At 44.3% G+C, this 122,765-nt stretch overlaps 2 protein-coding genes and 1 long non-coding RNA gene across 3 annotated transcripts; 1 reads left to right on the top strand and 2 right to left on the bottom strand.

Moving 5' to 3' along the window:
* Nucleotides 1–1,226: 1,226 nt before the first annotated feature.
* eef2kmt (eukaryotic elongation factor 2 lysine methyltransferase) lies at nucleotides 1,227–48,729 on the bottom strand. The gene is made up of 8 exons (XM_078558317.1): nucleotides 48,540–48,729; nucleotides 47,908–47,970; nucleotides 29,452–29,532; nucleotides 23,914–24,015; nucleotides 14,088–14,221; nucleotides 13,207–13,517; nucleotides 3,396–3,542; nucleotides 1,227–1,406 (listed from the first exon to the last, which is right to left on the bottom strand). Exons 1-8 carry the CDS (start codon nucleotides 48,654–48,656, stop codon nucleotides 1,300–1,302), a joined length of 1,062 nt encoding a protein of 353 aa, XP_078414443.1. The 5' UTR covers nucleotides 48,657–48,729; the 3' UTR covers nucleotides 1,227–1,299.
* Nucleotides 48,730–48,817: 88 nt separating this feature from the next.
* On the top strand, nucleotides 48,818–79,837 carry LOC144690629 (uncharacterized). Its single transcript, XR_013578922.1, has 3 exons — nucleotides 48,818–48,924; nucleotides 79,132–79,249; nucleotides 79,736–79,837. It is a non-coding gene; the product is annotated as an uncharacterized LOC144690629 (long non-coding RNA).
* On the bottom strand, nucleotides 67,122–117,529 carry LOC144690626 (ectonucleotide pyrophosphatase/phosphodiesterase family member 7-like). Its single transcript, XM_078558312.1, is given in 7 exon segments — nucleotides 67,122–67,280; nucleotides 69,270–69,387; nucleotides 79,108–79,354; nucleotides 82,041–82,664; nucleotides 85,421–85,479; nucleotides 85,482–85,565; nucleotides 117,246–117,529. Coding segments are annotated over 7 exon segments (1,440 nt in total). The 5' UTR covers nucleotides 117,490–117,529; the 3' UTR covers nucleotides 67,122–67,216.
* Between the last annotated feature and the right edge of the window lie 5,236 nt (nucleotides 117,530–122,765).

The raw sequence follows: 122,765 nt of genomic DNA, 5'->3' as shown, positions 1-122,765 counted from the left end.
ACTTTTTGACTTATTCCCTAGCTCCTGAAAATCTGACTGTAGGATCTTGCTACCTGCCCTCTATCGTTGGTATCAATGTGCACAACAACTGGTTCACTCCCTTCCCCTGTACAGTATTTTGTATCCACACTATGATGTCATTTACCTGGCACCAGGCGGGCGACACACCATGCAGGACTTTCAATCAGGGGTGCGTGAATGTCAGTCTGTCCCCCTGATTATGGAATCTTCTATAAAAACAGCATTTCTACTCTGCTGTACCCTCCTGTGCAGTCCATTGCCAGGGTCTAGACTGCACTGCTCCAATACTGAGTACCTCTTTGAGAGTATACTTTTATTAATTCAATTACTGTTATGCTAACCCTGGTTGAAAGTTTTAATTTCCCGGCTCCTAATTTTAACAAATGCCGTGGTTTAGAGAGAGAAAAGGGAAAAATATTCGCCAATATGTCGTCTTATTCTTCCTTTTGACATTAGTTTGATTTGCTTTAAAACACGCTTTGAATCCATCCAATTCCCTGGCTTCCCTCCTCCACATTCCCCCTCCCCTTCCTACTTTTTTCCATGTTCACTGGTTTCCGCAAGAATTTACGCCACCTTCGTGGTAAATTTGAAAATAAATGATGTAATACATTTACTGGTAATTTGATTACGTGAACACCAAGTTCTGCAAAACTTATTTTTAGTAAGATATTATTTCGTAATAACTGGTGGAATAACAGTGGTTATTTAGGTCACTCAGGCTGGTCTAAAAGGACTACATCATATTTGTAAACAATTACTAAACTTTGTCAAATTTAAAAATAATTATTTCATTTATTTGAACTATCATGTCGTAATGCACTATTGCAATAGGTTAACGGCAGGAATTCCCCACACAGCCACCCTATAATCTTTGCTGAAGAGTCATACAGACTCGAAATGTCTTTCTCTCCACAGATGCTGTCAGACCTGCTGAGATTTTCCAGCAATTTTTGTTTTTGTCTCAGATTTCCAGCATCCACAGTATTTTGCTTTTATACTTATAATCTTTGCTACTGGAAGGTGGGAGTTTGAGCAGCAGGAGGAGGGAAAGCAGAGGTTATTCCAGGTTGTGGCCATCTATACCTAATAGGTACAAAAAGCTCTAGCAGTGCCCTGAGAACAGAATACCTGCCACTCCACGTTATTTTTCCACACTATTGTCAGAGAAACTTGAAAAAAATTAGACATTTGACCATTTGGGATATGAACATAACTCATTTAATTCTCATGGCATTTAATTTTTCTTCAGGAATGTCAAAGATGATGGGCAAACACTTAAGTTTCATTATGTATTTTAAGAAGCTCTATTTTTGTGCATCTGTTGTAAGGAAACACCTTTCTGGTAGGGCCTGTAATCACCTGGTGTCCAATTCCAACTCTGTCTGTTTTGGAAAGAAAAAACAAGCCTTTTATTAATATGCTGTCTTACTAAGGCAAAAATAAAGCTTTATTTTTCTTTATGATATTGTAATATTTTCTAATACAGGGGTGTCAAACTCAATTTACATTGTGAATCTGGTATGATATCCTATCACTAGGCATGAGCTACATTCAACCCAAGCTATCGGAACACAGTGGTTCACCCTTTTGTGTGAAAAACCACTGATGACCTTGAGTGCAGTGAAAATCCTCAGTGTCTGTTTCCTTGTTCTCCATTTTTCCACTGGTGGAAACAATGGGCCAGATGCTGCTGTGGAGTTAAGCATCCCAGCATGCACAGTTTGAATTTCTCCTGCAATCTGCAGCTGGAAAATATTTTGTGAATAACTTACTAGCAGTGCAAGCAGCATGGCAAGGACAGCTGGGGATCTTGGTAAATGGCAGTACTAACAGTCTACCTCCTTAATCGATGGGATTAAAAATTGAGAAAGTAATGGACAGCATGGTGGAATATGAGGAAGAACTTCATGCACAACAAGTGGTAATTATCTGGAACACTGCCTAAGAGGGTGATGGAAGCAGAGATAGTGATTTCAAAAGGAAACTGGAAGGGCACTTAAAGGAAATAAGCCTGCTGGGCTATGGGAATAGAGTAAGGAAATGGGACTGACAGGATTGCTCTACAGAAAACTAACATGGACTCGATGTGCCAAATTGTTTGGTGAACTGTCAAGACTGCAAAAGGTCTAGTAGGACATGAAGTGACAGAGCACCAAGGTTCCTTACAGGAACATAGGAATTGCTAGTTGAAAAAGGCCACTGACTTCTAACTTGCTGGTAGTTGCATGACACAATGATAATGGAATTGTTGATTAATTCTTGGAGTCAATCTCTATCAAATTTCTCTGCCAGAGACATGACTTGAGGAAAATCCCAGTGGTGGAGAGCTTTAGGCCCCAGAGCACTTAATTGAATGTTTTGTTCCCATTTGAAGCACTTTCCATTTCTGTTCAAAATCATCTGTCTATCCTGTTCTCTATGTAATTACACACATGTGTAAAGTATGAGTTATCATCACATCTGCCTTTTTCATCTTCCCACCTGCTCTTATCCTACAAATTTAGGGGAACCACTGAAATGACCAAAGGAATCCTCGTCTTAATCACTTGCAAAATAGAGAAGCTGGAAGCAAGATAGTTGTAAAAACCAAAGATCCTTGCAATGCTTGAGTTATCTAATCAGCAATAAAATTTAACAAACCAATCAAAATGCAGCAAAGACAATACAAGAAAGCAAGATTGTTTTTGGCTTGATACCCATGATCAGCAAACTTTGTTCAGGCCACCAACAAATCTGTTTCAAATGAACTAGCAGCACCTCCACAAGAAAAGCATTAAAACATTTTTTGTAGATTGCCAGCACAGCCGACAAATATCCCTGCATTTTTCAGGTTGCAAATTGAGTACACTAGCATAATGTGCATCAGTTCATGACCTACTTAGACACTGCCACACAAAATTGGAGATAGAAGTCTGAATTCTAATCTCAAGGTATAGCAACAAAGAATGATGGAAAATACATGCGGTGAGGTTTCCTGGGTTACTGCCACTTTCTGTACTACCATTGGGAAGGTGGTGGCTGGTCCCAGGAAATGATGCTAACAGCGGGCAGTTCTGACATAAAAGGAGGGGCCCTCTTCCTCTGTTTTGTTCCCAACATTTCCCTAATGAAGGCCCCAGTCTTATCCTAGACCCTTAGTGGGTTATTGGTTGTGATCTGCTGCAAGCAGCAGCTGGATTTGGCACCCTCAGCAGTGGGAATCTGATCAGGATCCTGCACTGCATTCTTCAGGAAACTCCCTCACCCCCGATCCAGGAAGCTGAGAAGGACTTTGGGTGGAATCGGAAGAGTGAGAGACATCGCATCTCTCTGGATCACTACCATTGGAAGGGATATCACACCATAGTCTCTAATGGTTAATAAGCACCTACCAAGCTCCATTTTGAATTGATGATATGTCTCTGGGTTACGTATTGTAGATGCCAGATATACAACTGAACTTTCTTTTTCACCAGAAATAAGAAATTTCTCCAGTACAGAAACTAGGCAAAGGACCACCTCAGGATCGTAAATTACATCTGTTTATAAGGAGCAAAGAAAGGAAAGTAACTTAAGAATTCAATTACATTCTACTCATGACTGACAAACAAGCCTTTTGATTTACACACACACACACACACACACACGTACGCTTAATGGAGATTGCTGCATCTACAGAAAATGTCTGTACCTTGAAACAATCGAGCAGAAAGTTATTCTGGAGTGAGAGTTAGAGAAACTGGTACGAAAGGGGGAGGAGGATCTGGATTGTTCTCTCCCGTTACTGTCCACCTCAGAGGAAAACAGGTATATGAAGGGGAGAGTGTGACCGAATCTAAGTAGTAACAGAAAATTAGGTAGAGAAGGAGTGCTGTAGACACTGGTTCTATCAATGAGACCCTGAGCTCCGAGCTTTGTGACAGAACTTGGTGAATCGCAATCAGACTAGAAGCAGAGAATTTGATGATAGTAGGAATTCGGTGGAGAGGAGGAAGGCAGTTTCTCACCCAGCTCAAAGGCACTGGAAGCGAGAATTCTTAAGGTAAGTATTTTGCTTAAGTATCTTCATATTTAATATTGCATAATTTTGGTTAGTGTGCTTTGAGGTGCAAACAGGAAATGCAAGTGTAGACTAGACCTAGTTAACAGCAATTATATAAATAAACAGCTTATATCTAAGTTTAAGTTTCTAGTTAGAATGGAGGAAAATTGACTAAATCTATTTGGCTGGAGTTAAGAAACAATAAAGAAGCCATTACGCTACTTGGTATATTTTATAGGCCACCAAATAGAGGGAAGGAGATAGTGGAATGGAAGGTGCAAGAACTACTAGTGATTTTAGGAGACTTCAACTACCCTAATGTTGAATGGGAGAACAATTGTGGTAAGAGTAGCGAAGGGGAGGAATATCTGAATTACGTTTGGGGGAATTTTTTTGATCAGTTTGTTTCCTGCCAAACGACAAAGGAAGCATTGCTGGATATAGGTCTGGGGAATGAAGTGGGTCAAGCGAATGTCACAATCGAAGAACATCTCAGAAAACTGATCATAGAATTGTAAAAGTTAGATTAGTTATAGAAAAGGACAGGGAGCAATCTAGATTAAAGACACTTAACTGGAAGAGGCTAATTTCAGTGCATTGAGGAGTGATCTGGCCCAGCTAAATGGAGTCCAAGACTGATAGGCAGAAACGTAATCCAGCAATGGGCAGCCTTTAAAGATATGGTTTAGATATAGTCTGGGTACATTCCCACAAGGGGAAAAGGGAGCGTAACCAAAGTCTGGATGACAGGAATTAGAGGGTAGGATGAGGCACAAAAAGGGGCATTTAACGGGTCTTAGTTTGATAATACAGGGGAGAATGAATTTGAATATAAAAATTACAAAATAAGTGAAAAAGAAAATGAAATGGTCAAAGGGAAATATGAGAATAGATCGCCAACTAACATAGAAACGCACCAAGGCTCCTTAGACAGCACCTTCCAAACCCACAACCACTACCATCTAGAAGGACAATGGGAACACCACCACCTGGAAGTTCCTCTCCAAGCCTGACACACCATCCTGACTTGGAAATATATTGCCGTTCCTTCACTGTCGCTGGGTCAAAATCCTGGAACTCCCTAACAGCACTGTGGGTACCTACACCACATGGGCTGCAGCGGTTTAAGAAAGCAGCTCATCACCACCTTTCTCAAGAGCAGCTACAGATGGGCAATAAGTGCTAGCCTAGCCAGCAACACCCACATCCCGTAAGTGAATGAAAAACATAAAAGGGAATCCATAAGTCTTCTATAACCATTTTAACAGTAAAAGGGTTGTCAGAGGAGTGGTGGAGATGATTAGGAACCAAAATGGAAATCTGTTAGTGGATGCAGAAGTCATGACTGCGGTGCTAATTGAATATTTGCCATCACCGTTTACAAAGCAAGAGGTCTTTGCTGAAGTTACTGTAAAGAAGACGGTTGTCAGGAAACTGTATGAGGTTAAAATGATAAAGAGAGTGTATTACAAAGGCTGGCAGTATTGAAAGTTGATAAGTCACCAGGATCAGATGAGATGCATCTGAGAATACTGAGGGAAATAGAGGTGGAAATTGCAGAGGTACAGGCCATAATCTCCCAATCCTCCTTAGATCTGATGACGGTGTTAGAGGACTGGAGGTTTGAAAATGTTATACTCTTGTTTAAAAAAATGGGAGAAGGATAAAGCTGGCAATTAAAAGTCAGTCAGCTTCTTGTCTGTGACGAGGAAGCTTTTAGAAACAATAATCCAGTAGAAAATTTACAGCTATTTGGACAAGCATGGACTAATAAAGGAGAATGGCTCCAGGGATTAGTTAAATGGATGGACTGAAAAGCTTGTGTTGTTCTCCTTAAAACAGTGAAGGCTAAGAGGAGATGTGGCAGAAGTGTTTAAAATTGTAAACAGTTTAGACAGATTAATGAAAGAGAAACTGTTTCCAAAGTTTGAAGGGTCGATAACCAGAGGGCACAGATTTAAGGTGAGGGGCTAAAGAACCAGAGATGACACAAAAAAAATCAAACTGTGACAATCTGTGAGGTAATCAACGTTTCTAGATTATTGCTGTGTTGTCGGGGCGGAGGCCGGGTCCTGGTCGAAGGACTACAACTGCCGGCATGCCCGGTGCTCCAACGCAAGTGCTGCTGAAAGCGGCAGGGGAAGGATCGCATATGCTCGGTTCGGGGTTTCCTTTGACGGGACCTGCGGAGATGGCGCAGAAAACGTGACTAGGTGACTGGGTTTTTGGCATGAAAACATGACCATAAGGCCGTACGTGGAGTGTGAGCAGAGGCAATTAGTTGGGAGCAGGAGAAGAATAGGGTCAGCTCCATGCAGCTGAAGTGCTGTCATTAGCTCTGTGCAGCTCGGGCTCAGAGTAGCCCTTGAGCAGTTGATAGCTCTGTGCAGCTGGGAGTTGGAGCTGAGAAAGCCCATGGGGAGCTAGGACTCAGGAAGAGCTCGGGAGCAGTGTTAGCTCAGTGAAGCTGAAGCAGTGTCAGCTCAGTAAGTGGTGTGTTCAACCATATTTGTCTGTTAACTCATGTTTGCCTTATGTTAATTCTGGATGTTAAGAGTATGAGATAGTTGATATTGATTGTTTGCTCTGTTAAATCTTGCATAGTAAAAATTCTTCTGTTTGTTTAAAATCATGGAATCTTTGTGGTTTTATTCTCTTAGTGAATACCTGGGATTTCAAATTTTGTGCGCTTTACAAAAGGTTATTGGTCCCTAATGGATTGTAACACATCACAGAAAGGCCATGAGTTGATTAGTTTGGATAGAGTATTGTAGCTTTGTTTCCCTTTCTCTAAAATTAGGGAGTCAGTTAAGGAGCTGGAAAATTTAAAAATGGCATTTTTTTTATAATAAGGGGTAAGTAAAGCATTTAAATTCACCTCTCTATATTAAAGTGACAACAGAAGAAGTGAGTAGCTGGTGAGTCTATTTTTTAAATAGTAAGTTTTATTATTTAATATACTGAGGAAATTATACAGGTAGCTTCGACACCTGGAGTGCAAATCCTGTTCCATGTGGGAACTCCAGGACATTTCCTGTATCCTGAATAACCACAGGTGCAGGAAGTGTTAATGGCTGCAGGAGCTCCTGCTCCAGTTTCAGAGCTTGAGCAGCAGCTGGCATCAATGAAGTGCAATTGTGAGGTTGAGAGCTTTGCGGTCAGCACGTTTATAGATGTGGTCATCCCACAGCTTAAGGGTATGCAGGGAGAGGGGGAATGTGTAACCACCCAGGCAGTCAATGAGAAATAGGTAGCGCAGGAGTCCCCTGAGTGCATCTCACTCTCCAATCAGCATTCAGTTCTGTCCATAAGGGCAGTGCAGCCTGAACCAAGTCCTTGGTACCATGGCTGGCTAGGCTTTACACAGGGACATGAAAACTACTGGATGAGCAATTGGAGATTTGATATTCAGGGGAATAGACAGGCATTTCTGCAGCTGCAGACATGAGTCCACGATTGTATACTACCTCCCTGAAGCCAGGGTCAAGGATGTCACTGAATGGCTTCAGAGCACCCTAAGGAGAGGGGAGGGTGAACAGCCAGCGATCGTGGTCCAGCAGTCAGAATTTAGGGAGTTAGGTAGGAAATTAGCAACCAGGGCCACAAAAGTAGTAATCTCTGTAGTACTCCCAGTATCACATGCAATGAGTAAAGCAATAGGAGGATAGAGCTGGAGAGATGGTGCAGGAGGGCTTTAGATTCTTGGGACATTTGAATCAGTTCTGGGGGAGATTATCTGGGGGACCTATACAGGCCAGATGGGTTGCACCTAAACAGAGGTGGGTCCAATTTGCTAGTGTTATTGGGGAGGGTTTAAACCAATTTGGCAGGGGTGTGGGAACCAGGAGACAATACTAGATATTTTTCTTTTTCCTCCTTCACCGTTTTGCTCCGTGCCCAGTTCCCTTGGGGATGCTCTCAGCTCCCGCCTCTTGTTCACCTTCCTGCCCGGCGGCCAGATCAGCGCCTGGGGCCAGCTCCATGGCCGCTTTCCAGGGCCACCCGCCCAGCCTCCGGACGCTGCTTCCCTTTGAGGCTTTCCTCCAGCCGGCGCTGCCCTTCCTCTGGCTGCCCGGCTTCTTCTTCTTCTTCACCCAGGCCGGGCTCCTCTTCATCTTCCCCTTGCGGCCGGTGGCCACTCTCTGCTGCCGGCCCCGGGCTTTGGGGGTCGGGGTGGCGGCCGGGCGGCTCTGGCCCTCCAGGTGCTGCCGGTTGATCTTGAAGGAGCCCGAGGCCCCGGTGCCTGCTGTCTGCAGCAGCAAGCCCTCGGTGACCAGGCTCCGGACTGCTTGGTTCACCCTCGAGTTGATCCATGCCGCATCATAGCCGGCGGCCGACAGCACCTTCTTGAACAAAAACAGAAATACCTGGAAAAACTCAGCAGGTCTGGCAGCATCAGCGGAGAAGAGCACAGGTGACGTTTCGAGTCCTCATGACCCTTTAACAGAACTAAGTAAAAATAGGAAAGGGGTGAAATATAAGCTGGTTTAAGGGGTGGGGGGGTGGTGGATGTTGGGACAAGAAGAGCTAGGTAAAAGGGTTAGCTCTTCTTGTCCCAACACCCCTCCCCTTAAACCAGCTTATATTTCACCCCTTTCCTATTTTTACTTAGTTCTGTTGAAGGGTCATGAGGACTCGAAACGTCACTTGTGCTCTTCTCCGCCGATGCTGCCAGACCTGCTGAGTTTTTCCAGGTATTTCTGTTTTTGTTTTGGATTTCCAGCATCCGCAGTTTATCTCTGTATTATTTTAGCACCTTCTTGATGCCGGCCAGCGAGAGGCTGCGGCGCTCCCGGGAAGACGCCAGTGCCTCCAGGATGTGGCTGGTCACAGTGGGCGCTCCCGCCGCACCTTGGCCGGGCTCCTCTGCCTCCTCACCTTCCTGCCTCGGGTGGGGCCGTCGAGCAGGTCGCCCTAAGCCATCTTGGTGACTCCTGCGGGGGTGGATGGTGGAGGTGGTGCCTTCAGCACCTTCCCTTCCCCAACCCCTCCTGGTCTGGCCCCTCCTCCTCCCTCCCTACGGCCGCTCCACGATCCTCGCCGCGGGGACCGAGACAATACTAGAGGTGCACAGAATATTGGGAGGTCCAGATAGAACCAGAGTAGGAAATAGTAAGGTATTAGGTGGGTTCAGCGTAAGAGGGAAAGTAATAAAGTCTAACTTAGAGTTATGGAACATTTATGTGAAAGTGTGAAATGTGGTAGATAAGATTAGTGAGGTACATACACATGGGAATATGATGTTGTGGCAATAACAGAGACCTGGATCAAAGAAAGACAGGAAAGAGATTAAAGGGTGACAATACTGATGACAGAGAACAGTGCTGGATAGAGAGGATGACCCAGAGGAGTCAAGGACAGAATCTGTTTGGCTGGAGCTAAGGGACAAAAATGGTGCAATTACATTGTTCAGTGTAGTCTGGAGGCCACAAAGTGGGAAGGATGTAAAGGAACACTTTAATTATCCGAATATAGGCTTGGATAGTAGTAGTGTAAAGGGCAGAGAGGGTTCCTACAGAATGTTCAGGAGAATTTTCTACATTAGAATGTTTAATCCAATGAGAAAGGAGGCATTGTTGTACCTGGTTTCTTGGGAAGGCCAAGTGGATCAAATGTCAATAGGGAAACATTGAGGGGGCAGTGATCATTGTATCGTATGGTTTAAGCTAGCTATGGAAAAGCACAATGAGCAATACAGGGTAAGAAAAACTGAGGGAAACTTCCAATGGGGATCTGGGCCAGATAAATTGGAATCAAAGACTGGCAGCAAAAACTGTAAATGAAGAATGGCTGCTTTTGAAGAATTCAGGTACAGTCAAGGTATATTCCCACAAAGGGGAAAGGTAACGCAAACAAATCCAGAGCTCCCTGAAGAGATTGGGCTTAAGATGAAGTAGAAAACGTGTACTTATAACAGATGGTCAGGTTGCTAATACAATTGAGAACCAGGCCAAATATAGAAGGTGCACAAGGTAACTGAGAAAACAAATGAACAGCTAAGAGAAAGCATGAGAAAAGACTGGCAGCTAACATAAAAGGGAATCCCAAAGGTCTTCTACAGGCATATAAATAGTAAAAATGTGGTAAAAGGAGGAGTGGGGTTGATTAGGGACCAAAAAAGAGATTTAAGCGTGGAGGCAGGGGACATAGCTTAGCTACTAACTGAATATTTTGCATTTGTCTTTACCAAGAAAGAAGATAGTCATGGTGAAAGAGGAGGTAGTTCAGACACCTAAAGGCTTTCAAAATTGATAAGGAGGCGGTATTTGATAGGCTGTCTGTACTTAAAGTTGATTAGGCACCAGGCCAATGAAATGCATCCAAGGATACTGAGGGAAATGAGAATAAGAATTGTGGAGGCACTGGCCATAATTTTCCAATCTTCCTTTGACTGAAGGGTGGTGCCAGAAGGCTGGAGTATTGCAAATGTTACACCCTTGCTCAAAAAAAGTATGAAAAATAATCCCAGCAACTACAGGCCAGTCAATTTAACCTCAGTGGCGAGGGAGCTTTTAGAAACAATATTTCGGGACAAAATTAATAATCACTAGGGCAAATGTTAATTAAAGAAAGCAATCTGGATTTGTTAAGGGCCAATTGTGTTTAACTGACTTGCTGGAGTTTTTTGATAAGGTAATGGAGAGGCTTGATGAGGGTAATGCTGCTGCATTACCTGGTCAGGTACAGTCTGTACCTTGTCCATTGCAAACAGTGGAAGGGTTTGAGACGATCCACCAGTGTTCGAGACGTACGGCCTATGTACCTAACATCACATTGGTACTGAAATTCATATACCAATTACTCATTTGTGAAATAGGCAGAATGTCTTTTTAGTTTGATGGCAGCATCCTGTTAGTGGCGAATACCACTCGTGTTGCTACTGCATAGTTATTTGTTTAATTGTCCACCACCATTCAAGACTGGGTACAGCAGGACTGCAGAGCTTAGATCTGATCTATTGGTTGTGGGTTCACTTAGCACTGTCTATCATTTGCTGCTTCTGTTATCTGGCATGCAAGTAGTCCTGTGTTGTAGCTGCACCAGGTTGACACCTCATTTTCATGTATGCCTGGTGCTGCTCCTGACATGCCCTCCTGCACTCTTCATTGAACCAGGGCTGATCCCTTGCCTTGATAGTAATGGTGGAGTGAAGGATATGCCAGGTCATGAGGTTACAGATTGCGGTTGTCATGGACAGATGCATCTGTGACAAGTAGATTGGCGAGGAGAAGATCTAGTAGGTTTTTCCCTCTTGTTGGTTCCTCACTTCAGGACTCAGCCAGCTCAGTCAGTAGTGGTACTACTGAGCCAACCTTGATGATGAACATTGACGTCCCCTACCCAGAGTACATTATGTGTTTCTTCTAAGTGGTGTTCAACATGGAGAAGTACTGATTCATCAGCTAAGGGAGGGTGGTGGTTGGTAATTAGCAAGAGATGTTCTTGCTCATGTTTGACCTGATGCCATGACACTTCATGGGGTCCAGAGTCAATGTTGAGGACTCCCAGGGCAACTCCATCCCATCTGTACACCACCGTTCCACCACTTCAGGGATGGTGATGGTGGTGTCTGCAACATTGTTTGTAAGATGTGATACCATGAGTATGAATATGTCAGGCTATTGCTTGACTAGTCTGTAGGACTAGTTCCCAAATTTTGACACAAATCCTCAGGTGTTGATAAGGTTCAACAGGGCTGGGTTTGCTGCTGTCGTTTCCAGTGCCTGGGTCGATGCCAGGTGGTCTGTTTCATTCCTTACCAACTTTTCTATAGTAGTTTTGTACAACTGAATGACTTGCTAGGCCATTTTAGAGGGCAGTTAAGAGTCAACCACATTGCTGTGGATCTGAAGTCACATGTAGGCCAGACCAGGTAGGACAGCAGGCTTCCTTCCCTAAAGGGACCAGATGGATTTTTACATCAATTATAATTTCATGGTCACCATTACTGAGACTAGATTTCAATTCCAGACTTCCAGATTAATTGGATTTAAATTCCACCAACTGCTGTGGTGGGAACCTGTGTCCTCAGAGCCTTAGCCTGGGCCCCTGGATTACCAGTCCAGTGACATTACATCTACACCAACATCTTCCCTTATGAATAGAGGGAAGTGTAGAATGATGCATTTTAGAAAGAAGAATAAGAGGCAATATAAACTGAAGTGGGTACAGGACCTGATGGTTTCTCCATAAATTTTTGATGGTGGCAAGACAAGTTTATAAAGCTGTTTAAAAAGCGTACGCTTTTCCTTGGTTTTACAAATAGAGGTGAGTACAAACATAAGGAAGTTATGTTAAATCTTTATAAATCATTGGTTAGGCCTCAGCTGGAGTGTCGGGCTCAATTATGAGCATAGCACTTTTGGAAGGATGTCAAGGCCTTTTAGAGAGAGTAGACACTATTTATTAGAACAGTATCAGGGATGAAGAACTTCAGTATGGAAAGACTGGAAAAGCTGAGGTTATTTTCCTCAGGACACAGAAGATTAGGGGGTATTTAATAGAGGTGTTTAAAATTATGAAGGGGTTTGATAGAATGGAGGAAATGTTTCCAGCAGGATGGTAACTAGGGGACACAGAAAAGAACTAATGGGAGAGATGAGGAAACACTTGTGATCTTGAATGCACTGCCCGAAAGGAAAGAGAATCAGATGTAGAATAACTTTCAAAGGGAATCTTTCAAGGGAATTCGTAAAAAGGAACATTTGCAGGGCTATGGGAAAAGAGTAGGGGTTTGAGAAACTAATTGGACTGGTCTTTCAGAAAGTCAGCACAGCCATGATGGACAAAATGGGCTCCTTCTGGGCTGTAAGATTCTATGGCACCAGTGCCTGTCTGAAAGGGAGTTGCATGCGGAGAAACTGAGGAGAGTGGTCAAGTTCAAGGCCAGTGACAAGGCTGTGGAAAATTAACTCCTTCGTTAATATTTGTCAATAGTACAGGTCTTTTCCCGTACAGGAAGGCTGACAATTAAATTAAAAACAAACAACCATATTGAGTTCAAAGTCCTCAGGGTTCAGATAATAACCATAAATGAATGTAGCTGTTTATCTGGAATTATTGATTAGATCACAGACTTGTAATCGCAGCCATCCAATATCTTCTATGTCTTGCTGTGTACCAACAAGAAAACTGCTGATTTATAAAAAGGAATTGGATACCTGATGCAATAATGATATCTGATTGAAGCTCTGCAACTTGTTCTTGGGTAACTTCTGACCATTCTAGTCCCACAACAGTAATTTTTGGTCTCTGGTTTTCTTCAGATACTTTGTTATTCTCGACCTCTACTTCACAGTCTTTTGGGTTCCAGGTTTCTGAATCTAGTAGGAGACCATTACTAAGAATATTTTTTCTGAGTTGCTGAAGTACGTTTGGATGACAGTCACTGAATATGTACTGTTTGGGGGCGCAAGTCTTGCAGATGGTAATTCCAGTGAGGCCAATTCCACTACCCAACTCCAAAATGGTTCTGATACAGAGAAAGCTAACAATTATTTTCTTCAAAAATGGGGTCATTAACAGAATGGCTGATAATTGCCCAAACGAAATATTTACTTACGTTATAACAGAGCTATAAGCATTTTCCTTTTAGTATATAATCATGAATGTTGCGATATCCCATTGAATTTTCCAATTGTAGACTTATCAACAGTTAAAACACATATTCGTAATATATAAGGATAGAAAAGTTACAACACAATATATTGGTGAACCAACATGAAGTGGTATTATGTTAGGAATTTACTGTAACTCCTCAGACAGAGTTCACAATCACAGCAGCCATATTACATATAGAAAAATCACAGAGCAAGTCTCTCCATGCCATGCTCATACCCCACCTTGTAACTTGCTGAGCAGCAGCATTGGCAGAGGTGCAGTCACTTGTTGCCTTGGTAAAAATGAGAACTGAAAGATGGGAGAACATAACCAAAATATACTTCAAGACAGAAATATTAATTTCCCTTTTACAGCAGAAAAATCAATGCCCATTGTTGCCAGCTTTGTGTTGGTTTTATACATAGAGTCTAACAATTCTGACCTGCAATTAAACACCTCAGAGTTTTCCATCGCCCATTCTGCAAAGAATAGTGCAGCTTCCCACGTGACCAGACCAGTAGTTCCTTCAGAGATTATTGCCACATTTTCACCAAGTCTAATATTCTCTCCTGACAACTGAATAACAATTTTTACAAAGATTAAAGCACTGAAATATTTTCCCACTGCTCATTTTTGTATAATAAAAATAACACAGACTATAGAAAGTTTGTTTTAAACAAGCAAACACTAAAAAATGGTCAATTATAAACAGCTACAAACACATTTCACTATACATAAACATCTGTGTATATCTACAGGTGCTAATTCTAGAATATTATTGATCAGAAATAGGGCATTCCGCTCTCTCGTCTCAATTTAGTTAACCGACTTTTATGTGATACCTTATCAAACACTTTCTTGAAATCCACATAGAAAACATCCACTGCACTCCCTTCTGTAACCTTCTGTTACTTCAATTAGATTAGTTAAGCATGACCTGCCTTTCACAAATCCATATTGGTTCTGTTTAATTAACCCAAACCACTCCAAGTGCCTGTTATTTTTTCCCCCTGATTATTGTTCTAAAACCTTACTCACCACATATGTTAAACAAACTGCCCTATAGTTATTATGAATACCCTTACACCTTTTCTTGAACAAAGATGTCTGATTTGCCACTTTCCAATCCTCTGGCACCTGTATCTAACGAAGATTAGAAGATTATAACAAGCCCTTCCCCGATCTCCACACTACTTCTCTTAGCATCCTGGGATGGAAGCCATCCAGACCAGGCAACTAATCTACTCTAAACACAGCCTTTCTAATTCAATTTTCAACCCGTCCATTAAGTTGACCACCCCACTTCTACCAATATTTTGTCAGCTTCCTCTTCTTTAGTAAACACCATTGCAAAGTACTCAAAGTATTCTAAAATACTTAAGTTACCTGGACACTTTGTTCCAGGAGGCAGTCACACCCATTAGGTTAAGTGCTTCAGACTTGGTCCATGGTCAGGGTCAGGAGGCTGTGATTGTCAGTGAGGCAGGAATGGAGATCCAAAATGTAGCAATGGAGAAGGTTCTTGTAGCCTCTGTGGACAAGAACAGGGACTGCAGGGTAGTGAACAAACTGACCACTGCACCATGGTACAGGGGGAGGAGGGGGACTAGAAAGGAATTTAGCTGTAGTGGGGCACAGTATAGTTAGGCTGATAGGTACTGTTCTCTGCAGCCGAGAGTGCGAGTCCCAAAGGCTGTGTTGGCTGCCTGGTGCCAGGGTTAAGGACATCTCCCCTGGACTTGAGAGGAACTTGCAGTGGGAAGGGAAGTGTCCAGTTATCATGGTTCACGTTGGTACCAACAACATAGGTAGGACTAAGAAAGAGTTTCTGTTAAGGGAGCATGAACGGTTAAGGTCTAAATTAAAAAGCAGAACCACCAAGGTGATAAATAATCTCTGAATTATCATCTGAGCCATGAGCAAATTGATATAGGGTCAATAAGATCAGAGAGTCGAATGTGTGGCTCAAAGATTGGTGTGGGAGAAATGAATTTTGACACTGGCACCAGTAGTGGGGAAAGAGGGAGTTGTATAAGTGGGACATCTCTCAATTGATCTGCGCTGGGACCAATGTCCTGGCAATTCTTACAGCTAGGGCTGTAGAGAGGGCATTGAACTAAATAGTTGGGAGCAGGGTTCATGTGAGGGGAGAATTAGAAAGTTAATGAGAGGAAATTATGCAGGGTAGTGACACAGGTAATGATAACCAGACTGTGGCAGACAGAGTGTACAAACATAAGGAAGCACAAGCAAATAGTGTCAGAGTAGGGAAAATAGTAAAAAGACAGATTTAAAGGCTCTTTATCTGAATGCATGCAGCATTTGTAACAAGATGGAGGGTACAAACTTAATGTGCGCCAGCAAATAAGGTCAGAATAAGCAAAAATGTTAAAAAAAAGGTTTAAAAGCTCTTCATCTGAACACTCGCAGGCAGCAGTCGTTAAAATATGGATGAAATGATAGCACGAATAGAAATAAATTGATATGATATGATAGCCATTACATAAATTTGGTTGAAAAGTGACCAAGGCTGGGAACTAAATAGCCAAGGGAATTGACATTTAGGAAGGGTAGGAAGAAAGGAAAAAGAGGTGGGGTAGCTCTGTTAATAAAGGATAGGACCAGTATAGTAGCGAGAAATTATCTTGTCTCGGAAGATCAAGATGTAGAATCAGTTTAGGTGAAGATAAATAGCAAAGGAAAGAAATACTCCATGAGAAGGATACACCATCTGTGGCTAAATATGACAGTTAAGGACGGAATCAAATTGAAAGAAAAGACATACAATTCTGAGAAATATAGTGATAAGCCAGAAGATCGGAAACATTTTAGAAACCAGCAAAGGATGACAAAAAAGAAAGAGGGAGAAATCAGAATATGACCGTGAACTATTCAGAACCATGAAAATGGACAGTGAAAGCTTCTACAAGTAAACAAAAAGGAAAAGAGTAGCTAAAGTGATCATTTAGAAGGTGAGACTGGGGGATTAATAATGGGAAACAAGAGACTTTGAACAATTTTTTATCATCCAAGGAATAGGAGAAAAGCAAGGGGCAAAAGGGAGGGAGGAACTTAAAATAATCACGATCATTAGCACCAGGAAAACTAATGAGACTAAAGGCTGACAAGTCCCTTGGACTTGATGGCCTGCAGGAAGTGGCTGCAGAAATAGTGGATGCATTAGTTGTAAAATTCCAAAATTCCCTAGATTCTGAAGGGTCCCAGCGATTGGAAAATCACAAATACAATACCGCTATTCAAGAAGGGAGAGAGGCAGAAATCAGGAAACAATAGGCCAGTTAGCCTAGCATCTGTCATTACAAAAATGCTGCATTCCATTAATAAGGAAGCGTTTGTAGGACATTTAGAAAATCAAAATACAATCAAGCAGGGTCAACATGGTTTTATGAAAGGGAAATTATATTTGACAAATTTATTAGAGTTTTCTGAGGATTGAACAAGCCGGGGAAATAAAGGAGAATGAGTAGATGTTGTATATTTGGATTTCCAAAATGCATTTGATAAGGTGTCACATAAAAGGCTTGTGCACAGGATAACAGATTATGGTGTTGGGGGTAATATATTTGCATGCATAGAGGATTGTCCAACTGAAAGGAAACAGAGGATCGGGATAAACGGATCATTTTCAGGTTGGCAACACTGTAACTAATGGAGTGCCACAGGGATCAGTGCTGGGTATCTCAACTATTTGCAATTTATATTCACGACTTAGATGAAGGGACCAACTATATTTTAGCCAAATTTACTGACAATACAAAGATAGGTAGGAAAGCAAGTTCCAAGGAAGACACAAAGAGTCTGCAGAGGGATATAGGTAGGTTAAATGAGTAGGCAAAAATCTGGTAGATGGAGTATAATGCGGGAAAATGTGAGGTTGTCCACTTTGGTGGGAAGAATGGTGAAGCAAAATATTATTTAAATGGAGAAAGGTTGCAGAATGTTGTGCTACAGAGGGATCTGGGGAACATAAATCACATAAGATTAGCATGGCATCTGACTTAACAAGTGAATGCTAAGCAAGTAATTAGGAAGGTAAATGGGATGTTGGCCTTTATTACAAGGGGGATGGAGTATAAAACCAGGAGAGTCTTGCTACAACTGTACATGGCATTGCTTACAGTTTTGGTCTCCTTATTTGAAGATTGATATACTTTCATTGAAGCAGTTCAGAGGAGGTTCACTTGGCTGATTCCTGGAATGAATGGATTATCTTATGAAGAAAGGTTGAGCAGACGGAATCTATACTTGTTGGAGTTTAGAAGAATGAGAGGTGATCTTATTGAAACACATAAGACTTGTGAGGGGGCTTGACAGGGTGGGGGCTGAAAGCATGTTTCTCCTCTGGGTGAAGCTGGAAATAGGGGGCACAATTGCAAAATAAGGGGCCTCCTATTCAAATCAGGGATGAAGAGAAATTTCTTCTCTCATAGAGTTGTTGATCTTTGGAATTCTCTGCCACAGAGCGCAGTAGAGGCTGGGTCACTGAATATATTTTTGATCTACAAGGGAGTCAAGGGCTTTGGTGGGGGGAGAGGGGTGGCAGGAAGGAAAGTGAAGTTAAGGGGAGGGGGGAGAGGCGGAAGGGGGTGAGGAGGGGAGGGGGCAGAAGAGGGAATGGAGGAGGGGGATGGGGGTGGGAGGAAGGGGGAGGGGAAGAGGGGGAAGGGAGAGAGGTGATTGGGGAGGGGGAAATGGGGGAAGGGAGGGGGGAACGGGGGGAACAGAGAGAGAGAAATGGGGGGGAAACGGGGGGGGAATAGGGAAGGGAAGTGAGGGGAAGGGAGGGAGGGGAGTAGAGAAGGGGCGGGGAGGGAAGGGGTATGCAGAGATGGCAGGGAAGGGGTGGGGAGGGAAGGGGTTCGTTTCCCTTTTCTATCTTTCTCACCTCATAGAAATTGGTTCTTGCTCTACTACAGGGAAAGCAGTTAGAAGTATTTGGTAAGTGGTTAAGTTCTATTCTATCCCTAAGGCTTAAAATAGTACACAAATTGGTGGTAAAAAGTTAATAAAATATATAAGGAATTAACATAAATAAGTGATTAATATAATAAAGTAATTATTTAAAACACATTAAGGGTGACAGGATAGGTGATGTGTCAAGGCTGCAGCATGTGGCAGCTCCTGTGGCTAGTGATATAGCTGATATAGCTATAGTGATATAGCTGATTCCTAGATTCGGGGAAGGTTCTATTGGATTGGAAAATAGCAGATGAAACTCCTTTATTCAAAAAGGGAGGGAGACAGAAAGTAGGAAACTACAGGCCAATTATCTTAACATCTGTCACAGGGAAAATGTTAGAAGCTATTATTAAAGGTGTTATACAAGGGCACTTAGAAAAGTTTAAGACAATCAGACAGAGTCAGTATGGTTTTGTAAAAGGGAAATCATGTTTAACCAATTTGTTAGAGTTCTTTGTAGGAGTCACATGTGCTGTGGATGGTATTTATTTTAATGTTAGAGTCTGACAAATAAGGCAGATGAGTTAAGGGCACAAACTAACACATGGATGTATGATGTCATTGCTGTCACAGAGTCATGGTTGAGAGAGGGGCAGGATTGGCAGCTCAATATTCCAGAATATAGGGTCTTCAGGCAAGACAGGGAAAGAAGTAAAAGAGGAGGGGGGTATCGCAATATTGATCAAGGAATCAATTACAGCAGTAAGGAGGGATGGTATCTTAGAAGAGCCCTCAAATGAAGCAATATGGGTAGAACTTAAAAACAAAGAAGTAGCAATCACATTGCTGGGAGTGTACTTTCAGCCCCCAAGTAGTCAGAGAGAAATAGAAGAGCAGATATGTAGGCAAATTTCAGAGAAGTGTAAAAATAAAAGGGTGCAATAGTGGGGGGTTTCAACTTCCCCAATGTTAATTGGGTTAGTCATAGCGTGATAGGTTTAGAGGGAGCAGAATTCTTAAAATGCATCCAGGAGAGCTTTTTAAGCCAGTACGTAGAAGGTCCTACAAGGTCCTGGACTTAATTTTAGGGAATGAAGCCAGGCAATTGGTAGAGGTATCAGTGGAGGAGCATTTTGCAGATAGTGATCATAACTCCATTAGATTCAAGGTTGTTATGGAAAAGGACAAGGATGGGCCAGAAATCAGAGTACTAAATTGTGGGGAAGGTCGATTTTAATAAGATCAGATATGATTTGGCCAGAGTGGACTGGGAGCAGCTACTTATAGGTAAGTCTGCATCAGAACAGTGGGACTCATTCAAGAAGGAAATAGGGAGAGTACAGGGCCAACATATTCCAGTAAAGACAAAGGGTAGGACCAACAAATCCAGGGAACCCTGGATGTCAAGGGATATACAGGATTAGATGATGAGAAAAAAGGAGGCTTATGGCAGATACCGAGGGCTCAAAACAGCAGAAGCCCTCGAAGAGTATAGAATGTGTAGGGGGGATCTTAAAAAAGAAATTAGGAGAGCAAAAAGGTGGCATGAAAAAATATTGGCAGGTAAAATAAAGGAAAATCCAAAGTTATTTTACAAGTACATTAAGAGTAAGAGGATAACTAGGGAAAGAATCGGGCCCAATAAGGTCCATAGTGGTAAATTGTGTGTGGAGCCGGAAGACGTAGGTAGGGTTCTAAATGAATACTTGGTGTCGGTGTTGACAAGTGAGAGGGACGATGCGGGTATGGAAATCTGGCAGAAGGACTGTGATATAATTGAAGAAATTAGCATAGAAAGGGAGGAGGTTCTAAGTGGTCTGGCAGGCTTAAAAGTAGATAAATCTCCAGACCCGGATGAAATGTATCCCAGGCTGTTGAGTGAAGCAAGGAGATAGCAGGGGCGCTGGCAATAATTTTCAATACCTCTCTGGCCACAGGAGAGGTGCCAGAGGACTGGAGGACAGCAAATGTGGTACCATTATTCAAGAAGGGTGGAAGGGATAAACCAGGGTACGACAGGCCAGTCAGTCTAACCTCAGTGGTGGGGAAACTATTAGAAGCAATTCTGAGGGACAGAATTATTCTACATTTGGAGGCAAGGATTAATCAAGGACAGTCAGCATGGTTTTGTTAAGGGGAGTCATGTCTGACCAATTTGAATTTTTCGTAGAGGTGATCAGGTGTGCACAAGGGCAATGCATTTGACGTAATCTACTTGGACTTCAGCAAGGCTTTTGTTAAGGTCCCACATGGGAGACTGATAATGAAGGTAAGAGCCCATGGGATCCAAGGCAATTTGGCAAATTGGATCCAGAATTGGCTGAGTGGCAGGAAGCAGAGGATAATGGTCGAGGGGTGTTTTTGTGACTGGATGCCTGTGTCCAGTGGGGTTCCACAGGGATCAGTGTTGGGTCCCTTGCTGTTTGTGGTATATATAAGGGATTTAGACTTGAATGTAGGAGGGTTGATCAGTAAGTTCGTGGATGACATGAAAATTAGTGGACTGGTAAATAGTGAGGAGGATAGCCTTAGATTGTAAGAGGATATAGACGGGCTGGTCAGCTGGGCTGATCAGTGGCAAATGGAATTTAATCCGGATAAGTGTGAGGTGATGCACTTGGGCAAGACAAACAAGGCACAGGAATACACGATGAATGGTTGGACCCTGGGAAGTACCGAGGATCAGAGGGACCTTGGTGTGCTTGTCCACCTGTCCCTTAAGATAGCGGGACAGATAGATAAGGTGGTTAAAAAGGCATATGAGATACTTGCCTTTATTAGCCGAGGCATAGAATATAAGAGCAGGGAGATTTTGCTGGAACTGTATAAAACGCTGGTTAGGCCACAACTAGAGTATTGCGTGCAGTTCTGGAATCCACTTTACAGGAAGGATATGATTGCACTAGAGAGAGTGAAGAAGAGATTTATCAGGATGTTGCCTGGTCTGGAGAGTTTTAGTTATGAGGAGAGATTGGATCGACTGGGTTATTTTCCCTGGAGCAGAGGAGATTGAGGGGGGAACATGATTGAGGTGTTATGAGGGGCATAGATAGGGTAGACAGGAAGGAACTTTTCCCCTTGGTGGAGGGATCAGGGGGCATAGATTTAAGGTAAGGGGCAAAAGATTTAGAGGGGATGCGAGGAAGAATTTTTTCACCCAGAGTGTGGTGGGAATCTGGAACTCACTGCCTGAAAGGGTGGTAGAGGCAGATACCCTCATAGCATTTAAGAAGTATTTGGATGTGCACTTGTGATGCCATAGCATACAAGGCAATGGGCCTAGTGCTGGAAAATGGGATTAGAATAGTTAGGTACTTGTTTGACTGGCGCAGACTCGATGGGCCGAAGGGCCTTTTTCTGTGCTGTAGACCTCTATGACCCGTAAATGCCCTCTGAAAATAAAAGTTCATGGTGTAGGGGGTAATATATAGGCATGGATAGAAGAATGAATGGCTAACAGGATTCAGAGAACAGGCATAGATGGGTATTTTTCTGGTTGGCGGGATGTGACGAATGGTGTGCCACAGGGATCAGTGCTGGGGCCTCAACTTCTTACACTTTATATAAATGATCTGGATGAAGGGACCAAAGGAATGGTTGCTAAATTTGCCGACGACACAAAGTAGGAAAGTAAATTGTGAAGAGGACGTAAGGGGGTTACAAAGTGACATAGATAGGTTAAGTGAGAGGGCAAAGATCTAGCAAATGGAGTATAATGTGGACAAGTGTGAAATCATTCATTTTGGCAGAATGAATAAAAATAAGCTTATTATCTAAATGGTGAGAGATTGCAGAGCTCTGAGATTTAGAAGGATTTGGGTGTCCTAGTGAATGAATCACAAAAGGTTAGTGTGCAGGTACAGCAGGTAATTAGGAAAGCCAACAGAATGTTATAATTTATTGAGGGGAATTGATTACAAATGTAGGGAGGTTATGCTTCTGTTGTACAGGGCGTTGGTGAGACCACATCTGGAGTAGTGTGTATAGTACTGGTCTCCTTTTTTAAAGAAAGATGTAAATGCATTAGAAGCAGTTCAGAGAAGGTTTACTAGACTAATAGCAGGAATGGGCAGATTGTCTTATGAGGAAAGGCTGATCAGGTTAGGCTTGTATCCGCTGGAATTTAGAAGCGTAAGAGGCAACTTAATTGAAACCTTTAAGATCCTGAGGTGTCTTGACAGGGTGGATGTGGAGAGGTTGTTTCATCTTGTGGGAGAATCTAGAACTAGGGGTCACTGATTAAAAATAAGGGGTCGCTCATTTAAGACAGAGATGAGGATAATTTTTTTCTCTCAGAGGGTTGAGTGTCTTTGGAACTCTATTCCTCAAAATTTGGTGAATGTAAAGCCTTTGAATATTTTTAAGGCAGAGCTGGATAGATTCTTGATTAACCTGGGGGCGACAGGTTATTGGAGGGAGGCAGGAAATTGAGGTTGAGGTTACATTCAGATCAGCCATGGTCTTATTGAATGGATGAGCAGGCTTGAGGGGCCGAGTGGCCTATTCCTGCTCCTACTTCATATGTATGTTCGTTTGCAATTAAAGCTAATGGAATATTGGTCTTTATCTCAAGGGGGTTGGATTATAAAGTGGTGGAAGTTTTGCTTCACTTGCATAAAATTTTGATATAATGACACTGGGACTTAAAGGGTTAAATTATGAGGATAGATTACATAAACATGGCTCATGTTCCCTTGAGTTTAGGAGATTGAGGTCCCATATGATCGGTGTGTTTAAACTTTAAAAGGATTTGATAGCGTAGATGTGGAAAATCTATTTCCTCTCATGGGGGGAATCAAAGAAGAATGGGAGAATAATCTTAAAATCAGGGCTATGCCATTCAGGGGCAAAATCCGGAATCACTTTCTTGTACAAAGGATGATATAAATTTGCAACTTTGTCTCCCAAAAGATTGTTCTGCTGGGTCACTTGGACGTTTCAAGACTAAGATAATAGATTTTTATTAGACAAATGTAAGGGATATGGAGCAAAGGAGTGCAGATCAACTATAATCTAACTGTATGGTGGAGCAGGCCAGAGAGGCTGAATGGCTTACTCTGTTCCTATGGTTTCAGATTCCTCCTGTCTTAAAGTGTGAAAGCTGCTGTTTGCCAACTTTAGGAAATCAGGACCCATTGGAAACTAACCTGTTGGTTATCATATCCCACAGCAGGAAGGGATAGTGAGAAACGATCCTGCCAACTTTTAACCACTGAATGTGAGTCATATGTGCTGTAATGTTTATGCATTGTTATAAACTTTATAGTGATCTGAATATTTACGATTCTACTTTCATTGGTTTTGTGCCAAATGTTTTTGCATAAAAATAAAATGAATCATGCACTTACCAGAAAATAATTTTTGTGACACATCTTTAACTCTTCTGATCTTAGCACTTCACCGAGTGCATCATACAAATCATCTAAAGGCTCAGTGCTTGTCATTTCATGCTGCAGTGAGAAGAAACACTTTATTCCAGTAGATGTGATTTTTGCAGAAAAATCAGGTGAATAATATCCTACATCTACCAAATGAAGTCAGTAGAGGGAGGGACACAGCCAACCATGACGCAAATCATAAATATCTTCACAGAGGCAGCTGAATGGATAATGGATCGGTTACAAAGTCACAAACTGAATTATGGTCACCTCATAAAAAGATATAAATATCTGGAAAAACTCAGCAGGTCTGGCAACATCTGCGGAGAGGAACACAGTTAATATTTCGAAACCATATGACTCTTCAACAGAACTAAGTAAAAATAGAAAAGAGGTGAAATATAAGCTGGTTTAAGGGTGGGGGGGTGTGGGTGGGACAGGTAGAGCTGGATAGAGGGCCAGTGATAGGTGGAGATAGCCAAAAGATGTCATAGACAAAAGGACAAAAAGGTGTTGAAGGTGATGATATTATCTAAGGAATGTGCTAATTAAGGTCAGAAAGCAGGACAAGCAAGGTACAGATAGCCCTAGTGGGGCTGGGGTGGGGTGAAGCGAAGGGATCGAAAAAGGCTAAGAGGTAGAGATAAAACAATGGATGGAAATACATTTAAAAATAATGGAAATAAGTGGGAAAAGAAAAATCTATATAAATTATTGGGAAAAAGGGGGATCGGAAAGGGGGTGGGGATGGAGGAGAGAATTCATGATCTAAAATTGTTGAACTCAATATGCAGTCCGGAAGGCTGTAAAGTGCCTAGTCGGAAGATGAGGTGCTGTTCCTCCAGTTTGTGTTGAGCTTCACTAGAACAATGCAGCAGGCCAAGGACGGACATGTGGGCATGAGAGCAGGGTGGAGTGTTGAAATGGCAAGCGACAGGGAGGTCTGGGTCATGCTTGCGGACAGACCGAAGGTATTCTGCAACACTCAGTGCCGTGCACCGCCATATGAACACACTCGACCTCTCCCTCCAGCAGCACCGCCGCACCCTATTTCTAAGCTGCGCATGCCCCCAGTTTCATTTTATTCTTCATCTCATCCGATGCCTCAACAAAAAACTTTGTCTCTTTCTTTCAGGTGCAAAGGAACGCAAGCTCTAACAACTCATCAACACCAACACCCATCCAGGACCCTCCACCCCTGCCTGTCCCTCTGTCCCCATCCTGTCTTCCAATCCCAGCCCCGGCTGTGTATGCACCATACCCCTGACCTTCCCCTCTCCGACGCTGAACTGAACGCTCAGCAAAGGACTTAAGTTTCATACCCTTGCACCCTCATCTCAATGAATTTCAGGCTCGGCACGATGCTGAACTCTTCTTCCGCAGCCTTCGCCTCCGTGCTCACTTCTTTGGGCAGGAGTCCTCTCCCCGTTTAACGGATCCTTTCACCCACCTCCGATATTCTCCCTCCACCTGGACCCCTCCCTCTGGATTCTTACCTTCTCTTGATCTTTTCATTGAGAACTGTCGGCGTGACATTAGTCGTCTCAATTTCTTTGCTCCTCTCACCCACTCTAACCTGTCTCTCTCTGAACTTGCTGCACTCCGTTCTCTCAGGTGCAACTCTGACATTGTCATCAAACCTGCTGACAAGGGTGGTGCTGTTGTTGTCTGGCGCACTGACCTCTACCTCGCAGAGGCTGAGCGTCAACTCGCAAACACTTCCTCCTACCTCCCCCTGGACCATGACCATCAAGCCATTGTTTCCAGGACTGTTACTGACCTTATCTCCCCTGGAGATCTTCCTTCCACAGCTTCCAACCTCATAGTCTCCCAACCTCGGACGGCCCGCTTCTACCTCCTACCCAAAATCCACAAACAGAACTGTCCAGGCAGACTGATCGTGTCAGCCTGTTCCTGCCCCACGGAACTCATTTCTCGCTATCTTGACTCCCTTCTCTCTCCCCTTGTCCAGTCCCTTCCCACCTACATCCGTAATTCCTCTGACACCTTATGTCACATCAACAATTTCCAGCTCCCTGGCCCCAACCGCCTCCTCTTCACCATGGACGTCCAATCCCTCTACACCTCCATCCCCCACCAGAATGATCTGATGGCTCTCCGCTTCTTCCTCGAACGGAGGCCTGAACAATCCCCATCCACCACTACTCTCCTCCGTCTGGCTGAACTTGTTCTCACACTGAACAATTTCTCCTTAAACTCCTCTCACTTCGTCCAAATAAAAGGTGTGGCTATGGGTACCTGCATGGGCCCCATTTATGCCTGTCTCTTTATGGAGTATGTGGAACATTCCTTGTTCCAGTCCTACTCCAGCCCCCTACCACAACTCTTTCTCTGGTACATCAATGATTGCTTTGGTGCTGCTTCATGCTCTCGTCTGAACCTGGAAAAATTTATTAATTTTGCTTCCAATTTCCACCCCTCCATCATTTTCACATGGTCCATCTCTGACACTTCCCTTCCATTCCTTGACCTCTCTGTCTCAATTTCTGGTGATAGACTGTCCATCAATATTCATTACAAGCCTACCAACTCCCACAGCTACCTCGACTACAGCTCCTCACACCCCGCTTCCTGTAAGGACTCCATCCCATTCTCTCAGTTCCTTCACCTCCGTCGCATCTGTTCTGATGATGCCACTTTCAAAAATAGTTCCTCTGACATGTCTTCCTTAACCGAGGTTTTCCACCCACGGTGGTTGACAGGGCCCTCAACCGTGTCCGGCCCATCTCCCGCACATCCACCCTCACACCTTCCTCTCCCTCCCAGAAGAATGATAGGGTCCACCTTGTCTTCACTTATCACCCCACCAGCCTCCGCATTCAAAGGATCATCCTCCGCCATTTCTGCCAACTCCAGCATGATGCCACCATCAAACACATCTTCCCTTCAGCCCCCAGGCAGCATTCCACAGGGATCGTTCCCTCCGGGACACCCTGATCCACTCCTCCATCAACCCCTGCACCTCAACCCCCGCCCACGGCACCTTCCCATGCAACCGCATAAGGTGCAACACCTGTCCCTTTACTTCCCCTCTCCTCACCGTCCAAGGGCCCAAACACTCCTTTCAAGTGAAGCAGCATTTCACTTGCACTTCCCTCAATTTAGTCTACTGCATTCGTTGCTCCTAATGAGGTTTCTTCTAGATTGGAGAGACCAAACGCAGACTGGGTGACCGCTTTGCAGAACACCTTCAGTCTGTCCGCAAGCATGACCCAGACCTCCCTGTCGCTTGCCATTTCAACACTCCACCCTGCTCTCATGCCCACATGTCCGTCCTTGGCCTGCTGCATTGTTCCAGTAAAGCTCAACACAAACTGGAGGAACAGCACCTCATCTTCCGACTAGGCACTTTACAGCCTTCCGGACTGCATATTGAGTTCAACAATTTTAGATCATGAATTCTCTCCTCCATCCCCACCCCCTTTCCGATCCCCCTTTTTCCCAATAATTTATATAGATTTTTCTTTTCCCACCTATTTCCATTATTTTTAAATGTATTTCCATCCATTGTTTTATCTCTACCTCTTAGCCTATTTCGATCCCTTCCCTTCACCCCACCCCCACTAGGGCCATCTGTACCTTGCTCATCCTGCTTTCTACCCTTAATTAGCACATTCCTTAGATAATATCACAACCTTCAACACCTCTTTGTCCTTTTGTCTATGACATCTCTTGGCTATCTCCACCTATCACTGGCCCTCTATCCAGCTCTACCTGTCCCACCCCCCATCTTAAACCAGCTTATATTTCACCTCTTTTCTATTTTTACTTAGTTCTGTTGAAAAGTCATACGGACTCGAAACGTTAACTGTGTTCCTCTCCACAGATGCTGCCAGACCTGCTGAGTTTTTCCAGGTATTTTTATTTTTGTTTTGGATTTCCAACATCTGCAGTTTTTTGCTTTCATCATAAAAAGATATCTTGTGGCTGCCCCTGACATTCATCTTTCAGGCACTTCCTCAATGACCATCCTGCCATCATAAGATCGGAAGTGGGGATGTTCAATGATGATTGCATGGTTTCTCAGTACCATTCCTCAAATACTGAAGCAGTGTATTTCTGCAGTTAGCAAGACCTGGACAATATCTAGGCTTGGGCAGATAAGTAGCAAGTAACACTCATGCCACACAATGACCATCTCCAAAAAGAATATCTCTCCTTGAGATTCAATGGTATTACCATTGCCAAATCTCCCACTGTCAACATCCTGGGGGTTAACATTGGCCAGAAACTGAACTGGACCAGCCACATAAATACTGTGGCTACAGAGCTGATAAAAAGCTGTGAATTCCGAGGCAAGTAACTCAACTCCTGACTCCCAAAGCCTGTCCACCATCTACAAGGCACAAGTGGAATGACAGCTGGTGGAATTTAAACTCAATTAATAAAATCTGGAATTGAAAGCTAGTCTCAGAAATGGTGACCATGAAACTATCATCGACTGTTGTAAAAACCCACCTGATTTAGGGAAGGCAATTTGCCATCCTTACCTGGTGTGGCCTACATGTGACTCCAGATTGACAGCAATGTGGTTGACTCTTAACTGTCCTCTGAAATGGCCTAGCAATTCATTCAGTTCAAGGGCAGTTAAGGATAGGTACCAAATGCTGGCCTTGCCAGTGACCCCAACATCCCATGAAAGAGTAAAAAAGTCAGGAGCGTGATGGAATACTTCCCACTTGCCTGGATGAGTCTAGCTCCAACAACATTCCAGAGGCTTGATACCACCCAGAACAAAGCAGGCTGCTTGACTTGCACTCTCTCCACCAATGGTGCTCAGTGGCAGCAGTACGTATCACCCACTCGATGCACCATATCAACGCGCCAAGCCTCCTTCTACAGCACCTTCTAAAACTGCATTCTCTAGCACCTAGAAGAACAAGGGCAGCAGACCCTCCAAGTCATACACCATTCTACCTTGAAAATATATAATTGTCCCTTCACTGTTACTGTGTCAAAATCTTAGAACTCTCCCTAATAGTACTGAGGGTGTATCTGTTATTAGTATCTAGTAGGTCCTGTTGATGGATCTTATATACCCAGTAGTTTAAGGTAACGAGAAGAACAGATGTTGGGTAGTGATTAATTAATTTAACTCAGATGTGTATATAAAGAGTCAGCCAGCACTGGGTGTCCGCTGTTAAGAGTGGAGAAGTAAGTCCTGTGACAAGCAATAAACAGTCTTCACCAAAGCACCCTAGTCTCAGTGTCTTCTTTCACAACCAGGCTTGGGAATTCCACTGACACCTGTACCACATAGACTGTTGTGGTTCAAGGCTGTGGCTCATCGCCGCCTTGTCAAGGGTAATTAGGTGTGGACAATAAAGGCTGACCTAGCCAGCAACACCTGCATCTCATCAACAAATTTAAAAAAAATTAAAAACACATGTCCTCCCTTCGAAATTTGATTATTTTTTAATTCAATTATTATTACCCTGCACAAGCAATTCTTCAAACATCAAAAGGAGTGAAATAGGAAAAATGTACCTTTTTAATCAGCTCAGCTAGAAAAAGTCTTCTGTACTTCACTGAAGGAGGATATTTATTGCAAAGAGGATGAAGAACTGTCTAACAGAATAATTAAGAAATGCAGATAAGTTATTGCTCTTACAAACTAATTATACCACAATTTTTCTGAGAAAATATGTAATTCAAGAATCATGTGGCCAGTTTAAATACTCTGTTCCTCCATTTGGCAATCAGGGGCCAACATAGTACCCAAGTGTTGGATACATAAATCTTGAATTTCCTCCATATTTTGATCAGGAGACAACATGGCTGGGGTGCAAATCACTTACAGGCCAAACAGACTGTGGAATTTTGAGGGAAATACAATAACCCATGACAGCCTGTCTTTGACACTCTTACCAGATCAACTGATCTTGGAAGAACTGAAGGCATTACAATCATTATTACTGTAGAAAGTCACTTAACACTATATTTGGAAATAAAAAAATGGCACTTTTCTGACCTACCCTTCTTTATATTATGGAGGAACAGAAGGAAGAAAACCAGGGACAGGAGGCCTGAAAAGTTAAGCCCCATAGGTGTAGACATCATCCTACCACTACCAGAGAGCCTTTGGCCTTTCAGTTCGGAGAATCTGACTGTGCAATTTACAAAAGAGGCCATTGTTTGCCTTGCTTGGAGATGATTTAAAGCCTGTGTACAGCTTTAATTGACCATGGCCCTACTTCTACAAGTCTGGTTCCTTTCAGACAGCCATAGCAGATCTGTGCCAGGTTAGTCAAGTAACACTAAGGACCTGCATTCAGCAAGTGATTGATGCCTTGTTCCAGGTGACTTGGAGGTACAGTAAAGTTGGAATGCCTACAGTGAGGCAAAGGCAGAGCGCGCTGAGCTTTCAAAGAATACTGGGAATGATTCACAGAACTCAAGCTGAACTGAGGGCCACCCTTCACAACCTGCAAAGCTACATGAACAGAAAAGTTTTCCACTTTCTCAGCATGCTGGCGGTCTCTGCACATAGTTATCACAAGCATGCTCAGAGTGAAAGGGTGGATACCCCGCTTTTGTGACCGATGACACCCTTTCACATCTCACAGAATGAAGTCAAGGAGGCATTCATCACAATCAGAGCAAGGCACAGCGCTCAGATGTAAAAGTACTTAATTACTAAATGTTTCATAAGTTCAAACACAAATTGTCACAAATAAATATAAATTTTTATTAAAAGCATTAAACCATACTCAAAAATGTAATGGATTTTTCAGCAATAGACCTAGAAATATATAAATTACAAGGGTCATATTGCAACTCTTCAATAATTTTAAGTATTCACCATCAATAAACCACAAAACAAACCATTGGAAATCAGAGTCCAATGTAAACTTTGCAAATGTTGCAAGAAATTGTAATCTCTTTAAAAAATTTAGAGAAAACATTTAAGTCTTTGAAATTAGAAATTTATAATCAGCAGTAATAACCATGAGAGATGACGGCGGCCATGTTCTAGTTAACAGGCAGGTTTCCCCTTCATGACAAAGGAGGCAGAGGAGCTACTGGAGACAGGGTCTGAAATTCATTCTACTCCCTCAAGACACTCCGTTTGGTCCAACTGCTACCGCGTGTTAACCCCAGGAATTTCATGGAGTAAGATACCATAACAAGGAGTTGCAAGACTATGCTGACTTTCGTACTCCTGAACCAGGGCTACTCCGGCTTGCACCCCAGTACAGAGATCCAGAGTTGCCTCATGCAGTCTGCCATGTACAAGTAGAGGAACAGCATGCACTTGGACCGTGCCTCCTGTGATCTTGAGTAAGGGCTGCGCAAGGAGACAGGCAACTACGCTGGGTGAGACAGAGACTGAACGAGTAGCCAATTAGGTTCACATGTAAGTTTTGGTAAGTCCTTTTCAGGTTTGAACTATAGATTAAGAATCGAGATCTGACATAGTACTAACCTTCAAGTAAGCTAGGTTAGCTTGTTTGGTGACTGAGGGAGTTTGGTAAAGAGGGAAGGAGGTGACACTTTCATTTTCTACCTTTCCTGAGCCTCCAGTAGCTGGCTCTCACTTTGCTACAGGGGAAGCCCATAAAGCAGCAGTTCAGAGAGAGAGAGCCCATAAAGCAGCAGGAGCTCGGAGAGAGAGAGAGCCTATGAAGCAGGGGGAGGGTGAACAACCAGAGGTCGTGGTCCACATTGGGACCAATGACATGTTGGAAAAGGGATGAGGTCCTGAAAGCAGATTTCAGGGAGTTAGGAAGGGAATTAAAAAGCAGGACCTCAAGAGCAGTAATCTCAGGATTACTCCCAGTGCCACGTGCTAGTGAGCATAGGAATAGAAAGATTGAGCAGCTTAACACATGGCTGGAGAAATGGAATAGGAGAGAGGACTTTAGATTTCTGAGGCATTGGAGCCAGTTCTGGGACAGGTGGGACCTGTACAAGGAGGACAGGTTACGCCTTAACAGGACTGGTGCTAATGTCCTCATGATGAGGTTTGCTAGTGCTGTGGGGGAGAATTTAAACTAGATTGGCAGGGGGATGGGAACCTGAGGGGAAATTCAGAGTGGAGAGAAAAACTGGTACTGGGAAGTAGAGAAGTTCTAACTGATAAGGAGGATATATCAGAGAGCAGTATCAAGGTAAGTAAAACACTTGGAGAGTTTGACAGAATTAAAGTAGGCAATAGTAAGTCATTAGGTGGGGTCAGAGTAAGGGGGAAAGTAAAAAAGCCTAAATCAAGGTTAATGTGCATGTATGTGGATGCACGGAGTGTGGTTACTAAGGTTGGTGAACTACAGGCGCAGGTTGACAAATGGAATTATGATATTGCGATAACAGAGACCTGGCTCAAAGAAGGACAGGACTGGGCGTTAAATATTCATGGGTGCAAGGTGTTTCGGAGAGACAGGAAAGGAACAAAAGAGTGGGTGGGGTTGGAGTAGCAGTATTGATTAAAGATGGCATTACAGTACTGGAGAGAGAGAATGTTCCAGAGGGGTCAATGACAGAATTGCTCTGGCTAGAGGTAAGGAATGAAAAAGGTGCAACAACATTGATCGATGTAGTATATAGACCACCAACTAGTTGAAGAGATATCGAGAAACGAATTTACAAAGAAATTACAGAGAGGCACAAGAATTATAGATAACTATAATGGGGGACTTCAATTATTCAAATCTAGACCTGGGATAGGAATAGTGCAAAGAGACAAGAGGAGCGTGAGTTCCTGGAATGTGTTCAAGATAATTTTCTGCAGCAGTATGTTTCTAGTTCAATGAGAGGGCAGGCCCCATTAGACCTGGTTCTGGGGAATAAGTTGCCCAAGTGGATCAAATATCAGTGGGACAGCATTTAGAGGACAGTGACCATTGTATCATAAGATTTAGGTTGGCCAGAGAAAAGGACAAGGGACAATCCAGAGCAAGGAAAATTAATGGGGGAATGCCAACTTTCATGGGATGAAAATGCATCTGAGTCGAGTGAGTCGGAATCAAATGTTGGCAGAAAAGACAGTGGCTGAACAATGGACCACCTTCAAATAAAAATTTTTGTGGGCAGTGTTAAGGTAAATTCTCTTGAAGTGGAAAGATAGGACAAATAAATCCAGAGCACCTTGGATGACAAGAGAAATGAAGGTGAAGATGAAAAGGAAGAAATGCATGTTCTGACAGATATCAGGTAGAGAATACAATGGAGAATCAGGCAGAATACAGAAGGATCAGAGGGGGAGTGAAAAAACTAACAAGAAAAGCATGGATAGGGCATGAAAAGAGGCTGGCAGCAAACATAAAAAGGAATCCCAAGGTCATCTATAAGCATATAAATAATAAAAGGGTGGTAAAAGAAAGGGTATGGTCAATTACGGTCAAAAAAAGGGGACTTGCACGTGGAGACAAGAGAAATAGCGGAGGTATTAGACGAGCACTTTGCATCTGTCTTTACAAAGGAAGAAGATGCTACCCAGACCGAGGTAAGAGAGGAGGTAACTGGTACACTAGAAGAACTTACAATTGAGAAAGGGTTATTAGAAAGGCTATCTTTACTTAAAATAGATACCAGGACCAGATGAGATGCATCCAAGGGAAGGTAATAGTAAGTAGGTCTTGCTGTCAATTGTACCGGGTTTCAGTGAGATCACACCTGGAGTACTGTTGGTCTCTTCTTTTAATTCATTCATGGGCTGTGGGTGTCACTGGCTAGGCCAGCAATTATTGCCCATCCCTAATTGCCCCGAGGTGGTGGTGGTGAACTGCCTTCGTGAACCACTGCAGTCCATGTGGTGTAGGTACACCCACAGTGCTGTTAGGAAGGGGATTCCAGGATTTTGACCCAGCGCCAGTGAAGGAACGGCGATATATTTCCAAGTCAGGATGGAGAGTGGCTTGGAAGGAACTTCCAGGTGGTGGTGTTCCTGACTTATGCCTTGTAGATGGTGGGCAGGCTTTGGGGAAGTCAGGAGGTGAGTTACTCGCCACAGGATTCCTAGCCTCTGGCCTGCTCTTGTAGCCATGGTATTTTATATGGCTAGTCCTGTTCATTTCCTGGTCAATGGTAAACCCCAGGATGTTGATCGTGGGGGAATTCAGTGTTGGCAATGCCGCTGAACATCAAGGGGTGATGGTTAGATTCTCTCTTGTTGGAGATGGTCATTGCCTGGCACTTGTGCAGCATGCATCTTACTTGCCACTTGTCAGCCCAAGCCCAGATATTGTCCAGGTCTTGTTGCATTTAGACATGGACTGCTTCAGTATCTGAGGAGTCTCGAATGGTGTTGAACATCCCCACTTCTGACCTTATGATGGAAGGGAGGTCACTGATGAAGCAGCTGAAAATAGTTGAGCCTCGGACTCTACCCTGAGGAACCCCTGCAGTGATGTCCTGGAACTGAGGTGGTTGACTTCCAACAACCACAACCAGCTTCTTTTGTGCTAGTTATGACTCCAACCAGCAGAGAGTTTTCCCCCTGATTCCCATTGACTCATTTTGCTAGGACTCCTTGATGCCACACTTGGTCAAATGCTGCCTTGATGTCAAGGGCAGTAACTCTAACCTCACCTTGAAGAAAAATATATTTGGAATAGACTGATCTTTCCTGAGTTTAGAAGAATGAGAGAGGTGATCTAACTAAAACTTATAAAATGTTTCGAGGACTTGACAGGGTAGAAGTCTCAGGACAAGGGTTCTGTCATATAGGGCTGAGGTGAGGGAGAATTTCTTCACTCAGAGTTTGTGATTCTTTGGAATACTCTGCACCAGGGTGGTCGGACAGCATGGTTGGTAACGGAGTGTGCACTAACCGCATTAAAGTTTGAAATCAGAATTCAGTGCAGTCAGAGTCAGGCTCATTATGGCACAGAAGGAGGCCATTGCCTATTGGGTCTATGCTTTAGTGCTTAGTGACCTAGCTCACACCAAGTCCTGCTTCCCCATACTCCTGTGCTCACCGACCTACACTGGCTCCCGGTCTAGCAATGCCATGATTTGAAAATTCTCATCCATGTTTTCAAATTCCTCCATGGCCTCACCCCTCGTTTTCTCTGTAATCTCCTCCAGCTTCACAACCCCCGAGATATCTGCACATTTAATTTTGCCCTTTTGAATAACCCAGGTTTTAATCACTACACCATTAGTGGCTGTGCCTTCAGCTTCTACACCCTAAACTCGAATTCTCTCCCTAAAATTCAGCCCGTCTACCTCCCTTTCCTCCTGTAAGACACGCCTTAAAACCTACCCAAGCTTTTGATCATCTGATCTTAATATTTCTTTTGTGGTTTGGTGTCAAATAACATCTTTGCCTGTGTGCTTTACTATGTTAAAGGTGCTGCATAAATACAAGATGCTGTATGAATTACAGTGCAGAAAAAGTAAAATATAAAATTAAAAAGTAGATAAAAATAAAAATAATGCAGACTGAGCTATGGCAAAGCAGGTTTATGTTTGCTCTGCTGTACTTGGGAATTTATGAGCAAAATTATCCTGAGCAAACATATCTGCAGCAGGTATCTCCACCTTGAATCTCTCCAGTTCAGTTATTGAACTGGAGCGTGGGTTGGAAACCTCCTGCAAATACGAGAGCAGGAGCAGCATTTGGACAGTTTGCTCCAGACTTTGGGGAACCTAGGGAATGGAGGGGAGAAAAGGATTTACAGAAACTGATCCTATTCATCAGGTACAATGCACTTGTTACCTGTGAGGATAAGAATGAGGACCATGGCAGCTTGGAGCAGGAGGCTGCCCAAAGAGGTGGGGAGGATGAGGAGGAGGAGGGGAAGCATAATTTATTTGTAGAGTACTCGATAATGAAGGGAATGAAATCCTTTGTAAGCAGGACCAGAAGTCCCACATGGTATGTTGTCGACCTGGTGCCAGAGTGAGAAACATTTTGAACCAACTTGAAATTATATTGTAGAGTGAAGGAGAGGATCCAATCATTGTAATCCATGTTGAGGAAAAGAATATAGGGAAGAATACCAGGAACTAGGAGCTAAATTAAAGGATAGGACCCCAAGGTTATAATCACAGGATTATTACTTGAGCCGTGTGCAAATTTGCAACAGAATAAGCAGATTAAGGGGGTGAACATGTGGCTGAAGGAGTGATGTGGACAAGAGGGGTTCCATTTCATGGGACACTAGCAGTGGCAGTGAAGAATTTATAAGTTGAATTAGAAACAGAAAAGTGTTGTAAGTGGGAGCTGTGTAAAGGCCCCATGGTCTTGCTGTGATGTCACAAATTGGTGCAGAGACTAACAAACATAGCAAAGGCAGAATGGTTTTCGGGGGAGTTTTAATTCAAATTAGGATAAAACGGCTTGCTAAATGTTAAAAAGGCAGTGAATTTCTTGAGTGTTTTCAGGAAGGTCTTCTGCAACAATATGGTCCAGGTCCAGCAAGGGAGGAAACCATGTTAAATTTAGTAATTAATAATTATCCAGATTTAATTAACAACTGAATGGTCCATAAAAATACATTTTTATAATAGTGATCATAATACAATTGATTCAACATACTATTTAAAAGGAAGAAATGCAAAACAGCTATGGTTCTAGATTATGTAAGTCTGAATTCAATAGAATGCGAGAGACTGTCCCACGGTAACCAGATAATTCTGTTAACAGGTAAAACAGGTCATCAATAGGAGGTATTGAAAAAGAAATTGTGACAGACAACCAGTTTATACCCGTAAGAGGAAAGAATTCTACCTGCTAAAAAAAGTCATAGATAGCTAATGAGCAACACAAAACTAAAAAACTGGCAGATGCAAAGATCCTGGCATAGGGAAGAGACACAAAGAGCAGTAAAGGGCAACCAAATAGATAATAAGAGCTAAAGAAAAGGGAGTATGAAAAGAACCTTGCAAGGGATTTAAAAATCAACACAAAAATGTTACAATCAGATGATGGAGAAAGGTCAGGAATAATTGAAAACTGACGTGATATTGTTAATAAAAGTAAGGAAATGGTGCACATGGCGAATAATTACTTTTCTTCAGTATTTACAGTAGAGGAAGGCGTCAACATGCTGGATATCCCAAGGAAACAAAATGACAATGATGAAGAAATAATAGCCCTAAGCCCTAAAGTGTGGCAAACCCCAGAAACAGGTGGTCTCCATCTCAGTGAGAACATTGATACCCTAACTACAATTTTCCAAAGTTCTCTTGATTCAGGGGCTGTTCCCTTAAATTGGAAAATTGCACAAGTCACTCTGCTATATCAGAAAGTGGGGGTGAGAGAAACCAGGGAATTATAGACCAGTTAACCAAACATCTGTTGTCAGGAAAATACTCAAGTCTATAATTTATGGATAGGGTGACTGAACATCTTGACATTTCTCAGCTGATCAGAGAGATCCAGCATGGATTTATATATCAAATGTCTTCTGGAAGTCCAAAAAGTCCCTCATAAGAGACTGTTAGCTAAAGTTGAAGGTCACAGAATTGAAGGCAAATTATCGACCAAGTTAGAAAATTGGTTGAGTGGCAGAAGTAGGAACAATGCACATGTACTCCAATTTGCAGGATGTAACTAGTGGTGCCCCACCAGGAACTAAGTTGGGGCCTCAACTATTCACTGTATTCATTAACAACTTAGATAATGGGAAAGCCACATATCTAAATTTGCTGACAACACAAAGATTGGCATTGGCAAAGAAAAGGCAGTGGAAGCATTGTGATGGAAGCATAAAATTAGAGATCGGCAGAGGTGTCCCTCAATTTGAGGATGACGTCTACTCAGGATCATGAGTTGCTGCCAAAGGTCTTCACGTGATGCAACAGGTCGATTCTCCATCTGGAGATCTTTGGAGACGTGGGACAAGATGTCCTTCGAGGTAGTGAAATCCAGAGTTCAGTATTTGCTTCCTTTTCTTTCCTTCTCTGCTGCTTCTCTACCTTGAGACTCTGACTCAAAGCATGATGCAGCTTGTTGGACAAGTTGTTGCCATTCTCAATGATTGGTAGCAAGCTCGCCCTAGCCATTAATGTCAATGTTGCCACATTTCAAGGAGAGCTTCAGTATCTTTGTAGCGTTTTCTTTGTCCTCCCAAGGAACAATGGCCATTGAGAGTTGAGGAAACAGGACCCGGTGGGCACACTGTTTTCAGCTATCTGGACACAGTGTCCAGACCATCGAAGTTGATTTTGGGAAGTTTTGCCTGAATACTTGTGGAGCTGGCTTCAAGAAGAACAGGAGTCAGGAGTGTTATTGGATGCTCTCCCCTTGCCTGGATGAGAGCAGCTCAAGAAGCTTGACACCATTCGGGACAAGGCAGCCCTCTTGATTGGCACCCCATCCACAAACATTTACTCCCTCCACCGCTGACACACAGAAGCAGCAGTGTACACCATCCACAAGATGCACTATAGGAACTCACCAAGGCTCCTTAGACAACACCTTCCAAACCCATGACCACTACCATCTAGAAGGAGGAGAGCAGACACATGGGAACACCACCACCTGCAAGTTCCCCTCCAATCCACTTACTAACCTGACTTGGAAATATATCGCCGTTCCTTCACTGTCACTGGGTCAAAATCCTGGAACTCCCTCCCTAATAACAACACTGTAGGTGTACCTACACCACTGATTGCAGCAGTTCAAGAAGGCAGCTCACCACCACCTTCTCAAGGGCAATTAGGGATGGGCAATAAATGTTGGCCTAGCCAGCGACGCCCACATCCCATCAATAAATTTAAAAAACAATGCCCTGCATAACTGAGGCACAATCTCCCTACTTTTGTATTGAACTCCCCTCATAATAAACTACAACATTCTATTAGCTTTTCCAATTACTTGCTGTAACCTTTTGTGATTCATGCACTAGGACACCCAGATCCCTCTACATCTCAGAGCTCTGCAATCTCTTACCATTTGGATAAGATGCTTCCTTTTTATCCTTCCTGCCACAATGGACAATTTCACATTTTCCAATGTTATACTCCACTTGCCAGATCTTTGCCCATTCCCTTAACCTATGTCCCTTTGTAGCCTCATGTCCTCGTCACAACTTACTTTCCCAACTACCTTTGTGTCATCACCAAATTTAGCAACCATACCTTTGGTCCCTTCATCCAAGTTATACATATAAATTGTAAAAGGCTGAGGCCCAGCACTGGTCCCTGTGACACACCACTTGTTACATCTTGCCAACAAGAAAATTACCCATTTATGCCTACTCTGTTCTGTGTTAGCTGGCCAATCTATCCAAGCCAATATATTATTCCCCACATCAGGAGCTTTTATTTTCTGCAATAACCTTTGATGTGGCACCTTATCAAATGCCTTCTGGAAATCTAAGTACAGTACATCCACTGGTTTGCCTTGAATTTTTCTGCTATAACATCTTTAATAATAGTTTCTAACATTTTCCCTATAACAGATGTTAAGCTAACTTGCCTGTAGTTTCCTGCTTTCTGTCCCACTCCCTTTTTCAACAAAGGAATTACATTTGCTATTTTTCAATCTAATGGAAACTTCCCCAAATCTAGGGAAGTTTGGAAAATTAAAACTAATGCATCAACTATCTCAATAGCCACCTCTTTTATGACCCTAGGCTGAAGTCCATCAGGACCTGAGGACTTGTGAGCTCTCAGCTCCAACAATTTTCTCAGTACCACTTCCCCAGTGATTGTAATTTTATTGAGTTCCGCTGCTCTTCCCATTCCCTAATTTATAGCTATTTCTGGGATGTTCCTTGTATCTTCTATAGTGAAGACTGATGCAAAATACCTGTTCAATTCATGTGCCATCTCCTTATTTTCCATTAATTCCCCAGACTCACTTACTATAGGACCAATGCTCACTTTGTTAACTGTTTTCTTTTTTAAATATCTATAGAAAATCTTACTATCAGTCTTGATATTTCTAGCTACCTTTCTCTCATACTCTAATTTTCTCCTCCTTATTAACCATTTAGTCATTCTTTACTGTTTTTTATATTCTGCCCAATTTTCTGACCTGCCACCCACCTTTGTGCAATTATAATTTTTCTTTAAGTTTGATACTACCTTTAACTTTTTAAATTAACCACGGATGGTGGGCTCTCTTGGATTTTTTTCTCTCTTGTTGGAATATATCTATTCTGTGCATTCTAAAATATCCCCTTAAATATTCGCCACTGCATCTCTATTGATCTATCCCTCAATCTAATATCTGAGTTCACTTTAGCTCTGCTTTCATGCCCTCATAATTGTTATTTCAGTTTAAAATACTAGTCTTAGACCCACCCTTCTCTCTATCTAACTGAATGTAAAATTCAATATTATGATCACTGCTACCGAGGGGCACCTTCACTATGAGGAAGGCTGGGCCTGTGGTAGGTGGTGAGCGAAAACTTACTTGACCTCATCCTAAACAATCTACCTGTTACTGGTGGATCTGTCATGACAGTACAGGCAGAAGTGGCCACTGCACACAGTCTTTGTGCAAAGTCCCACCATCGTGTTATGTGGTATTACCACTGTCACAAATGGGATAGATTTAGAAAATATCTAGCGGCTCAGAACTGGGCCCACAATGCTGCCTGGATGCCATCAGCAGCAGCAGAATTGCATTTAACCACAATCTGTAACCTCATGGCCCAGCATATCCCTTACGCTACCATTATCAAGCCCAGGGATCAACCCTGGTTCAATGAAGAGTGCAGGAGGGCATGCCAAGAGCAGCACCAGGTATACCTAAAAAATGAGGTGTCAACCTGGTGAAGCTTCAACACAGGACTACTTGTGGGCCAAACAGCATAAGCATCAAGTGATAGACATAAGATGTAGGAGCAGAAGTAGGCCATTCGGACCATCGAGTCTGCTCCGCCATTCAATGAGAGATCATGGCTGATCGGATAATCCTCAACTCCACTTTTCTGCCTTTTCCCCCATAACCCTCAATTCCCTTACTGATTAAAAATCTGTCCACCTCCGCCTTAGAATTGCACAGATTAACTTTCCTCCGAGAGAAGAAATTCCTCATCTCTCTTTTAAATGGGCGGCCCCTTACTCTGAGATTATGCCCTCTGGTTCTAGACTCTCCCATAAGGGGAAACAACCTCTCAGCATCTACCCTGTCAAACCCCCTAAGAATCTTATAGGTTTCAATAAGGTCGCCTCTCATTCTAAGTTCCAATGAGTACAGGCCCAACCTACTCAACCTCTCCTCATAAGAAAATCCCTCCTTTCCTGGAATCAAACTAGTGAACCTTCTCTGGACTGCCTCCAATGCCAGTATGCCTTTCCTTAGATATGAGTGCTAAAAGTGTTCACAGTATTCTAGGTGTGGTCTAACTAGTGCCTTGTATAGTTTTAGCAAGACTTCCCTATTCTTATATTCCATTCCCTTTGAAATAAAGACCAACATTCCATTTGCCTTCCCTAATACCTGTTGAACTTGTATATTAGCTTTATGGGATTCATGCACAAGGACTCCAAATCCCTGTGCTACAGCCTTCTGCAGTCTTTCTCCATTTAAATAACATTCATCTCCCCTTCTTCCTGCCAAAGTGTATAACCTCATGTTTTCCCACATTATATTCCATCTGTCAATTTTTTGCTCACTCACTTAACCTGTCTATATCCCTCTGTAGACTCGTGTCACCCTCACCACTTGCCTTCCCACCTACTCATCCGCAAATCTGGCAATAACACATTCAGTTCCCTCATCAAAGTCATTAATATATATTGTAAATAATTGAGGCTCAAGCACTGATCCCTGCAGCACTCCACAAGTTATTAATTGCCATCTTGAAAACGCCTCCCTTATCCCAACTCTGTCTTCTAATAGTTAACCCATCCTCTATCAATGCTAATATACTACCCCCAACACCATGGGCTCTTATCTTAAGTAGCCTTACGTGCGGTACCTTATTGAACGCCTTTTGGAAATCCAAATATATTTCTTCTACTATATTTATCTATCCTGCTTAGAGTTAAGCGATCCCACAAACAACAGATCGGATCTAAGCTCTGCAGTCCTGTCACATCCAGTTGTGAATGGTAGTGAACAACTAAGCAACTAACTGGAGGAGGAGGCTGCACAAACATCCATTCCCTCAGATGTTGTCAGACCTGCTGAGTTTTTCCAGGTATTTTTGTTTTGTTCTAGATTTCCAGCACCCACAGTATTTTGCTTTTATCTCCATCCTCAATATTGGGGGAGCCCACCACATCAGTACAAAAGACGAGGCTGAAGTATTTGCAACCATATTCAGCCAGAAGTACCAAGTAGATGATCAATCCACTTGATCATCCTATTGGCCTCCTCCTGAGGAGATGCCAGTCATAGACGTCAGTCTTCAGCCAATTCGATTCACGCATGATACAAAAGGCTGAAGGCATTTGATACCATTAACCAGAAACTGAACTGGACCAGCCATATAAATATTGTGGCCACAAGAGCAGGTCAGAGGCTGGGAATTCTGCGGCGAGTAACCTACAAATAGGCGGCGACTCAGGAGAATACATGTCAGCACTTTCCCTGATATGAACCAGAGGGAAATGCCTAGAGTTTCCACAGCATGATTTCTCCCTCTTCTTGAAGTTAGTTACAATTGTCACATTCCTGAAGTTGGGCGGAGTTCTTTTTCCTTCAAAATCTATAGGATGAGTACTTGGAGTCTTGGTGTGACGAAAAGCTTTGAAGATCTCTGCTGGAATGCATTCGGGGCCGCAGGCTTTGTTGCTTTTCATCCCTTAAATTTCTTGTTACAGCTTCCCCATCGATGGATTCTACCACAGGGTACTGGGGATAGCCTGGAGAATAACAGCTGTTACTGTGGATTCACAGTTGAGGAGTTGTTGAAAATCTTATTTCCAGCATTAACGTATGGCATCGTCATCCTGAAGAGAGAGATCATCTTTTAAGTGAAGAGGATTTTAACCATTTGATCTTGGTCTGTCGGTGGCCCTGGTGGCTTCAAAAAAGCTTTGCCATCATGATGATCAGCATATCATTGGATCTTTTGGGCTTTCACTTCCCACACGTCCTTTATCTTCCAGATTTGTTTCTGGGCATCAACCTCGGGCTGTTGGAATGCTGCTTTCTTGAGTTGTGACCTTAGATTGTTCTGTCAGGCAACAAAGGCTGCTCATTTTTGTCCAAGTGGTCAAATATTTGAGCTTAATTGTTGTCGAACCAGTCCTGGTGACCACGATGCTGGAATCCAATGGTCTGGACACAGGAGTCTAGTACAGCTGACTTTATTTGTTCCCACTGTACTGGAATTGAGTTGGACCATTCACGACTCCCCAGATACCGAAGCAGTCCATGTCCAAATGCAGCAAGACCTGGACAATATCCAGACTTGGGCTGAAAAGTGGCAAGTAACATTCGCACCATACAAGTGCCAGGCAATGACCATCTCCAACAAGAGAGAATCTAACTATCGCCCCTTGACGTTCAATGGCATTACCATCTCAGAATTCCCCCATTATCGACATCATTACCATTGACCAGAAACTGAACTGGACTAGCCATCTAAATACTGCAGTTACAAAAGCAGATCAGAGGCTGGGAATTCTGTGGTGAGTAACTCACTTCCTGACTCCCCAAAGCCTGTCCACCATTTAAAAGCACAAGTAAGGAGTGAGATGAAATACTCTCCACTTGCCTAGGTGAGTGCAGCTCCAACAATTCAAAAAGCTTGACATCATCCAGGACAAAGCAGCACGCCTGATTGGCACCCCACCCACAAACATTCACTCCCTCCAGCACCGATGCACAGCGGCAGCAGTGTGTACCATGTACAAGATGCACTGCAGGAACTCACCAAGAATTCTTAGACAGCACCTTCCAAACTCATGACTGCTACCATCCAGAAGGACAAGGGCAGCAGACACATGGGAACACCACCACCTGGAAGCTCCCCCCTAAGCCACTCACCATCCTGACTTGGAAATATATCGCTGTTCCTTCACTACCATTGGGTCAAAATCCTGGAACTCCCTCCCTAACAGCACTGTGGGTGTACCTACACCACATGGACTGCAGCGGTTCAAGGTAGCAGCTCACCACCACTACCTCAAGGGCAATTAGGGACGGGCAATAACCTAGCCAGCGACACCCATATCCCATAAATGAATTTTAAAAAGCGTGCAGATTTTCCAGATTGGTTGAGAGCTGCACTTGGAATTCCTCTCTTTGGTTGGGCTGCTTTAGTGCTGAGACATTGATCTTTTTCCTCTTGATTTTTTGGGCCTTGTGATGTCTTGGTACTAGGTAGATGTTCATCACCGATCAAACAAGTCTATAATCTGTCCAACAGCCATCAGTCCCTGCATGGATTGAGTGATACAGACATTACTTAGGTCTTTGGCCCCAACAATGAGATGCCAATGTTTTGATCTAGGGTGCCTCCATGTGGGCTTCATACTTGTCCTTCTGGACAAAGAGGGCGTTTATAATAATGAGGTCATGCTGAGCACACTTTGTCAGCCATAGGATACCATTTGCTTTGGCTTTCCCCACCGTGTCTTTCCCAATGGTTCCACTCCTGACATCAGAGTCATGGCCAATCCTGCCATCAAATCCCCCAGAAGGATGATCTTTTCTTCTTTTGGGTTGGCAGTGAGGATTTCATCAAGATCAGAGTAGAAGTACTCCTTAACATTTTCATTGGAGTCAAGGGTCAGGACATAAGTGCTGATGATGGTGGCATATTGGTTAAAGCTGAACTGTAGGTGAAGTATCATGAGTCTTCCATTTAAACAATTGGGGAGTTCTGGCAGTGCATCCAAGATCCTATTCCTGATGTCAAAACCAACTCCATGGACACGAGGGTCACTGTCAGTCTTTTCCCAAGTGTACCCCTCTGCTTGTTCTTCAGCTGCTCCTCCCCAGGAAGGGGGTCTCAGAGGACGGAGATATCTTGATAGTTCACGTGATACGATTGCAGTTCTTTCTGAACAGTCACTTGAGATTATCCATGAATGTTCCAACATTCCACATTGCAAAGTTTTCTTTCTTTGACCACAAAGCCGGAGATTCCACAGGGTGTGCTTCTCCAGAAGGAGGAAGTGGGACAGCTATTTTTAGGGCACCTTTTCTAGCCCCCTCCCCATATTGGGTGAGCAAAGGGTATCCTGAAGAGGACTGCTCAGTCACAGAGGTTGCTGCCCAAAGACACCAACACAAGTGTCCAACAATCTTCATATATCAGTTGCCTTGCATCTGTGCAGCTTCTTGATTGGGAATCCCAGGTTCAAAGCCCTGTCTCTGTCGCCAATTCTCCTAAAAAAAGATTGAACAGGGTACTTTCTAAATGGTGAAAAGCTAAAAATAATGGTGGCCCAAAGAGTCTTGGGAGTCCAGGTGGGTAAATCATTAAAACATGAATGGGCATAGAAAATAACAGAGAAAAAATACTGGAGAAACTTAAGGGACCAAAATCTGACAAATGCCCAGGACCTGATGGTCTACATCCTAGGATTCTAAAGGAGATAGCTGCAGAGATAGTAGATGCACTGGTTGTGATTTTCCAAAATTCTCTAGATTCTAGAACAGTCCCAGCAGACTAGAAGTCTGCAAAAGTAACACCGCTATTTAAGAAAGGAGGGAGGAAACAGGGAACTACAGGCCAGTTAGTCTGACATCAGCCATCGGGAAAATGGTGGAATCTATTACGAAAGTCTCAACAATGCACTTAGAAAATCATAGTATGGTTTTACAAAACAGAAATTGTGTTTGACAAATTTCTTAGTGTTTTTTGAAGGTGTAACCAGTAGAATGGGGAACCCACCAGCTGTAACATTCCTGGATTTCCAAAAGGTCATAAGGTGCCACATGAAAGGTAAGGGCTCATGGACTTGAGGTGATATATTAGCATGTATAGAGGATTGGTTAATGGACAGGAGGCAGAGAGTTGGGATAAATGGGGCATTTTCAATTTGATAGACTGTGACTAGCGGAGTGCCACAAGAATCAGTGCTGGGGCCTCAGCTATTAAGAATCTATACTAATGACTTAGATGAAGACTCTATTCTGCAATTGATGCTAGGTCAATTGTTAACTTCAAAGGTGAATTTAAATAATATCTTTGGTTAACAAAAAACTAAGGGATATGGGACAAGATGAACAAAGATATGGAATAAAATCAGAAAATGCTGGAAAAACTCAGCAGGTCTGACAACATTTGTGGCAAGAGAACGGAGTTAATGTTTCAAGTCTGTATGACTCTTCTTTGGAGCTAAAGAGAAGTAGAAAGTGATGGAATTTATATTGTTTAAGGGCAGTGGAGCAAGTAAAGCAGGATAGAAGGTCAGCGATAGGTGGGGACAAAGGAGGGATTGACAAAAATGTTATAGACACAAGACAAAGAGAGTGTTAATGGTGGAGGTAAGGGCTGAAGATGATGCTGATAAGTGGCATAAAGATAAGAAAGCAGAATGTGTGAATAAGAGAACAAGGGTCAGCACTCTTGAAAGAACAACATGGAACAAGTGACAGATGGGGTGGGGGGAGGGACGGTGGCTGGGGAAAAAGGATAGAAAAAGGGATTTTAAAAATGGATAAAACAATGAATAAAAATAAGTAAATAAAAAATAAAATTTTTTAAAGGGATTAAAAAAAGATATGGAGTTAGTTTGCTGATCACTGATGTGATTGAATGGTGGAGCAGTCTTGAGTGGCTAAATGGCCTCCTCCTGTTCCTAGATCCAGGTTACATCCAGGAGGGCATCAACCTGAGACAATATATTTGTTTCTCTCCACAGATGCTGCCTGATTTGCTGAATATTTCCAGCGCTTTCTATTTTTATTAAAGAATGTTTATGGCAGTTCTGTGTGGTGCTTACTTTTCACTCCCAAGTGTCATTCTGCGGGAAAATCTATCTTATTCCGCTTTTAGATTTCTCTACTTTTGGAGTTGGGGACTCCATTGATTCTATTTGTATCAGGTTTGCACTACAATGGATATTTATTCTAAAAGTGAGGACGAATAGATTAAGAGATCTGAATAAGCCCACAGGTGAAATCTTGAATCAGTAAAGAATCCATCTAATTCAGCTTGAAAAATATTCAGCAACCCAGCCTCCACTGCTCTCTGCAAAAGAGAATTCCAGAGGCCAAAAACCCTGTGAGAAAAAAATTCTCATTTTCATTTCAATAAGATCACCTCTCATTCTTCTAAACTCCAATGGATAATGTTCAACCCATCCAACCTTTAGAAGCAGTAGAAGCAATTAGCTTTCCTAATCACTTGCTGTACCTGCGTACTAACTTTTTGTGATTCACGTACCAGGACACCCAGATCCTTCGGTACCACAGAATTTTGCAATCTTTCTCTATTTAAATAATATGCTGCTTTTCTATTCTTCCTACCAAAGTAGATGAGTTCACATTTTTCCACATTATACTCCATCTGCCAATGCTACCAATTTTTTGCCCACTCACTTAACCTAAGTCTTTGGTAGACATTTTAAGTCTTCCTCAAAATTTACTTTCCGACCTATCTTTGTCTCATCAACAAATTTAGCAACCGTACATTCAGTCCCCTCATTCAAGTCATTGATATAAATTGTATACAGTTAAGGACCCAGCACTGATCCCTGTGGCACTCCACTCGTCACATCCGGCAAACCTAAAAGTGAGCTATATATCCCTACTCTCTGCTTCCTGTTAACCAATGCTCTATTCATGATAACATTATCCCCTGCATAATTGAGGGATTAATGTTTATTAATGTTATTGAGGCCAAAACATTGTATGTTTTCAAGAAGGAGTTAGATATAGCTCTTGGGGCGAAAGGGATCAAAGGGTATGGGGAGAAAGCAGGAGCAGGCTATTGAGTTGGATGATCAGCCATGATCATAATGAATGGCAGATCAAGATCGAAGGGCCGAATGGCCTACTCCTGCTCCTAGTTTCTATGTTTCTACATCTAAATCTCCTAATTTGTGTCATAACCTTTGATGCAGCATCAAATGCCTTTTGGAAATCCAAGTACACCACGGCTACAGATTTGAATGGAACTGCAATGTACAGTGTACCTGCTGCAAAATTTGTTGCAATAAAGTGGAGTCTTTGCTGTTCTTCAATCTTTCTTCCAACTCCTAAAAAGAAATACAAATAAAATTAGAAATTAAAATTTTTGAAGTTCTTTAATGGTTTATCTGAACACAGGTTTGTCCATTTGAAGGAAACAAATTCAGGAGTGGCAATCATAGAGCGCAGCAGCTCAACTCCGCACGCGCCCCAACTCCGCACGCACCCCAAATCCGCACGCGCCCCAACTCCGCACGCGCCCCAACTCCGCACGCGCCCCAACTCCGCACGCGCCCCAACTCCGCAAACCCGCTCCTCGCAAACGCCCCAACTCCGCACACCCGCTCCCCGCAAACGCCCCAACTCCGCAAACGCCCCAACTCCGCAAACGCCCCAACTCCGCAAACGCCCCAACTCCACACACCCGCTCCTCGCAAACACCCCAACTCCGCGCACCCGCTCCTCGCAAACACCCCAACTCCGCAAACACCCCAACTCCGCACACCCGCTCCTCGCAAACACCCCAACTCCGCAAACACCCCAACTCCGCAAACACCCCAACTCCGCACACCCGCTCCTCGCAAACACCCCAACTCCGCACACCCGCTGCTGGTGAGCTGATCCGGAATTCCCTCACCGCCAGGGGCAGGCTGTCCATCCGCCTCATGGTGAAAAATGAGTGCTGGAAACTGAGCAGAAGATCCCGGTTCCGCCGCTGGAGTGCCGCTCCGGCTGCCCCACAGTCGCCGCTCATCCTGACCCCCACTTCCGGCTCACCCCGGGGGCGGGGGCTTCACTTCCGGTTCACCTGCCCCCCCCCCCCCCCCCCGGGGGGGGGTGGGGGGGGTGGGGGGGGTGGAGAGCGTCTCTTCCGGGTCACCCCAAGGGGAGCGTCACTTCCAGGAGCCCTGGTTTCTCAGGGGTGGAGTTTGTGAATGGGAATTTTCTCCAATCTCTCACTGTCCGTCTAGGGGCAATAGGAACAGCTGCTGAGATCCGCATCAGACAGGGAGATCACTATGGTAACCAACTCAGGGAAAGTGACCAAATCGTTGGGGAATCACAGGACTGGGGGAGGGGCGTCACTAGGGGTGGGCGAGCGACCCGCTGGGGTTTGGGGGGAGGGGGCAGTCATAGAAACTAGGAGCAGGAGGAGGCCATTCGGCCCTTTGAGCCTGCTCTGCCATTCATTATGATCATGGCTGATCATCCAACTCAATAGCCTGCTCCCACTTTCTCCCCTTACCCTTTGATCCCTTTCGCCCCAAGAGCTATATCTAACTCCTCCTTGAAAACATACAATGTTTTGGTCTCAATTACTTTCTGTGGTAACAAATTCCACAGGCTCACCGCTCTCGAGGTGAAGAAATTTCTCCTCATCTCAGTCTTAAATGGTCTACCCCATATCCTCAGACTGTGATCCCTGGTTCTGGACTCCCCCACCATCGGGAACATCCTTCCTGCATCTAACCTGTCTAGTCCTGTTAGAATTTTATAGGTTTCTATGAGATCCCCCCTCATTTTTCTGAACTCCAGCGAATATAATCCTAATCGACTCAATCTCTCCTCATATGTCAGTCCCGCCGCCCCGGGAATCAATCGGGTAAACCTTCGCTGCACTCCCTCTATAGCAAGTACATCCTTCCTTGGATAAGGAGACCAAAACTGCACACAATGTTCCAGGTGTGGTCTCACCAAGGTCCTGTACAATTGCAGCAAGACATCCCTGTTCCTGTACTCGAATCCTCTGGCTATGAAGGCCAACATACCATCTGCCTTCTTTACCGCCTGCTGCACCTGCATGCTTACCTTCAGCAACTGGTGTACAAGGACACCCAGGTCTTGTTGCACATTCCCCTCTCTCAATTTATAGCCATTCAGATAATAATCTGCCTTCCTGTTTTTGCTACCAAAATGGATAACCTCACATTTATCAACATTATATTGCATCTGCCATGCATTTGCCCACTCACTCAGCTTGTACAAATCACACTGAAGCTTCTCTGCATCCTCCTCACAACTAACCCTCCCACCCAGCTTTGTGTCATCTGCAAATTTGGAGATATTACATTTAATTCCCTCATCTAAATCATTAATATATATTGTGAATAACTGGGGTCCCAGCACCGATCCCTGCGGTACCCCACTAGTCACTGCCTGCCATTCGGAAGAAGACCCATTTATTCCGACTCTTTGTTTCCTGTCTGCCAACCAGTTTTCTATCCATCTCAATACACTACCCCCAATCCCATGCGCTTTAATTTTACACGCTAATCTCTTATGTGGGACTATGTTGAAAGCCTTCTGAAAGTCCAAATAAACCACATCCACTGGCTCCCCCTCATCAACTCTACTAATTTTCCTCGAAAAATTCCAGTAGATTTGTCAAGCATGATTTCCCTTTCATAAATCCATGCTGACTCTGTCCTGTTGTGCCACTGTTTTCCACGTGCTCAGCTATTAAATCTTTTATAATGGACTCTAGAATTTTCCCCACTACCGACGTCAGGCCGACTGGTCTATAATTCCCTGTTTTCTCTCTGCCTCCCTTTTTAAATAGTGGGGTTACATTAGCTACCCTCCAATCTGTAGGAACTGTTCCAGAGTCTATAGAATCTCGGAAGATGACCACCAATGCATCCACTATTTCTAGGGCCACTTCCTTAAGTACTCTGGAATGTAGATTATCAGGCCCCAGGGATTTATCGGCCTTCAATCCCATCAACTTCCCCAATACCATTTCCCTACTAATACTGATTTCTTTCAGTTCCTCCCTCCCATTAAACCCTGTGCTCCCCAACATTTCTGGTATGTTATTAGTGTCCACCTTTGTGAAGACAGAACCAAAGTATGTATTTAGCCATTTCTTTGTTCCCCAATATAAATTCCCCTGTTTCTGACTGTAAGGGACCTACATTTGTCTTCACCAATCTTATTCTCTTCACATACCTATAGAAACTTTTACAGTTTTTATGTTCCCTGCAAGCTTACTCTCGTACTCTATTTTCCCCTTCTTAATCAATCCCTTGGTCCTCCTTTCACCCGGGTGGTTGTGGGGGTTGGGGTGGGGGGGGGGGGGGCTCCAGAACCAGGGACCAGGCAACTGGGAGGAGAGGTTTACTGCACTGGTGTACAAATTAGGGCCCTCCAGTCACCAATTGACCGTGACAAGTAGGGATGGTTAGTCATGATGGAGGTCACATAGGTAACAATCAATTTTCATAATATATTCCTCAGAATTAACTAAGATGATCCTTAATGAGATTAAGAGTAAGAACATGGCTTTGTTATCTGTAATTAACTATTATTAGTATTATTAACGATACTTTGAAGGATCAATAATTGGCCTCCTATCTCTCGTTCGCACACTGCCCCTTGGCAACATCACCCAAAGAAGTTAGTTTTCAAACAACCCATCTACCTGCACTCCAAAGACCACCTGCCCCACCTGTGGTACAGTTTCCTGCCCCACCTGTGGTACAGTCTGCAGATCGCACATTGAACTTATCAGCTGAATCAGAACCCATTGAACTAGATAGAAGCAAGTCATCCTCGATCCTGAGAGACTGCTTATGAAGAAGAGTTTCCACATATACACTGACAACAGCCAGTTCTATATCACCACTACCACTCTCGACAACTCCGCTGCTGCTAAATTATCAGACTGCTTACCTGACATCCAGTACAGCAAGAGTAGATATTGCTGCAATTAAATATTGGAAAGATTGAAGCCATTGTTTTTGGTTCCTACCACAAACACTGTTCCCTAACTACTGACTCTATCCCTCTTCCTGACAACAGTCTGAGATTATGCCAGTCTGTTTGCAAACTTGGTGTGACATTTGATCCCAAGATGAACTCCTGGACTCATATTCGTGCCATCACTAAAATCCCCTATTTCCACCTCTTAAAATTGCCCAACTTTGCACCTGTCTCAGCCTGTCTACTGCGAAAACCCTCATCCGTGCCTTTGTCACCTCTAGACTCGGCTGTTCCACTGCACTCCTGTTTGGTCTCCCTATCTGTAAACTTGATATCATCCAAAACTCTGCTGCCCATGTCTTAACTTACACCAAGTCCCATTCCCCTGTCACCCTTGTGCTCGCTGACCTACACTGCTTGACCAGGAGCCAATGTGCTGATGTTAAAATTCTCATCCCTGTTTTCAAATCCCTCCATGGCCTCACCCCTCCCTATCTCTGTAACCTCCTCTAGTCCCACAAACCTCCGAGATACCCACAATCCTAGAGTTTGGCCTCTTGTGCATCCCCAATTTTAATTGCAGCACAGTTGGTATCCATGCCTTCAGTTGTCTAGCCCCAAGCTCTGGAATTCCCTTCTTACATGTTTTTGCCTCTGTACCTCGCTTTCCTCCTTTAAGACACTCCTTTAAACCTACTTCTTTGACCAAGCTTTTGGTCATCTCTAATATCTCCTTATGTGGCTCGATCTCATACTTTGTTTTATAATGCACCTGTGAAACAACTTGGGATGTGTCATTACATTAAAGGTGCTATATAAATACAAATTGTTGTTGCAATATAGGTTTAAGCAAGAGTGAATAGTAGAATAGGTTAGATTACAATGCATGGGCTTTATATGGATGATTTTGAATTATAAGTAATACTGGTATATACTTAACAGAATGGAAGCTATTTGGGGATAAACAGGGAATTACGGAAGAGAAGTAACTGAATGCTGCTAGGTACCAAGGAATGTGTCATTGTACATCACAAAATAATAGAGGTTCCAGTTACTATTGCTAGTTTGTTGATTTCTAGTTTATGCCAAAAGCTGGAAGGAAGACAAATAATGCTGACTATCAGGTATAATATTGGAAGTATATAAATGGGTGCAGCTCGTACTTAGGACACTGGAGATGGAGCTCAGGGCATCCAAGGTTCAATCCAGCAGGCTGATTTGGGTAATTAGTTCAGACACCGGATAGCTATTAATAAATGTGCAGAATGGGCATGTAATTGGCAAAGTTATTTCAGCATTGATAAGTGTGAGGTGGTGCATTGTGATAGAGACAGTCAAGAGGCCACACACTCATTGGAAAATAAGCCTAAACGGGTATAGGAGAAAGTGACCTAGGGTGCAAAATATTCAAATCTCAAATTTTAACAACGTAAGTTAATCAGGCTATTTAAAAAACAGATAAGTTATCTACTTTTCTGCCTCTGAATTTTATCTCTCTAAAAATGAACCCCTGCACTTGCTTTGCCTGTTTTTTTAATAGCCTGATTAACCTACATTGTTAAAATTTGAGATTTGAATATTTGCGCCCTAGATCACTTTCTCCTATACCCAGTTTAGGCTTATTTTCCAATGAGTATGTGGCCTCTTGACTGCCTCTATCACAATGCACCACCTCACACTTATCAATGCTGAAATAACTTTGCCAGTTACATGCCCATTCTGCACATTTATTAATAGCTATCCGGTGTCTGAACTAATTACCTGAATCAGCCTGCTGGATTGAACCTTGGATGCCCTGAGCTCCATCTGCAGTGTCCTAAGTACGAGCTGCCATTTGTCTCCTCGAGCCTGATCCGCCGTTCAATACAATCATGGCTGATCTTTTTTATGGCCTCAACTCCACCTCCCTGCTTGCTTCCCATTACAGTTGACTCCTTTGTAGGTCAGAAATCTGTCTAACTCAACCTTGAATCTATTCAATGACCCAGCCTCTCCTGTTCTCTGGGGATGAGAATTCCAAAGATTAACGACCCTCAGGCAAAAAAATTCCTCCTCATTTCCAACTTAATTGGGAGGCCCCTTATTTTGAAAATGTGCCCCCTAGTACTAGATTCTCCCAGGAGGGGAAACATCTCAGCATCTCCCAGTCAAGCCCCCTCAGAATCTTATAAGTTTCAACACCTCTCATTCTTCTAAACCCTATTGAGTATAGGCTCAACCTTTCCTCATAATTTCTTAATCCCAGGAATCAACCTAGTTAACCTCCTCTGAGTTGCTTCCCATGCCAGTGTAGCCTGCCTTAAATGAGGTGCGCTATACTCTAGGTGTGTTTGAACCAATGCCCTGTATAGTTGTGGCAAGACTTCCTAACTTTTATACTGCACCCCACTTGCAATGAAGACCAACATTCCATTTGCTTTCTGTCAGTTTTTTTGGGGGGTTATTTAACCTCCAAATCTCTAAGTCTGCACCTGCTCAATATGAATTTGTTCTTTTAAGACTTTAACGATTCAACCTAAAGGAGACAATCTAGTGATGAAACTCAGGAAACATTTATTAAGCAACAAAAGTAATACTTTACAAAGTTAGGCAGCGACTTTACTGGCTCAATGCAGTTCTTGCTTCCGATTCAACCTAGGGTGCGAGGCGACACGTGGTCTCTCTCTCTGCGTGATCAGTTTCTTGAGGGTGATGGTCATCTATTGATGTCATTTTCTGTTTACTCCTGACTGGTCCTCTAAGGTTTAAATTACTGGTGGGACCGTCCATCTCATTATAGCTTTTTCTGCTATTTCATTCAATTTTATGACTTTTTACCGAGGTAACAGGGGCCTTGAGGTAGTTAAGGCGTCTGCCTATTTGAGATAAGAGAGCATGTGCTGTCTGCCTCTAATAGTTAACATTTGGACTCATCGTTCCTAATATCTAATTGATTTACAGGTATCCTGTAAAATTTTTATTAGGGCAGGCGCCTACCAATATGTTTTGGTTGAGAGAACAGCTTTGCTATTCTATGTTTTTGTAGTGTCTGCCTGTGCTTGGTTCAGGTTAATTAAGAATAGCAAAAGAGTACAAAGTGGTGCATAGCCTTATAGAAATTACAAAGTTACATAAATTACATAAAGTCTATATAAAATACATATAAAATTAGTGCATAAAGATGATTGGTGTGTTAACAAGGTAACAAGATTCACATACAAGATACAGCAATAATATATGACATGTTCATAAGAAATAAAAGTCAAGAAAACTACATAGCCACAATAACAGATTATAGAACTTAACTCCACACTTACAGAACGAAAGATGGTTACACATTGTGAAAGAAAAGTGGCTGCTTCTCTTAAAATGTTACAAGTTAAAACTACATTAATTTAGGACATAAGGCTGAATGTTTAACACTTGTTTTCTTTGCACAATAGACCTTCCTAACTCCCCAGTGAGTCATAGATCTGAGTACCACTGATAAGTTTTAACTGGCAGTGAATATGATGGTCTCAGACCAGGAATGCTCAACCTTAACATCCTTGCAGCACTGCCTTGGGGCAGCATGGATTTGTTAAGGGAAGGTCATGCCTGACTAATTTGAATGAATTTTTTGAGGAAGCAACAAGGAGGATTGATGAAGGTAGTGAAGTTGATGTCTACATGGATTTTAGCAAGGCTTTTGACAAGGTCCCACATGGCAGACAGGTTAAAAAATAAAAATCCGTGGGATCCAATGGAATGTAGCTGGATACAAAATTGGCTCAATGGCAGGAAGCAAAGAGTAATTTTTGCGACTGGAAGCATGTTTCCAGTGAGGTTCTGCAGGTCTCCTGCTTTTTGTGGTATATATTAATGATTTAGACGTAAATGATCAAGGAGTTAGCAGATGGCACAAAAAATGGCCTTGTGGTTGATAGTGAGGAGGATTGCTGTAGACTGCAGGAAGATAGCAATGGTCAAGTGGGCAAAAAAGTGGCAAATGGAATTCAACCCAGAGAAGTGTGAGATGATGCATCTGGGGAGGCCAAACAAGGCAAGGGAATACACAATAAATGGGAAGATACTGAGAGGAGTAGAGGAAGTGAGAGACCTTGCACAGAATGCCCACAGATCCCTGAAGGTAGCAGGATAGTTCGATAAGGTGGCTAAGAAGGCATATGGAATCCGTTCATTTATTAGCCGAGACAAGGAATAGAAGAGCAAGGAGGTTATGCTGGGACTGTATAAAATGTGTTAGGCCAGAGCCTGTGTACTGTATTCTGGTCACCTCATTACAGAAAGGATGTAATCGCACCAGAGAGGGTCCAGAGGAGATTTACAAGGATGTTGCCAGGACTGGAAAATTGCAGCTATGAGGAAAGATTGGATAGGCTGGGGTTGTTCTCCTTGGAACAGAGGAGGCTGAGGGGAGATTTGATTGAGATGTACAAAATTGTAAAGGGCCTGGATAGAGTGGGTGGGAAGGGGCTGTTTACTTTAACATAGAGATCAGTGACGAGGGGCCATAGATTTTAAAGCAATTGGGAGAAGGATTAGAGCCGAGATGAGGAACACATTTTTTTCACCCAGAGGGTTGTAGAGGTCTGGAACTCAATGTCTGAAAGGATAGTAGAAGCAGAAACCCTCAACTCATTTACAAGGTGTCTGGATATGCACTTCAAGTGCCATAACCTGCAGGGCTATGGACCAAATTCACGGCCTCTGAAAATTATGAAGCAGAATCAGTATGGGTGGAGATTAGGAATAGCAAGAGTCATAAAACGCTGGTGGGAGTAATTTATAGGGCCCCTAACAGTAGTTATACCGTTGGGCAGAGCATTAAACAACAAATTATTGGAGCCTGTATAAGCAAATATAATAATTGTAGGGGCTTTAATCTTCATATAGACTGAGGCAATCAAATTGGCAAGAATGGTCTAGAAGATGAGTTTGTAGAATGTTTTTGTGACAGTTTCTTGGAGCAGTACGTAGTGGAACTAACTAGGGATAAAACTATCTTAGATCTAGTATTGTGAAATGAAGCAGGGTTAATTAATAACGTCAGGAAAATTTCCACTGGGAAATAGTAACCATAATACAATGTTAAGTTTGAAAGTGATATATTCCAATCGCAAAACAAAAAATTTAAACTTAGGCAAAGCCAATTACATAGGTACGACCGGGGAACTGGCTAAGGTTTATTTGGGTAAATAGATTAAAGTTATGGAGGTAATCGAATAGTGGGAAACACTTAAAGGAACAACTCAGAATGTTAAACAAAAATACATCCCATTGAAGAACAAAAACTCAGCAAGAAGGACTTGCTCAGGAAGCTAAGGATTAAATATTAGATTAAATGAAGAGGTTTAGAATGTTGCAAAAAACAGTAGCAAGCCTGAGGATTGAGAGTGTTTTAGAAACCAGTGAAGGGACTCCCAAAAAGGGAGTATGAGACTAAACTAGGCAGAAATATAAAAACAGATTGTAAGAACTTTTATAAGTAAAAAATAAGGAAGAGAGTAGCTAAAGTAAATGTTGGTTCCCTAGAAGCAGAGACAGGAGAAAATATCGTGGGGAATGAGGAAATGGCAGAGGCATTGAACAAATATTTTGTGTCTTTCTTCACAGTAGAAGACAGAAGTTCCATATCAAAAATAGATGACAACTTAGGGGCAAAAAAAGGTGAAAAAATTAGGGAAATTAATGTCAACAGAGATAAAGTATTGGAGAAATTTAAGGGACTAAAATCTGACAAATACCCAGGACCTGAAGGCCTACACCCTAAGGTCCTAAAAGACACAATTGCAGAGACACTGGATGTGCTAGCTATGATTTTCCAGAATTCCTTAGATTCAGGAATGGTCTCACTGGATTGGAAGTTGGCAAATGTTACACCACTTTTCAAAAAAGGAGGGAGAGAGAGCCACAAACCAGTTAGCCTAACACCAGTTGTTGGAAAAATACCGGAATATATTATTAAGGAAGTCTAAACAATGCACTTAGAAATGCATAGTATGATTAGAACAAGTCAACATGGTTTTACTAAAGGTAAATTGTGCTTGACAAGTTTGTTAGAGTTTTTTGAGGTTTAACTAATAGGGTAGATAAAGGGAGACCAGCAGATGTAGCAGACCTGGATTTCCAAAAGGCATTTGATAAGATGCAGCACAAAAGGTTGATAGGCAGAATAAGGGTTCATGGAGTAGGGGGTAATATGTTAGCATGGATAGAGGATTAGTTAACAGATAGAAAACAGAGAGTGTGCATAAATGGGTCTTTTTCAAGTTGGCAGGCAGTACTGCAAGGGTCAGTGTTGGGGCTTCAGCTATTTACAATCTATATTAATGACTTGGATGAAGAGATGGAGAGTAATGTATCTAAGTTTGCTGATGATACTAAACTAGATGGAAAGGTAAGCTATGTAGAGGACACAGAGATTGCAAAGAGACATAGACAAGTTAGGTGAGTGGGCAACGAGATGGCAGATGGAGTATAATGTGTGGAATTGCGAGGTTATTAACTTTGGTTGTAAGAATGAATAAGTAGAATATGTTTTAAAAGGTGAGAAATGTATAAGTATTGATACTCAGAGAGACTTGGGTGCGATCATTCAAGGAACGCAGAAAGTTAGCATACAGGTGCAGCAAGCAATTGGGAAGGCAAATGGCACGTTGGGCTTTGTTGGAAGGGGATTAGAATACAAGAGTAAAGGAGTCTTGTTAAAGGAGTTGTACAGGGTTTTGGTGAGACCACTTCTGAAGTAGTGTGTGCAGTTTTGATCTCCACATTTAAGAAAGGACATAGTTGCATTGGAGGTGGCACAGCGAAGGTTCACTAAATTAGTTCCTGGGATGAGGAGGCTGTCCAATGATGAGAGACTGAGTAATTTGAGTTTATATTCTCTGGAGTTTAGAAGAATGAGAGGCGATCTCATTGAAATCTACAAAATTCTAAAGGGATTGATAGGGTAGATGCTGAGAGGTGGTTTCTGTTGTTCAGGGTATCTAAAACACGGGGACACAGTGTCAGGATAAGGGGCAAATCATTTAAGCCTGAGATGAGAAATTTCTTCACTTAGAGGGTTGTGAATCTTTGGAATTCTCTACACCAGAGGGTTTTGGATGCTCCATTGTTGAATACGTTTAAGGCTGGGATAGGCAGATTTTTGGGGTCTCAGGCAAAAAGGGATATGGGGAGCGGGCAGGAAAATAAAGTTGAAGCCCAAGATCAGCCATGATCGTATTGAATGATATGACCTGATGGGTTGTGTGGTCTGCTCCTGTTCCTATTTCTTAAGTTCTTGTTGCGTAAAAATTCAGGCCTATGTATCCTCCTCACAAATTGTTTTTCTACCTTTACTGGTATCATCAGCAAATGTGGCTGCAATACACTCTGTTCCTTCATATAAGTAATTAAATAAAATAGTTCAGGCCCCAGTACTGATCCCTGTGGCACTCCGCTAGTTATTGTTTGCCAACCTGAAAATGACCCATTTATCCCGACTATTTCCTGTTATTTAGCCAATTCTCTATCCATGCTAATATATTGCCCCAACACTATTAGCTCTTATCCTGTGCAGTAATTTTTTATGTGATATCTTTTGAATGTCTTTTGAAAATCCAAATACATTACATATACTGGTTTGCCTTTATGCACCTACTTGTTACATTCTCAAAGGACTCTAGTAAATTTGTCCAACACATAAAGCTACTACTTCCTTAATAATGGAGTCCAGCATTTTCCAATGATAGATGCTAGGCTAACTAGCCTATAGTTTCCTGCTTTCTGTCACTTTCCTTTTTTGAATAATGGTGTTATATTTCCGATTTTCCAAGCTGCAGTGATCTTTCCAGAACTTATGGAATTTTGGAAGGTTACAACCAATGTATCCACTATCTCTGCAGCCACTTGCTTTAAGGCCCTAAGATACAAGTAGTCAGGTCCAGGGCACTGGTCATCCTTTAGTCCTGTTAGTTTTCCCAGTACTTTTTCTCTAGCACTCATGATTATTTTAAGTTCACCCCTTTCCCCCTTAATGTTCTACTATTCTTGAGATGTTTTTGTGTCTTCTGCTGTGACGACAGATATAAAATAACTTGTTCAAAGTCTCTGACATTTCCTCCCATTATTAATTCCCCAGTCTTATCCTCTAAGGGACGAACTTTAGCTATTCATTTCCTCTTCATATGCTTGTAGACGCTCTTACTATCTGTTTATATATTTCCTGCTAGTTTCCTCTCATATTCTAATTTCTCCCTCTTAATTTTTTTAATCACCCTTTGCTGGTTTCTAAAATTTCCTAATCTTCTGGGCTATCACTAATCTTTGCAGCATTGTGCATCTTTTCTTTCAATTTGATCCATCCTTAACTTCCTCAGTTAGCCATGGATGGTGCATCCTTCTCATCAAGGCCTGAATTTTTCAGTTGGCGGGCGGGCTTGGCGGGAGCGGGCAGGGGAGGTCGTGGAGCCAACCGCCGCCCGCGATCGGCTCCGCACCTCCATTTTATGCGGGCAGGCCAATTAAGGCCTGCCCAGCGTAAAACATGAGCCTTAGCCTTCAGCGCTACTTGTGCGGGAGGAGGGAGAGTTGGGGCCAGCGCTCTTTCGCACATGTGCATGAAAGAGCGCTTCAATCTCCCTGAGGTACAGAGATTGGGAGATTGAATCGCTATTGAAATAATTAAATAAATGGGAAAAAAAACTAATTAAACGTGTCCTCTCATGTGATTGTGTCACATGAGATGGGACATATTTTTATATTTTACAAAACTTTTTTATTTGATTCATAAAAGCTTCAGGAAACCTCATCCCGCTCATAGATGAGATTTCCTTAAAAACGTAAAGGCCGCTTGGTCTTTTCGCCCGCCCACCAACCTTAAGGTTGGGCGGGCAGCGTCAACAATGACACTAATTAATTCATTAATGGCCTCAATAGGCCTATCAGTTTTCGGCAGGCGTGCAGCCGACTCTGGCACACGCCCGCCGAATGAAATATCACGAGACAATGCGATGACATCGTGATGCATGCCTGACGTCATCGTGCATCATTTTACACGCCGGCGTGTCGGGCCCGCCCCCCACACACCGACTGAAAAATTTTTCTCAATGGAATTTACCTTTGTTAAGGTTTATCTCCCTATATGCTTGCCACTGCTTATCTAGTGTCTTACCTTTTACCTATTTTCTCAGTCAAGAGTAAGCTCTGTGTCTTACTGAAGCTCTACACAGAATTTTTTTGTACACCTACTCTAGTGGATGATGATCACTCTTCACTATGAATTTTCTCCCATTGAAATATGAATGGAATTTCTCATATCCATGCATGGCTGCCAAATATTCTCTTTCTGTGTTGGCAGATCCATTCTCAGCTGAGGTTAGAAATTTGAAAGTGAATGCTATTGGTTTTCCCTCTTATACCAGGACTGCTACCAGTCTTTTTGTAGAAGCACCTACTTGCAGAGTGACAGGTTGCTCTCTGCTGTAGTATGTCAGACTTGTCTCCTTCCATACTACTTCTTTGAGTTTGTTGAAACTCCTCTTGTTTGACCACTAGTTCTCATTAGCTCTGGTAGGTTTTCTGTGTGTTCTGACATGTGAGGAATGAAAGAACTCAGACTGGGTCAAGTCAAGGAAACTTCTCAGCTCTTTCCTATCTCTTGGAACTTTCAGTTCAGAGATAAGTGAGACATTTACAGGACTCAGATTGACTCTGTCAGGTGTGTACACCATTCCAAAGAACTAGCATTCTGTCACTTTCACAATGCATTTAGAGTTATCAAGTCATTTATGGCACAGAAGGAGGCCACTCGGCCCATCAAGTCCATGCCAGTTTTCCGCGGAGCAATCCAGTCAGTCCCATTTCCCTGCACAATCTCCCTAGTCCTCAGGTTAATTTCTTTTTACTGCCCATCAAATTTCATTTTACTGCTTTCAGAATCAAAAATCTCGGTTTGAATCACAGGATAGCAAGTAGGTGTTTGGCTGGTGAGTATTTCCTATTCTATCTAAACTAAGGAATTTTGATTAGAGTATTTATTGAAATAATAAAAACATAAGCACATACATGATTAGACACATTAATTAAAAGATTTAATTAAGAATGTAAATAATTAAGTAGTTAATTAACATGCAATGAAGATGTCAGGGCAGGTGATATGTTGTGGCTGCATTATGTGGGTGTTCCTAGATGCCGGTGTGATCCAAGGCAGCCACATCTGCAGTATGTATCTGCAGCTTGAGGAATTTTGGCGGCTGAGCTGCAGGCACTGCGATGCATCAGGGAGGGGGAACTTACCCAGACACTTTGCACCAGGTGACAGTCATACCCTTAGAATAGGATCTTCTGATTTGGTCAGTGGTCAGGGACAGGAGGGTGTGACTGTGAGTGAGGCAGGTATGGAGTCCCAGAGGGTAAAAGTGGAAGAACCCCAGCCCTTGCAATTGTCCAACAGGTTTATGGCTCTTGCAGTTTGTATGGATGAGAGCAGGGTTTGCAGGATGGGTGAGTGAACTGACCATGGTAAAGGAAGCCATTCAAACAGAAGGAATAAATAGGGATGTTGTGGTAGTAGAGTATAGTCAGGGGGATAGATACTGTTCACCATAGCTAAGAGTGAGAGTCTGGATGGCTGTGTTGCCTCCCTCCCAGGTCTTGTTCAGAGCATGTTCTGTTTCCCAAACCCCTCCCCAAGTCTGTGGTTTGATTTTTTACCCTCCTGGTTACTCCCTAACCAATATTGATTTGGCTCTTAGTTACCGCCACCCACACCACTGTACATTTCTCACAAAGCTAATATTTAACAACCCTTTGAACTGCCTCTTACTCTCTTCTGTTCTCCTGCTTCATGGAAGTAAGGCCCAATGCCCAGTATCGGCTCTTCAGGCCTTCCCATTCTAGTGCAGGAATAGAATCCGAATTTCTAGCTTTTAAACCGCAACATCTCTTTCAGTTAGGTGTATACTCCAATTCTATTTTAATTCAAAAAATTATTACTTTATGCTTATTCACATTAAACTGCATCTGCACCTATCTTCACATACCTCCAAACTTTGCAAAATTGCTTACATTTGTGTCATGAGCAAACTTTAAGATTGCATTCCCTACCCCAAAGATTAAATCATCTGTATATATCAAGAACAAAAGTGGCTACCGAAATGACCCCCAGAGGTACACCAGTTCCAATCCTTCTCCAATCAAAGCATTGTCAATTTTCACTGCTTTTTTCCCCCTGTCTATTAACCAACTGTCCATGTATGTTGTCATATTTCCTTTTATATCAAGGCTAGCATTTATTGACCATTCATAATTGCCTTTGAAGAAAGTTGGAGTGAGCTGGCTTTTTGAACCGCTGCAGTCCATGCGGTTTAGGTACCCCCACAGTGGTGTTAGGAAGGGAGTTCCAGGATTTTGACTCAGCGACACTGAAGGAATGGCGATATATTTCCAAGTCAGGATGGTGTGTGGCTTGGGGGTATACAGGGGTGGTGTTCCCATCCATCTACTGCCCTTGTCCTAGGTGATAGAGGTCATAGGTTTGGGATGTGTTATTGAAAATGCCTTAGCAAGTGATTTTTGTTGCATCTTTCACAGGATATAAGCATGGTGGCTGAACCAGCATTTGTTGCCCATCCCTAACTGCTGTTGATGAGCCACCTTCCTGAACTGTTGCTGTCCATGGCCTGCATTTTTCCAATTAAGGCCCGTCTAGCGTAATGCGCGGCCGGTAGCACTCAGCACTACATCTGCGGTCAGGGGGAGGAGGGAGAGCTGGGGCCTGCGCGAAATAGTGCAGCAAACTCCCTGAGGCACGGAGCTGCCTCGGGGAGATTGAATGGATAATGAAACAGTTTAATAAATTATGTAAAAATGTATTCAAACATGTCCCCTCATGTGACAGTGTCACATGAGTTGGGACATGTTTGTAAAGGTGGGAAAATTTATTTATTTTATAAAAGCTCCAGGAAACCCCATCCCGCCCGTGGATGAGGTTTCCTGAAAAAACGTGAAGGCTGCTTGGGCTTTTCGTCTGCCCGACAACCTTAAGGTTGGACAGGTAGTGATGTTATGTACTTTAATTAATCCCTAAATGTTCTTAGTAGGCCCTTAACATTTCGGCGGGCATGCAGCCAATTCCAGCGTGTGCCCACCGAATGAAATATCACGATGGTGTCAGGACGCACACCCGACCTCATCGTACGTCATTTTATGCATCGGCGTGTCAGGCCTGCCCCCACTCACCGACCGGAAAATTCTGCCCCATTTGTTGTAGGAACCCAAAGTGCTGTTAGGAAGGGAATTACAGGATTTTGACTCAGCGACGGTGAAGGAACGGTGATATAGTTCCAAGTCAGGATGGTGTGTGGCTTGGAGGGGAACTTGCACGTGGTGCTGTCCTTGTCCTTCTTGGCGCTAGAGAGCATGGACTTGGAATGTGCTGTCAAAGGAGCCTTGGTGAGTTGCTGCAGTGCATCTTGTAGATGGTCCACAGTGCTGTCACTATGTGTCGATGGTCAAGGAAGTGAATGTTTAAGGTGGTGGATCGGGTGACTATCCCACCACTGGGGTTTTTTTTAATCACCTCATGTTTGGGTCTGTTATACACTAACTGATGGAGATTCAGTGATTAACATGATTAGTTAACAATTCTACGGCTGTTGCATCATGCAACCACTAAGATGATAAATCCAGATGGACCTTGTTCTTTGTTCACCTGGCAATTTCTAAGTCCCTATATTTGGAATCCATTATACAGCCACATTTTATGTTTTATTAAGCTGCAAACAGCTCAAGTTTACACAATTTGTTCTTCCTTAAATGAAGTATTTTTGTCAATAGCTGAATATGTAAAGAAAGCTAGAACATGGTATCTTTCATGACCTCAGGATGTTCCAAAATTCCTTAAGTCCATTCTATATTTGTGGAGTGTAGTAGCTGTTGTAATGTGGCTGCCAATTTGCACACAGCAATTGACTAATTAACCAGATAATTTGTTTTCATGATCATGTTGGTCAAAAGATAAATTTTGGCTGGGACACCAGACTAACTCCCATGCTTTTCTCTGAATAATGCCAGAGAATCTTTTACATTCAGCTGAGATGGCAGCTAGGGTTATCGGTTTAATGTCACGTTTGAAAGAGGTTATTTAAGAAAAAGACAAATACATTTTCCAATAGGTTGTTGGTATAATTAATGCCCAACCATTTAATTTTTACCTGGAAGTTAAACCATGGATATGGCCAAGTTACCAAACAATACACCAGACCAGATAAAGAATCCGGAGGAATGGAGTGAATTTAATTGTGCATCAGGTCAGTTTCTTCTGATGAAACAAAATACATCAGGCTTGAATACAAGCAGTCAGGAAGGGTGTGGAAAAACCAGTGGACAAAAGAAACAACCAGATGGCAGAAAAGAAGGAAAAAACATCAGTCAACCTTGGGCCAATGCTATTAATCTGGGTCAGCTGCGGAAGGGATTGCCACTCACGAATCAGCCTCAACAGCCACAACAAACGATGCTCAATCCAGAAGTGACGCACAACCCAGGCACTGTCCATCACTTCCTGGGATGGCCAGATGCTTACTGCTACTAAACAAAGCACCTTTGGTGGCTCTTACACAGGAAGAATGAAAATGGACAAAAGCATAAAGGGGACATTCTCCACAAGTCATACTTTAAATGAAGATGATAATAAACAATATTATTTCCTCTTGATAGTGGAGTCCTGAACAAGGAAATGTAACATTAAAATTAGAGCTGGGCCATTCAGCAGGGATGTCAGGAAGCACTTCTTCATTCAAAGGATAATGGAAATCTGGAATTCTCTCCCCAAACAATGGCAGAACAGACTTGGGGAGCTAAATAGCCTCCATTTGTTCCTGTGTTCGTAGGGCCAATTTAAAAAGCCCAGTACCTTCCAGAAATGGGGCCTCAGCTGGATCGATGATCAGATTGGGTCACTTGTCATCCAGTTGATATTCCAACTACTGCTGTCTTGTCTAAATGCCTGTGACAGACATTTGGAGTGTTGCCTGTTTCAGGCAGGAAGCGACTTTAATAGGCAAATTGGGATCTCATGATGTGCACAGAACCTTAGGACCCAGATCTCAGTTTTGAGATGCAAATGAGTGCACCTCCTCCATTCCACACAAAACTCCCTACCCACATTAACCAGCCCACTCCCACCCCCACATTAAAATACCACGCAATGGAATTCCATATGAATGTCTTTATTAGTGCCATTGTACTGCCCAATTTCAACCTAAAAAAAACTTGGAGATTAGACACTTCGGGGGTGAAATTTAACTTAAGGCAGTTACAAAACTTACAGCAGTGAATCAGCCATACTTACTGTCTGACATCCCTTTCTGTTCCAGTTACTGTCACTGCACTAGTAATACAGATGCCCAAACTAATGCTCTGGCGAGACCACCACGGCAGTTGGTGGAATTTAAATTTAATGAATTAAAAAACCTGGAATATAAAGCTAATCTTAGTAAGGGTGACCATGACAACTATCACTGTTTTTTACAACAATCAATCTGATTCACTAATGTCCTTTAGGGAAGGAGATCTGCTGTCCTTACCTTGTTTTTTATTCATTCATGGGATGTGGGCTCTGCTGGTTGGGCCAGCATTTATTGCCCATCCCTAATTGCCCTTGAGAAGGTGGTGGTGAGCTGCCTTCTTGAACCGCTGCAGTCCATGTGGTGTAGGTAAACCCACAGTGCTGTTAGGGAGGGAGTTCCTGGATTTTGACCCAGCGACAGTGAAGGAACAGTGATATATTTCCAAGTCAGGATGGTGAGTGACTTGGAGTGGAACTTCCAGGTGGTGGTGTTCCCATGTGTCTGCTACCCTTGTCCTTCGAGGTGGTAGTGGTCATGTGTTTGGAAGGTGCTGTCTAAGGAAGCTTGGTGAGTTCCCACAGTGCATCTTGTAGATGGTACACACTGCTGCCAGTGACTTGGTGGAGAATGTCCAGCTGGTGGTGTTCCCATCTATCTGCTGCCCTTGGTCTGGCCTACCTGTGAGTCCAGCACACAGCAATGTAGTTGACTCTTAACTGCCCTCTGAAATGGCCTAGTAAGCCACTCAGTTCAAGGGCAATTAGGGGATGGGCAAAAAATGCTGGCCTTGCCAGCAATGCCCACATCCCATAAAAGAATAAGGAAAAAAATCTGTAACTACCAATTTCACACCCCACAGTTGAATTTCACCCTTTCATTTCTATTTTCCATCATTTCAAGTAGGCAATCTTTGAGGCTTGTGTCCTAACCAATGTAATCAAAAGAATCAACTCTATATCCTGTAACTAGCAACAACAGATGTTCTCAATATCTGAACATCATTGACTGTTGTTCCAGCATTAGGATAATAACAGAATGAGGATTGTACCTTAGCATGCAGTTTGATCTCTTCAATTGATATAAAGAAATATTTAATGGAATTATCTTTTTTTTAAAGCAAACATTTTAGCACTTTCATGCTGGGGGTGGACACCTCTCCATATGAACAATCTTACAAAGAGAGAAAAATTCCCCCTGTTGGCATTTCAAGATTGCTTTAATGGGTTGATTTCAAACATTCATTAAACATTTTTATAGCTGATAAATTGGCTGAGATAATCTTCTCAGAAGGATTTCAAAACGATGTTGCTGAAGTTTCTTTTCCATTGATATGCCTGCTAGGGTTTCCTTGTTCAGATCTGGTAATTAAGAAACAAGTTAGATATTACGTAACTAAAAGTTAATAAAGCAAGAATAAGCTTACATCACACTAGTTTTGATACAGTAAAAAACAACTTTGTAATGCACTTGCAAGAATTGTTGCACAGATCAGCTCCATGTAGCTTGGAGAAGGGAAAGTTGAGTTTTTTCCATAATTCTGCATTGACTGCTTTTAGCAGCTGCTGAGTTTCAATGAATTTCTTGCTTGATCTGCTTTTGAAGCAGTTTTTAAAAATTGAATGTACAGTATCTAATCAACTCTGAACCACATTGGTAGTTGACCGATAGTTAACTACCAAACGTCATACTAAGTTCAAAGTCTAACGTTCAGTTTGCTAAAAAATACCATTACATTTCCCATCTGGCTAAATTCCCATTTTAAATTCTTCGCTCTGTTAGCAAGTCAGTTTGCTGTTGCTTTGTCTGAGTTCTCAATTTTTTGCTCATATCTATGATTTTATGAGTGTATTTTGTGTCTACAATTGATAATTGCTAATTTGGAGCCTGAAAGTATAAATTAGAACATAAGAACACAAGAAATAGGAACATGAGTAGACCATTCAGCCCCTCGAGGTACACCCTCATCATGGCTGATCTTCTTGTGTTTCAATTTCCACATTCCCACCTTAATAACCGTAAATTCTTGTTAGGCTAGGGAATCAATCTACCTCTGCCTTAAAAATATTCAATTACCCCACTTCCACCACCTCCTGAGACAGAGAATTCCAAGGTCTCACAACCCTCAGAGAAAGAAATTCTCCTAATCTCTGTCCTAAAAGGGTGATCCATAATTTTAAAACAGTGCCCCCTAGTTCTGGACACAGCCACATCCTTTCCATGTCCACCTTGTCAAGGCCTTTCAGGATCTTGTATACTTCAATCAAATCACCTCTCACTCTTCTAAACTCCAGTGGAAACAAGCCCAATCTGTCTAACCTTTTCTCATAAGACAACCCACTCATTCCAGATATCAATCTAGTAAACCTCTTTTGAACTGCCTCCAATGCATTTACATCCTTCCTTAAATAAGGAGACCAAACTGCACACAGCATTCGAGATGTGGTCTCACCAATGCCCTGTATAATTGAAGCATAAGATCCTTACTTTTTTGTTCAATTCATCTCATAATGAAGGATGGCATCCTATTAGCCTTCTTAATTATTTGCTGTACCTGCATACTAACTTTTTGTGACTAGGTGTACTAGAACCCCTAGATCCCTCTGCAGCTCAGAATTATGCAGCCGTTCTCCATTTAAGTAATATTCTGCTTTTCTGTTCTTCCTGCCATTTTTATGGCACTAGCTGCCTTATGGTAAGCCTAAATGTCCAGTGTGAATGTTAGCAAATGGGAAAATAGATGAATGTTAGTGAATGGGTGAGTGGATCAATGAGTGAATAGGTTGGATGGGTAGGTGGGTGAGATAAATGGGTAGGTGGGTCGGGGGTAATCAGATTGGGAGAGGTAGTCAGGTCAAGTCAGGGGGATAGTCAGGTGGTAGTCAGATCTAGTTGGGGGGTAATTGGGTGGTTGGGGTTTAGTGTCTTCAGGAGGGGTAGTCAGATCGGGCTGGGAGTTTTTCGGGGAGGGGGGGTGGTTGAGGAGGCTAGTTGGGAGGTCAGTGTGAGTGATTGGTGTGGTCAGTTCTGTATTTACCCAAGAGTTAGACTAGGGTATTTCTGTCTGACATTTCCTGGGTAAGCCCCACAAAACTGACTGAAGCCTCCGACTCTAGCTCAGAGTTGGAGACTTTTGTGGAGGGTCCTGGGGAGCAGGGGAATTGCTGGTCAGAAGTTCAGACTTCCCAGGCAATTCCACTTAGATCAGCACGTATGGACTACTGTAGGATCCCGCTGCTCATCTTGGGTTATACGTCTGGTCTCTGACGATTTAGAGACCGGATGATTATATTTATTTTCAGTATTGAAGAGGGAACTATACCATAGACAATTGTTTTAAAGTTTCCTACCTTTTATTTCTTTGAATAGCATAGTAAGTCACAAGTACGGTAGCTACTAAGACCAGGAATGCGAGGACAGCACTCAAACCTATGACTGAAGAAAAACGATCTGATCTTCTGGGCTCCTCTACAAGACATAAAAGGAAATGGTGTAAATTTAACTTGCCGTTTTGGATTCCTTTGATGTGTTCACCAGTAATGTCAAATTTCAACTACTTTAGCTGAAATGTACAACTGCCATTGAAAGGCTACCACTGTCCTATATATATATATATATATATATATATACACACACACTTTCACATATTAGCAGATCTTTACTCATATTGTTTATGGCAAATTGAAATATTTGATGGGACCAATTTTTCTGTTTGTGTCATGAAACAGGAGTCGGGAAATTTCCCGACGTCACACCCCCACCTCCTGCCCAGCAGTGCTGGCCTGCTGGATTATCATTGGAGGTGAGATGGGGTCAGGGTGAAAATCAGGCCTGCAGCTCCCCACCAGGATGGAGGTGCAACTGAGGGCATGAACGGCGGTGGTCCAACCACATCTTGATCCCATAAAATGGCTGCCACTGCAGCCTTCTTCATGCCCTAAGGAAAACAAGAAGATCTCCACTAAAACTTCCCATTGTGGCTTAAACTGTTGGCTGAACTCTGACTTGTGAGTGCTTACTGTCACTGATGATGTCATTGCTGGCTAATGTTTGTTGTTGCTGTAAAAGTGAGCCCAGCATGATGGAGCCCTGAGTAAACTCCCAACACATTACATCTTCCATTGATTTCCTGCTCTGATGCATGAGAAGACCCAGCTCTGAGGAGTCTGCTAACCCAGCCTCTCTACTCTCCTCTGCAAGTAGTTGAATTCTGCCAAGTGAACATGCAATTGGTCCAAGCACAGCTCTATAAGTAGGCACAGCACCCCAGCTCAGGGGCAGCCCCCCACAATCAAACCTCAACTCTCCAGCCCCTCACAACCTCCACTAAGGAGGATAAATACTGAGCAATCCCCTGGGTTCTCCAAACCTTTCTTCATTCCAAGTCATGTGTGTCCCTCAAGAAGCTCTGGCCCCTTAGAACGTTGCAGCACAGCATCAACACATTGTACAACATCGGTGAGGTCACTGTACCTGTACATGGCAAACCCAAAACCGGTGTTCAGACCTCAAAACACCATCTACTCGATAGCGAGTCATCATGCCAAGCTAACGATGTACCACACACACGGGGCAGAATTTTGAGGTCGGTGGGCAAGCCTGGGAGTGGCCAGGAAACGGTCCACCACCTGCGATTGGCCCCCAAATGCAATTTCACACTGGCGGGCCAATTAAGGCCCACTCAGCATGAAACGCGGCTCCGCACTGGTCGGGAAGGGCCAAGCCGGGTCCAATGGTGACCCAGCGGTGGGTTTAAAAATAGCCCAGGCAACCCCTGGAAGGCTGCCATGGATGTCTCCTCTGTATTCCCAAACTGTAGTTATGGAGTCGAGTGTGTCTGGGCACAGCAGGCAGGAGGGCAGGTCGGGCGGGCACTCGCCCCCTGCTTTTGCACCTAGTGCCTCATCGTCCTCCTGGAGTAGGTGGCTGCCAGGATGGACACCCTTATCCCCAAAGATGGGAGGAGGAGGCCACCACATCTCACAAAAAAAGGCATGGGAGGAGGTGACACCACTGGTGAGCAGCCGTGTTGTGGTGCAGCGCACCTTGGTCCAGTGGCGGAAGCACTTCAATGACCTGCTGTGCTCAGGAAGGGTGAATACCATGTTGGCATGGGTCAGTGTGCAGGAGTGTTAAGGTGTGGCCATCCCCTGTGGACCTCAGGGGTGTTATAGTTTGAGTGCCAACTGTCAATGTTGCCAGAGCTGACCAAGAGGGTGAGGCTGGCTGCATGGACTGACTGCCTTGCGGCTCAAGCACATGACTCGGATGGGCCCTGTGAGGTGTTGCTCAGCTGGTGTTGGCCAGGCTGCAATGGCGCTGCAGGTAGAGAGTGGACTAATCAATGCTCCTCTGTTGCTTCAGGAGAAGACAAGCCATGACCAAGCAGAGAGGGCACGTCCAGGCAGAGGCCCACCCAACCTCCTGCTGATCAGCAGGTTCAACCAAGACGCCCTGGAGCTTGAGAGCTGGCACGTACCCGTGCAACCAGGTGTGGAGAGGCGGGAGTGCCAGGTAAGAGTGCAGTGCACAGAGGTGAGACTTTCAGATTGTGCAACCATTCTACTGTAGTTTCTTCATTGATGTGAGCCTCAAACCTGGAGTCCCCATTGATCATTGAAAGATGATGGCACTATGTTGCAGATCTCCATGGTTCTCACCAAGGTGCCTGGCATGCACAGTGACAGTGTGGTGACTTTAACTAATGACATGTCCTTGTTCTCCCTTTTAGGCTCACCAGCAGGCGTTTGCTCTGCGGACCCCAAAGGGCCACCCCTGACACGGGAGGACCACTGGGCTTCAGTTGCACTTGCGTCACACCCACTCTCTGAAGCAGGCACCAATGCAGAAACCAGCACCTTGATGGGCATTAGCTCGGTGGCTAGTATTGCAGTGCACATTAAGGTGCAGGCGGAGGCAGAGACTGCCCAGGGTGTCGGCAGTTGGAGGAGTGCTGGAGACCAGGACGATGCTCAGTCGAAGGCTGATGATGAGCCTCTGGAGTTGTCCATTAGGCAGCAGATGCTGGATGTCCAGCGAGATGTGCGGGAGGATCTGGCAGAGATCCATGAGGGTATGCATACTGTGGCCTCCATTATGAAGGAGTCAATGCGGAGTAGGAGCACTGCTTTGACCCTCATGGCCAAGCGCACAGCCTCCTCCATTGAGAGAGTGGCGACTCTCGTGGAGAGGCAGCTCCAGGGACAGAATAAGGGGTTCCTGGGATTGCACTCAGACCTGCAAGCCCTCACACTGGCAATGACCTCAGGTGGTCAGTGTCTTTGTGGGAGATGGGTGAGGCACCCAGTATGCCCGTCCATCAATGGTGATCAAGGAGGTCTAGAGTGACCTCACATTGGCGCACAAGCTGCCTGTCATCTCTGCGGGCTCCTCTCAGGGCGCTCTGCACGACAGCAGCAGCTCCTCCGCCCCTCTGCCAGTGACTGTGGCATCCGATGAGGCTGTGGCAACTGGAGAGATCTGAGCCGTGGCACTGGCTGCTCCCTTCCAGTCGGGGCCAGCACAAGCTCCACGGGCCAGAGAATGACCACCAAGGTCATCAAAGCCAACAAGGCAGCAGAGTCAGCAGGCTGTCTCCAATGCCAGTGCCAGTGAGGGGAAGCATCAAGCTGTAGCACCCATAAATCTAAGTTAAAGGCACCATGAGCACAAATGGGACAGGTCACAGGTGATTTTATGTTCATTTATGTGTACTGGTCTGGGGTTGAAGGCCAGAGACGTTTATGTAAATATTATTGAATTGTCAGAATGAGATAAGTTGTGCTTTTGTCATCATGGCCTGAGCATGCTTCACGTTTTTACTTCATTTGTGCAGGGAACACCAGTATGTTATGCTGGACGTAGGTGGCTCTGAACTTCATTGCAGAGGCACTGAGTGTTCTTTGTGTTCAAATGAAAGGCTCCTTCCAGACATCTGGGATGGAGGTGACAGCCCTGGCATGCGTTTGAAGCTGACCTTTGGCAGCCTAGCTGAAGGAGCGGTGGATCAAGGCGTCCCTGGTGGCCCTGCCTCCCTGGAGGTTACCGAGATCTGACTCCACGCCCTCAGCACTCTCCTCACCGTGCTCATCTTCTGACTCACGACTGGACTCATCCTCTGTGGCCTGTGTCACTGCGTCAAGATCCTCTTCCTCCAGTGGGTCCCCCCTTGCCAGTGCCAGATTGTGGAGAGCGCAGCATGCAACCACTATCAGTGACATTCGCTCTGGGGAGTATTGTAGTGCATCTCCTGAATGGTCCAGGCATTGGAAACGCATCTTGAGAAGACCTATGGTCCTCCTACCACCACCCTTGTGGAGGCATGGCTCGTATTGTAACACTTCTCTGCCTCTGTTCTTGGGTGGTGGAGAGGCGTCATGAGGCACCTCTTCATTGGATACCACCCAGCAGCCATCTATCCAGTCAGGCTGGAGCACTGAAGAGACTTGGCACCTGAGAGTGTCTCAGGATGTAGGCATTGTGGGAGCTGCCTGGGTACCTTGCACAGACTTACAGAATCTGCATCCTGTGATCACACACCATCTGCACGTTCATGGAGTGGAATCCCTTCCTGTTGACGAAGGCACCCGGCTGACCCGCTGGCGCCTTGATGGCCACATGTGTGTAGTTAATTGCATCTGAGATGCTGGGGGACCCAGCAATCGCTGCAAAGCCTCTGGCTCGCTCAGCCTGGCTGGCCTTGTCCATACGGTAAAGATTAAAGGTTAACATCTACCTGAACAGAGCTTATGTCACCAGCTTGATGCAACTGTGGACAGCTAATTGGGAGACTCCACACAGATCCCCCACTGACCCCTGGAAAGAGCCGGAGGCATAGAAGCTGAGGGCCACTGTGACCTTCAGGGCCACTGGCATGGGGTGTCCACACACACAGTCAGAGCTGATCTCAGGCCCAATCATCTGACAAATGGAAATCACTGTCTCCCTTGAGAGACAGAGCCTCCTTCGGCATTGCACCTCGGACATATTGAGGTAGCTGCGTCGCTGCCTGTAAACCCTGGCAGCAGGATAGTGACATCTTCTGCGGCCGCTTCCACCTTGGACTTCCTGCTGACCCTGTGCCCCTTATGTCTGTGCCTCTCCTCCCACAGGTCCCTCCCCTGGAAACTGCATAGGGACACCTGGCCTCCTTTCCCTTCTGCCCCTCTCTTCCTCCTCAGAGGAGGTGCCACCAGTGGAGACCACAATCCCCATTATCAGGGTAAAGGAAGACTGTCTGATACCTGGAAGGGTCCACATGGTCTGAGTCCTCCGGGGGCCTGGCAAACACCAAAAGTCCTGAAATGAAGCCCCGAACAGAGATGAAGCTGCCAAGTAACAATAAGCAACCAGCAGCTGTCTCCAAAACTCCTCACTATTCACACTGGCAATGCTGCTGACCTTTCTTATCCTGCCTGTGGATGAGGCTTTTGAAAATGTTGGCTGGCCACCTGCCCGTTTCGACCACGCGACAAGCGCGAAATCGCACGGGCAACGGAAAATCACTGTCAATGGACCGTTAAGGGCCTTAAGTGGCCTGTTAATTAGTGGTGGACATGGCTCCAGCACCCGCGCATGCCTACCGACCCAAATATTACGCGAGTGTGCACCTGAGGTCATCGCATGCTATTTTACACCCGCTTTGTTGCCCATCCCTAATTGCCCTTGAACTGAGTGGCTTGCTAGGCCATTTCAGAGGGCATTTAAGAGTCAACCACATTGCTGTGGGTCTGCACTCACATATAGGCCAGACTAGGTAAGGACGGCAGATTTCCTTCCCTAAAGGACATTAGTGAACCAGATGGGTTTCTACGACAATCATGGTCACCATTACTGAGACTAGCTTTCAATTCCCATTTTTAAAAAAATTACTAATTTGAATTTAAAACGCACCAGCTGCAATGATGAGATTTGAACTAATGTCCCCACGGAACTTTTCTAGGCCTCTAGATTATTAGTCCTGTGACATTACCTCTACATCACTATCTCCCACCTCATACCCAAAACCATAAATCTGTGTCCTCTAGTCCTTGTACAATCAGCTAATGAGAACAACCTTTCTCTAGCTACCTTAGCTAAACCTTTGTTCCAAAGAGAACAGCCTCAGCTTCTCCAACCTAACCTTGTAGATAAAACCGCTCAGCCCTCGAACCAGACCAGTAAATCTCCTCTGCACCATCCCATGAACCTTTACATCCTTCTTAAAAGTGTGGTGACCAGAATTGGATGCAATACTCCCGCTGTGGCCTAACCAGAGCATTATCAAAGTTCAACATAAGTTTCCTGCTTTTGCACTCAATACTTTTATTATGAAGCCCAAGTTCCCAAATGCTTTGCCAACTAATCTCTCCATGTGTCCTGTCACCTTCAATGATTTATGCACATAAACTCCTCTGTTCATTCACACTCTTTAGCTTGTGCCATTAATTCTATATTGCCTCTCCCTAAACCTCCTGCCAAAATGTATCACTTCACAGTTCTTTGTATGAAATTCCATCTGCCATTTGTCTGCCCATTCTGCTAGCCTATCAATGTCTTATGTTCTTGTGCTGTTGCAGTCAATTGGTGCCATCCTCACTGTTTTCCACACCTCCAAGTTTGTTACCATTGGCAAATTTTGAAATCTTACTCTGTATTTCAATATATACTTATATGCATCAAAAAAGCAGTGGTCCAAGCACTCATGTTTGGGAACCACAACTATTCGCCATCCTCCAGTTTGATAAACAACCAGTTACCATGACTCACTGTTTTCTGTTCTTAAACCTACTTTTTTAGTCAGAGTCATAAAGTTATACAGCACAGAAACAGGCCCTTTGGCCCATCGTGTTCATGCCAGCTATCTATTCTAATCCAATTTTCCAGCACTTAGCCCGTAGCCCTGTATGCTGTGGCATTTCAAGTGTTCATCTAAATTTAAATGTTGTGAGCGTTCCTGCCGCTACCACCCCCTCAGGCAGTGAGTTCCAGATTCTAACCACCCGCTGGGTGAAAAACCTTTTCCTCAAATCCCCTCTAAACCTTCTGCCCCTTACCTTAAATCTATGCCCCCTGGTTATTGACACCTCCACTAAAGGGAAAAGTTTCTTCCTATCTACCCAATCTATGCCCTTCATAATTTTGTATACTTCTATCAGGTCCCCCCTTGGCCTTCTCTGCCTTAAGGACAACAACCCTAGTCTATCCAGTCTCTTCATAGCTGAAACGCTTCAGCCCAGGCAACATACTGGTGAATCTCCTCTGCACCCTAGTGTTTTATACAGCTCCAACATAACCTTCCGTTAGTTCTGATGAAGAGTCATACGGACTCGAAACATTAACTGTATTCCTCTCCGCAGATGCTGTCAGACCTGCTGAGTTTTTCGAGCTATTTTTGTTTTTGTTTCAGATTTCCAGCATCCGCAGTATTTTGCTTTTATCCAACATAACTGGCCACAGGAGAGTGGCCTGTGCTCTTATGTCCTATGCCTCGGCTAATAAAGGCAAGTATCCCATATGCCTTCTTAACCACCTTACCTACCTGCGCTGCTGCCTTCAGGGATCTATGGACAAGTACACCAAAGTTCCTCTGATCTTCTGTACTTCCTAGGGTCCTACCATTCATTGTCTATTCCCTTGCCATGTTAATCCTCCCAAAATGCACCACCTCACACTTCTCAGGATTAAATTCCATTTGCCACTGCTCTGTCCATCTTACCAGCCCATCTATATCATCCTGTAATCTAAGGCTTTTCTCCTCACTAAATCATTAATGAACACTACAAACAGCAAGGGTCCCAGCACCGATCCCTGTAGTATACCACTTGTCACAGGCTTCCAATCGCAAAAACAATCTTCAACCATCACCCTCTGCCTCCTGCCACTAAGCCAATTTTGGATCCAATTTGCCAAATTGCCCTGGGTCCCATGGGCTCTTATGTGGGACCTTGTCAAAAGCCTTACTGAAGTCCATGTAGACTACATCAACTGCACTACCCTCATCTACACAACTAGTCACCTCTTCAAAAAATTCAATCAAATTTGTTACACATGATCTCCCCCTGACAAAGCCATGCTGACTATCCCTGGTTAATCCCTGCCTCTCCAAGTGCAGATTAATCCTGTCCCTCACAATTTTTTCCAATAGTTTTCCTACCACTGATGTTAGACTCACTGGCCTGCAAACACCTGGTTTATCTCCACTACCCTTCTTGAATAATGGTACCAAATTCGCTGTCCTCCAGTCCTCTGGCATCTCTCCTGTGGCCAGAGAGGATTTGAAAATTGGTGTCAGAGCCCCTCCTTCCTTGCCTCACAGAGCAGCCTGGGATACATCTCACCTGGGCCTGGGAATTATCCACTTTTAAGCCCACTAAAACCACTAATACCTCCTCCCTTTCAATGCTAATTTGTTCAAGTATATCACAGCCCCTCCTCCTTGACCTACATCGTCCTTCTCCATTGTGAACGCAGATGAAAAGTAATCGTTTAACACCTCACCTACGTCCTCCGGCTCCACGCATAGATTGCCACTTTGGTCCCTAATAGGCCCTACTCTTTCCCTGATTATCCTCTTGTCCTTAATATATTTATAAAATGCCTTGGGATTTTCCTTTATCTTGCCCCAGTGTTTCCTCATGCCCTCTCTTCGCTCTCCAAATTACTTTTTTAAGTACCCACCTACACTTTCTATACTCCTCTAGGGCTTCCGCTGCCTTCAGCCCTCTGTATCTGCCATAATCCTCTTTTTTTTCCTTATCCAATCCTCTATATCCCTTGTCATCCAGAGTTCCCTCGGCTTGTTGGTCCCACCCTTCACCTCTACAGAAACATGTTGGCCCTGAACTCTCACTATTTCCTTTTTGAATGGCAAAACCTTTTTGTCCAAGGTGCACAGACTCTCCTATTCCATGGCCCTCAATTTTGTTAACCAACCTTTTATGTGGTACTTTGTCAAACGTTTTCTTAAAATTCATATAGACAATATCCACTACATTCCCTTCATCGACCTTCTCTGTTACTTCATCAGAACTTCAATTAGTCAAACATGCGTTCCTTTTTTTTTTGCAAACCTGTGCTGACTCTCCTTAATTAACTCAAACCTCTCCGATTTCCAATTCCCTGGCACCTCCGCCATATCTTGAGAACATTGAAGATTATGTCAGGCCTTTCCACTATCTCCACCCCACTTCCTTTAGCCACCTGGAATGCAAGCCTACTAGACCAGGTGACTTATTCACTCTAAGCACAATCAGTCTTTCTAGTACATCCTGCCTATCAATCATCACTCCATCCATTATCTCTATCATCTCTGCTTCAACAGCTATTTTGTCAGGATCCTCTTCCTTAGTAAACACCGATACAAAGTATTCATTAAGTATTCATTCATCCCCTGCTTCTAAGCATATATCACGTTTCTTCCTAATAGGTCCAAACTTGCCTCTTCCTACCCATTTACATGCCAGTAGAAGACTTTTGTGTTCCCTTTCCGTTTACTGCCACTAAATTCTCCCATCTCTTTTTGCCAGTCTTATTTTCATCGTGACTTCCCCTCTCAATTTATTGTATGTCCGGTTAAGTTTTTGGTAATCCCCAGGGTGTTGATGTTAGGATATTCAGTGATGGAACATCAGGGTTATTGGTTGATTCGCTTTGTTGGAGATGGTCATTGCCTTGCACTTGTGCAAATGCAACTCACCATTTATGTTGTCCAGGTCTTCCACATTCAGTCACAGAAAACTTCAGCATCTGAGGAGGTGTGAATTGAACTGAACACTGTGCAGTCATCAGTCAACACCCCGACATTTAATCTTATGTTGGAGGGAAGATCATTGATGAAGCAGCTAAAGATGATTGGGCCTAGTACCCTACCCTGAGAAACTCTTGCAGTGATATACATTCTATAAGGCTGTCAGGCAGAATGCCCATATCCATGCTGATGAATTACTTCTCTTTCATGGGTGGAATAAACAATCAATCTCTTTGCAATGAATGTTTAGAATGAACATTTACAATGTATAACATCATCAGTAATTACATGGCTAATGTTACTAATTTCCATAATTGTTCTCAATAACATGAAAATGCACTTAAAATGTATTAGCCAGTACATAATTCAAAGTAAGTACTGTATCTTCCTCTTAATGTTACATGTTGCATGTAAGTGTCAAAGTAACCTATAGATGCATTCAGAAAGAATTACTCAAATACCTGGCTTATCCAATTCATTTTCAGATGAATCTATCAACATCCCTTCAGTAAACATCAACGATCCATTGTTAGGTTCAGGCTTGACTCCTAATAACTTGCACATCAAAGGATATGTATGAATACTGTCAAAAGGCTCTGACAGGTAAGCACTCTTAAAATCAGGGCCAAAAGCTCGGAAAATCATCTTCATGTCCATTTCTTCATTGTCAAATCCATGATCTCCTTTATTGATGTAAATTATGATTCTCTGAAATGATAAATGGTTGATTGGTGAATATCTCACTGGCTCTTATGGTACTCAGACAATGAAGGTATCTTTTGACCAAAAAATAGCTGTTGTGTGTTACAAATGAACAAAATGTTTAATTTCTTCCCCAAACTTGTCTTCTTGCCACAGAATTTTCTGTAAAAATAGCAATGAAACTAATGGCAATTCACCCCTATTAATGCGTAAATTAGATAGCAACTTCAAACGAATGCATATGTACAGTTAGATGTAAAAATCTGGAAGTTACATCTGTGTGGTAGAAAATTTTGACATAAGGGAAAATAGAAGTGAAGCTGCAACAACTTTTTCAATAAGAAATGAACGTTTTGTTAAGGTAGTCTTTATTTCATTCTTTCATAGGATGTGGACATCATTTGTAAGGCCACCATTTCTTATCTATCCCTAATTGCCCTTAAACTGAGTGGTTTGCCAGGACATTTCAGGAGAAGTTAAGAGTCAAACACATTGCTGTCAATCTGGACTCACATGTAAGCCAGACCAAGTAAGGATGGCAGAATTTTTTTTATTCATTCATGAGATGTGGGCATCACTGGCCGAGCCAGCATTTATTGCTCATCCTTAATTGCCCTTGAGAAGATGGTGGTGAGCTGCTTTCTTGAACTGCTGCAGTCCATGTGGTGTAGGTACACCCCAGTGTTGTTAGGGAGAGAGCTCCAGGATTCTGACCCAGCGACAGTGAAGGAACGGTGATGTATTTCCAAGTCAGGATGGTGAGTGACTTGGAGGGTAACTTCCAGGGGGTGGTGCTCCTTTCCTAAAGGACATTAGTGAACCAGATGGGTTTTTACAACACTCAACAATAGCTGCCATGGTCACCACTAGTGAGACTAGATTTATATTCCAGATTTAATAACTGAATTTAAACTTCACCCGCTGCCATGGTGGGATTTGAACCCATGTCCTTAGACCATTAGCCTGGTCTTCGGATTAGTAGTTTAATGACATTATACTATGCTACTATCTGCCCAGTCTGGTGGAAGCAGAGGCGATCAACATTTTCAAAAGAAATCAGTTGGGCACTTGAGGGACATAAACTTGCAGGGCTATGGGGAATAGAGCAGGGGAATGGGACTGACTGGATTGCTCTACAGGGAAACAGCACTCGATGTGTAAAGAACAGTTTTTAAAATATTTCTTGGACCGTGGCTTTAAAAAACTACAGTGGCTGAAATAAAAAAAAATATGTTGCCTGAAGCAGGAAGAGAAAATCTACAATGTTGCTACTTCTTGGAACAGTGTGTGCCAGGTTGGACGATGGTGCCGGAAAGGACATGGTTTAAGAGAGAACTGCCTAGCAACGGCGTTTGATTGGCAGGTGACCTGGGTTTTTGTGATAGCAATAACCAAGAGAAGGATCCAGACCCGCCAAGAGGAAAGACCTAAAAAATCTCTCTCTCCTGTGTTTATTTTTGGTAAAACTCTAATAATTCTGCCATATTAGTTAGCTGGCTATTCCTCGCATCTCCGTATCCTTTTTTTTTGAGAAACCCCTGTCAAGAGAAAAGGGGAGAAATCACTAGTAGAGACATTAAAATCAGGTTTTCAACTAGTAAACTACAGACTGGAAGTGCTGAAAGATCACCACATGTTAGCAGTACAAGTCTGAAAAGAACTTGGAAAATTTCAAGCAAAATCAACTCATCTAATCCTGTACTCCGGATTGGTGCTATCAAACTAATTTTACCTCGTCCTTAAAATCCTTGTTCAGTGTGTCATATGTGTGTGTGTGTGTGTGTCTGTGTGTGTTTGTGTACAGGGTTAAAAAGTGGTAAAGTGAGTTAAGAGTTAGCAGTTCATATTTCTTTCTTTTGTCATTGGTTAAAAACAATTTGTTTAATTAACAGTTATTTACTTGTTAAGTTTACAAACCTGCTGCTTGTATTCTGTTAATCTAAATTAAATTAAATTACACAGTTAGGTAAAATTGGGGCAATTTGGTGGTCTGATTCAACTTTCTCACATTTGTCCTGGCTTAGGAGCAGTGGGACTTGACATTACAGTGTGCTATCCTCAATGAGTTGTGACAGATGGGACAAATGGCCTTTTTCTTTCCCGCAATAACTCTATGCCTTTATGACTATATTTGTCAGAAATAAATTAGGAACTCCACTTCTCTGCACAGAAGTTCCCAATCTCAGGCTGGTCTTCCAGAGGAAGATAAACCAAATCTGAAGACTGCAGGATGCTTCTATTTCAAGTTGCTGTGGAGCAGGATTTCTGTAATAAATCTAAATCTATTCCCTAAATGTGTGAATGCTGTGTGGAAAGGCATGTCTCAGCTGCGGAAGAAAAAAGCTGATAGCAAGGGTGGGGTTGGGGGCGGTGAATGGTGTGCAAAATTAAGAAGAAATAGGCATTGCTTTGCTATTTTGCTGTTACATTTGTTACCTGAAAATGTGGCTATTAATGGACTGAGAAAAATGGCAAAAATTGAAGATGGAATTAGTATATGTAGAAATCATTTGGGTTTGGAATTATTTTGCAGAAGGACAATGAAAGAAATAAACATATTCTAAAGGATCAGACTTTCAGATCATTCACCATTTAATTTATATAGAGAATAAAGATTCACAAGTTTTGATTGAATTACACTTTCCATAACCCTTTTCGAGTTAAAATAAAAACAAATGTGTTTGTTACTTACCCCATTTACATTATAGCCTTTGTCTCCATAAACAAGGATTGGCAAAACACGATCATTTTTACTATAATGAAATCTTTCAGGAAATTCTTCCTTTTTATAGACTTTTAAATGAGGATGGGCATTCTTCAGTGCCTGGTAGACTTCTTCTGTCTTTCCTTCCTTTGGTAAAAGCATCCCAAAGCCTCCATAGTCTAATAATTGAAGCTTAATATTTTTAAAATTGATAAATTTTGACAGCCTGATTTCATTCACTTCAGGGGCTTTCTTTACTGTCGTCATTCCATGGTCTGAAGTTATTATAACATTTAGCTTATCCTTCAGGTTGTGCTTCTCAATACTGTTTATTAGGTAACCAATGGTTCGATCAATCTGTCGAATGATATCACGTCTCTGCTGTGTTTCTGGTCCCATTTTATGCCCAACATTATCAGGCTCTCCATAGTAAAGAGTTACAAAATCAAAGTCTTCCTTTTCAAACCATTCCATTACAATATTGATGTTTATCCTCCATTCTGTCTCATTAGCATCTGGGTGAGTAAATGATTCCCCTAGAGATCTGTACACTGCTTGTCCGCCATATGTCACATTTCCACCTGGATAGTGGAATGATGCAACTTTTTGTCCCTGTGAGAAGAATTCCTATTCATGAAAATATCCTTAACATTCAAAAAGACTTGGGAATCACACTTCTAATGGTTCAAATTACCAAATGATGTGGTGCACAGCTAAATATGCCATAAAATTAAAAAGGATTAAACAATATTGAAATGAAATAGATCCCAAATTTTGCAAGCACTGTTTGAATAGAGGGCTGGTACAACAAAACTCTAAATTGGTGCAAAACCTGTTGATAGAACTCTATTTATGACTCTTGCAAAACATAATTTAGACTGAGCATAAACGGTGACTAATTCCATTTTTTTTATTCATTCAAGGGATGTGGGCTTCACTGTCTAGACCAGCATTTATTGTCCATCCCTAATTGTCCTTGAGAAGGTGGGGGTGAGCTGCCTCTTCTTGAACCCCTGCAGTCCATGCGGTGTAGGTACACCCACTGTGCTGTTAGGGAGGGAGTTCCAGGATTTTGACCCAGAAACAATGAAGGAACGGCGATATGTTTCCAAATCAGGATGGTGAGTGGCTTGGAGGGGAACTTTCAGGTAATGGTGTTCCCATCTCTTGGGTACCCTTGACCTTCTAGATGGTAGTGGTCGTGGGTTTGGAAGGTGCTGTCTAAGGAGCCTTGGTGAATTCCTGCAGTGCACCTTGCAGATGGTACACACTGCTGGTACTGTGCATCGGTGGTGGAGGGAGTTAATGTTTGTGAATGGGGTGTTAATCAAGCGGGCTGCTTTATCCTGGATGATGTCAAGCTTTTTGAGTGTTGTTGGAGCTGCACTCATCCAGGCAAGAGTATTACAACACATTCCTGACTTGTGCCTTGTAGATGGTGGACAGGGTTTGGGGAATTAGGAGTTGAGTTACTTGTCGCAGGATTCCTAGCCTCTGACCTGCTCTTGTAGCCACAGTATTTATATGGCTAGTCCAGTTCAGTTTCTGGTCAATGATAGTGGGGGATTCAGCGATGGTAATACCATTAAATGTCAAGGGGCGATGGTTAGATTCGTCTTGTTGGAGATGGTCAGTAGCTAATGCTATTTATTATTCTACTGTGGGGTAATGGCCCCAAACCTATGAAAGCATTTCAGTGGAATCTGTAGAAGTTTGGGAAACCAGCTGTACCTCCAGCATACTGAGAAAATATGTGAATTAACTAAGGACATTAGAGAGAATGAGGCCTGATACCTCTTAGAACTGCAAAATACAGTAGATACTGGAAATCTGAAATAAAAATGTTGGAAAAAGTGTACATCTGTGGAAAGGGAAACAGAGTTAATAAGTAGTCAATTGGTAGTACAGAACTTGAATATTGCTGAAAAAAAGAGACTTGCTATTGAAGTTTTTCACGCACTCATAAGGATAGATCACAAGAAATTACCAACATTAAAGGGAACAATAATTTATAGTGCATCTTCTCAGGCAGTGTAAATTGTTGTTCCCTTTACCATTGGTATTCTTGTGAACTGTTCTGATGAGTGCAAGATGAAAGCAAGTCTCTTTTTTTCAGCAATACTCAGAGTTAATAAGCTGAATTTTCCCATAGGCATTGAGAACCCAAAGTCAGGATCATTTTTGAGTCCTGACCCTGCTTGTGTCCCCCACCCTCGGTGACCTTATGGGAAGCAGCCAATTAAGATGCCACCACTACATTTGCTCCCCAATTAAGGATGGAACAGTGACACAAGAAGCCCAATCAGAAGGCTCACATCACCGTATGGCTGGCAGCTGCAATGATGAGGCAGAAACAGCAGTGCCTCAAAATGGAGGTGCTCTTGGGTGCCTGTAGAGAATTTTAAATAAAGGACCAATATCTGCGGGCCATCGGTGTGGAGAGGGAACCCATCACCAATCCGATTGTGGCTGCAGCTGTGGCCCTTTCACCTTTGTGTCTCCTTCACTGTGGCACTGAGAGATAGCTCTGATGGATTCTCAATCTGATGCCAGGAGGCCGCCTCCAAGTAGTTGTTGGGCTCTGACTCAGCAAGAGGGACAGTCCAATTCTAGGAAAATGCTGACATATTTGGAAAATATGAGGTCTTATTTGGCCTAATTGGCTGTGGGTTGCTGTGGTAGCCCAAGACTGGAAACTCCCACTTGAGGGCAGGATAGCATTGGGGATCCACCCCAATGCCACAATCTGAATTTCCTTGTACCTCCCTCTCCCCAGCCTCATGAGAATAGTTCCAGGGATGAGGAATTTCAGTTATGTTGATAGATTGGAGAAGTTGGGACTGTTTCGTTGGAGAAGAGAAGGCTGAGAGGAGATTTGTTGGAGGTATTGAAAATCATGAGGGGCCTGGACAGAATTGATAGGGAAAAAATGTTCCCACTGGTGGAAGGATCAGGAATGTGAGGGTACAGATTTCAGGTAATTGGCAAAAGAAGCAATGGAGACATGAGGAGAAATTTGTTCAGCAGCGAGTGTGGAATCTGGAAAGCACTGCCTGAAAGGATGGTAGAGGAAGGTTCAATAGAGGCATTCAAGAGGGCATTAGATTATTATCTGAAAAGGAAAAATATGTGCAGGATTACTGGGGGTGGGAGGGGATGGGATTAAGTAAATTGCTCCTTCAGAGAGCTGGCATAGACATAATGGGTCAAATGGTCTCTTTCTGTGCAGCAACAGTTCTGTGATTTTCTGAAAACATGAACTTGACAATAGGCATCTAAACTTTCCAATTAAGGTCAACCATGAGGCACCTATAAAATAAAGCACACAGGAAAACCTACATTAGTGTGCCTTCAGAGTCTAAACAGACCTGGTTTTGAGCTGTAATCCAGAGAGGAAGTACTCCATTATCCCACCATTCTAATTCGTGTATGTGAGTTTGTGTGGTAGTTTAAGTAGGGTCGAAGTATTGAAATACAAGTTGTGGACAACTCCATGATCTTGAATCCATCGTCCTATGAAAAAGGAAGAATGTAGCTTCAAACTGCTGAACAAAGAATAACAAACACCAACAAGGTACAAGTTCAACCAGCTAAATACCTTATAAGCAGACCATGAACTATTCAAATACCGTGTATATTGTTCATATTTGTAAACTGAGTCTTGTTCAAATTTGTACATTTTATCCTGCCCTTCTCCCTGTTCTTATATTTTATAGAAATGTGTTGGGAAAGAACACAGGCCTGAGGGGAAACTGAGTGAGAGACCAACAGGTAAAAGCAGTGCCAGGGAGTCAGAAACAGTCAGTCACTATGTTCTCCGCATTTCATAGAGGCCAGGGAAGAATTGTAGAACCTGGAGGTAAGGAAGCACAGAGCTGACATTCTGGCAGCAGAGTAGCAGAAGAGTTATAAATATAGTGTTACGATCCCGGTTGATGTTACTACTGGGCAAGTCAGATCCCAGAGTGAAACCTGGCTTGATAGATCCTAACTTTTATTTTTAAGAAACTATGGAAGTAAGTAACAGAACAAATTCACAAGAGTCTGCAGTTGAACTTTTAACACAAAGAATAAAACATTTATTAAGCAAGAGAAATGAACTATATTATGTCAGACAAAAGATTGGAAAGACCTCAATACAAACACAAGAAAATGATTCAAATATTCACTATTCCTCATCCCAGCTATATCTTTATAAACACATACAAATTAGGAAAGGCAAAATGATTTACCATATTTATCTTATACTCTAATATTCAGGGTAAGTATGCAGTACATGTGAACCAACTGGCGAATTGTGGTCAGACACATCACACTCCAAAGTAAATGACAGATGCGACCAAAGCAGAGTCTATGGATTTCTCAACAACCCACCCAGATGCTTATCACACCGTGAGCCAACCAGTCTCACTGAAACTCTGCCTTTCTCATGAGGGTTACCAATATCCATGTTTGAGGAACACACCTTGGAATTCCCTCCAAATGTCACTCCCACTCAAATGGCTTCAACAAGGATCTACCTCCAGGGTTTCAATCTCACATTCTAAGACTCCTTTCCCCTGGATCTTCGAGTACACTCAAGCTTCACCTTCCAAGCACACTTTCAGGTCTTTGACCGTGCCATGCAGAACACCACTGTTCCAAAAGGGTTACCTTTGCCCATGAGGCCTGCAGCACGGAGTCACCAACCTTTGGCTGCCTTCTTGGATCTTCAGGGCTTCTCTCAAGCCCACTTCAATTGAAGTCTGCTCTTCGCAGCTCTTTCTTTAACTTGGGGCCTTTTTCTCTGCTCATTTCTCTCAACTTTACTGAAAAGGATCTGTTTCTGATCTCTGCCCTTGTCCCTCACCTGCCACTTTCTTCTGGGATGTCTTTCTGACCCACTCTCTGATTTGGGATCTTCTCCCTGTCCCCCTCCTTGAGTCCTGCTTCCTGGGACACTTTCTCTTGAATGGTGCTCCTGTTCAAGTCACCTGACTCCAGTTTTGCATTGTTTAACATCCTTTTCTTCTGCGATTGAGCACAAAGCTGGTTCCTGGCCTAAAGATGTGAAAATGGGCAAACTGCGCATGTGCAACCTTTTCCCGGCTGGCACATGTGTAGAAATCCCGAAGCCTGACAGGAACTGTAGATCCTGAACTGCAACTTCAGTTTAAACTGAAGCTAAGTATTGGAGTTCGTTACAGTAGGGTGACTGGATTTTCAAAAGTCAAAACTGGGACACATTGAAAATTATTCATAAAATGATTTACATCATTTTTAAACAAGTTATTATAATGGCATAATAGTAAAAGTTAAATACTGTGGATTCTGGAAATCTGAAATAAAAACAGAAAATGCTGGAAAAACTCAGCAGGTCTGGCAGCATCTGTGGAGAGCAGTAACCTCTGACGAGCATCGGAAAGTGCTGGCTCGCAGAAATGAAAAGAAATAAAAGCTTACTTACCTGGTCCTGAAAATTGCGTTGCTACTTTTGTTCGCTGGAGCTGCTTGGGACCTGCATCGAAAGAATCCTCGCAGGCCCCAGAGAAATCTAGATCCAGTAGATTCAAGGAGGCCACGCCCCCTTTTTTTACAGCACTTGCTGCCGTGAAGCAGATAAGTTTAAAGAGCCAGGGAAACTGACAAACCAGGGAAACTGACAAACCAGGGAAAGGTAAGTGTCTAAGGTAAGTGGATAGGATCTGGAGGTTGGAGGTGTCTGGAGGCCAGGGGGTCAGAGCTCTGTGGGGAGCTGTCTGAGGTCAGGTGGGGGGGAGGGGTCTGGGGCGGAGGGGTCTGGAACGGGAGGGGTCTGGGGGGGGGTGCCCGGAGATGTGAGGTTGGGGGTTGAGGGGGTGCGTCAGGAAGTTGGCATGTCCGAAGACTGGGGGAGGATGGGGGTGTTCAGAGATGGGGTGGGGGAGGTCGTGGGGGGTCCAGAGGTCAGAGACGGGTGGACCAAGGTCGGTGGGGGTCTGAGGTCGGGGGGAGGGTAGGGATGTTCGGAGGTCGGGGTGGTGCAAGGTTGGGGGTGGGGATTGAGGTCGGCATGGGGGAGGTGGGGTTGTCGGAGGTCATGGGAGGGGTTCCAAGGGCAGGGTGGGTGAGGTTGTGGGTGGAGGAGGCAGGTTTGTCGAGGGGTGATGGGATGAGTCCCGTGGGTGAGGGGGCGGGGATGTGGAGTGGGAAGTGTGGGGGCGTGGGGGAGTCCCATGGGGTCGGTCTGGGTCTTTACCATAGTCACTCAGAAGTTAGAAGAGGTTTTAATTCTTCTAACTTTTCCTGGGTGACTATTGGTATAACCCTGGCGGAACCATCCAAAGTTTGCGATTTAAGTCGCATTTTCGGGTGGTTCCCAGCACAGCGCAATTGTCCAGAGGAAGTGTGCACTTCTTGGCAATTGCAGTGCAAACCCTTACCTGGGAACTTCCCAGAGGCATTCCCCAGCGGGTCTTTGGGTTACCCCCCAAAATCCGACGCTGGGGAGCGTGGAAGTTATGGGCCAGAGTTAATGTTTTGAGTCTGTATAACTCTTCTTCCGAGCTAAAGAGAAGTAGAAATGTGATGGATTTTATACTGTTTAAGAGGCGGTGGAGCAGAATAGAAGGTCATGGATAGTTGGGAACTGAGGAGGAATTGACAAAGATGTCAGAGACACTGGACAAAGGGAATGTTAATGGTAGCGTTAAAGACTAAAAAAGGTGCTGATAGTGGCATAAAGATAAGGCAGCAGAATGTTTTAATAGCAGAACAAGGGTCATCACTCTGTGAAAGCACAGCATAAATATAAGGGACAGATGGCCCTGTTTGGGTGGTGGAGTTGGGGAAAAAGGATAAAAAATTTATAAAAGGATGAAAAATATCATAATTATTTACAGCACCCCATTATGCACTACAATATGATTTTAGTTTCTTAGTACAAAAGTTTAACAGAAAACAAACTCCAGTATAATGACCACAGTATCTTTACAGCGGAGGCCATTCGGCCCATTGAATCTGCACTGGCTCCCTGGAAGAGCATTCCACCTAGTCCCACTCCCCTACCTTATCCCCGTAACCCTGCACATTCTTTTCAGACAGCAATCCAGTTGCCTTTCGAATGCCTCAAAAGAACCTGCCTCCACCACCCCTTCAGGAAGTTTGGGGAGAATTTTCTCCCTGTCGGAGGGGTGGAGCAGGAGGGGGTGTGGGCGGGCGTGCAGCCGATCGCCGCCCATGATCAGCTGGGCGCCGCCATTTTACATGGGCAGGCCCAGCATGACGCGCACCCGGAAGCGCCGTGCACTCCCTGTGTGGGCTTGGGGAGTAGGCTGACTCAGGGCTCTCGCTCTTTCACTCGTGCGCGCAAAGGATCGTAGAAATCTCCCCAAGGCACAGAGCTGCCTCAGGGAGATCTGTTTGATTTTTAAAAATTTTAATAAAGACAAAAAAATTTTTTAAGACACGTCCCCTCATGTGACAGTGTCACATGAGCTGGGATATGTCAATGAATTTTATTAAAAAATGTTATTAAACTTTGAAAACCTTCATGAAACCTCATCCCGCCTGTGGATGAGGTTTCATGAAAAATGCGAAGGCCGCTTGGGCTCTTCGCCTGCCGCCAACCTTAAGGTTGGACAGGCAGCTCAGTTCAGTATTTTAATTGATATCTAAATGGCCTTAATAGGCCTTTGACAGTTCGGTGGGCGCGCAGCCGACTCCGGTGTGCGCTCGCTGAACTGAATATCTAAATGACATGCGGTGACGTTGGGACGCATGCCTGATGTCACCACATGTCATTTTACATGTCGGCGAGCGGGGCCCGCCCCCACTCGCCGACCCAAAGATTCTGCCCTTTGTTCCAGACTCCAACCACAGTCTGGGTGAAAAAGATTTTCCATTTTGTTTACGCTAGCTAATCCTAAAATTTCAAATTTACCTTTAATCAGTTCAGAGCTGCAAGGATGTATGCAGATAAGTATAGGTATTGCAACTTTAATTGTTGCAAATTAAACTTTATTATATGGACACTGGCGCATTCACTTGATATTTTTGCAGGAGACATATTTTCAAATTCTAACTTCTTTTAGCAGGCCAAGAGACTTATACTAACCGTGCTTAAAAGCAGAGAGGGGAGAAATCAAAAAAGTCGATGATGGAGCAAAGTAGGCACAAGTTGGAATATCTCAAATTAGATTCAAAAAGTGGATCAGCACCATAATAAGAACACTGATTTTAGTTGCCATGAACAACCACATCAACAGATGACAAATAAACAACTATGCATTTTGAATGTTAAAGAGATGGGGACCCAAATCTCACTCTGCCTTAAAAGTGTAATGTGTTTTTGGTGATACAGCAACCACCCTGTTTCCATGGATATTGGGTGAAATTAAAGATCAGAGAGTGCTAAAAAAAATCCTCAAATAAGAAACAGTTAAAGTTTGGAGATCAAACTCTCCTCTTTTCTGAAATCAGGTGCAGCCGGCGGCCTCCAAACATTACCCAAACCCGCACTCCCCTTCCCCCAGCTCTGCATGGGCAGCAGAGTCTGGCTCTATTTCAGACAGCTGCCCAGCACACTGCAGGACTGACTGTGTTTCATATATTCCCAGGACCCAGTGTGTGGCAGAAGGAGATGGGGGTGGGGTGGGGTGCAAGGGAGGCATCCTCCACAGTTTCACCCATCAACGCAGGAGCACAGGGCAGGACCCGGCAGACTAAAACCCTGCGGTCCACTGGGAGTAGCCCGCTGTTCGCATTCGGAGAGTCAACTCCCCCTCTATCTCATCGATTCTGGTGTCTCTCTGGGCTGGTGAGCGCTGGAAAAGATTTTACTAACTTTTTTTTCAAACAATTCCTCCATGTGACTGCCATGCACCAGGGCTGATGGGAATTGCCACCCCCAAAACATGTGACTAGGTTTTCAAAGCTAGGTCATATTGAAAAGGCTTGGGAAGGATGGGCTCCATGATGATACACATGTTGGGCAACCAATGACAGAAGTCTGGGGGAAGGGCAGGTGAAGGTGCAAAGTCATGAATATGTCCAGCCAGAGTTGGCTACCCTATTAAGACACCCAAAACTTAAGATAGCAATTACAAAACACCATTTCTCTCCACAACTAATTCCATTGCTGCCAGCTGAGATTACATTGTTGACTGGAGCCTGGGCAAATCAACATCTGTTGACCTCCAAATCACTCTACTGTAGAAGATATAGTGTTCCAGCAGTTATTTGCAATCTACATAGATGATACTTTCCAGACTGAGTCAATTGCCCTTCCAGTGCCTGGCGACATTGGGCTGTGAAAGGCTCAGCCTGGAAGATATCCTTTGTACAGACTGTGAATAACTGCTGGAACACTATGGTGCCAATTGACATTTTCCCAGTCAGAGTTCTCTAAGGCCCCCTTCAAATGTTTGCTTCCTGACAAATCCCATGGTGCTCATTTTCAGATTCATAACAGTCAACATTTAAATAGAATGAAGGAATTTTGCTGTGAAAAGATTTAGAATGTTGGTGTCACTTTTATTTGTGACTCATGAACTTGGATTTTCCGTAAATGCTGTTCGGAGATTCAGTGATGGGGGTACAATCTGCCCGTGTCTTCCTGAGCCTGTGCTTGGTGAATTGGTAGGTTTTGCCTGGGTTATAGTATCTTGCACCCCAGGGATGGGCAATAACCAACTTTTTAAAGCTGTAATCGTGGCTGGAGAGTATGGAGCAATATGCTGCTGCTTGTCAGGTCTGGCAGCATCTGTGGAGAGAGAAATAGAGTTAACGTTTTGAGTCCAATATGACTCTTCTTCAGAACTTCAACATGAAGTCATAATGAACTCGAAACATTAACTCTGTTTCTCTCTCCACAGATGCTGCCAGACCCGCTTGAGGTTTTCCAGCACTTTCTGTTTTTATTTCAGGTCTCCAGTATCTGCAGTATTTTGCTTTCTTACATTTGCTGTTATTAACCGAGGTAGCACTTCAGGATCCTTTCATAATCTTTCACAAATTCAGCAGAAATCTGCTGGAATGTGCAGCTTTGAGAATGACTGTCAGCACTATTAGGGCTGGAAATGGGAGCAAGTGAAGGACACTGTGTACAGCTTCAGTGTACAGGCGAAAAAGCAAATATAGCAAGACTGCGATATATTACCATTTGCTCACATTTGTCGACACATGCGCTTTATTCAATTTTTCCAAACATGAAATCAAAGGGTTTTGACAATATTTTTGCTGGCCTTCAAACAGATAACTTTGGGATGGATGTGTTAATCCCTACACTACAAGAGCACTAGGAGCATCCTGGAGAGCAGAGCTCGAATGTTAAACAGTATAGACAGGCAGCTCATTCACCAACTTGTTTTACAGAAATAGCACAAAGTTTGAAGGGACAAGTGCGAATGGCCCAAGAGCGATTTGTGTTTTGGGAGAGAGCAGATGAGTGACAGTGCAGAATTACACTCCTGACTGCTCGCAACTTTTCATTTATTAAATGGTGTCATGTCAAGAAGGGGTTGAAAGTTCAGATTCTGAGCAGTGTTGCTGAGTAATATTGGTGTTTTATACAAATTAGAATTATATTCGAATTATGAGGCCTATGATTAGCGGTTAAGACCAGGGCCACAATTTAGAATGAAATCAGCTCTAGTCAAATATCCAATTGAAAAAATGAAGTTATTTCCAGATTATTTACAATTAAGGAATGAATTTTACCCTCTCAAGTTGTCTCGACCTCATCTCTAGACTCACAATTTTAATTCTCTGTCCCGGTTGCTCTTTGATTGAAACTGGTTTTATTTTTGGGTCAGTGCTTCTTCAACGGAAAGATGGAAAGATTGGGGGTGGGGTGGGGAGGAGGGGGTGGGTGGCGGTGGGAAGGGGGGAGGCGCTACCTCTACAAGTGTGACTTCTGGTTGGTGGACACTGTTGTCAATCTTGTGTCACCATCCATCGATTCTTAGGTGGAACGCAAGAGGAGGAGCCACAGTGCAGCTGAAAGACAGGACACTGGGACACTTGGGGAAAACTCGGACCCCAGGAGATGTAGGGAAAAACCCGAATTGTGCGGGATACTTGAGGAAAAACCCGGACACAGAGGGCAGGATTTTCGGGTAGTTGGGCGGGCACGGTGGGCGGGCCCGAGAGTGGCTGGGAAACGGGTGCCACCTGCGATCAGCCCCTGACCGCGATTTCACTCTTGCAGGCTAATTAACAGCCAGTCAGTGCTGAAAGACTCAGCGCTGCCGGCGTGGGGGTAGGGAGAGGGCAGGCGCTGAAGAGAACGCAGGCATGGGGATGCACGGAATGAAAGCTCCCTAAAGACAGGGAGCTGAAGAATTTTAAATCCAAAAATAAACATTATGAAATTCCGAGGAAAGTCTCCACCCATAAGATTCACTCACCTAAAGATATTGATGATAAAAATTCTGCCCAGACGCTTTTTAAAATTAATCACCGTAACCTTATCCCACCCTTGGATGAGGTTTCCTCAAGAATGCAAAGGCCATCTGGCTGATTTGTCGCCCTCCAACCATAACGTTGGACGGGCAACGAAAAATTACCATCAATTGCTACTTTAATGGCCTTAATAGGCCTCTTAATTGTTGGCGGGTGGCTGCCAACGCTCGCGTGTTCCCGCTGACCAAAATATGGTGTGAGAGCACAATGACATCGGGACACTTGCCTGACGTCATTGCGTGCCCGAGCTTGTCGGGAGCGTCCCTGCACGTGGAGCAAAAAATCCTGCTCTTAGGAAAAACCCGAACACCAGGACACTTGGGGAAAAACCAGGACACTTGGGGAAAAACCCGGACACCGGGGGAAAAACCCGGACACCGGGGGAAAAACCCGGACACCGGGGGAAAAACCCGGACACCGGCACACCGAGGGAAAAACACAGACACCGAGATACTTAGGGGAAAACTGTGCACGACAGGTAGGGAAAAAAATGGGACACCAGGACATTTAGGGAAAATCCAGAAAGCGGAAAACTTGGGGAAAATCCCAGACTGCACAGGACACTTAGGGAAAAGTCTGGACATCAGGACATGGGGAAGAATCTGGACACTGGGAAACTTGGGGAAAATCCCAGACTGTGTGGGACACTAAGGCCTGAATTTTTCCTGCGTTGGGCATGCTCGGTGGTAGCGGGCAGGGGTGGTCATGGACCCACCCTCCGCCCGTGATTGGCTCCGCACCGGCATTTTACTCAGGCGGGCACATGCACATGAAAGGGCGCTTCAATCTCCCTGAGGCACGGAGCTGCCTCAGGGAGATTGAAGTGGTTTGTAAAAACATATTTACAGAAATTAAAAATTTAATGAGACATGTCCCCTCATGTGACTGTATCACATGAGGTGGGACATGCTTTTATTTTTCATATAAAATTTTTATTTAAGTAGTAATAGCTTTAGGAAACCTCATCCTGCCCGTGGATGAGGTCTCCTAAAAACCGTAAAGGCCACTTGGCCTTTTTGCCTGCCCGCCAACCTTAAGGTTGGACAGGCAGTGTTAATAATGACACTAATTAATTCATTAATGCTCCTAATAGGCCTATCAGTTTTCGACGGGCACACAGCCAACTTCAGTACGCGCCCGCCGAATGAAACATTGCGAGACAGCGTGATGACACTGGGACGTACGCCCGATGTCATCACGCGTCATCGCACACCGACTGAAAAATCCTTTTCTTAGGGAAAAGCCTGGATACTGGGACACGGGGAAAAACCCAGACACTGGAAAATTTGGGGGAAATCCCAGGCTGTGCAAGACACTTAGGGAAAAAAAGGGACACCGGGACACTTGGGGAAAACCCTGGACACTGGGACACTCGGGCAGAATTTTAAATCCCACGGGCTGGTGCGTGTCCGACCTGATTGGGTGCAAAATAGCGCGCGATGATGTCGGGTGAGCATCCTGACGTCATCGTGCACTTGAGCGATATTTTGGTCGGCAAGCATGAGCAGGTGCTGGAGCCACACCCGCCATTAATTAAAAGGCCACTTAAGGCCATTAAAAAGTCAATTGACACTGATTTTTTGTTGCCTGTGCGATTTTGCGCTCGTCACACGAGCAAAACGGGCAGGCGGCCAGCCGACAATTTCAAAAACCTCATCCACGGGCGGGATAAAAAGGGTCAGCAGCATTGCCAGTGTCAGTAGTGAGGAGTTTTGGAGAAAGTTTGCTGCTGGTTGCTTATTGGTACTTGGCAGCTTCATTTCTGTTCGGGGCTTCATTCTTAGCATTGCCAGGCTTCATTTCAGGAGTCTTTGGTATCTGCCAGGCCCCTGGAGGATTCAGCCCGTGTGGAACCTTCCAGATATCAGACAGCCTTCCCTTACCCTGGTAATGGGGATTGTGGTATCTGCTGGAGGAACCTCCTCTGAGGTGTAAGAAAAGGAAAAAAAGGACAGGAGGCCAGGTGTCCCTATGCAGCTTCCAGAGGAGTGACCTGTGGGACTAGAGGTGCAGGCACAAGGGATGCAGGGCCAGCAGGTAGTCCAAGGCAGAAGGGGCTGCAGAAGCTGCCACTATCCTGCTGCCAGGGTTTACAGGCAGCGATGTAGCTACCTCAATATGTCTGAGATGCAATGCTGAAGGAGACTCCGCCTCTCAAGGGAGACAGTGACCTCCATTTGCCTCAGATGATTAAGCCTGAAATCAGCTCTGACTGTGTGGGTGGACACCCCATGCCAGTGGCTCTGAAGGCCACAGTGGCCCTCAACTTCTATGCCTCCGGCTCTTTCCAGGGGTCAGTGGGGAATGTGTGTGGAGTCTCCCAATCAGCTGTCCACAGTTGCGTCAAACTGGTGACAGAAACTCTGTTCAGGCGGGTACTGAACTTTATCCTTTACTGTACAGATGAAGCCAGCCAGAGGCTTTGCAGTGATTGCTGGATTCCCCCGCATCCAGGGTGCCATCGACTGCACATATGTGGCCATCAAGGCGCCAGTGGGGCAGTCGGGTGCCTTTGTTTTTCTCCACAACAGAGACCATGGCATGCAAACCCTCATGGATCTCCGCCAGATCCTCCCGCACATCCCGCTGGACATTCAGCATCTGCCGCCTAATGGACGACTCCAGAGACCCATCATCAGCCATCGACTGAGCATCATCCTGGTCTCCAGCAGTCCTCCGACTGCCAGTGCCCTGGGCACTCTCTGCCTCCACCTGCACCTTAAGCAAGTGTGAAGTCCCCTCACCAATGTGCATCGAGATACTAGCTGCTGATATAATGCCCACCGAGGTGCTGGTATCTGCGCTGGTGCCTGGCTCAGAGAGTGGGTGTGACTCAGGTGCAACTGAAGCCCAGTGGTCCTCCCGTGTCAGGGGTGGTCCTTCGGGGTCAACAGAGCGAGTGCGTGCTGGCGAATCTAAGGGCATGTCATTAGTTAAAGTCACCACACTGTCACTGTGCATGCCAGGCACCCTGGTGAGACCATAAGACATAGGAGCAGAAATTAGGCCATTCGGCCCATCGAATCTGCTCCGCCATTCAATCATGGCTAATACGCTTCTCAACCCCATTCTCCCGCCTTCTCCCCGTAACTTTTGATCCCCTTACCAATCAAGAACCTATCTATCTCGGTCTTAAATGCACTCAATGACCTGGCCTCCACAGCCTTCTGTGCCAATGAATTCCATAGATTCACCACTCTCTGGCTAAAGAAGTTTCTCCTCATCTCTGTTCTAAAAGGTCTTCCCTTTACTCTGAGGCTGTGCCCTCGGGTCCTAGTCTCTCCTACTAATGGAAACATCTTCCCCACGTCCACTCTATCCAAGCCTTTCAGTATTCTGTAAGTTTCAATCAGAAACCCCCTCATCCTTCTAAACTCCATCGAATATAGACCCAGAGTCCTCAAACATTCCTCATATGTTAAGCCTTTCATTCCTTGGATCATTCTCGTGAACCTCCTCTGGACCCTCTCCAGGGCCAGCACATCCTTCCTGAGATACGGGGCCCAAAATTGCTCACAATATTCTGAATGTGGTCTGACCAGAGCCTTATAAAGCCTCAGCAGCACATCCCTGCTTTTATATTCTCGAAATAAATGCCAACATTGCATTTGCCTTCCTTACTACCGACTCAACCTGCAAGTTAACCTTAAGAGAATCCTGGACTAGGACTCCCAAGTCCCTTTGCATTCCAGATTTCTGAATTCTCTCTCCATTTAGAAAATAATCTATGCCTCTATTCTTCCTACCAAAGTGCATGATCTCACACTTCCTCACGTTGTATTCCATCTGCCACTTCTTTGCCCATTCTCCTAACCTGTCCAAATCCTTCTGCAGCCTCCCTGCCTCCTCAATACTACCTGTCCCTCCACCTATCTTTGTATCATCCTATAACTTAGCCAGAATGCCCTCAGTTCCTTCATCTAGATCATTAATGTATAAAGTGAAAAGTTGTGGTCCCAACACTGACCCCTGCGGAACTCCACTAGTCACCGGCCGCCATCCTGAGAAGGACCCCCTTATCCCCACTCTCTGCCTCCTGCCAGACAGCCAATCTTCTATCCATGCTAGTACCTTGCCTCTAACACCATGGGGTCTTATCTTACTGAGCAACCTCCTGTGCGGCACCTTGTCAAAGACCTTCTGGAAGTCCAAATAGATAACATCCATTGGCTCTCCTTTGTCTAACCTACTCGTTACCTCCTCAAAGAATTCTAACAAATTTGTCAGGCATGACCTCCCCTTGATGAAACCATGCTGAATTTGCCCTATTTTACCATGCACTTCCAAGTATTCTGAAATCTCATCCTTAATAATGGACTCCAAAATCTTGCCAACAACCGAGGTCAGGCTAATCAGCCTGTAATTTCCCATCTTTTGCCTCACTCTCTTCTTAAGTAGGGGGGTTACATTAGCGATGTTCCAGTCCTCTGGGACCATCCCTGACTCCAGTGATTCCTGAAAGATCACGACTAACTCCTCCACTACCTCTTCAGTTATCTCCCTCAGAACTTTGGGGTGTAATCCATCTGGTCCAGGTGATTTATCCACCTTCAGACCTTTCAGTTTTCCGAGCACCTCCTCCTTGGTAATGGCCACCATACTCACTTCTGCCCCCTGACTCTCTTGAACTTTGGGGATGTTACTCGTGTCTTCCACCGTGAAGACTGACGCAAAGTACCTATTCAGTTCCTCCGCCATTTCTTTGTTCCCCACTACTACTTCTCCAGCATCATTTTCCAGTGGCCCAATGTCCACTTTTGCCTCTCTCTTACCTTTTATATATCTAAAAAACTCTTGCAATCTTCTTTTATATTACTGGCTAGTTTACCCTCATATTTAATCTTCTCCCTCCTTATTTCTTTTTTAGTTGTCCCCTGTTGGTCTTTGTAGGCTTCCCAATCCACTGCTCTTCGCCGCATTGTATGCTTTCTCTTTAGCTTTTATGCTGTCCCTGACTTCCCTTGTCGGCCATGGTTGCCTCGTCCTCCCTTTAGTATGCTTCTTCTTCCTAGGGATGAATTTTTGCTGTGTCTCCCAAATTACTCCCAGAAACTCCTGCCATTGCTGTTCCACTGTCTTTCCTGCTAGGCTCATCTCCCAGTCAGTTCTGGCCAGCTCCTCCCTCATGCCTCTGTAGTTGCCTTTATTCAACTGTAATACCGTTACATCTGATTCCAGCTTTTTCCTCTCAAATTGCAGGGTAAATTCTATCATATTATGGTCACTTCCTCCTAAGGGTTCCTTCACCTTAAGCTCCCTTATCAAATCTGCCTCATTACACATCACTAAATCTAGAATTGCCTGTTCCCTAGTGGGCTCCACCATAAGCTGCTCCAAAAAGCCATCTCGTAGACATTCCACAAATTCCTTTTCTTGGGATCCACTACCGACCTGATTTTCTCAGTCTACCTGCATATTGAAATCCCCCATGATCACTGTAACCTTGCCTTTCTTACACGCCTTTTCTGTCTCCTGGTATATCTTGTGCCCCATATCCTGACTACTGTTCGGAGGCCTGTACATAACTCCCATTATGGTTTTTTTACCTTTGCGATTCCTCAACTCTACCCACGCAGATTCTACATCATCTGACCCTACGTCGTTTCTTGCTATCGATTTAATTTCATTTCTTACTAACAAAGCAACCCCACCCCCTCTGCCAACCTGCCTATCTTTTCGATAGGATGTATATCCTTGGATATTTAGCTCCCAGTCTTGATCCCCTTGCAGATATGTCTCCGTGATGCCCACCACATCATACCTGCCAATTTCAATCTGCGCCACAAACTCATTTACCTTATTTCGTATACTGCGTGCATTCAGATACAACACCTTCAGTCCTGTATATCCCATCCCCTTTCTCATCGTTGTCCCTTTATTTGATGTGCTTGAAATTAGATTCCTAGCCCTTTCCAAACACTCTGTCCTATTTTGTGTTCTGGAAATTTTAATAGCCTCTCCTGGGCTCTCCTTTCTTTTCAGTTTTTTCATAATTTTCCATGAAGTTGAATCCACCCCCCCACACGCTAACCTGCTGCTTTGTTTCCCATTAGTCATACTCCTTGGTGTTTTACCCTTCCCTTGAATGGAGACAATGGAGATCTGCATCATGGTGCCATTGTCTTTCAATGATCAATGGGGACTCCAGGTTCGAGGCTCCCATCGATGAAGAGACTACACTAGAATGGTTGCACAGTCCGAAACTCTCACTTCTGTGCACTGTGCTCTTATCCTCGTCTGGCACCCGCCTCTCCGCGCCCGGTTGCACGGGGATCGTGCCGGCTCTCCAGCTCGAGGTCGTCTTGCTCGAACCAGGAGAGCAGCAGCAGGTTGGGCGGTCCTCCGCCCGTACATGCCCTCTCTGCCTGGTTATGGCTTGTCTTCTCCTGAAAGGACAGAGGAGCATTGATTAATCCACTCTCTACCTGCGGCGCCATTGCAGCCTGGCCAACCCCAGCTGAGGAACACCTTGCAGGGCACATCCTCGAGCTACAAGGCACTCAGCCCAAGTAGCCAGGGCTCAGCCCCTTGGCCAGCTCTGGCGTCATTGATAGTTAGCACTCAGACTCTAGTGTCCTTGAGGTCCACGGGGGGACAGTCATACCTTAACACTCCTGGACACTGACACATGCCAACATGGTACTCACCCTTCCTGAGTGCCGCATGTCATTGAAACACTTCTGGCACTACACCCATGTCCTCTGCACCACATCACAGCTGCTCACCCAGGCTGCCACCTCCTCCCATGCCCTCTTGGTGAGGTGCGGTGGCCTCCTGCTCACATCTCTGGGGACAAGGGTGTCCCTCCTAGCAGCCGCCTTCTCCAGGAGGACAGCGAGGCATTCATCCGAAAAGCTGGGGGCGGGGGGCTGCCCATCTGACCTGCCCTCCCGCCTGGTGTGTCCAGCCGCACTCGACTCCACTTCTTGCTAACGCAGAACAGACCTTCTTCCATGGCAGCCTTTCCAGGGCTGGCTGGGCCGTTGTTAAACAAATGGCGACCTGGCGGCCAAAAGGCACCAGACCCCACTTGGCCCTTCCCAACCAGTGCGGAGCCATGTTTCATGCTGGGCGGGCTTAATTGGCCCACCAGTGTGAAATCGTGGTCGGGGACCAATCGCAGGCAGTGGACCATTTCCCAGCAGCTCCTGGGCCCGCCCTATTACCTCAAAATCCTGCCCTTGGAGAAAAAAACCAGACCGTCCGAGACAGATGGAGAAACACCAGGGCACTGGCATACTTAGGGAAAAATGTGGACACCGGGAAACCTGGGGAAAAGCCCGGATACTTGGAGAAAAACACAGACACTAGGACACTAAACCTGGTGAGGAAACTGGCTGACCAGCTGAAGACAGTAGGGATAATGGGCAGGTACTAATCGGCAGGATGTGACTAGTGGTGTCCTGTAAGGATCTGTGTTGTGACTGCAATCATTCACCGTATTTATTAATGACTTAGATGACGGAAGAGAAAACCACACATTTTCCAAGATAGACAGCATTGTAAACAATGTAGATGGAAGCATAAAACTACAAAAAAATTAATAGATTAAGTGAATAGGCAAAACTGTGGCAAATGATTTTCAATATAAATAAGTGTGTGGTCATCCCCTTTGGACCTACAAAGATTACACCAGGATACTTTCTATGTAGTGAAAAGCTAGAAACAGTGGTGGTCCAAAGTGACTTAGGGATCCAAGCACATAGATCATTAAAATGCCACAAACATATGCAGAAAATCATCAACAAAGTTAATGGAATGCTGGCCTTTATACCTAAAGGTCTAGAATACAAGATATTTTGCTTCAGCAAGATAAAGCTTTGGTTTAGACCACATGGCAAGAAGAATATAGACTAGGACATCTGGGGAAAGACCCAGACACTGGGACACTTGGGGATTTTTTATTTGTCCAATATTTATTACCCATCCCTAATTGCCCTTGTTCAGAGGACATTTAAGAGTCAGCCACATTGCTGTGGGTCTGGAGTCACAGACCAGGTAAGGACAGGAGATTTCCTTCGCTAAAGGACATTAGTGAACTAGATGTTGTTTTATGACAATCAGCAATGGTTTCACAGTCATCATTAAACTTTTATTGAATTCAAATTTTACTATCTGCCATGGTGGGATTTGAACCCAGGTTCCCCAGAGCATTTGGATTGCCAGCCCAGTGACAATACCACTACGCCACCACCTCCCCATAATGCTCCAAACATTAAATTATGAGGATAGGTTGCACAAACTAAGGTTATATTTTCCAGAATTTAGAAGGTTAAGGGTGTTTTGATTAAAATGTTCAAGAGCTTAAGGGGAACAGATAGGGTAGAGGGAGGGAAACTATTCCCACTAATGGGTAATATAGAGGTCATCAAAAAATCAGAGCCAGACTCTTAAGGAGTGTAAGTAGGAGGTATTTCTACACACATGGGGCAGAATTTAATGAGGGCAGTGGGGAGTCCAATGTCTACCACCAAGATAGATGGAACCCCGCCCCCCCCCCCACCCCCAACTCACCCATAGCAACCTGATCTCTGGAAGCCCTGGGGTAATTAAGTCCCTAATTTGCAACAACAGTCCTTCCACCAGGGCTCCCAGCTCCATGGGGGGACATTTAATTGCTGCATTTCCCCCAGAAAATCCCACCCACAAGAGCAGCCAGGGAGGCAGTGTTGGAGTGGAATTGCCACTGGACTGATAATCCAGAGACCCAGGGTAATGGTCTGCGGACCTGGGTTTGAATCCCACCACAACAGATGGTGGAATTTAAATTCAATGAGGAGCCTAACGATGACCATTTTGGACTGTTGTAAAGACCCATCTGGTTCACTAATGCCTTTTAGGGAAGGAAATCTGCCGTCCTTACCTGGTCTAGCCTACACGTGACTCCAGACTCACAGCAATGTGGTTGACTCTTAAATGCCCTGTGAACAAGGACAATTAGGGTTGGACAATAAATGCTGGCCGAGCCAGTGATGCCCAAGTCCCATGATAGGAATAAAAAAAAGTCAGAGGCCGGTAACTCTCTGTTACCAGTAGTGCCATGAGGAGTGATGGTTGCTGCTGATAATACACTTGGGCCTTCATCACTATATCCCTGGAGTAAGGTAAGTGCGGGTGGAATAGTGGTCATGGATCTAGTAAAAAAGTTTAACAGATGGAATACGCGAATGTATTTTTTTATTCATTCATGGGATGTGGGCTGGGTCAGCATTTATTGCCCATCCCTAGCTGCCCCTAAGAAGGTGGTGGTGAGTTGCCTTCTTGAACCTCTACAGTCCGTGTGGTGTAGGTACACCCACAGTGCTGTTAGGAAGGGAGTTCCAGGATTTTGACCCAGCGACAGTGAAGGAACGTCGATACATTTCCAATTCAGGATGATGAATGACTTGGAGGGGAACTTCCAGGTGGTGGTGTTCCCATCTATCTGCTGCCCTTGTCCTTCTAGATGATAGTGGTCATGGGTTTGGAAGGTGCTGTTGAAGGAGCCTTGGTGAATTCCTACAGTGCACCTTGTAGATGGTACACACTGCTACCACTGTGCGTCGGTGGTGGAAGGAGTGAATGTTTGCTGGATGTGGTGCCAATCAAGCAGGCTGCTTTGTCCTGGATGGTGTCAAGCTTTTTGAGAGTTGTTGGAACTGCACTCATCCAGGAAAGTGGAGAGTATTCCATCACACTCCTGACTTGTGCCTTGTAGATGGTGGACAGGCTTTGGGGAGTTAGGAAGTGAGTTACTCATCGCATAATTCCCAGCCTCTGACCTGCGCTTGTAGCCCAGTATCTATATGGCTAGTCCAGTTCAGGTTCTGGTCAATGGTAACCCCCAGGATGTTGATAGTGGGGGATTCAGTGATATTAATGCCATTGAACATCAAGGGGCGATGGTTGGATTCTCTCTTGTTAGGGATGGTCATTGCCTGACACTTGATGGCGCGAATGTTACTTGCCACTTGTCAGCCCAAGCCTGGATATTGTCCAGGTCTTGCTGCATTTGGACTGCTTCAGTATCTGAGGAGTCATGAATTGTGCTAAACATTGTGCAATCATCCGCGAACATCCCCACTCCTGATCTTATGATGGAAGGATGGTCATTGATTAAGCAGCTGAAGATGGTTGGGCCTAGGACGCTACCCTGAGGAACTCCTGCGTGGTGTCCTGGAACTAAGATAACTGACCTCCAAGAACCACAGCCATCTTCCTTTGTGCTAGGTATGACTCCAACCAGCAGAGAGTTTTCCCCCTGATACCCATTGACTCCAGTTTTGCTAGGGCTCCCTGATGCCACACTTGGTCAAATGCTGTCTTGATGTCAAGGGCAGTCACCTCACCTCAGGAGTTCAGCTCTTTTGTCCATGTTTGAACCAAGGCTGTAATGAGGTCATGACGTGTATATATGAAGTAGATGATGATGTAGCACTGACATCAGTCAGTCATGTATTACACTCTCAAGAGAGGGAGGATGGAATCATACGTAGGAGCAATGTGCCTACCCTGTAACCTGTTTAGACATAGTACTAATACCAGAGTTTGTCTATAGTCTGTCTAAGAACCAAGTCCCACGCCTAGAGTCCAAGGTAGAAGGACCCAATCTCAGAATGTGGTGGCAGCAGTGGAGACATTGATGTAAAAGACATATTGGTGTCATCGAAGGAACAACAGAGTGAAGAACACCTTGATAGCAGTTTGTAAAAATTGACGGAAGGAGGAGGCACACTGGAGAGAGGTAATGATGACCATACCTGGTGAGCAGTCCCTGCCCTTTTCCCACTGATTTGACTGCCTTGAGGGCCGGCAGAGAGGCCAGCAGTGGGAGTTATGGAAATGCCATGTCTCCAGTATTGAGCAGCATCAGGCCTTCATGAAAAAGAGCAAAAGCTTCAAGTTACTTCCTTTCTTTATGCAGTGGGCCCAGTAGCAGATGACATTCTCTGAAGGCATGGTGTGTAGGAGTCCACCGCGGATTTTGGTTCCATTATTAAAGCCTTTGGCACCTATTATAGCCTGAAGCAAAACTTAGCAATCAAATAAGCACAATGTAACCAGCGGTCGCAACGACCTGGCGAATCAATTGAATTATTCCTAACCAGCCTATATTGCCTAGCTAATTCTTGCAGATATGGGGAGCTGAAGGGTAAGCTAATCTGCGGTTGCACAGTTGTGGTGTCCGGGATGAGAAACTCTCAAACTTCCTGCAGACCAAAGATGATTTAACTTTGTATCAAGCAGTCCAGTATGCGAGGCAAGCCTAGCTTTGAGCATTTAATCAGGCTATAATTGGTCATGGCTCCAAGGCTTCACATGATTCCATTGACTGGGTAGGCCCATGGCATTAGCCCACCCATTAGAAAGCCCACCAAACTAGGTGAAAAGATGGAAAATTCCATTCGGCAGCCATTTTGAGTTGTATGTTATGGCATGAAAACCTAGCATAGATGTCAAGACTGTCCAGCAGGGGGTGCAGAATGCTTCCAGTATGGCACTGCAGCAACCAGTGACCATCCCATGAAGACTGGATTGGCTCCTCCTAGAGAGTAATGAGGAAGAAACTCTTGCAGCACTGAGCAATCTCTTGGAAGTTGAGATCCTAGAGCATGATTCATCTTTCCAGTTAATGGATCCACCTTATGAAGTCTGTTGTTTTTTTTAGAAGAATCAGCTGGATATTTAGTGGCTGAGCAGCATTCAGATCTTAGTTCCACTGAATCCACCAATGTATTGCTGAGTCTAACTCCTGTTGCCCATGAAGAGTCTTCCACACAGAATGCCTTGCCTGAGTCTAGGTCAGAATCCATAGAGGATCGCACTGCTGAAGAGCTCATACCTTCCAGGGTGAAAGTCAATTGGCACCCATACTTCAGTCCCAGCTGAAAGTCTTCTCCCCTCCAGAGCTGGAGGTCAGCACAAAAGCTGCAGCAGAATCTTTCGCACTTCTGAAGCTGTAGAATCCTGTACAGAAATCTTGTCCCCGAGTTAATTGTCTACAAGAAACTTCTTTCATTACAGAGGATGAAGCTATCTTGTCTCCATAGTCTCATCAATTCTTCCCATTGCCCAGAGTAGAGCAGCCTCACACAGAGAGAAGTGTGTCTCTCTTACCACTGCCTACAGAACATAGACAGTCCTGAAATATCATGGGGAAATCACCTCTGTTTTTTCCTGGCACTCTTACAGGAAGTTGGTCATTTTTGCCTTCATCGTGTAAGTTCATTGAAATCTCAGATCTTCAATGCCTTTTCAGCCTTTGAGATACAACAGTAGTCACAGTCTTCCCTGGAGTTGAAGATCATTCCTCTTCTGAAGCTCTTTCCCTGTGTGCTTTGAGGGAGAAGGATGTTCCTCTGAGTGTCCTGAGTTCTTCTTTCCTAGTCCCAGAGGGTCCAAAGGCCAATTCGCTTCAGCCTCCTCTCTTGGATCAGTCTTTCATTGAAAGGTCCATTGTCCTTGAAGTTCAGTCAGCCTGCAACCTACACTCAGCTTCCCAGAAATGCTGACAGCAATGCTGCTAAATTGCGGTCCTATTCTGCAGCGGATGATGTCCTACCACATGCAGAAGAAAGTTCTCATCTCTCCGAGACATCTTCCCTAAGGGCTGAGAATACTGAGGGAGATTAAATCCCCCAGGACTGTGCCTTGGAGATCTAAGAGTAGGAGTTGGGTAGAATCTGTAGTTGTAAGAGGGGAGTTACAGAAATGGAATGTAAAGAGCTATAGATGCAACTTCTGTGGAGTAGCAATCAAGATGGATTGCCACTCTGCTTCTAGTTACTTACCCTGAAATGCAGCCATACCGTTCTCGCCCGCCTTCTGACTCAGGCTGATGAAAAAGGTGCAGAACAGCAGGTTCCTTCAGTCAAGTGCAGGAGAATTAAAGATAAGGAAGACACGCCCTTTTTTTTACAGCACTATCTGCTGTAAAGCAGGTAGGTTTAAAGATCTGGTCACTTTGAGAGCCGGGGAGAAATAAGTGCGGAAGGTAAGTGAGTAGAATTGGAATGTGGGTGGTGTGGGGGAGGGGGTACAAGGCATTGGATTGTCAGGTGGGGTGCGGGGTTGAGTGGTCAGAGGTGGGGGATTGGGTGGTCGGGGGGAATCAGGTGGTCAGGGGAGTGCTCAGTGAGGGTTGGTCAAGTGGCCAGTGCGCATGGTGGGGAAGGTAGTCAGGGATTGGGGGGTAGGATGGGGGTAGGGAGGATCAGGGTGTGTCGGGTGGTTAGGGAGTCTGGCCAGTGTGGGTTGGTGACGATAGTTGGGGGGGTTGGGGGTAGTTGGAGTGGGATGGGGAGGGTAGTCATGGGGGTAGTTAGAGGGTGGGATTAGTCGGTGGGGGGTGGGGGTGTTTTTGAATTCCTTCACAGGATGTGGGCATTGCTGGCTAGGTGAGCATTTATTGCCCTTAAAAGGTGGTGGTGAGCTGCCTTCTTGAACCGCTGCAGTCCATGTAGTGTAGGTACACCCACAGTGCTGTTAGGGAGGAAGCCCCAGGATTTTCACCCAGTGACAGTGGGTCAGTGTAGTTGTGGTGTAGGGTAGTTGGGGGGGTGGAGTGGAGATGACAGTTGGGGTGCTGGGGGGATAGTTGGAGAGTAGGGGTGGGGAGTACAGCTGGGGATTGGGAGGGTAGTTGGGGTGTGGGTGGTAGTCGGGAATGGGAAGGGTTGTCTGGGGCTGGGAGGTTAATATGGGTAAGTGGTGTTGTAGCCAGGGGTGGGGAGGGTAGTCAGGGGAGTAAGTAGTAATCAGGGAATGGAGAAAGTAGTCAGGAGTGGGGGTGGGTGGGGGTGTAGTCAGTGATGGAGAGGGCAGTCAGAGGGCTTAGGAGGGGTTGACGGGGTTGGTGGTAGTCATGGGGTGGGGAAGCAGTTCGGGGTCTGGGTGTGTAGTCAGGGTGTTGGGGAGAATATTGTGGGGGGTTGAGATGTAGCCAGAGGATGGAGAGAGCAGTCAAGGGTTTAGAACAAAGAAAAGTACAGCACAGGAACAGGCCCTTCAGCTCTCCAAGCCTGCGCCGATCATATTGCCTGTCAAACTAAAACATTTTGCACTTCCGGGGTCTGTATCCCTCTATTCCCATCCTATTCATGTATTTGTCAAGCTGCCTCTTAAACACCACTATCTTACCTGCTTCCACCCCCTCCTCTGGAAGCGAATTCCAGACACTCACTACCCTCTGCGTAAAAAACTTGCCCCACACATCTCCTCTAAAGTTTTCTCCTCTCACCTTAAATCTATGTCCCCTAGTAATTGACTCTTCCACCCTGGGAAAAAGCTTCTGACTGTCTACTCTGTCCATGCCACTCATAATTTTGTAAACTTCTATCAAGTTGCCCCTCAATCTCCGTCGCTCTAGTGAGAATAATCTGAGTTTCTCCAACCTCTCCTCATAGCTAATAACCTCCAGACCAGGCAGCATCCTGGTAAACCTCCTCTGCACCCTCTCCAACACCTCCACATCCTTCTGGTAATGTGGCGACCAGAATTGCACGCAATATTCCAAGTGTGGCCTAACCAAGGTTCTATACCGCTGCAGCATGACTTCCCAGCTTTTATATTCTATACCCCTGCTGATGAAGGCAAGCATGCCATATGCCTTCCTGACTACCTTATCCACCTGCGTTGCCACTTTCAGTGACCTGTGGACCTGTACACCCAGATCCCTCTAGCCGTCGATGCACTTAAGGGTTCTGCCATTTACTGTATAATTCCTACATAATTAGACCTTCCAAAATGCATTACCTTGCATTTGTCTGGATTAAACTCCATCTGCCATTTCTCCGCCCAAGTCTCCAACCGATCTATATGCCGTTGTATCCTTTGACAATCCTCTTCATTATCTGCAACTCCTCCAACCTTAGTGTCGTCTTCAAACTTACTAATTAGCCCAGTTACATTTTCCTCCAAATCATTTACATATACTACAAACAGCAAAGGTCCCAGCACTGATCCCTGCGGAACACCAGTAGTCACAGCTCTCCATTCAGAAAAGCACCCTTCCACTGCTACCCTCTGTCTTCTATGACCAAGCCAATTCAATATCCATCTTGCCAGCTCACCTCTGATCCCGTGCGACTTTACCTTCTGTACCAGTCTGCCATGAGGGACCTTGTCAAAGGCCTTACCGAAATCCATGTATATAACATCCACTGCCCTTCCACTGCCTTTCCATCGTCGATCATCTTTGTCACTTCCTCGAAAAACTCGATCAAGTTAGTGAGACACGACCTCCCCTTCACAAAACCATGCTGCCTCTCACTAATACGCCCATTTGCTTCCAAATGGTAGTAAATCCTGTCACGAAGAATCTTCTCCAATAATTTCCCTACCACTGATGTAAGGCTCACCGGCCTGTCATTTCCTGGATTATCCCTGCTACCCTTCTTAAACAATGGAACAACATTGGCCATTCTCCAGTCCTCTGGGACCTCACCCGTAGCCAGTCAGGATACAAAGATTTCTGTCAAGGCCCCAGCAATCTCCTCCCTTGCCTCCCTCAGTACTCTGGGGTAGATCCCATCTGGCCCTGGGGACCTATCCTCCTTAACATTCTTCCAGATGCCTAACACCTCCTCTTTTTTGATCTCAACATGATCCAGGCTATCTACACATTCTTCCCTAGACAAATCGACTGCTAAGTCCTTCTCTTTGGTGAATACTGATGAGAAGTACTCATTTAGTATCTTTCTTATTTCTTCTGCCTCCACACACAGATTCCCACCTCTGTCCCTGAGTGGGCCTACCCTTTCCCTGGCTACCCTCTTACTTTTTACATATGTATAAAAGGCCTTGGGATTTTCCTTAATCCTGGTTGCCAATGACTTTTCATGACCTCTTTTAGCCCTCCTGACTCCTTGCTTAAGTTTCTTCCTACTTTCTTTATATTCTCCACAGGCTTCATCTGTTCCCAGCCTTCTAGCCCTTACGAATGCTTCCCTTTTCTTTTTGACTAATCTCACAGTATCCTTTGTTATCCAAGGTTCCTGAAACTTGCCATACTTATCCTTCATCCTAGCAGGAACATGCCGGTCTTGAATTCTTATCAACTGACGTTGAAAGGCCCCCACATGTCAGTTGTTGATTTACCCTCAAACATCCGCCTCCAGTCTAGATTCCTCAGTTCCTGCCTAATATTGTTATAATTAGCCTTCCCCCAATTAAGCACCTTAACCTGAGGACTCCTGTTATCTTTATCCACCAGTACCTTGAAACTTACTGAATTATGGTCACTTTTCCCGAAATGCTCCCCTACTGAAACTTCGACCGCCTGGCCGGGTTCATTCCCTAATACCAGGTCCAGTATTGCCCCTTGAAAAAACTCAGCAGGTCTGGCAGCATCAGTGGAGAAGAAAAGAGTTGACATTTCGAGTCCTCATGACCCTTCAACAGAACTGAGTAATATTAGGAGAGGAGTGAACTATAAGCTGGTTTAAGGTGGGGGGGGGTGCGAGAAGTGGGGTGGGGGGGTGGTGTTGTGGTTGTAGGGACAAGCAAGCAGTGATAGGAGCAGATAATCAAAAGATGTCACAGACAAAAGAACAAAGAAGTGTTGAAGGTGGCAATATTATCTAAACGAATGTGCTAATTAAGAATGGATGGCAGGACACTCAAGGTACAGCTCTAGTGGGGGTGGGGTGGAAAGACTAACAGGGCATAAAAGGTATAGATTTAAAAATAATGGAAATAGGTGGGAAAAGAAAAATCTATATAAATTATTGGAAAAAACAAAAGGAAGGAGGAAGAAACAGAAAGGGGGTGGGGATGGAGGAGGGAGTTCAAGATCTAAAGTTGTTGAATTCAATATTCAGTCCGGAAGGCTGTAAAGTGCCTAGTCGGAAGATGAGGTGCTGTTCCTCCAGTTTGCGTTGGGCTTCACTGGAACAATGCAGCAAGCCAAGGACTGACATGTGGGCAAGAGAGCAGGGTGGAGTGTTAAAATGGCAAGCGACAGGGAGGTTTGGGTCTTTCTTGCGGACAGACCGCAGGTGTTCTGCAAAGCGGTCGCCCAGTTTATGTTTGGTCTCTCCAATGTAGAGGAGACCGCATTGGGAGCAACGAATGCAGTAGACTAAGTTAGGGGAAATGCAAGTGAAATGCTGCTTCACTTGAAAGTAGTGTTTGGGCCCTTGGACGGTGAGGAGAGAGGAAGCGAAGGGGCAGGTGTTGCATATTTTGCGTGGGCATGGGGAGGTGCCATAGGTGGGGGTTGAGGAGTAGGGGGTGATGGAGGAATGTACCAGGGTGTCCCGGAGGGAACGATCCCTATGGAATGCCACCTGGGGAGGGTGAAGGGAAGATGTGATTGTTGGTGGCATCATGCTGGAGTCAGCGGAGGATAATCCTTTGAATGCGGAGGCTGGTAGGGTGATAAGTGAGGACAAGGGGGACCCTATCATGTTTCTGGGAGGGAGGAGAAGGCGTTTTGGATTTCCAGCATCCGCAGTTTTTCGTTTTTGTTTTTATTGCCCCTTCCTTAGTTGGACTATCTACATATTGTCTCAGGAAGCCCTCCTGGATGCACCTTACAAATTCTGCACCATCCAAACCCCTAGCACTAAGTGATTCTCAGTCAATATAGGGAAAGTTAAAATCACCCTCCACAACAACCCTATTGCTTTTACATCTTTCCAAAATCTGCCTACATAACTGTTCCTCAATCTCCTGCCGGCAATTGGGAGGCCTATAGTAAACCCCCAACATTGTGACTGCACCCTTCCAATTCCAGAGCTCTACCCATATTGCCTTGCTGCATGAGCCCTCCGAGGTGTCCTCCTATCGTACAGCTGTGATATTCTCCTTAACCAGCAGTGCAACTTCCCCCACCTCTTCTACATCCCTCTCTATCCTGCCTGAAACATCTAAATCCTGGAACGTTTATCTGCCAATCCTGTCCATTCTTCAACCAAGTCTCTTTAATAGCAATAATAGCAATAGTCCCAAGTACTAATCCAAGCTCTAAGCTCATCTGCCTTGCCTGTTATATTTCTCGCATTGAAACAAATGCATTTCAGACCCCCAGTCCCACTGTGTTCAGTAATTTCTCCCTGCCTGCTCTTCCTCTTAGTCCTACTGGCATATTCACTAGTTCCCAGTCATTTATTTCACCTGCTGACCTATTGCTCTGGTTCCCACCCCCCTGCCATACTAGTTTAAACCCTCCCGAGTGACACTAGCAAACCTCGCAGCCAGGATATTGGTGCCCCTCCAGTTTAGATGCAACCCGTCCTTCTTGGACAGGTCCCACCTGCCCCAGAAGAGACCCCAATGATCCAGATATTGGAAACCCTCCCTCCTACACCATCTGTTCAGCCACGTGTTTAGCTGCAGCATCTTCCTATTTCTAGCCTCACTGGCACGTGGCACAGGGAGTAATCCTGAGATTACAACCCTAGAGGTGCTGTTTTTTAACTTCCTGCCTAACTCCTGAACTCCCGCTGCAGGACCTCATCACTCTTCCTGCCTATATCGTTAGTACCAATGTGTACCACGACCTTTGGCAGTTCTCCCTTCCCCTTCAGAATGTCCCGTACCTGATCAGAGACCTCCTGGACCCTGGCACCAGGGAGGCAACATACCATCCTGGTGTCTCTTTCACAACCGCAGAAGCGCCTATCTTTGCTCCTAACTATAGAGTCCCCTATGACAATTGCTCTGCTGTGCTCTGACCCCGCCCTGCTGAACAACAGAGCCAGCCGTGGTGCCACTGCTCTGGCTACTGCTGTTGTTTTCCCCTGATAGGCCACCCCGCCGCAACAGTATCCAAAACGGTATACCTGTTAGAGAGGGGGACAGCCACAGGGGATTTCTGCACTGACTGCCTGCCCCTTCTAGCGGTCACCCATCTTTCTGTCTGTACCTTGGGTGCGACCATGTCTGCAAAACTCCGCCTCCTGAATGCTCCTAAGTGCATCCAACTGCTGCTCCTAAATGCATCCAACTGCTGCTCCAACCGATCCATGCGGTCTGTGAGGAGCTGCAATTGGGTACACTTCCTGCAGATGTAGTTGTCCAGGACACTTGAAGCGTCAGAAATTTCCCACATCCCACAGGTGAAGCACTTCACCCCAGCAACTGCCATTTCTAGAACTATTTAATAAATTAATTTAAATCTAAGAACTGCTTATTGACACCTTATTAACTAAACGTTCCCTAGGGCTAGATTTCTACTATAAATGCTAAATTCTAAGAACAGTAATCCCCTGCGTCTGGTCTAGATACCCCCTACTTATTAATTAAGTGATTAATTTATTTGGTTTAATTAGTTTAACAATGTTTTAGTTTCAAATTCAGTGTAGATTCCCTGCCAATCAGGTCACAGATTTACCATGACGCCACTTTTAATTTTTTTTTTAGGACCCAATGTCCGCCCTCCGACTCTGCTCCCTGGAACTAGGCCACGAATCACCGCTCTGGAACTCCGCCATCCGACTCTGCTCCCTGGAACTGAATTATAATCACTCGGGGTTCAAAGCATGCCTTCAAGGCTTTCAACATTTCTGCGATCTGTTTTTTTCCATTTTTCGGAGAGATTTAGGATGGAATACAGTTTGTATCAGTCTCTCCCCAGTCATGTTAAAAGTGTTGCTACTCGTATTTGCTCCAGCTTGTGAATTAAATCTGTCACAGTCTCATAGTTCTGCTGTTGCTAGTGGTAAAACTGCCAGTTCTACTACATATCACCTTTCATTTTGACAAGAGCTGGGAGAGGAAAATTCATAGCCATTGTGACTCAGCCAATGATTCAACTGCAGCCTGGTTATTTTGTTTGCTTTTCCTCTTCAGTGTTTTTTCTAGCAGCTTTCAGCAGTTTCTTTGTTCCTCTTTTAGTAGGTAGGTTTCAATACAGCACTAGAAACTCAATTTCAACTCTACTGATACCATGTTACCAAGCTCAATGAGCACAGTGCTCCTTGTACTCTGTCTTTATTAGTTCTGAATGCAACATGGCTGCTCCCAGTCAGTGCCTCATGGCAGAGGTCACATGACTACATCAAGGCAGGTAAGCTCTTGGCCAGGATTTTGCCCCTGTATGGTGGGCTCACCGGGGGCGAGCGGGAGTGGTCGGAAAGCTGACCGCCACCTGCAGTTGGGCCGCGACCATGATTGCACGCTGGTGAGCCAGTTAAGGCCTGTCCATGCCTGTGAGGGGGGAGGGGGTGGTGTGTGGAGGTGTGGACGGGAGTAGGGGGAGGGCGAGTGGGGAACTTGCGCATGCACGCAAGTCCACACAGGAAAACCTACCTGAGGCACAGATCTGCCTCAGGGAGCATAAGATTTAAAATAAAGAATTTTAAAATGTTAAAAAACATGTCCCCACTTACGTGACTCTGTCACATGAGCAGGGACATGTTATGAATGAAATTTAAACATTTTTATTTGCTGTTGGAAACCTCAACCCGCCCGTGGATGAGATTTCCTAAAAAATCCAAAGGCCGTTTGGCCTTTTCGCCTGCCCGTCAACCATAAGGTTGAACGGACAGCGAAAAATTGAACTTAATTATTATTTTAATGGCCTTGATAGGCCTTTTAATTGTTGGCGGGTGCGCTGCTAACACCCCCACGTGCCCGCTGACTAAAATATCGCGAGGATGCACGATAGCATTGGACGCTCACCCAACGTCATCGCACATCATTTTATGTTTGTTCAGGTCGGGCGCACGCTCGACAAGCCAAAAATTATGGCCCTTTTAGTACATGATTGCATTTCAATCCAAACAGGAATAAAGTCCAAATTAGGGTTACTGTGCATGCACAGCGTGTGGTACATCAAATTGGCGAGTTACAGGTGCAGTTTCCTATGATGTTGTGGGTATAACGCAGACCTGGCTCAAGGAAAAGCAGGAGTGTTTATAGTAGATGTTAAATATTCCTGGATACAAGGTGTTCAGGAACTATAGGAAAGGAAGGAAAGGGTGAGGGGTGACAGTATTGATTAAGGAGAGCAATGCTGTTCTGGAAAGAGAGAATACCCCAGAGGGGTGAAGGAACAAATTTGCAAGGAACTTACATAGAGGTGCAAGAATTATAGAGTAGCTATAATGGTAGATTTTAATTATCTGAATATAGACTGGTATAGTAATAGTGTAAATGGCAGAGAGGTACAATAGTTCCTAGGGTGATTTCAGAAAAAATTTCTTTAGCAGTATGTTTCCAGTCCAACAAGAAAGGAGAAAGCCCAATTAAGATGGTGGCTCGTAAAATGCAGCATGTGGCTTGCCCGCTGTCTACCCACCTACCCTGATCTGTCTCCCATTTTACAGGGTTGAGGGGGAGGGGGGAGGTTGCACGGTGGAGGCATTGGACAAACCATCTGCTCTTGGTCCTACTGAGACCCTAGAGTGGCCAATTAATGGCCATTCAAGTACCTCAACCCAGCCCTGTTGGTATTTTATTCACATGTCAGGTGGGTAGCCTGGCAGCTGTTAGACTGTAGGCTGGTGTCAAGCAAGGGAGCGACCGATCTTGGGGATCCTCTGTGTCCGCTTGAGGCACTGCCACAAGGTTATGCCCTTCCATGTATCCCTTTGGTCTCCCAACCCCTTCAGCACCTCACTAGGGCCTGCCAGGTAGGACCCACCAATATCCTGGACTTATCTTCAGTCCTGCCTCCATTCACCCCTCTTCTTCGGGGACTGCCTGTAGTCCCAGTACCAGCCACTGCTCAATCCTGGTGCTGATAGGACTACAGCAAATCAGATCAGCCAACTCCTGTTTGGAGCATTGAATGGCTGTGGGGCAGCCGGTATTGGTGGGGATGCATACCCCTTCAACTATTCCTGTGCCATATGGAAAACCTTGCCCCTCGTTCTTGGGAATGAGGTGGAACAAATTGATCAAGTACCAGCCGTGGAACTTTATGGGGAGCAATCATTATATCATAAGGTTTAGATTAGCTATAGAAGAGGACAAGGAGCAATCCAGAGAAAGAATAATTAACTGGGGGAAAGCCAAATTCAATAGAGTGAGAGTGGATCTAACCCAGATCAAAGGTTGGCAGGCAAAACAGTATCTGAACTATGGGTTGCCTGTAGAGAAGAGATAGTTTGGACATAGACAAGCTATATTTCCATGAAGTGGAAAAGCAGGCAAACAAATCAAGCGTTCCCTGGATGACGAACTCAAAGGACAAAATTTTACATTCCCTCACCGGCAATTTTGCAGGTTGCAGTGGGTTTGTGAAATTCCTTGGATGGCCTTCCCACAGGCCTGCCCTGACCTCTTAGCCATTTTACGGCGGGACAGATGAGACATAGGCCAGCCCACCTCCTCTCACCTCAATTCAGGCCCTTAGGTGGCCAATTAATGCCATCTTAAGAACCGTTTCATGCCCAGTCTCAATTTTTAGGCTGGAGGGAGGAGTTCAACAGCATAGTGGAAACATAGAAATTGACTCTGTTCAGGCCTCGGGCAGGGAGGAGGGTCACCTACATCAATGGTCACCAATATTGGGGACACCCCAAAAAGGTCTGCTCCCATAGGTGCTCCATTCCCCCTGACCTTTCCACCAATACCCCCACCCGCACCCACTGCATCTGCCCACTGCCCTGGGTCTCACCTTCCCTCTCTACCTTGAGATCTCCACACTTACCTGGTCCTGGACTCCAGGACTTAGACTCTGGGGACTGCTCTAGCCATGGGTACTCTGGCGCTGCTGGTACTAGAGAAGCTGCTGGCCAATCAGATTGACTGGCAGCTCACTGAGGAGAGACTTCTTCCCAAGTGAGGGGCAGCTAGAACTGGCAGCAAAGCACGCTCCACTGACTATTCCAATGGTGGGCCGGGAAACCCTGCAATTCCAAAATCCTGGCCATAGCCATGGAAAATTTCAAAATTTGTGAATGATATGAAACTTAGAAGCATTATGAACTGTGGGGAGCATAGTATAGAACAATTTAGTGGAATGAGCGGAGAATTGGCAAATGAAGTTTAATGCAGAGAAGTGTGAAATGATTCATTTTGGTCAGAAGAACACAGAGAGACAATATATAAACGGGTACAATTCTAAAGGGGGTGCAGGAGCAAAGGGATCTGGGTGTATATGTGCATAAATCATCAAAGGTGGCAGGGCAGGTTGAGAGAGTGATTAATAAGGCATGCAGCATTCTTAGCTTTATTAATACGGGCATAGAGTATAAAATCAAGGAAATTATGTTAACCTTGTATAAAACACTGGTTCAGCCTCAAGTACAAGATTGTGTCCCGTGCTGGGCGACACACTAGAAAAAGATGTGAAGGTATGAAAGAAAGTGCAGAAAATATTCACAAGAATGGTCCCAGGGATGAGGAACTTCAGTTACATAGATATATTGGAGAATTTAATTTGTTTTCCTTGGAGAAGAGAAGGTTGAGAGGAGATTTGATAGATGTTGGTGGAAGGATCAAGAATAAGGGGGCACAGATTTAAGGTAATTGGAAAAAGAAGCAATGTCGACACGAGGAAATCTCTTTCAAGCAGTTTGTGGTAGGATCTAAAATGCGCTGCCGAGAGTGTGGAGAGCATGTTTCATACGCTGTTTTCAGGGGCTTTTTTTATTGCCTGCAAGAAATTTATAACATGTTTTAGGATTCAATTACCATTGGCTGCTAATCTTTGCTTTTTGAACCAACCTTTTCAATTGCCTTCTGTTACTTCTATTATCATCCTGAAAAAATATTATTTTTCAAAACATCTTACAACCATATTCATATATATAACACTAAATTCAATATTAAGCAAGTGGCACAGTTCAATCTAATCATTATGTTTTCATGTAAAAGATTTACTTTGCTTTGATGCCTCACCTGTGATAGTTGTGAAATGGGAAGGCGATGTCATCGTTACAAATGGTGGGTTAATGTATTTTGCCTTCACTCCCTTTATTGTTAAATAGTCCAAATGTGGTGTCTCTACATCCTGATCATAATCCCAACGAAATCCATCAAAAGAAATCAACAGCAGTTTATTCATTTTCTGATGTTTCTCATTTGGTTGGATTGGCAGACATGTCACTGCAGTTAGCAGTGAAATAAAAGCTAAAGACTTCATAGCAATTCCAATGATAGCATTGAGTAGAAACAGGTAAGTCCAAAAATGATTTACAGGTTGTTCAACAACTGAAAGAGAGGGAATGATTACAGAGAGAACCTTTCTTCTGAATTTGATTGCTTAAGTACATCCTTTATCTTGGTGTGAAAGAACAAAGATCAAGTATGGCAAGTTGTTAGTTTGATATTTAGACACATGTATGTATTGAGGGAATGGAATTAACCAAGGGTAGGAGAGTCTGAAGACATAAAGGATTCAAACTACAAGATTGTGCTGAACAGATTGGGGAGAAAGTGAGCTCTATGGCACCCATATTTTAGGCACTATGCAGCCTTCTAATGCTTGAAAATGTCTTCTAAGGTGTGGGCACACATTTCCACTGGAAACTGTGCTGGGTGCCATCTTGGTAAAGGCATATGCACCTGGGCAACCCTTATGACTAGAACAGTGGGTTCTGACATTAATCAGTGTGCAATACTGATTTTACGACAGCACTGCTATTTTGGAATGCCACATTCCATAGAACCTTAGAACCATAGAAAAGTTACAGCACAGAAGGAGGCCATTTGTCCCATCTTGTCCATGCAACCCGAGGACACCCAGGTGCCCTTTCTAATCCCACCTTCCTGCACCCGGCCCATAACCCTGCAGCTTACAGCACTTTAGGTGCAGATCCAGGTACTTTTTAAAAGAGTTTAAAGTTTCTGCCTCTACACCAACTTGGGCAGCGAATTCCAGACACCCACTACCCTCTGCGTAAAAAAGTTCTTCCTCATGTCCCCCCTACACCTTCTGCCACTTATCTTGAATCTATGTCCCCTGGTTCTAGAGTTCTCCACCAAGTGAAACAATTTTATCCTGTCCACTCTATCTATTCCCCTCATAATTTTGTACACCTCAATCAAGTCACCTCTCAGCCTTCTTTGTTCTAAGGAAAATAACCCCAACCTATCCAATCTCTCCTCGTAGCTCCATCCTACACCCCCTCTTAACTTTTTCAGGTGAACATGATGTTGAACGACATTGAGGATAATGCCACCCCACTCCCAACCATTGCTATTTAAAGGGATTGTGAACTACTTACAGGTTAGTTGCTGGATTTTCTCTCCTGACTGCTAGTGCCATTATATGTATTTGAATAATCCAAAGGGAGTGGTCTGGCAGGTGTTCAGATATTTATTTGTTCTTTTTGTACAATGAAATTAGCACTTTTTGGAAGAAAATCAAAATTTTTCAGAAATGGCACAAAAATATTGACCTCCTTAGAAACAGTAGTACATAAATAAATGTTTAACTAACTGAAATAGGCACTGTTCTTTCCCAAAAAAAAAATACGTTTTACAAATAACTCAAAAATTATTGGACTTCCTTAAAAATAATAGTACATCACAAAACATGCGTAACTCATGGAAATAAGGACATTTTTATCTAGAAAATCGAATGTTTTCTATATGATTCAAACAAATGTTCATAAAAGCAGTGGTATATCACAAAAAAATCCTTAACTCACTGAAATAAGTATTGCTGCCAGAAAATCAAAATCTTTCACAAATGACTCAAAAATTATTGAACTTTCATAAGAACAGTAGTACATCACAAAAATGCTCAACTCACTGAAATCAGCACCTTTCACCAAAAATCAAGTCTTTTCACAAATGACTCAAAAATTATTCAACCTTCATAAAAATATATCACAAAAAATGCTATGGACATTTTGCCAGAAAATCAAAACATTTCACAAATGACTCAAATAAATGTTAATAACAGTAGTATATCCAGAACTTGCTGTGCCCAAGCTGTTCCAGTACAGCTACAACACTGCCATCTACCCGACAATGTGGAAAATTGCCTAGGTATGTCCTGTACACAAAAAGCAGGACAGATCCAACCCGGCCAATTACCGCCCCATCTGTCTACTCTTCATCATCAGTAAAGTAATGGAAGGGGTCATCAACAGTGCTATCAAGCGGCATTTGCTTAGCAATAACCTGCTCACTGATGCCCAGTTTGGGTTCTGCCAGGGCCACTCAGCTCCTGACCTCATTACAGCCTTGGTTCAAACATGGACAAAGAGCTGAACTCCTGAGGTGAGGTGACAGTGACTGCCCTTGACATCAAGGCCACATTTGACCAAGTGTGGCATCAAGGAGCCCTAGCAAAACTGGAGTCAATGGGAATCAGAGGGAAAACTCTCTGCTGGTTGGAGTCATACCTACCGCAAAGGAAGATGGTTGTGGTTGTTGGAGGTCAGTCATCTCAGCTCCAGGACATCACTGCAGGAGTTCCACAGGGTTCCTTGGCCCAAACATCTTCAGTTGCTTCATCAATGACCTTCCTTCCATCATAAGGTCAGAAGCGAGGATGTTCACTGATGATTGCACAATGTTCAGCATCATTCACAACTCCTCAAATACTGAAGCAGTCCATGTCCAAATGCAGCAAGACTTGGACAATATCCACACTTGGGCTGACAAGTGGCAAGTAACTAGTGTCAGGCAATGACTATCTCCAACAAGAGAGAATCCAACCATCACCCCTTGATGTTCAATGGCATTACCATCACTGAATCCCCCACTATCAACATCCTGGGGGTTACCATTGACCAGAAACTGAACTGGACTAGCCATATAAATACTGTTGCTACAAGAACAGGTCAGAGGTCAGGAATCGTGCGGCGAGTAACTCACCTCCTGACTCCCCGAAGCTTGTTCACCACCTACAAGGCACAAGTCAGGAGTGTGATGGAGTACTCCCCACTTACCTGGATGAGTGCAGCTCCCACAACACTGAAGAAGCTGGACACTGCCCAGGACAAAGCAGCCTGTTTGATTGGCACAAACATTCATTCCCTCCACCACCGACGCTCAGTAACAGCAGTGTGTACCATCTACAAAATGCAGACAACCACTATCACCTAGAAGGACAAGGGCAGCAGACTGATGGGAACACCACCACCTGGAGGTTCCTCTCCAAGTCACTCACCATCCTGACTTGGAAATACATCGCCGTTCCTTCACTGTTGCTGGGTCAAAATCCTAGAACTCCCTTCCTAACAGCACTGCGGATATACCTGCACCACATGGACTGCAGTGGTTCAAGAAGGCAGCTCACCAACATCTTCTCAAGGGCAACTAGGGATGGGCAATAAATGCTGGCCCAGCCAGCAAAGCCCACATCCTGTGAATGAATTTTTAAAAATTAAAATCACAACAAAAGTCCTTAACTCACTCCCTAACACTACCGCTAAATCCTAACACCTAACCTTAACCCTAACACTAATCCCAATCTTAATATCACAGCCTAGCAGCACCAGAGGCACAGTATTTTTGGCAGGAGCGCACATTTTTTTCACTACTTTTAATAATCCTAACCCTTACACTAACACTAATCCTAACCTTAAACCCTACACAGACACTAATCCTAACCCTAACCCTTACACTGAAGCTAATCCTAACCCTAAACCCTACACTGACACTAATCCTAACCCTAATCATAACCCTAAATGTAACCCTAACTTTAGCCCTAACCCTAACCTTAGCCCTAACCCAACCCTAACATCACTGCAGCACTAACCCTAATCATAGCCCTAGCCCTGGTCTTAGTGCTAACCCTAACCCCAACTCTAGCCCTAACCCTACTGTAACCCGGACATTAACCATATTCCTAAATCTATAGTTGACCCAATACTAACCCTAACCCTACTTCCAACTCTAGGCCAAGCCCTAGACCAAACACAAACCCTGAGCATAACCCTAACGTAAGCCCACCCATAAACCATAAGCCACGTCAATAAATCTTTAGCCATACCTGCAAGATTTAAGACTCATTCACAAGAGGTGAGTTCGTCCCAAGACCCGCCCACAAGACTGAAGTGCCCCAGTCCAAATATGGACGAAAGAGCTGAACTCAAGAGGTGATATAATGCATCATCTGCAAGTCACAAGTCAGGAGTGTTTTGGAATACTCTCCCCTTGCCTGGATTAGTGCAAGCTGCACTCTACACTCAACAACACTCAAGAAGCTTGACATCATTCAGGACAAAGCAGCCCACTTGATTGATACCTCTTCAACAAACATTTATTCTCACCACCACTGATGCACAGTGGCAGCAGTGTGCACCATCCACAAGATGCACTATAGGAATTCACCAAGGCCCCTTAGGTAGCACCTTCCAAACCCACAACTGCCAACATCTAGAAGGACAAGGGCAGCAGATAGATGGGAACACTACCACCTGGAGGTTCCCCTCCAAGTCACTCACCATCCTGACTTGGAAATGCATCACCGTTCCTTCACTGTCACTGGGTCAAAATCCTGGAACTCCCTCCCTAACAGCACTGTGGGTGTACCTACAGCACATGGACTGCAGCGGTTCAAGAAGGCAGCTCACCACCACCTTCTCAAGGGCAATTAGGGCAGTAAATGCTGGCCTAGCCAGCGACATCCACATCCCATAAATTAATATAAAAAACGTACTTTGTTAACAGCACTGTGGATGTACTGAGACAACATGGACTGCAGCAATTCAAGAAGGATCACCTTCACATGGGCAATTAGGAATGGGCAATAAATGCTGGCCTAGCCAAAGTTGCCCATGTCCCATGAAAGACTAAAAGCCTTAAGGCCCATCCACAAGGCTTAAGTCATGCCCACAATGCATAAGCCACGCCTGCAGGACAAGTCCGCCTACAATCCTAACCATAACTCTAACCCTAGCCCTAGCCCTGACCCTAATCCTAGTCCTGGCCCTAACCCCAGCCCAAACCCTACCCTACCCTAACGATAACCCTAAACCCTAACCATAACTGTAATCGGTACCCTAACCCAAAACTCAAAAAGCAACTCTAACCCTAAACCCTAACACTAATCCTAAATCTAAAGCCTAACAAATTTGATTGAATATTTTGAGGAAGTGACCAGGTGTGTAGATGAGGGTAGTGTAGTTGATGTGGTTTATATGGATTTCAGCAAAGCCCTTGACAAGGTCCCACATGGGAGACTTATAAAGAAGGCAAAGGCACATGGGATACAGGGTAATTTGATAAGGTGGGTTCAAAATTGGCTTAGTTGTAGGAGGCAGAGGGTGATGACAGAAGGATGCTTTAGTGACTGTAAGCCAGTGTCCAGTGGCGTACCACATCAGTCCCCTATTATTTGTCATTCATATAAACGACATAGATGACTGTCGGGGGGTAGGATTAGTAAGTTTGTGGATGACACAAAGATTGGCTGGGCGGTTAACAGTGAGGTTGAGTGCCTTGGGCTACAGGAAGATA

Source organism: Cetorhinus maximus, chromosome 15, assembly GCF_964194155.1.
Source record: "Cetorhinus maximus chromosome 15, sCetMax3.hap1.1, whole genome shotgun sequence".
NCBI classification, from domain to species: Eukaryota; Metazoa; Chordata; class Chondrichthyes; order Lamniformes; family Cetorhinidae; genus Cetorhinus; species Cetorhinus maximus.
Note: the sequence above shows the minus strand (reverse complement) of the source record. Positions and strands in the feature narration are given on the sequence as shown.

Bases quoted from the DNA above. Each gene is read 5' to 3' on its own strand.
- eef2kmt (XM_078558317.1), bottom strand. From the start codon at position 48,656: ATGAGCGGCGACTGTGGGGCAGCCGGAGCGGCACTCCAGCGGCGGAAC. The intron at 29,533-47,907 runs GTACACTGTACA...TTATTCTGTTAG, and splicing joins TGCAACAAATTTTGCAGCAG to ACAGTTCTTCATCCTCTTTG. The intron at 24,016-29,451 runs GTACATTTTTCC...TTCTCACTGCAG, and splicing joins TAGCTGAGCTGATTAAAAAG to CATGAAATGACAAGCACTGA.